The sequence below is a fragment of the Dipodomys spectabilis genome, unplaced genomic scaffold (assembly GCF_019054845.1).
Source record: "Dipodomys spectabilis isolate Male_0828 unplaced genomic scaffold, ASM1905484v1 ptg000441l, whole genome shotgun sequence".
NCBI classification, from domain to species: domain Eukaryota; kingdom Metazoa; phylum Chordata; class Mammalia; order Rodentia; family Heteromyidae; genus Dipodomys; species Dipodomys spectabilis.
Window position 1 is genome coordinate 318,966 of NW_024871118.1, and position 144,179 is coordinate 463,144.

The 144,179-nt window shown below is 38.3% G+C and overlaps 1 non-coding gene across 1 annotated transcript; it reads left to right on the forward strand.

The window, feature by feature from the left end:
- The first annotated feature begins 31,627 nt into the window (after positions 1-31,627).
- On the forward strand, positions 31,628-31,729 carry LOC122097937. Its single transcript, XR_006145616.1, has one exon. It is a non-coding gene; the product is annotated as a U6 spliceosomal RNA (small nuclear RNA).
- The last annotated feature ends 112,450 nt before the right edge of the window (positions 31,730-144,179 follow it).

Sequence of the window (144,179 nt, forward strand, 5' to 3'; positions counted from 1 at the left end):
TATCTGAGGCGACTCTAATTGGTTTCCCTTTATAGGTGATTATTCTTTTCTCCTTGACAGCTTAAAGGATCTTTTCCTAGGTCTGAATTGATCCAGTGTGGATTATAATGTGATGGTGGTATGTCCTATTCTGGTCTGGTCGATTTGGAGTTCTAAAAGCTTCTTGTATTTGAATAGGCCTATCTTTTTCATGTTCGGGAAGTTCTCTGCTAGGATCCTGTTAAACAAATTCCCTAGACCATTAAGTTCTGTTTCTAGGTGCTCCTCTACACCCATTATCCTTAGATTAGGCCTTCTGATGGTGTCTTCCAAGTGTTGGATAGATCTCTCATTTTTCTTGGATTTGTCTTGGATGGTTGTATATTCTTTCTCTATAATGTCTAGGCTGTCTTCAGTCCTCGAGATTCGGTCTTCTGCATGGTCTAACCTTCTGTCGAGGCTTTCTACTTTCAGGATGGAATAGGAGAAAGCCTAGATCTCCAAAATTTTCTAAATTGAGAGCCGGAAACACAACAAATCAAAGAAAGCTTGGACAAATGGGATTGCAAGAAGTTGCAGAGCTTCTGCATTGCAAAGGACATAGCTAGCAAGATCAATAGAAAGCCCACGAATTGGGAGAAGATCTTCACTAGACATACAATGGACAAGGGTCTCATATCTAAAATACCCTTAGAACTCAAAAAATTAAGTCCCCCAACAACAAATCCTCAAAGAAACAACTTCCCAATAAATAAGTGGGCTAATGACTTAAAGAGAAACTTCTCTGGAGAAGAAAAAAGGATGGCCAATAGACACACGAAGAAATGTTCAACCTCCCTAGTCATAAAAGAATTGCAAATCAAAACAATGTTGAGACACCACCTCACCCCAGTTAGAATGGCAAAAATCAAAAACTCTAATAACAACAGATGCTGGAGGGTATGTGGACAGAAGGGAACCTTACTTCATTGTTGGTGGGAGTGTAAACTTGATCAATCACTTTGGAAAGTAGTATGGAGTTTCCTCAAAAGATCCACATTGATCTCCCCTATGACCCATCAGTCCCACTTTTGGGCATTTACCCAAATGTTTACTACCAAGACCACACTAAAGCTACCAGCATAATTATGTTTACTGCAGCATTATTTACCATAGCTAAGATCTGGAACCAACCCAGATGCCCCTCAGTAGATAAATGGATCAAGAAAATGTGGTATATATACACAATGGAATTCTATGCCTCCATCAGAATGAATGACATTGCCCCATTTGTTAGGAAATGGAAAGACTTAGAAAAAATTATATTAAGTGAAGTAAGACAAGCCCAAAGAAACATAGGCCCTATGATTTCCCTTATTTGCAATATCTAATATATGTATGAGTCAAGCAGAAAAAGTCATAGAAGGTGATGTTAGGAAAATGAACCCTAAGATATGTATTTTAAATGTTTTTTTTTCTTTCATGCATTTGTTTCTAATGCAATTATAAGATTATTTCTTTGTTGCTTTGATGTCCCTCCCCCACAGTATAACCCCTGCTTTCACTGTATTTGAGTTGATATAATTTGTGGAGGGGAAGGGGAAAAACAAGTCATTCAAATAAGGATACAGGTGGACCTGTTGAAACAATGAGAAGTACAAGTTTTCATGTTGAAAACGAACTTTAAAACTTGGGGGGGGGAGAGGCTTTGGTGGGGGGGAAGATGGGAAGGGATGGGAATGGTAAACAAAGGAGGAGGCTGCAATGCTTGATAAGAAATGTACTCACTATCTTGCCCTTGTAATTGTGATCCCTCTGTACAGTATTTTCACAATAACAAATAAAATTTAAAAAAATAAAAGAGTCTCACAGGCTTTTCTGCCTGGGCTGGCTTTGAACCGTGATCCTCAGATCTCATCCTCCTCATTAGCTAGGATTGCAGGCATGAGCCACAGGCGCCCGGCTTAAGCTAGTATTTCTATGACAATCAATGCTAAGTTTTTATGCCACAAAGTCATCCTAGCCCAACAGTTTCCAACTTGTAAGGTACACCATAAAATTCCCTAAATTTACATCATGACTAGATTAACACTATTGTGAAAAAATACTGCACTTCTGCTGTGATGCCCTTCCAAATTTGCAAAGAACAGTACACTAAACATTACTGCATCATCCCCCCCACCCCCAGTGGTATTCTTGAGATCAGAACATTTGCAAATATTACTTTTTATTTTTATTTTACATTTATTTTATTATATGTTATTTGTTGGGTCTTCATCCATCCCACGAAAGATGGACGTGGTCTGAAGCAACATAAGTGTGCCGCTAGCCAATTCCCCAGCCTCCCTTAACCCGGCAAACTATCAGACATAGCGGGGAGTCAAGTGAAAGTAACTCGTTTATTAATACACAGCAAGCACTTTTCAAAAGCAAAAAGACTGGGTGGCCTGGGGAGGAAAAGGAACCAACCAATCACTGTAAAGGTCACACCTTATCATGCACCTAAGCTTCCATGAGCTGTTTATGCACTAAACATAAACAAATCGGGCTCTGCCCACTCAACTCTCTCTCAGCACAATCTTTGCTGCCCACATGTCCCACAGATTCCCCCTTTTTTGTTTTAATGTCATGCCCACCTCCCAGTTAGTTATCCTTTTCCCTCCTCTGTAAAGATTATTTTAACAGGATTACATTGGTAAGAATAGCACTGGCCATGCAGGGGGTTCGAGGCAAGTCTGGGGTCGAGATTCACCAGATAAGGATAGGGAGGGTCCTTGTGCAGGATTCCAGAGCCTGTCCCAGTTACCTCACATCCCCACCTAACACAGTAATAAACATCAGCCCCACTACAGGTAGAAATATCTGAAGCAGCTCGATTACTTCTGGGACATAAATAAAAGTCATTATCTCGTAAGGTTGTACTCTTCACAACATGGGAGCAGCTTGGGTATTAGGAGTTCCACACATGCTGCACGGTGCATCCTAGTGGGTCCCCACATTCAGGTCTTTCTACTATCATCCAGAAAAACAAGGAAATTTAAAGCAAACTCTACAGACATAACAAAGCAATCCCAGACACCTGGTGTCTTTTAAGTAAGCCAGTTCCTTGTATGTGCCTTGAAGCGAGCAGAGGGGTCAAAATGACCTTTGAGCTTTACTGTCAGCTCCCAACATCCCATCTTTGTTTAAAGAAGTGAACCATCCTGTCTTAGGTTGGGTAGATTTGCCTTGTCTGCCTTAGCTATCATTGGGAACTTCTTCAGAGAGAAGCTGAATGCTTGTCTTAGGTTGGTCAGACTGACACCCCCTCTTACCTGTCTCTGGCTGCAGTTCCTCTCGGGGGAAATTCATTCACTTGGAGCTTGATCTTATGAACTAGCTGGCTAAACTCATAAGAGATTTGCACTGCACGGATAATGCAAAGAAGGCATAAAAAAACCATCAGCAAAAGCATTACCAGGCCAAGCAATATCATTAGCAGTCCTTTAACATTAGTCAGGGATGGGATAGCAGTCTTTGCCACTTCAAAGTCTAGACGTGGGGCTTGTTCTAATCCAGCTGTTTGCCTGTGGGGTTGAAAAAGATCTAAAGACAAATTATTATGATTAACATTATCTGCCATAGCAGCTGTTGCTGCAGAGGCAGCTAATGAAATGAAGGCCAAAATCATACCAAGTTTTAGACATGTTTACAAGAAGCATATGGATTCAAGTAATGTCGCTATAGAAGCAATTAGTAAAAGAACAATGAGAGCAAGTAAAATTAAAATAATTAGCTAAACACATGCTTCAGCCACCATAGCCACTTTTCTTTCCTTGTTGGTTTGTTTATCCTTGGGCATCCTGTATAGAGAAAATAGGTAAAAACTTAAGGATCCTGGCAGGGATCCAAATGGGATGTGTAGGGCTAGATCTCTGGCAGGAGGTAAGTGTGAATGATGTCCACAAGGAACAAACACTGGGAGAATAGGCTTAAGCAGGTCTCCTTTATTCTTTCTCAAGGTGGCGGGGGGGGGGGGGGGGAGGCGGGACAAGGGGGAGAGTTTTGTAGCCCCAGCTTTCCCAACCTCCTGAGTCCTTCCCTTCCCTGCCAATCACTTCAAGGGGAGTTGTTGTAAGGCACTTGTGACAGGCACTGCTTGGTGACAGGCACTGATTGGTCCCCCGGGGGCATGTAGAGAGCACGGACAGCTCATGATTGTCAAGCTAGGCAGACATGCCTGTGGGTCACATCTCTATGAGCAGGAAGTGCAGGAAGTGTGCTTCAACTGCTACTCTAGCTGACTCAACCAGATCTGACCGACTCTACCCATAAATTCCCCCTTCTCTTTTAAAAGGACCGTCATTATGGTGACCCGTCATTGGAGGCATTTTTGCCGGGACTGTAAGCATTTAATAATTCCCAGGAGAATAAGCCTTAATAGCGCAAGGCCTCCCCAGGTGACCAGAGAGGATGGTGAAAACCATTGTTGTAACTTTTTAAGCACATCTTCTAAAAATGAGGCAGCGCAAATAAGCTGTATGGTGGTTTGGTTTAGGCAGGTAACATCATGCAGCAGGTGGTGGGTGAAGTTTAAGTACTTAAGGCACCAAGGGCCTTTGATGTAGTTACTAAGTTTAGTGACATTAGGCGCTGGAGTGGAAAGCTAACAGACAGAAGTAGTCATATCATTACATAGTCCTCCTTGTAATCGAAGAAACGTAATCTCTTTTTGGAGCAAGTCTATTTGTTGCTGGAGCACAAGGAGGCCTCTGGTAAGATGATTGGCAACTTGCAAATGTTGTAATTCTATGGATGACAGTTGAGGGATGAGCTGGTATATGTCTTGCACGGTGGACACGCTTTGGGACAGCGATATAGCGGTGGTGGTAGCTGAAGCCACTGTAGTGATGATTGCCGACACGATTGTCATTAGTAGCCAGAACAATAAATGCGGGAACACATACCAAACCTACAAAGTGATATGAGTCATTGGGTTGCCAGTGATTGCTGAGAGTGCAAGTAGCGGAGAAGTTGTCTCCTAGACAAAAAAAGAACAGGGCTCTAACCACTACCATTCCTGACACCTGGTTGCTTGCAGAGTGGTTACAGCGACAAGTGTTGGCCAATAGGAAAGGGAACAAATCCAGGCAGGAATATGATGAACAAACGATTGGCATGGGGAGTACTAGGTCTCCCAATTGTCCCCTTGATGAGTTCTAAAACTCCTTTAGATTTTGAGGTTTGGGATTTTTTCAGATTGGTTGTATATAGCGGGGTAGACGGACAATGTGAGGTCCCCAAATACTCTGCCTTGCCAGGAACTGGCACAAACGCTAATCACTAATTCCTCAAGAGGAATGGGAACATTGCCAAAGCTATCAGAGTCACTGCATGGGCATAACTGCATATGAAAAGGTATGTCAGTAGCCTGAGTACAATATTTTCCGGTGGGACAAATGGGTTAGGGTGCCGTGTAGTTCCACCATCCTGTCCCATGAGTTACTGTTGAGAGGGGGATGGTACAGCCATCAAACTGTTTTACAGTCTCGTCTGAAAAACAAAAAGAGATGGCTCCCTTCCATCCAAAAGTAAGGTTTGTTTTTTGGTGCCATAGGGCATCTGCCGAAAAAGGAAGGCCAACCGTGCCATTGGAAGAAAGCATTTGAGGAATGATTGTGGTATCTTCCCCTACTATCATCAAGTTTTGGGGGCTAGACATTAACGTTATTTTACCTTGTCCTGTAGCAGATTGAGACTGGCTGTAATAATGGCACACATTAGGAGGAATAGAGTACCATGCCCTGAGTTAGGGTCTGGGGCCATAGCCTGGGCTTGTTCTACCAATTCCTTTAGGTCTCCCCAAGTGATGGCAGGGGCTCTAGCTCGAGGTTTGCATCTCCTCCTCCTCGGGCTGTTCAAGTGTAGTCGACGCATCTCATTCGTAGGTGGTGACGGTTCGTCGGACAACTCCAGCTGCAGGTTTATCACCATGTCTGGAAAGATACTAGCAAATCCTCTCCCTTGTGCAATTAAGGGAGCAGAGCCCTCCCATTTTCTTGTGATGGGGTCCCTCCATCTAACCAAAGGGACTGGAGTAGGTGTTTTCATGAGTCCCCAATGCAGGGCCTCGGGGGATGCACCTGTGGTGGGTGTGAATGTTAGAACGTTTTTTACTATAAGGCAATGATTTAATTGTGTTTGGGGATCTTTATGCCCTAGCCCCTACAGTTTCCCCTTTTCTTTTAAAAGAAGGGTCTTAATTTCTTTATGACTGCGTTCAACAATGGCTTGGCCTTGTGGGTTATATGGAATACCTGTCTGGTGTGTGATGTTCCAAAGGGTACGACATTCATGAAAGTATTTGGAGGTGAAGCAGGGCCATTGAATGTTTTAAGGGTCCAAGGAATCCCCTTAATTGTAATGGCATGTAGAAGTGACTTAATGGCCCGGCTTGTTTCACCTGTTAAGGCTAAAGCTGTTAGAAAGCCTGAGAATAAATCTATTCATACATGGACGTATTTTTGTTTCCTGAACTGGGGGATATGGTTTATGTCCATTTGCCATGTGCCATTGGGCCTAAGGCCTCACGGATTTGTTTCCATGGGTTGAAGTGATCCTAAGGGTAAAGGAAGTGCCCAGGAGGAGCAGGATGGAATCCTGTGCTTGCTTTGTTGGTGTGTCAAATCAGGAAATAATTGTTTGATAGTAGTAAAGGAAAGCGACCATGCAACGTTCAGGCCTGGTCCATGGACGTATTGGTGAGTAATACAGTTGGTGTGATAGCATGATCAATGGCTTCATTACCAGGAGCTAGGGGTATGGGGAGGTTAGCATGAAATCTAATGTGTTGAATGTACCAGCGTTGGGCATGGTTGTCTAGTACAGTTTTCAGTTTACACATTATTCGTGTTATATCATGATCATCATCTCTTAATAAAGCTGCAGGAAGAATGACAACAGTTTGTACAGCATATAAACTATCAGACAAAATATTAAGAGGTTCTCTGGGAAAAGATGTAAGGGCGAGTAAAATGGCCAGTACCTCAGCAGCTTGAATGGACAAGGAATCTTGTTGAATCATGTATTTTTTAGTATTAGCATTGTAAAATCCATTAACAGTTTTGCTAATATCGGTAAAAAGCACAACAGCTTGAGGGATAGGTTCCCCCTTGGGACGAGTACAGCATTTACATGAAAGTGGGAGTTCTTGTGTAACTTTAAAAAGGGTTCTTGGGCACATGATTATCAATGTTAAACTAGTAATGGATGACTTGTAAGGCTAATTCCTCTTCAGTTGTCAGAAAATTGAAGACTGTTTTTAGAATGGGCCAGATAAGACAGTCGGAGAATCAGCCGTATGTTTGATGGCATCGTTCCAGGCCTTTGATGGCTAAGTTGCATAGCATGGTAATGGGTGTACTATTTTTTGGTAATTGCGAAGTGTCAAGGTGTACCCATTGTAACACACCACAAGTTTGAGTCAGCGCCGCCATTAGTCAATTATGAGTTAATGTAATCAGGGTGATTTCGTCGGTGGTATCTAAAAACACCAAGGGTGTTGACCATATTCCATCAGTGACTTGTAAAACTTGTTGAGCATCAGGGGAAAGTATACAAAGGGAAGTTGTGTCAGAGGGTCCCTGAAGCAATTGAAATAAAGTTTGGAGCTCTTGGGTAGGGAGGCACATAAAATTGCATACCTAATTGATATGTCCACATAATTGTTGTAATTCAGTTAAAGTATATTGGGATTAATGACAATATTATACCCATTTGGGGTAATTGTTTGATTTAAATGGTATCCAAATAGGCGTAAGGGGCTTTAAGTTGAATTTTTTCGGGGGAAATATGGAGGCCTATTTTCCTTGAGTTGTGTTAAACAGGCTTGAATGGCGGTAACCTCTTTATGTGCTATTAAAATGTCATCCATATAATGGGCACAAAAGCATTTTGAAAGCAAAGGTCTAATAGCATGGGCAACATACATCTGACATATAGTAGGGCTATTTTTCATTCCTTGAGGGAGAACTTTCCATTGATAGCAATGTTTGGGTAACTGACAGTGAGGTTTCCAAACTGAGAAGGCAAAATATTTTTATCTTTGGGATGTAGGTGGATGGAAAAAAGTAGTCCTTGATGTCAATAATGGCAATGTGCCAATCATTGGGTTTTGCAGAAAGATGTGGGAGTCCGGGTTGAAGCATTACCATCTTTTTCATATGAATATTTATGGAATGTAGGTCATGGAGAAGTCTCCATTTTCCTGACCTCTTTTTTTGGATAATAAAAATGGGAGAATTGTGGGGACTGATGCTTTGTTCTATATGTCCCTTTTCTAGTTGCTCCTCCACTAGAGTGTGAAGATGAGGGAGCATTTCAGGGAAAATAGCTCACTGGTCTACCCAAATCAGTTTGGTGGTATCCCATTGGAGTGGAAATGGCTCTGGTCCTACAATAGTGGCCATTAAAATTGGGGGTACTGTGGGTGAATAATGGCTTGAACGGTTATGATGTCTTCATAAAAAGCCTTATCATCTGTTGTTATCACAATACCCATATTAGTGAGGACATCTCTTCCCCATGGAAGGCCAGGGGCAACAAGAGGTTTAAAAGCCCCGGTGACCCCATCACAGTCTTTCCATCTTACAGGCCATTGGGCATGGAGGGAATCTGTTTTTCCAACAATACCTTGTATTCAGGGGCCAGGAATTAGGTTCCACCGCAACCCTTTGACTTCTTTTTTTCTAAGGACTGTACATTTAGCGCCCGTATCAATGATGCCCTTAAATTTTGTTCTTTAACCTTAAATTCCATTCTAGATTTTCCATTTTGGATAGGAAAAGTCCATTTCACTTGAGGTGGTGGTTGTTGTTTTTGTCCTCTTGGGGTAGGGGCTGAGGACTAACCCCTTATTTAGTTTAGAGGCTGAGTCTTAGAGTGGCTTTCAGAGGCCCCCAAAAAACCCTTTTTACATTTAGGACATAGGGAAGGAGGTTGCTTTCTTTTGGGTGAACCCCAGAGTGAAGGGCAATCCTTTTTAAAATGAACAGTTCCCAGAGGAGCTGGTAATTTGTGTGCTCATTTTTGTTGAATATCATGAACATTTGAATTTCCTTTCTAATCTCTACCATGACCCAGTCGTGATTCACAGTGTGTTGTACAGCCTCCATGTGTTACCAGACTTTCTTTGGTGGCTTTTGGGGTTGAGTTCTAATTTTATTTCCTTGTGGTCTGAGAGAATGCAAGGTATAACTTCAGTGTTTCAGAATTTGGAAAAGTTTGCTTTGTGGCCTAATATGTGGTCTATTTTAGAAAATATTCCATGTGCTGCTGAGAAAAATGTATATTCTGATGCTGCTGGGTGAAATATTTGGTAGATGACTGTTAAACCTAGTTGATCTGAACCTACTTGAAAAAGAGCACCAAGATCAACTCCAATTCAGTAGACAGAAAGAAATAATTGAAATTAAATCAGAATTAAATGATTTAGAAACCAAAAAAACTATGGAAAGTATCAACAAGAAAAAGACTTGGTTCTTCAAAAAATTAAAATTGACAGACTCTTAGAAAATCTTATGAGAAAAAGAGGAGAACACACTCAAATAAATGAACTCAGAGATGAGAATGGAAACATCACCACAGAAACAACCAAAATTCAGAACATTTTAAGGGAATACTTCTCAAAACTTTATGCTAATAAGTTTGAGAACTTGGCAGAAATGGACCTTTTCCTAGCAAATATTGACATGCCAAAACTAAACCAAGATGAGTTAAAACATCTTAACAGGCCCATATCAGGCATTGAAATAGAAACAGCAATAAGAGACCTCCCATCTAAGAAAAGTCCAGGACAAGATAGTTTTACAGTGGAATTCTACAAGGCCTTCAAAGCAGAGCTCACACCAATACTCTTCGAACTCTTCAATGAAATTGAAAGAGAAAGTTGACTACCGAACACATTCTATGAAGCCATCATAACCCTCATTCCAAAAGCACGCAGGGACTCATCAAAGAAAGAGAACTATAGACCCATTTTTTGATGAACATTGATGCAAAACTTCTCAACAAAATTTTGGCAAAACAACATCAACAATCCATCCAAGAAATCATATACCACGATCAAACAGGATTCATTTCAGGGATGCAAAGCTGGTCCATTATACGCAAATCAATTAATATTGTTCATCACATCAACAGGAGCAAGGATAAGAACCACATGGTAATCTCAATAGATGCAGAAAAAGCATTTGACAAGATCCAACACCCCTTTATGATGAAGGCCTTGGAAAAATTAGGGATCCATGGAATATTCCTCAATACAATAAAGGCTGTATATGACAAATCTACAGCCAGCATTATACTTAATGGTGAAAAACTAAATCCATTTCCTCTTAACTCAGGAACAAGACAAGGATGTCCACACTCTCCACTTCTCTTCAATCTACTATTAGAATCCCTAGCTACAGCAATAAGACAAGATGAAAGCCTAAAAAGGATCCAAATAGGGAAAGATGACGTAAAACTGTCTATCTTTTCAGATGACATGATCTTTTATTTAAAGAATCCCACGGACTCCCCTCCCAAATCCTTCAAGCTGATTCAAAACTTTGGCAAAGTAAGAGGGTATAAAATTAACCCCCCAAAATCAATTGCTTTTCTGTATGCCAATAATGAGAAAAGTGTGGCTGAAATTAGGAAATCAACTGCATTCATAATAGCCCCACAAAAATAAAATACCTAAGAATTAACCAAAGAAGTGAAGGACGTCTATTATGAAAATTTAAAAACTTGAAAAAGAAATCAATACAGAACTTAGAAAATGTCAAAAACTCCCATGCTCCTGGATTGGAAAGATCAACATCGTGAAAATGGCAATACTTCCCAAGGGTATCTGCAAATTCAATGTGATACCTATCAAAATTCCAACCTCATTCTTCAAGGAAATAGAAGAGGCAATCCAAAAATTCATATGGAACAATAAAAGACCCCGAATAGCAAAAACGCTCCTCAATGGAAACAACAGTGCTGGGGGAATATCAATACCAAATTTCAAACTCTACTTAAAGCCATAGTAATCAAAAGAGCTTGGTACTGGCACAAGAATAGGCCACAGGACCAATGGACTAGAATTGAAAACCCAGAAATGAACCCACAGACATATAGCCATTTAATCTTCGTAAGGGAGCTAAAATATAGAATGGAAGAAAGACAGCCTCTTCAGTAAATGGTGCTGGCAAAATCGGTTAATTACTTGTAGAAAACTAAAACTAGATCCTTATATATCACCCTGCAACAGAATCAACTCCAAAAGGATCAAAGACCTCGGAGACAAAGCAGACACTCTGAAAACATTACAGGATGGAATAGGAGAAACCCTAGGTCTCCTTCGCGCAGGCCGAAATTTTCTTAATAGAGACCTGGAAACACAACAAATCAAAGAAAGGTTGGACAAATGGGATTGCATGAAGTTGCAGAGCTTCTGCATGGCAAAGGACATAGCTAGCAAGATCAATAGAAAGCCCACGGATTGGGAGAAGATCTTCACTAGCCATACAACAGACAAGGGTCTCATATCTAAAATATACTTGGAACTCAAAAATTAAATCCTCCAACAACAAATCCTCAACGAAACAACTGCCCAATAAATAAGTGGGCTAAAAACTTAAATAAAAACTTCGCTGAAGTAGATAGAAGGATGGCCAATAGACACATGAAGAAATGCTCAATCTCCCTAGCCATAAAAGAAATGCAAATGAAAACATTGAGATACCACCTCACTCCAGTTAGAATGGCTAAATCAAGATCTCTAAGAACAACAGATGCTGTAGGGGATGTGTACAGAAGGGAACTTACTTCATTGTTGTTGGGAGTGTAAACTTGTTCAACCACTTTTGAAAGTAGTATGGAGGTTCCTCCAAAGACTCCACATAGAGCTCCCCTATGACCCAGCAATCCCACTTTTGGGCATTTACCCAAATGTTTACAAACAAGACCACACTAAAGCTACCATCACGACCATATTTATTACAGCACTATTTACTATATCTAAGATATGGAACCAACCCAGATTCCCCTCAGTAGATGAATGGATCAAAAAAATGGTATATATACACAATGGAATTCTTTGTCTCTAACAGAAAGAATGACATTGCCCCATTTGTTAGGAAATGTAAATGCTTGGAAAAATTATATTAAGTGAAGTAAGCCAGGCCCAAAGAAACATGGTTTCCCTTATTTGCAATATCTAATATATGTTTGAATCAAGCAGAAAATGTCAGATAAGGTGATGTTAATGAAATGAACCCTAGGATATGTATTCAAGTGTTTTTTTTTTCTTTCAGGTGATTGTTTCTAACACATTTAGAAGATTATTTCTTTATTGCTTTGTATTTCCCTCCCCCACAGTATAACCCCTGATTTCACTGTATTTGATGTCGATATAATTTGTTGAGGGGAAGGGGAAGAACAAATCGTTTAAATAGTGATACAGGTGGACCCATTGCAACAATGAGATGTACAAGTCGTTTTTGTGAAAAATTAACTTTACAACTTTGGTGCGAGTGTGGGAAGTTAGTGGGGAGGATTTAGTGGGAGGGGAGGGGGGAGGATGTGAAGGGATGGGATGGAGATACAAAGGAGGAGGCTACAATGCTTCATAAGAAATGTACTCATTATCTTGCCCATGTAATTGTAACCCCTCTGTACAGTACTTTCATAATAAAAAAATTAAAATTAAAAAAATAAAAATAAAAATGACCAGTTATGCAACATCCCCAACAAGGTCAATTTCCCATTGTGCCATTAGGGGGCGCGCGCACTGGCGGTCATAGAGGTGAAAGCCTGTGCAAGGGTAGTCCTAGCATGAGTTGATGTCCCCAAATTTTTGTTGGCTAGGATGCCATCAGTGATCTCCCCCTTTCGTTCAGGGGCAATGGCTTTTCTCCATTCCTGTGTGGCCCCTTCCCATATTAGGGTCTTGGTTAGTGTATCTCGGGCTCCAGTGTGGGATAACTTCTGGGCGACTGCTTCTAGAACACGGGCAACGAAGTCAGTGAAAGGCTCATTGCGATGTTGTATGAGGGTTTTTAGTTGTTTGTTGCCTTCTTTCGAAGGGACCAAGGAGTCAGCCCACAATGCACAGAGGAGTACTTGGTCAAAGTACTGCGGAGATGCCACTGCTTTTGCAATGGGAGACCCATAAGCTCCCTCCCCTTTTAAGCAATCAGGGTCCCCCATGGTTGCATCATACCCTCCAGCAGTGACATTTCATGTGCTTTGTTGTTCACATTCATCATAAAAAGCAGCCTTCCATAAAAGGAAGTCCCCTGAAGATGATGCTGTGCACATTAAGTTCTTCCAATCATTGTGGCAACTCAGATCAATGCTAATGGTTTCGAGCATCTGTTGAGCATATGGGGAGTGCAACCCATCTTCCTTAACAGAGGTCCAATATTTGTCAAGCACTTTTGGGCCATGGGGGTAACATTGGTTAGGTGGTGCAGTGGTTCGGTGGACTTTTACCGGGAACATGAACTGGGGTTCATCCATAGGCTTGGCTGCCATTGCCATGGTAGTTGTGGGGCCCGCAAACAACTGTTGTATTATAGGGGGAACAACAGGTTTTCTTTCTTGGGCAAAGTTGGATATGAAGGGCCAAGGATACAAAGTTCCCTGAGGGGAGTTCCCAGGCTAGCCTAAATGGCCAAAAGAAGTGCTTGGGCAGGTTTCCTGGGACCCATAGTGTGGGAGAGGGGTTTTACAAGCATAGCTGTCTGGCCCTCTGGGTCACATGATGGTGGCAGTTGTTGGTCATCTGCATTCTTACTGGAATTGTTTGCTGCCTCCACAAGAAGATGGGAGTGCCTGAGCAGCTTCACCATTTTCTGTATGCTGTTTCTTTTCACAGTGAGGCCTTAAATGCCTGCAGAGTTTCCCCTTCTTCTCTACCCGATAGACAGGCTTGAATGGCTACTACAATGGGGTAAATTTTAGGGGTAGCTCAGCGCCTTCTCAGATTTCTTTTTTATGAGCCACCTGAAGGAGCAGGTCTAGCTGTCTGGATCCCAAATGGCCCCTGAGTCAATCCAGGGACACAATTCATTTACTATTTCCCATATCAACTAGCTTCCTTTTGTGATACTTTTAACCGTCTACTCTGAAGCAGGGCAACAAGCGCTCGTAATTAAGGCTCTCATGCTGCAGGGGGAAGGTTGCCCATGGAGGCACTTACCTTGCATTAGACCGTCCATCTGCCGAAAACACTTGAGCCCCACATTGGGCGCCACTTACAGGGCTAGATGTCCTGCAGGGGGTAAGCGTGAATGATGCCCACAAGGAACACACACTGGGAGATAGGCTTAAGCAGGTCTCATTTATACTTGTGCAAGTGGGGGGGGGATTTACACCCCAGCTTTCCCAACCTCCTGAGTCTTTCTGGGCCAATCACTTAGCGGGGAGTTGATGTAAGGCATTTGTGACAGTCACTGCTTAATGACAGGCACTGATTGGTTCTCTGGGGGGCATGTAGGGAGCTTGGACAGCTCATGGCTGTCAAGCTAGGCAGACGTTCCTGTGGGTCACATCTCTATAAGAAGGAAATGTGCTTCAACTGCTACTCTAGCTGACTCAACCAGATCTGACCGGCTCTACCCAAAGGGGCTGTCTCCCCTATGGAAAAAACACATCCAAATCCCCTGCCCATAATAACTAGGGGGTCAGGTCGCCTCAATTGGTTTGTCAGGGAGGTCCTTCCACCTGACTTTCACTTAGGGCTTAGGGTTTAGTTGTCCCCAGTACTTCTGAAATCTGGATTCAGTTGCTCCTGTTGAAAAGTTTAAAATGTTAATGGTAAAAAAGCTATCTGTAACGGTATATGGGGGTTAACTCCTCCTTTTTGTTTTAATAATTATAATTGCTCCTTAAGACATTGGTGATTTCTTTCTATAATTGCTTGGCCTTGGAGATTATAGGGAATTCCTGCTCCTGCATCACCAATATTCATATATATATATATATATATATATATATATAATTATTTATTTATTTATTTGTTTTGTTGGTCCTGGAGCTTGAACTCTGGGGCTGGGCGCTGTCCCTCAGCTCTTCATCTCAAGGTGAGTGCTCTACCACTTGAGCTACAGCACCACTTGTGGCTTTTTCTGCTTATGTGTTGCTGAGAAATTGAATCCATGGTCTCATGCATGCAAGGCAAGCACACTACCACTGAGCCACCTTCCGAGCCCCTTCCTGCACCTGGGGCAGGGTGTAGGGGTCGGTTTAGTCCCCCCGGGCTGGTTTATGGGAGATTGTTGTGAACAGTCCTTCTTAAAATACCCCTCCTGCCCACATTTAAAACAAGTCCCTCTCCCCAATGGTCTTGGGGTTCCTTGGCCCTGGGCTGCCAGTGTCTGGGTAATAGCCTCAGTCATTGCAGATGTCTGAGCCTATAAGGATAAATGTAGTGATTAGGAATGATGCTGTTGTGTTCCCATATCTTGTGAGGCAACCACCCCTCTGCTCAGGGAACTCTCTCTCAATCCCACGTAGGCTATGATGTGGTCTGCATTCATCCCTTCCCAGACCAGTAGCTTTACAAACTGATCTCAGAGGTCCCCTGCCGGCAGCTTGCAATTAATACTCTGTTGGACTAGGGCTATAAACTCAAGTAGAGGCTCACCAGGTTTTTGTCTCACTCCTGCTATGGGGGACTCAGTGGGCCCATCATCCAGTTTGTACCACATGGCAAGTCCTGCCTGCCTCACCTGGTCATAGTACAGGACAGGTATTGTGGCCTGTTGGACTCCAGTGGAGTACCCTTCCCCCATCCCTGTTAAAACTGCATAAGTAATAGGTATTGCAGCTTGAACCTGCCAGTTATTCTTCGCCCACAATCTGCATGGCTCCTTAAGGAAAGCACACCATTTAATAAACTGAGAACTGGTGACGACGGCTTTGGCCACATCCAGCCAGTCCTTAGGGGCACATGGGTGATAAGCAATGTCCTGTAATTGGGTATGGGCCCAAGGAGAGTTCAGGCCATTCACCGCCACCACCTTGCAGATCACTTTAAGATCCTTAGCTTCCCATGGATACCATTCCAAGGGCCTGTTAGCTCCTGGTGAAAGATTGACTGGATATGTTGGAGAAGTGAATCCTGTGGCCCAGGTTCTGGGCTCCCAGGTGGGACTTCCTTTACAGGGCAGGCCTCTGAGTAGGTTTCTTCTGCAGCCCTCAGCCCCTCCATGGAAGGTCGGTATGGGTCTGGGTCTTGCAGGTCCTTCTCACAGGTCTCCTAAGGCACAACCTCTGGCCCAATCAGGGGAATAGGGTGGAAGCCTAGGAAAGTCAGGGCACCCAAGTCAAAGGGGGTAACCTTCACCCTTGTTTTGACTTCCACTGTGCATGTTTCAGTGCATTCTCAGTCGAATTTGACCCATTCCTTTTCCTTCTCACTTCCCAAGTCCCCCTTTACTCCTTCTAAGCTTAATGTTGCCTCCTCCGCCTTCTTCTGTGAAATAGCATTACCCATACTAAGGGTTTTACTTACCCTGAGAGACCACTTAGCCTCAGCCGGTATATTTTCCTTCCTTGCCCGAGTTGGGCTCCTGATGTCGGGTCTTCATCCCATGAAAGATGGACGGGGTCTGAGGAAAGGTAAGTGCACCGCTTGCCCGTTCCCCAGCTTCCCTTAACACAGGAGACAATCAGACACAGCAGGAAGTCAAGTCAAGTCAAGCAGGAACTCATTTATTAACACACAGTAAGCACTTTTTAAAAGCAAAAAACACCGGGTTGCATGGGGAGGAAAAGGAACTAACTAATCACTGTAACGGTCACACCCTATCATACACCTAAGCTTCCAGGAGCTATTTACGCACTGAATATAAACAAATCGGACTCTGCCTACTCAACTCCCTCTCAGCACCATCTTTGCTGCACACTTGCCCCACAATTATTATTATTTTATCTATCATAGATATTCAGGAGATCTGAATATCTGAATATTAAGATCTGAAGATTATGGTTCAAAGCTCACCCAGGGAAGAAGTTTCCTTAGATTCTTATCTCCAGTAAACTGCTCAGGAAAAGCCAAACAAAAGTGGCATTGAATTTCATTTGGAAGAAGTGTAGCCTTGAGCAAAAACAGGATCAGGGACAGTGCCCAGACCAAGAGGTCAAGCCCTAGGACAAACTAAACAACAAAAACAAAATAAAAACAAACCTCAAACCTAGCATTTTTCTAATTGTATACAGAGGTCCGTTATTAAGGAAATTTCTTCCTGTGTTATGTATAGGTAGAAGAAAAAAAGATGTAACACAATTACTCTCTTCACATCATGTTACACCAATGTCTCAAAAAATTGCTTTTTCTAAATTTATAAATTAATAGCATCCATTTGTTGGCAACTGTCTAGATTATTCACATTATCATGTTATACATGAACTGTTGGTATTATCTATTAAGTTCTAATTATACCTCAATTGAAAGAATATTCCAGGCAAATAGAATGCCAGAATCATTTGTGCATTTCTAAATTAAACCTTCTACTTGAAAACCATTTTGCAGTATCCTATCGAATATGAAATTGCAAACAAAAAATATTTATTTTAAATGTAAATTCTAATTTAGCCAGGTTTACAAAGTCCTACATTAGATGAGCTTTGCCATTTCTCCAGGCTTAAGTTTTTGTAATCCTTCATCATTTCTTTGGAATCCAACAGAATGATGCTTACTTTCTCAAATTTTTAGTTGGGAATCATGAGCTATTTTGCATATTGGAATTTTGTGAAATGAAGAGAGCATTTAAAACACAACTGAGGATTATATATGAGTTGCATTTCAATAGGAAACTTGACTTCTCAAAACATAGTGACAAAACTAGCCCAAACTTCAGACTGTATATTTCTTTCTGTTGTTTGGCTTGTTTTATTGAGAGAAACTTATACTACCTGTTCCAGGGAAGATATCGCTACGTAATTCCATTCTCTAATCTCCTGTCTTAGTCTGAGTGCTAAATTTCCAGGCTTGTATCACATTGCCCTGCCATAGTGTGATGGTTTATTTAATCTAGAAAGTGGCTAGCAATTCTGAACTTCTCTGATAATCTTATCCACTAGACTAAGTGCTTAAACTTTTTATGTACAATTTTCAAAGACATTCTAACATTTGACAGAGGTTATGAACATTTTCAGATGCACATGCAGGGGTCTCTGATTCGTTCCTCCATGGATCTGATCACTTTAATAATAATTAGTTAACTATCTTATTATCTCTGGTCCCTACCTATGTAATATTCTCAACCATTTTGGGGAAAGTTCACTTGAAGACTTTCTAATATTAAAAATTATCACTGTTCTAGTCTTACTCAGGATATATTTTCTAACTTTTCTACACATTCTGAAAGTTGTTTCTTATGTGTGTTTACACATATAAGTGCCTCTGTGTGTATATGCATGCTTGTATGTGTGTATGAAAAAACCTCAAGCTCTTATTCAGCAATCTTGCTCATAACTAGTATTCAATTACTTGAGCCATTCTTCCAATGCAGCTTTTGGCTGGTTAATTTTAGATAATGTCGCAAAGACTGTTCTGCCTAGGCTTGATGCAACCTGAACTTCCCAGACTTCCTTATATTCTTATGTTTTATCTTTCCAGGAGTATCGACTTTTAAACTTGAAATATTTTTGCGAGTGTAAAGTCATTTTGCAATTATTTTCTCTGCTTGGGAAGATTACTATTGACTTTGCCGTTCCTTTTGAGGAAACTTAAAATCATATTTACACCTGTTTTGTTCATTGTGCGGCTTGAACTCTGATCCTGGGTCCTGTCCCTCAGCTCTTCAGCTCAAGTCCAGTGAGTTACAGCACCACTTCCGGATTTCTGGTGGTTAATTGAAGATAAGGGTCTCATGGATTTTCCTGACCAGGCTGGCTTTGAACCACAATTTTCTGGTCTCAACCTCCTGAGTAGCTTGCATTACAGGCATGAGCCACCAGCACCTGGCTCATATTTGCATTTATGTGCACTTAATGACACTATGTAGAAAAAGAATGGAAATTTGAATCAAATGATGTGACATTGCAGCTTTTCAGAAAAATTGAGGTAGCAATAAATATGCCCTCTTTTTCCATGTTGTTACATTAATGACTCATGAGCTATGGGACTCTTACATTAGCATCGTCTGATGTCTGCATATGCAGATTTAGTATCAGAAATTGTTCATAGAGAAAGACTGAGATTTTTAGAAAGCAAAGGAGATCAGGTATGAAAGAGCAGCATAGAAGGATATACAACTTATCACACAGAGATTAAGAAGAGCCTAAGTGATTAGAATAATAAAAGCAATGAGGAATAAACCTAGTTTATAATTAGTTCTTCAATAACCAAAAATGATTCCCTAGAATGGTTTCTGCTATACCTTAGTTACTATAATTTATTCCTTCCATCTGGAGTTATTCCTTCTCTTCTGTCACAAATGTTAACTAGCATCAGCATTTTTGGTGTCATGACTGGCCACAAAGATCTCTAAATCTCACTTAGATTACCTTTCCCTTTCTGATTAGCACTGACCACACAAAATCCTGGAATCTTTCAATTTCCAGAATTAAACTTCACCTGACATCCAAGCACATTCCTGACATTAATTGCCATGACCTATTAACAAAACTTTTTTTTGTTCAACACAGTATTCTAATATAAGTAAAGTACATGAATTAAGGACTATTGTTAGGTATCACTTGGAAGGAGCAATAATATATTCCAAGTATGGGTTCTTTATTTTGCATTTACTAGCTAAATGACTCTTTTGCCTGTCCTGGGGCTTGCACTCAGGGACCGTGAACTGTTCTTGAGCTAGAAGTCTACCACTTGAGGAGAAGCACCACTTCCAGTGTTTCTTTTTCTGTTTATGTGGTGCTGAGGAATTGAACCCAGGGTTTCATGCAATGAAGCCATATTCCCCGAGCCCTAAATGATTTTTTTCATATTAATAATTTTTGTGTGAAAATACAGTACAGATGGGTTACAATTACATGAGCAAGGTAATGAGTACATTTCTTATCAAGTATTGTTGCCTCCTCCTTTGTTTCCCCTTACCATCCCTGCCCACCAATCCCCCCATCCCCCCACAAAGTTGTAAAGTTCCCTTTTCAACATAACGTCTTGTTCCAATGGGACTTTCTTAAGATGGCATTACTTTTTCTTTCTGTTAATATGTATTATAATTTAGGTCAGGTGATAGGAAAGGAAGTGGAAAACAATACTATGTCCAATAAAGCTGACATCCTATTACATCACTAAGGAAGTAGTGTTAAGACCTGCAGGACTCATAGGTTGTTGCATGTGACATTACTATGTAAAACACGATTAATGTTCATCTCAGACATCCATAACATTCTGCTTCCATTTTCAAGGTCAAGAGCCAAATATCTATGCCTTTTATTGATTGGGTGTTTTTCCTAGGAAGGAAGAAGGAGGATGTGGTAGGTGATGATGGAAAAATATGTATATTAGGCCCCTGTCCAAATTTTTTGCAGTTTATTTTCTTTTTTTATATTATTTTTTATTGTGAACATACTGTACAGAGAAGTTACAATTACATGGGCAAGATAATAAGTACATTTCTTATCAATCCTAGCCTCCTCCTTTGTTTCCTCTTCCCATCCCTTCCCATCCTCCCCCTGCCCCCCCAATCCTCCCCGCTTCCTCCCCACCAAAGTAGTAAAGTTCATTTTTCAACATAACGACTTGCACATCTCATTGTTGCAATGGGTCCACCTAATTTAAGTTAAATAAAACATGATTTGTAAAGTGAAAGTTATTTATGGTTTCATTGACTGTTTTAAGAAAACAACTATGCCTTATGTTTTCAATTATATTTCTATGGTAATGTGTAATATTCATGATTTAACTGGTAAAATTGATAACAGTTATATTATATCAAGTTGATTCAAACTTGTATTTGAAAATTGCACACTTAACATAAATATACTTCCACTTTCCTCTACCACATAATTAAAATAACAGTAAAGCAAAGATTGGTGTTAGCCATTCATATGTACAATCCTAGAACTCGGGGGGCTGAGACCTGAATATTTTAGTTCAATGTCAGTCCAAACATACAAAAATGTGAAAAATTATCTCCAATTATCCAGCAAGAAGAAGAAGGTGAGCATGTGACTCAAGCATAGAGTGTCATCAGCCATGAGCAAAAAATACAATGGAGACCATTAAACATCGAGTTCAAGCCCTAAAAATGACATATACACACAAGACAACAACAAAATGTACTATGATTATCAATAATGAAGACAAAATAGTAAAAACGATCATGAGAAATGTGTAAACATCTGGAAGACATAAATCATTTCACAGAATTTTGATTCATAAGAGGGAAAAGTCACAGCGTCATTTGTACAATCTCATTGTAGTCATTTGTGTTGAAACCTGGCTAGTGGGTAACAAGTGAAAGAGTAGATTTGATTACCTGACATAGGAGAAATTGCCTGTGACTATATACCATCCCACTCTGCAAAAATTTAAAATCGTGCTTGTTAATTTAAATAAAACTTATTGTTAGAGACTGTTTTGTCCACACAGACTGCGGTCCTTATTTTGAGGCTTCAGACCAGTGCTTTTGTTTATAACCACTCCTGTTTTACTCCCCTTCCCTTGTGCAGCTGTACCTTATTTAGCTGGCACCAAGCCAAGTCTTTGAACTAGACACCCGTGCCTTATTCCCTCCCTTTCTCTAGCTACAACTCATTTCACATACTATCTCTGTCTTAGCATTAGTTGTTTTCTGACTAATCCCCATCAGAAAATACTTATATTCATGTAAACCCATAATAATTAACCTAGTTAGAAAAGAGAGAAAGGGTTTACCATTGGCTGAGGCTCTCATCTGTAGGTTTGCTCCCTAATAAATCTGTGCTACACTCTCTTTTTCTCATGGCTTTTGAGTCTGACAAATGATTGATTTGGTTTGATGTAATCCCATTTATCCAGACGTACTTTGGAAATTTTGACCTATGCCAAGGAGCCCTCATGTTTCTGCTAACTGTTCCTGTAAGATTCCTAAGGCATCTGGATTTACATTGACCTCTTCAATCCATTTGGAATTAATTCTGTTACAGGAGAATATAAAATGATCTAATTTCAGTTTTCTGTGTACAGCCAGTTAAACCAATTTTTTGAAGAGGCTGTTTTTCTTCCATCCTGTGTTTCTGACTTCCTTATCAAAGATTATGTGCCTATAGGAGTGGATTCATTTCTGGATCTTCAATTCTGTTATATTGTGTTTCCATGGGAAAGAATGTCATTACCCCATTCCTGAACAAATGGAAAGACTGGGGGGGAAATGCTATTAAGTGAAATAAGCCAGATCCAATTAAATATATGCTGCATGGTTTTCCTCATTTCTAATAACTAGATATGCCCATACATCTACAAGTTTATCTAATAGATAGTAAAAGACAAATAATTACACTTGGATATGATTAACAGCACTCTAAGCATTCACATGGCACGAACAAGGGAAGCTATTCTTAGGAGAGGATCACAGTGGCTCAATAGCTATGTACACATGATCAGATAAATGTTGCTTATTGCAATGAACTATAAGAATCAATCATATATATGAAATACATATATCTGTATATAATTTTTAAAGATGTTACAAATAACTGACTTCTCTGTAAACTCAAAAGCAAAATTCTAAGTTTAGAAGATAAAATTGAGGAGTTTTCAACACATAAACTAAAATACATAGGGGAAAAGGTGAGAGAGAAAATATAAGATGAAAAGTAGAATAGCTAACTATTGAAGAATTAATAAACAATGTTCAAAACTATACAAGAGAGCTTGGGTACAGCTAAGTTGTAGAACTAGACTAATATATACAAAGCCATGATTTCAATCTCTAAACCTAAAGGTCTAATAATAAATTAATAAATAGTAATAATACAATATTTACCTGAAATAAATGCTTTTATATTAGAGAGGACTGAATCCTAAAACAATAAACAAAATACTCTCAATTCTTGTATCCCATGAAATGAAACCACGAATGAAGAGCAAATAGTTCCTTTATATCCTTTCCTTTCATTTTCTGTTTTCTTCTTTTCTTTTTCCTTTGGCACTACTGGTGCTTGAAGGTGCTAAGGCTCTAACCATTTTAGATTATTTTTAAGGCCAAGCCTCCCTTGAGCAATGATCTCTTACCTATGGCTTCCACATAGTGAGATAACAGGAAAATTACACTATATCTAGCTTTCTTTGTTTTTGTAGTTTTTTAAGAATTTTTTTGTCAAAAGTGGTCATGATATCATTCTTATAAATCTCTGCCTCCTAATTAGCAAGGTTGAGTGTCACCAGTATCAAATGACCAATTGCTCCACATGTTTAATTGGGACAACTAATAGATGTTTTGCTAGCTGCCAGTGGCTCACATCATCAATCCTAGCTACTCAGGAAACTGAGGTCTGAAGATTGTGGGTTAAAATGAGCCCAGGATAGAAAGTCCATGAGATTCTTACCTCCAATTAACTACCATAAAGTTGGAAGTGGTACTATGGCTCAAGTGGTAGAGTGCTAACATTTAGCAAAGCAGCTCAGGGACAGCACTCAGACAGCAGAATCAACACACACACACACAAAGATAGATGCTTCTAGTTCCTGGCCATGTTCTTTTTTATAATGCTTCTTTTGGTGAAGACTTTGTAAGTCAAATAATCTTGATGCAAAGTAATAGCTATGCTGTCTTGGGCTTGTGGTCCTCAGCTTCATCTTCCTTGCTTGTACAATGAAGAAATTTCTTTGCCAAACTGGTGCAGTGGGAGAATCCAGTCATAATATTCAATGTACATGTGTGAAAATGTGACCACGTAAATGGAAGGGGTGGGGTTGGGTGAGATAAGGAAGAATGATCAAATTAATGACCGATCAAGATGTACTCACAAACCGACATATTAAATTAAAACTCCTTTGTACACTATTTATGTATCATTTTGTAAGTAGAAAAAAATGAAACCAGTGCTTCAGTGCAATCCACACATCTTAGGTATAGATTGCTCAAAGCTGTTTCTTTTAAAGAATACAGGACAGAGAAGAGTGGAACAAATCATTTACAGAATAAAACTGATCAACTCTATCCCAAAGTTAACATCAATAGTGATGTTGACCATACACGTTTGATTTCATGCACTGAGAATACATTTCCACCCATCCCCCAATCCTGGGTTTAAATTCAGGGTCAAGATTCTGTCTCCCCTACCCACTCATAGCTAATGCTCTAACATTTGAGCCACAGATCCAATTCGGGCTGTTTTTGTTTAATTGGAGACGAGTCTCATGGATTTTCCTGCCCAGACTGACTTCAAATTATAATCCTCAGATCTCAGGCTTGGAATATAGGTGTCAGCCATCAGTACCCAGCTTGAGAACTCACTTTTCTACTGTAATTCTCCTCCCCGAAATCTCATAGCCACAATCTTGGGAGAAAAGATTCAGAGAGCCCCCAATTGAAGAACATTATATAGAATGCCCTGTCCCATACACCTAAAAAGGGAGAAATGCTATCTCTCTCCCTTTGATGAAACAATAGATGTTAGATTATTATGTGAAAATAATAGTAGATATTATTATAATGCTCTCAATATCTATTCCCATCCCCATTAATACCAGGCTTGGTTGTAGAACTTACTTTGACAAATGACATGTGAGAATTGATGGCATGTGTCTTTTCTGAGCTTTACCCCTGTGGTTTTCACTTTTTGCATCCCTTGGGAACCTCCAGCAGTCAGTCTGGTTCCCCGAATGGACACCATGCTGAGTGGAAGTGGATCTGGAATAGGCTTTGTAGCATGAGAGAGAGTAAACAAAATTGTAAGGTATTGCGTCCTTGGGGTTGGTTTCCCCAGTAAAATTAAGCTCACATTGAGGTCCCAGCTCTAGGTAGTCTAGGTCTCTTTCTCTCTATTCCCTCCCACTTCCTTCTCATTCTTCCTGAATATTTCCTTTTTCTCCTCAGGTGACACCAATTCGTGAGTCTCATTATCCTAGAAATTTGTTTTAGGGTTAAACATTGTGGCTTTCTGTTTTACATTTTCTCTTAAGTGTTTCTTCACTTTTGTCTTTCTGGAGTTTTCAGCCAGAAGCTCCCAAGTGTGATGGATCTTGAGATAAAAACCCTCTGCCAGGGCTGAGAAGGTAGCAGCATGGTAGAGTGCTTGCATTGCATGCATGAGTCCCTAGGTTCGATTCCTCAGCCCCACATAAGCAGTAAAAGCTGGACAAGACACTGTGGCTTAAGTGGGATAGTGTTAGCCTTGTGCTAAAGAGTTGAGGGACAGTGCCCAGGCCCAGATTTCAAGCCCCAAAACAGACCAAAGATATTTTTTACATGAAGTAAGCCAGGCCCAAAGAAGCATAGGTCTCATGGTTTCTCTTATTTTCAATAACTAGTACATGTCTGAGACAAGCAGAAACTGTCAGACAAGTTGATGTTAGGCGAAATGAACCCCAAGATAAGAATTCAATTTTTTTTCTTTCTTGTGATTGTTTCTATCATATTTATAAGATGATTTCTTTGTTGCTTTTTATGTCCCTCCCCCACGGTATGCCCCGTGTGTTCACTGCACTTGATATTGGCATACTTTGTGCAGGGGAAGTGAAAAAACAAATTGTTTAAATTGGGGTACAGGTGGATCCATTGCAACAATGAGATGTGTAAGACGTTATGTTGAAAAACAAACTTTACAACTTTAGTGGGAGGGGGGTCTGAGGAGGGACCATGAGGTGGGGGTGGTGAGTTGGGAAGGGATGGGAAGGGAAATCAAAGGAGGAGGTCACAATGCTTGATAAGATATGTACTCATTACCTTGCCCATGTAATTGTAACCCCTCTGTATGGTATTTACACAATTAAAAATAAATAAATTTCTCTGCCATATCTGCCTTACTTGCTTTCACTCCCCTCATGTTGGCCTACTAGGAGGCCAGAATAACATGAAGCTCCAGAAACCTTTTGGATAGAAAAAGAAACCACCGCATGGGAAGTGGGGGTGTATTACAAGAGATTGGGAACTGAACACAGGTAGAAGGGATCATAGCTTCAGCCTCAGCTGTCTTCTGAATCATTGCCCAGTTACCAGCTGTAAGCCTTTGCTCCAAAATCTATGTGGCGAATTCTGCAATTATTACTGTATCATCCACACACACAGACTTAGTTAGGCATCCAGCATGACATAAAATATACATTTCTTAAATCAGAGAAATCTGTACCGGAGAAAATGTGCAGAAAGAACTTCATTTAATCAGGTTCACTTCATTTTTACAGGCTTATAATTTGACTGAGAGAATATCAAATTCTCTTAGCCTTCACAAAATCAAAATATCCAAGCAATACACCACTGTAATGAAAAAAATCTTTTTACTAAAGTGAGTATTTGGAATGGGAAAAAATCAAATATTATAAAACTTAAAAATTGATCAAATACCAAAAGACAAAGAAAGACACTGATCAAGAACGAAATACAAATATGTTTAATAAATAAATGAAATGTTTGAGATTTTTATCCACATAGGAAATACATAGGAAAATAAATAGGAAAGTCACTGAGATCCCATCTTACACACCAGAAGAGCTATCACCATGCAAATAAAAAAAACTGCTGGAGAGGTTGAAATGAATCAGGAACTGCGTTTGGTGGTGTGGCATTGTAAACTAGTGAAACCCATATGGAGATCATAATGGAAGTTTACACGATACAAAAAAGACACATATCTTGAAGACCATTATTGCAACCTGGATACATACTGAAAGAATATAAATCAATATGAACATATATGTTCACGGCAGCAATATTCATAGCAATCAAGCTGTGTAATCAACCTGGATGTTCCATAAAGAGGGAATAAAGAAAATGCACCTTTCATAGCTATAAACATGTTTTGGTATATAAGAGAAGTGGATGATTCTACTATATCATTGCTAAATATTTTTCGATAGATTCTTAATCATAATTTCACTGGTTTTGTGGCATTGTGTTTTTTCTTTAATGAAGGACTTCCATATTGATTTCAGAGCAGTTACAATAGGATGAAAATATCATTTAAAATGTGCATATTAGATAAAAATTTAAATTTATAAATGAACACATACAGATCATCATATAGAGTTTATAATTTGAAGCAATTTTAAGAAGGCAACAGTAGGGGGAAAAGACAATGTTAGAAGCTTAATAACAAATATACAGATATGGAAAAATACAAAAAAGGTGCATCTAATTAGTGCTAACAGTAACAAAACATTTTCCTCAGGTTTTAAAAATGAAACTATTAAAATAATACTTAATAACATCAAATAACTATGGCATGGAAGAAAATATAGCATAGACATATTTTCCCCAAAAGTTTGTTTTATATTATAACAAATGGATTAAAACAAAATGTAATTACATGTCTGAAGATGATAACACTTTCAAGTGTCATTGTTTGAATCCAGCAAAGAAAAGTAACCGACAAGTACAGGGTAAGAACAACCTGGGTTATGGAAGAAGATACTTAGTAGAACTTTGTGAGGAAAGAATGTGCTACTTTTTCCTCATCAAATTAGTACAGCTACCTTTTGAGAGAACACTTGTAGTCAGAGCCGTGGAGTTACTAATTTAGGTAGTAATTTATTAATTTTATTCCCGAATCCTGTGATGTGATTCCCAAATGATGTGAGTGATCCTAGATTTTCGGAGCCCTTTTTTCACACAGAGTTTCTAATTCTTCCCCATGCCAATGATTCTTCTGCTACTCTCATTTCTCCTTGTTTCTCAACTCAAATCCTGTGACATTTAGTTTCATGAGAAAGAGCTGAAGAAAAATGAGGATGGCCGGGTGTCTGAGGTAACATCCATTCCTGTTTGGAGGATCTGGGGAAGGACCACCACGTGGGCCTCATAATTAGATATTAATTGACCTCTTTGGAAATGGAGAAACTCACTCTCTCAGGCAAAATCTGTCATTTCTTGACTTTATCTGAAGAGATTTGGTAATAGGGAACAATTCAGAGAATGAGCTTTCCCACCACCCACCACAGCCTTGTCAGAATGAATAAGATCAAAATTAAAAGTGGCCTCAGTTCCCATAGGGCTAATCAAAAGCCAAGAGATCACACATTCCTCCTCAACAGGGACCTTCTGGTAGGAATAGAGTCTGGGCAAAGTCTAAGATGGAGATAAAATGAGACTGGGCCTAAGGAGGACACAAAAGAATGACCCTCTCTTTGACTACAAGTGAGTTGTGTAGTGAGACATGAAAACTTCCTTCATATATGAAAATTCACTAGGTGAGTTATCTCACTGCCGCTTTGCAGGAGATCAGTGTCCCCAAAGGAGAAGTTGTTAAATGTTGTGACTGCCAGTTTGCTCTCTAGGCTGTTGTCTCTCCCACCCCTTCCCATGCCAGGAATGCATTCCTTCTTTTAGGCACTCAACTGCTTGTCCTCACTCTTAGGCGGGAATACTGTAGGCTATTCTTTTGCCAACCTCTTGCATTTGAGGTAGAATAGGCCCAGGCACAGCTCATGCCAAGGGGTAGATTCAAGAAGGTGAGTATAAGTTCATATTTTTATTGAAAAATAATCATATTGAAAGAATTAAATGAAATTAATAATTGAGAGATTTTGAGTTTATGGCCGCTAAATTTAAGTAATTATTACTAAAACATCTAGAATCATGGATTAGGAAGAGGACAGTGAAGTAGTTTCAATATAATTTGCAAAAGAATCACCATAGCCAGAACAATTAAAGGAACTATTGGCATAGATCCATTTACAATCTTAGGAGTGACCTTGGATTGGTGGCTTTTAGAATAATATCTAAAAGAGAGGGACTTGCTTGGCACTGGTGGCTCACACCTGTAATCCTAGCTACCCTGGAGGCTGAAATCTGAATATTATGATTCAAAGCATGTCCAGACAGAAAAAGCCAGAAGTGGTGCACGGCACAAGTGGTAGAGCACTAGCATTGAGCTCAGGGACACTGCCTAGGCCATGAGTTCAAGCTTCAGGATCAGCAATACAACGACAACAAAACAATAATGATAAAAAGAAATAAAAGAAGGACTTAAAGATATGTGATGGAATGAGGCTGATGTGTAACTGTTTAGGGAACCTACAAGGAGACAAAATTTGGAGCCAAATAATATCTATTCATGACTAATCAAGGATGCAAAGCAAATGCCAAATTCCTCTTCTCAAAAACTTGCAAACTTGGGCTGGGATGGTGGCTCAGTGGTAGAATGCTTGCCTGGTATGTATGAGGCCTTGGGTTCGATTTCTCAGCACCACATAAGCTGAAAAAGCCAGAAGTGGCGCTATGGCTCGAGTGGTAGAGCACTAACCTTGAGCTGAAGAGTTGAGGGACAGGGCCCAGGCCCAGAGTTCAGGCCACATGACTGGCCAAAAAATAAAAAAAAACTAAACTAAACTAAACTTCCAAACATATCTTTTCTCATAATTGCGGAGAGGCTTCTTTTAGAGGAATTCTCCTTATATAGCTCAAGGGAATCAGAACTTCAGTAGAATTTTCCTGTTGAGATGTAATGTGCTTAACTGTACTGAAGCTAATCATGGCTAGGAAAGTATGGACTAATACGTTTGTTGTATTTTTCCTTATAAATATATAATATTCTCAGGTATTATATGAAATACATTTTATAATAAACAATAATTATACATTATATATAAGATATTAACTATATTATAATATAACATATATATTAACAGACTTCCTAATTTTAGAGTTAGGAACAAGCAACATATTAAAAGAAAAATGCTTGAATTTCTGAGTAAGTTCTCTACAACAGGACAATTCCAAGTTTCATTCTCATTACCCAGAGAGCAACATAGGAAAGCGATGCCCATGGAGGTGGTTCCCTGGGTTTTGGAAAGTCTTATTGCATATATATATGAAATATTGTTTTATACTAGTGAATATATCTAAAACTATAATAACAGATAAATAAGTGAACACCTATGTGCACACACACTCAATCACTTTCAAATATAAGAATTTCTTTTCTATGCTGCCTATTCACCTACAGAGAGAGTACATGAGTTGCCATTGAATTGTCCTGGAAGTTCTTTATCTGGCTACTCTAGCTTCACATCCTTTGTTCTGTAAGTAGCCAGATGTTTTGTGTTCAACAATAATACTTGTTACAGGCAAAAGTATCCACCCTGACACACAGAGAAACTTGGATTTAAAGAAATGCCAGAAATAAGTGGGAGGTACACAGTACTTTTCAAAATTGAATAGATTACATATTTATTAGAAAGCTCGTAAGAAAAAATATTCAGTGTAGGATGAAAGACTTCAGAAAACTACAGTATATGTTGTTTAGATGATTTTTTAAAACACAGTCTCTCAGGTGCTGGGAGGGTGGCTCAGTGTAGAGTGCTTGCCTTGCATGCATGAGGTCCTGAGTTTGATTCCTCAGCACCACATAAGCAGAAAAAGATGGAAGAGGTGCTGTGACTCAAGTAGTATCACTAGCCTTGAGCTGAAGAGCTGAGAGACAGTACCCAGGACCCAGAGTTCAAGCCCCACAACCAACAATAACTAAACAAAACAGTCTTTCACTTTTGTGTGCTCAACATTGTAACACTAGTGCTTCAGTCTAGGGCTAAGATTTTAGGTGTGGACATTTATAAACACTCCTGATTCAGATTCGAATTGATAAAATTTTTAATCAATATTTTGTTCTTATTAATTTTGCTCTTTGTAAATTCACATAGACCTATAAAAAACGGTGTGGCCATCCCAATAACATTCTCGAAGTACTTCCTAATGATGACTTACAAAAAGTTGTATTCTATTACACCAAGGAAAACAATGCTACAAATAAGGAAAACCAATACATAAATATTAATGATTAATAAAATAAAAAACAAAACATTTACCACTGTTTCCAGTATTTGAAATGTACTACATATTCGATTTATTATTTTCTCATATTGCTGTACATTTAAAACTGCCTAAGTCTATGATGCTCAACAAGAATTTTATAGGCTATGAGAAGCCTTTAAAGTTACCCACTAAGATTATTATTTATGGTTCATCTCATCATTTGTATATGGCTTATACCATCATTTGTTCCTCGCTAACATATAAAATAAGGAAGCCCTTAAATTTTAACAGAAACTGTGAAGTTAATGTCTTAAATCTTCACTCTGCGTCTTTACACAAACACTTTGCAACTTCTCATTAGTAAAGTTTCTATAACTCTGAAATGTACATACTTAGTAGTATATGACTGCTACCATGAATCTTAAATGCTTTAATGAAAAGTTTTACAACCTGCTAAATAGTCTTAATTTTGGCATATATGAGCACATTCCCAAAATTAAACATATTTAAAACATTAAAATTTTAACAAACCTTAACACTTTCTATAGTGTTCATTATGACAGGTTCCTTGTACAGAATAATTGAATTCCTCCTCCTACACATCCGTTGAACAACAAATGTCTGGAATTATTTTGTTTTTGACATGTCAATCTTGACTTTATTCTTAAATGTGTTCTTATGTAAGAAATACATGGTTCTAAAATTTCACGACAATTCTTTTGAATTTAATTTTTGTGGAATTGTCTAGTTTAAGAAAATCAATTACTCTTTATATATAAAATTGTTCTGTGCTCAATTCAGTAGCACATACACTAACAATGGAACAATAAAGAGAAGAATAGCCCCTGACTGAGGATGACACTCAACTTTGTGAAGCATTCCAGATTTTTAAAAGAACAGATTTCCTGATGGGATGTGGACAGAAGGTAACCTTAATGCCTTGTTGTTGGGAGTTTAAACTTGTTCGAAGACCTTGGAAAGTAGTATGGAGGTTCCTCAAAAGACTACAGAGAGCGCCCCTAAGACCCAGCAATCCCATTTTGGGCATTCACCCAAATGATCAAAAACAAGACCATAGTAAAACTACCAGCAAAACTATGTTCCTTTCAGCATTATTTACCATAGCTAAGATACATAACCAAACCCGATGCCCCCCAGTAAACGAATGGATCAAGAAAATGTGTGTGTGTGTGTGTGTGTGTGTGTGTGTGTGTGTGTGTGTGTGTGTGTGTGTGTGTGTACTGGAATTTTATGCCTCCATCAGAAAGAATGACATCACCCAGTTTGTTAGGAAATGGAAAGACTTGGAAAAAATTATATTAAGTAAATTATTCCAGGCCCAAAGAAGTGAAGTTAGCCAGGCCCAAAGAAACATACATCCCATGTTTTCCTTATTTGCAATAACTAGTATGTGTCTGAGACAAGCAGAAAAGGTCAGATAAGTCGATGTTAGGGGAATGAACCGTAAGATAAATATTCAAATTTTTTTTTGTTTTTTGTTTTTTTCCTTTCATGCAATTTTTTCTAAAATATTTATAAGACGATTTCTATGTTGCTTTGTATGTCCCTCCTCCAAGGTATAACCCATGCTTTCACTGCATTTGATGTTGGTATAATTTGTGGAGGGGAAGGAAAAAAACCAATTCATTTAACTCGGGATACAGGTGGACCCATTGCAACAATGATATGTACAAGACATTATGTCAAAAAATGAACTTTAATACTTTGAGGGGAAGAGGACCAGGTTGGGGAAGTGGGAGAGTATGGTAAGGGATGGGAAGGGGAAACAAAGAGGAAGCAACAATGCTTGGTAAGAAATGTACTCGTTATCTTGCCCATGTAATTGTAAATCCTCTGTCAGTATTCTCAAAATAAAAAAAAAAAATAAATGCACTCAGTAACTAGCCCATGTAATTGTAACCCCTCTGTATGGTATTTTCACAATTAAAAAAAGAAACATAGGTCCTATGGTATCCCTTATTTGCAATAACTAATATATCTCTGGGATAAGCAAAGAAGGTATGGTAAGGCAAAAAAAAAACAAAAAAGGAGGAGGCAACAATGCTTGATAAGAAATGTACGCATTACCTTTTCCATGTAATTGTAACTCCTCTGTATGGTATTTTCACAATTAAAAAAAAGAAAAAGTCAAAACATGTGCATATGACTAGATAATATGATGTTAAGGTAAATGAACCCCAAGATAGGGACACAAGTGGTTTTTTATTTCTTTCTGTTGTTTCTAATATATTTATAACGTACGATGTGATTTATTTTTATGTGCATCCCCCACAGTTAAACCCCTGTTTTCACTGTATCTGATGTTGGTGCACCTCCATCTTGTATATACACTTCTCTAATTTGGGGATGGAAAGGGAAAAAACAAAATTCTTAAATAAGGATACAGTATGACCCATTGCAACAATGTGATGCACAAGACAGTATGTTGAAAAATGAACTTTACAATTTAGGCGGGTGGGGGGAGGGCAGCGTACTTGTGGAGGTGGGAGGGAAGGGATGGTGGGGGAAAACAAAGGAGGATGTAACAGTGCTTGATAGGAAATGTATTCGTTACTTTTTTCATGTAACTGTAACCACTCTGTACAGTACTTTTACAATATAAAACATAAAAATGTTCTGGGATGGAAGACAATATATCCCCTATTTTACCCATATAATATCGTTAACAAAGAAATTAATGCAAAACACTGATATGAAGATATTTTGAATAAATGTGTGTGTGTGTTTGGGTATGTGCATGCCCGCGCATTTTCATTCTCAGAGTTTGAATTCAGTGCATCAAGGTCTTGCTAGGCCATTCCTCTCTAGATTGATGAGGTACTATATAAGCTACATCTCCATTCTTGTCTCTTTGCTAGTTCATTAATTTTTTTAAAAAATAATCTCATGAATATTTTTTGTCCTGATTGGCTTCCAACGGTTATCCACGGATCTCAGTTTCTTGAGCAGATACCAGAGTGGACAGGATTACAGGTGTGACCAAGAAGCACAAGGCTTTCAGAATAATTTAAAAAGTAGAAGAAAATTTACTTCATGGAGGCTTGTTTATCATCTTCTGCTTTTAAAGCATTTTGGAGTGATTATATGTGAATTTATTTCATTTTTGGATTCTTAAAAGACAGTAAGTCCTTTTTTTGTTTTTGTTTTTGTTTTGGTCATGCAGCTTGAACTCTGGGCTTGGGCGTTGTCCGTGCGCCTTTCAGCTGAAGGCGAGTGCTCTACTCCTTGAGCCACAGTGCCATTTCTGCTTTCTTAGTGGTTTATTGGAGATAAGAGTCTCACAGACTTTCCAGCCTGGGATGGCTTTGAAGCGCAATCCTCAGATCTCAGCTCCTTCTGTAGCCAGGATTATATGGTGGCGTGAGCCACCAGCTACCGTCTATTTTTAGTACTGTTAAAAACGTATACTGGAACTGTGGAACAGAAGAAATTTGTCTCTCTTTAGACCTCAATTACCAACACAGTCTGTGTTGAAGACAAAATGTGACAGAAAACAATTACTGTGGGCAATAATTGCTGTTATTTCTTGGACAACATGAATATTGAATTGAGAGTGTAAGGGAATGGAGAGGATTTTACCTACTTTTTATTGCTAATTTTTGGAAATTTTGACTCATTCACTTCCCCACTATGTGTCTTTGGGCCATGCACTTAGTGCCTATAATTACAATATTTCCTAACACTAAAATGGTAATAATATTAGAATTATAGCAAATGTTTTCTTAAGAATTAAGAGAAATAAAACTTGTGAAATACTTAAAATAAACTTCTAGGAATGAGCTTACAATTACATGGGCAAGATAATGAGTATATTTCTTATCAAGCATTGTTGCCTCCTTCTTTGCGTCCTGTTCCCATCCTTTCCCATCTCCCCCCACAGCCCCCCATCCCACCAACCACTACCACCCCCTGCCAAAGATGTAAAGTTCGTTTTTCGACATAAGGACTTATACATCTTATTATTGCAATGAGTCCACCTATTTAAATGATTTGTTTTTTTCCCTTCCCCTCCAAAAATTATAACAACATCAAATACAGTGAAAGCATGGGTTTTACCATGGGGGACGGACACACAAATCAACAAAGAAATCATCTTATAAGTGTTAGAAACAATTGCAATAAAGAAAAAATAAATAATTGAGTATTTATCTTGGGGTTCATTTCACCTAACATCAACTTATCTGACCTTTTCTGCTTGTCTCAGATATATACTAGTTATTGCAAATAAGGGAAACCAAGGGACCTATGTTTTTTGGGCCTGGCTTAATTCACTTAATGTAATTTTTTCCAAGACTTTCCATTTCCTAACAAATAGGACAATTCTTTCTTTCTGATGGAGGGCTAGAATTCCATTGTGTATATATATATCACATTTTCTTCATTCTTTCATCTAGTGAGGGGCATTTGGGTTTGTTCCATATCTTAGCCATGGTAAATAATGCTGCAATAAACATAGTTGTGCTGGTAATGGACAAGGGTCTCATATCCAAAATATACCTGGAACTCAAAAAAATTAAATCCCCCAATAACAGATCCTCAAAGAAACAACTGCCCAATAAATAAGTGAGCTAAATACTTAAAGAGAAACTTCTCTGAAGAGGAAAGGAGGATGGTCAATAGACACATGAAGAAATGCTCAACCTCTCTAGCCATAAAAGAAATGCAAATCAAAACAACATTGAGATACCATATCACCTCAGTTAGAATGGCTATAATCAAGAACTCTAACAACAACAGATGATGGAGGGGATGTGGACAGAAGGGAACCTTAATGCGTTATTTTTAGGAGTGTAAACTTGGTCAACAGCTCTGGAAATTAGTATGGAGGTTCCTCCAAAGACTACACATAGAGCTCCTCTATGATCCAACAATACCACTTTGGGACATTTACCCAAATGATCACAAGCAAGCCAGCAGTTTGATAAAATACTAAATAGAATGCAATAAGTATTACAAAAGCCATTACATGTAATGAGAAACCAGAAGGAATGTTCTCTATTGACCATGCTCTGCTTCAAAGGCAGCCAGGTGGATAAATTCTCATGCTGTAAATCAAACTGGTTTTATTATGTCTTGGCAGTATAAAAACATAAGGGACAGAATAATGAAAAGGAATGTTGTAGACTGAGGTGAACTCCATATGAAAATGTGCAAAACTGATGAAAACGTAAAAGTCTCTGAGTAGTATATTGTGTTTTACATCATTTAAGTTAAATTGCAAAAATAGGGAATACCTAAAGGAATGAATTCTCTTTTTGATAGCCAATCAAAGGTCCTTAGAAGATTGAACTCATTCCTCATTCTTGTAGAGGCATCATCAGATGAGAGGAACTCTATTTTTTTTTTTTTTTGCTTCTTTCCATTTATACTTCAGTTTGAAATCTGAACTACATGAGACTGAAAGAAACCTAGAAATATTATACACACAGGCTTTGGAAAAAGCCATGAAAGAAAAATAAATAAAATACATATAGCCTTGTAAAAGGTCTAACTAAATTTATTTATATAGTCTTAAGTGAAAACAGAAAATGATTTAAACAATATAATATTACTGAAAATTGAAAAATGTTAAGAGTTGCTTAATTTTTTCCTTTCTAATATATTGAATTAAGTATTGATTTTATATAGAGAGATTAAAGATGAGATTAACAAGAAACGTATACAAATCAACAAAATTTCTGAATAGAAATGTTTTCCAAAAAGCCCTGAAAAGCGTCAGTGTGTTTACAAAGTAGTGTTTAATACCACTTCTATGCTGGATTAATGCTTTGTGAACAGAAGTCATTAGAGAATTGCAATTGAAAGTTACTGTGACACTAATTCATAACTATTATAACTCTTATCAGAAAAATCAAAGGAACCAGGTGTGGTGGAAAAGGCTTGTAATTCCAAGCATTTAGCAGTTTGGAGTAAGAGGATTTGAGTCTAAGGCCAGTCTGTGGTTCTGCACATAGTAAAATTCTGCCCTTAAAAAATTCAAAATATAATAATGTTGGTGAGAGTGTGAGAAAAGGAAATTTTCTACACTCTTGGTCAAAATACAGGTTAGTATTCTCATTGTAGAAAGTACTTTGCAGTTTTCTAAAGAAATGCAAAGTTGAAATATCATCTGACACACCAATCATTTGATTATTTCTCTCTGGATTACTTGTAAGTATATCTGTAGATGTTTGTTATTCACATTGTTCACAACAGCCGCCCAGATAATAAATAGAAGTTAAGTATTCAACGACAGACTAATAAAGCAACTGTGGTGCATGCACAAATATATTTTTCTGTTTCATCTTTAAAATAACAAGAGATTTCTCCAATTAGGCATAACTTACAATGACCTGAAAGATGTATTCTAAATGAAGAAAAATGTTGTCTTCTGATAGTTGTAAAGCTATACACACACACACACACACACACACACACACACACACACACACACACACACACACACACATACACCAACCTCAATCATTAAGAGAGAAATTTATTTAAAAGTAAAGCAAACTGGAATTGGTGGGGCATTTAGGTCACAATGTAGAAGATAGTAAATATACAGGATGACCAAGTATTTTAATGTACAACATGAGGATACAAAGGACAAAACGGGCCTTACATAGGAATGAAGCTAAATGAGTAGGAGTTGTTCTTCCTAGTAGGTGCTGCTCTTTTAGATGTTCTTCCTTCTGTAATGGATGTCATGAACGTAATTCTTTAAATATACCTGCCTGATTGTAGAAATAATAACAAAAAATGTAGCAATAATGTTGTATGCTCAACATAGAACAAAATGTCAAATTAAAATACATGAGATTATCCTAGATGTAAACTAATAATTACAAATAAGGGAAACAATGGGACCTATGTTTCTTTAAATCTGGGTTACTTCACTTAATATGATTTTTCCCCAAGATCTTCCATATCATTACAAATGAGGTGGTATCATTCTTTCTGATGGAAGCTTAGTATTCCATGTGTGTGTGTATGTGTGTGTATGTGTGTGTGTGTGACATTCTCTTGATCCATTTATCTACTGAGGTGCATCTGGGTTGATTCCATATCCTAGCTATGATAAATAATACTGTGATAAACATAATTGTTCTGGTAGCTTTAGTGTGACCTTGTTTGTGGTCACTTAGGTAAATGCCAAAAAGTGGAATTACTGTGTAATAGGGGAGCATTATTGTGTACATCAAGGATAATCATAGTAGATAAAAAGAATAGCTCAATAGCTATGTACATATGAAGGTGTAATGTGATTCCAAGGGAAATGATCTCCAAGATATGTTCTATCTTGTTGTTGTTCTAAATGTACTACGTGATTTCTTTTTATCCTTTTGTGTTTTCCACACTTATGGTTTATCCTCTGTAGTAACTGTATTTGATTTTGATTCCCTGGGTATTGTAAATATGTTGATCTGAACTAGTTAAGGGAAAGGGAAAAAGTCAAATGGTGAGACAAAGGACAAAAGGGGGAACCTATGAACCAGTGATACTCACAAGACAATATGTTGGAAATAGTCTTGGGGGGGCATTGGGATGGAAGAGTGAGAAAAATGAGGTAAGGGATAACAAGTTATAAAAGAAATGAATTCATTATCTTACTTATGTAAATATAACCCCTCTGTATATTAACTTGACAATAAAATTTAAATAAAAAACATAAAATACATGATAGCAAGCAGCAATACAGGAGATGTGAGTGGGAGATATACTGTACTATACAAAGAAGAGTAAAACAGCTGTGGAGAGCAGTAATTTGACTTTAACATAAGAAGTAATAAACTAGCATACAGATTTTCAGCCTGATGTCAGTCACTAAAAAGGGAAAACAAAATGCACAATCAGTAAAGCAATAGAGATAAAATTGAAAATTAAACAATTAAGGTGAAGAGATGACTTGGAACAAGAATAAAAAATGACAAAATTAGTAAACAAATAAGAAGCTGGTAAGCTAAAAAATATTACTAATAATTCTAGTAATTTTTTTTACCTCATAACTTGTTAGAACCATACTTCAAATCACAGTATAATAGTATATCATTTTAAAAATAGGTTACTTATTATTGATTTCTTAATATTGAATGTTTAATATATAATTTTAATTTCAGTACCTATAGAAAAGAAAGGGCAACTAAGTTTAATAATATATTTCATGAATTGTAAAATTGAGAAGATTAGAATTTTAACAAATAACATATCATTATTGTTTCATTTCTGTGAATTAATGTAATAATTCAAAGTGTATTCTACACTTAGCACTCATCTTAACATCAAATAATAAATTATTGCACACGACTTGCTATTAGGTGGAAGGTTTCAGCACTGTGGTAATATTCATACCACACAGTACATCAGAGTTTGACTACTCTCATCTAGCTTAAATTGTGGAAATTTGATTTCTACATGCATGTTAAATTCCTGTCTAGGTGAAATCTATAAAATTATATAAAATTATATATATGAGGAGTGTTTCAGATGATACTTAAAAGTCACATTCATTAATTAAATTTTTATTGTTTTCTACCAAATAAATATTTATAGAGAGACTGAATTTCTTAGTAGTTGATGGTGTATGTGTGCTTGATTATACATATTGAGGGTTATTTTATATTTCTGCCATTGTTTCTACAGTTGGATTTAATTTTCCATAAAGGGTTAAGTGTACTATATTGAATATATGAAAGTAAACTGAATGTTTATTCTATTAATATTTTGCCACTTGTCTAATCCCAAGTTTAAATTATCCATATGTTTGAAGTAATGAAAATAACAACAGATATAAATTAGATAATTCAGTGTGTAGTAGACAAGTATTTTCACCTTTATTTTGATAGTTAGTCCTCTTTTACACTACGGAATATTCTAGGGAAAATTTGCTCAAGGCTGACCACAACTGCAGAATATTACGGTTTGGTCTATCATAAGAGAAGGAAGGAAGAGGTACTGTCCTTCCAAAAGTCTGCTCCCAGGGATGTGATCTGTTTTATGGTGCTGACTTGGAAATGAGCATTTTTTTCACAGTCAACCTTGAAAAGCCATCTTGATAGACCATTTTTGTAAGTAGTTACATTGGATTATCCATAGCTTTGCAAGGATGCCGGATTGCTTCATTTTGATACAATGAAAACAGGAATTCATTCAGCTGTTCTTTATATCTTTAGGAGAAAAACCCATTGACTCTAGGCCTGGGGATCAATGGGGCCCCAAGAAGCTACTACCTTGAATAGTAATCCTAGACCTCTAAAAACCAAACAAAACAAAACTCCAGTAGGCAAAGCCATTTAGGGCAACTATCACAGCCTACATGAAGTCAGGCAAAATACAGAAGCTGAGAGTCATTTAGCTGATAACTAATATAATTTTATGAGACAGACTGAAATGAGACTTCAGAGAGAGGGTCAAAAGACTAATCAGAGAGACTAAAATTGGTCACACGAAGATTGGAAAATACAATTCTTTGTAGAGCAAATAAATCTTAGAAAGCCTGTGCATATAAGAACAAGACAGCAGACCAAATTCCAGAAATGTGCATTCTCTTAGAGGTCAGCTTAATGAATTATCAATGGAAATCTTTGCATTCCTAAATATTTGACCACATGTAGGGGAAGGCCAATTGCTGAAGAGAAAGAAAATGTCATCAGTCTGTACGAGGTCCATTACCACATTAAGAAGGAATCAAGCACAGATTTGTAATAAAAAGAGAAAAAAAATATTCCAAATGAGGGTTTCAATTGATTTGTTGTAAAAGTTTCTGATTTAGGTGGTAGCAATTACCATACAATTGATCCAGTCCCACAGCTGAGTTGATATTTACTGCAGTATTCCCACATGAAGGAAAAGAGAAAATTTACAAATGTCTGATGAAATGAGTTGAGAGTGAAGTGTTCTAATAGTGATATCTGAGGTTTAGACATAGATGAAGAGGGGGATTTTCTTTTATAAAAATCTCCCATTTTTAGCCTGGTGCCAGAGGCTCACAGCTGTAATCCTAGCTACTCAGGAAGCTGAGAACTGAGGACTACTGTTCAAAGCCAGCCTGGCAGGAAAGTCCCTGAGACTCTTTTCTCCATTTAAACACCAGAAAACCAGAAGTGGTACTGTGGCTCGAGATGAAGAGCACTGACCTTGAGTTGAAGAGCTCAGAGACAGTACACAAGCCCAGACTTAAAGCCCCTCGACCAACACCAAAAAAAAAAATCTCCCTTTTGTTGGACTGCCTACATCTTTTACTAACATTCAACTAGGAAGCCATTTTATCACCCACAACATTTACAAAATTAATTGTTCTCAGAGTCAAAGCAGACACCCTAAAATCTTTACTGGAAGGAATAGGAGAAACGTTAGGTCTCCTTGGCACAGGCCAAAATTTTCTTAATAGAGACCCAGAAACACAACAAATAAAAGAAAGGTTGCACAAATAGGATTGCATGAAACTGCAGAGCTTCTGCATGGCATAGGACATAGCTAACAAAACCAATAGAAAGCCCACGGATTAGGAGAAGATCTTCATTAGCCATACAACAGACAAGGACCTCATATATAAAATATGCTTGGAACACAAAAAATTAAATCCCGAAAAACAAATCCTCAAAGAAACAACTGCCTGATGAAATAAGTGGGCTAAAGATTTAAAGAGAAACTTCTCTGAAGAGGAAATAACAATGACCAATAGACACATGAAGAAAAGCTCAAGTTCTCTATCAAAAAGAAAGAAATGCGAATCAAAACAACATTGAGATTCACCTTACCCCTGTTAGAATGGCTATCAATAAGAAATCTAATAACAACAGATGCTGGAGGGGATGTGGCCAAAAGGGAACCCTATTGCATTGTTTGTGGGAGTGTAAACTTGTTCAACCATTTTCAAAAGCAGTATGGAGATTCCTCAAAAGACTCCACATAGAGCTCCCCTATGATCCAGCAATCCCACTTTCAGACATTGACACAAATGATCACAAACAAGGCCATACTAGAGCTATCAGCACAAGTATGTTTATTGCAACATTATTTACCACAGCTAAGATATGAAACCAACCCAGATGCCCCTCAGTAGATGAATGGATCAAGAAAATATGTGTGTGTGTGTGTGTGTGTGTGTGTGTGTGTATATATATATATATATATATGAATTCTACGTCTCCATCAGAAAGAATGCCATCTCCTAATTTGTTAGGAAATGGAAAGGCTTAGATGAAAATTATATTAAGTCAAGTAAGGCATGCCCAAAGAAACATAGGTCCCATGGTTTCCCTTATTTGCAATAACTAGTATATGCCTAGGACAAGCACCGATAAGATGTGAAATGAACCCCAAGACCGGGACACAAGTGGTTTTTTTCCTTTCTTGCTGTTATTTCTAACTTATTTATAATGTACCATTTGATTTTTGGTTGCTTTGTATGTTCCTCCCCCATGGTATAACCCCTGTTTTCACTGTATTTAATTCTGGTGCCCTGCATCTTGTATATACAGTTCTCTAATTGGGGGAGGGTAAGGGAAAACAGAAAATGCTTAAATAAATAGGCATACAGGTTGACCCATTGTAAAAATGCTATGTACAACACACTACATTGAAAATGAAGTTTGCAACTTCAGAGGTGGGTGGAGTAGTTGTGGAGTTGGGAGGGAAGGGATGGTAGGGGAAAAACAAAGGAGGAAGCAACAATGCTTGATAGGAAATGCACTCCTTACCTTGCTTATTTCACTGTAACCCCTCTGTACATTATTTTTACAATAAAAGACATACAAAATTAATTTAATGTTTGGTTATGGGCCGGTATTAGGACTTGAACTTATGAGCGTTCCACTTACTTTCACACTTCTAACTGGGATCTATATCTGTCTTTAATTTTTATTAATGTCCCCTAACTTTTGTATAAAATAAACTTTGGAAATTTTACACTGAGTTAAACTTATTATGTTACATTCATCATTCTACTGTCTTCAAGTTTCTAGTATTTCTTGGAAGTTAAAGACAGGCTCTCTGCTGCATTGATTAAGACAACTTTTGCCTGGTCCCAGTCTATAATCCTAACTGCTAAGGAGGCTCAGATGAGGAGAATGTTGGCTTGAAGCAAAAGCAGAGAATTCCATGAAATTCTTCTCCAAAATGATGCATATTTATGCATATAATTATATATAATATATTTAATATGTAATATATTTGTGAGATATATACATACTGTATATCTGCAGGAGATAGGCACAATGAAACAATAGCAGGCACTGATTTAATTTCACTGCGGTCATTCTACTTTGACATTTTTTATTAAAAAAAATAGATGACCATGATTTCATTTAATGTCCTGTCCAATATCATTTTGTTCATATCAGGCAGGCTGTACCTCATGTCACACATGAATGCAAGAATAATAGGGGTTAGCTCATTACATGATGGCTCATTAGGACATAGGATATATTCCTCAACTTAGTTGATCCAATCTCCATTTTTTGTTCTATATTGTGCCTTTGCCTTGGGTCTGCAGGTTACAGTTTCAAGATGATATTTTGTTATTTTGGATACAGGTGAATGGAGAAATGTATGTGACCTCCAAGTCAATTACTTGTATCTGGCTAAAATTGATATATTCAAATGGAAAATTTGCCATCCCTATAGAATACAAATAAGACTCCAAGCCTGCTTTGCAGCCATTGTAATTTTCATCTAGGAATATTTTATACGGACAAAATTATTGTACCAAATATGTCCTTCAGCAACTACCCTTGGGAAATCCTTATGCTCATGCCAAAGTCATTGACCTTCACATTTCCTTTGTCATCCAACATGGTCTTATTAGGTTTAATGTCTCAGTGTTCATTTCTATATTCGCTAAAGCAATGTACAATCCTCACATTATGTCTGAACAATTTTCTGACTTAATTCTTGAATAGGTGGCATGATTTTCACATTTATCTCAGGAGGTCTCTGGATGGCCAGTTCCATTGCTAGGCATTAGTGCTCATCCTTCTCCCTCACCTGGAATGACCTGATCATGTGTGGTTGATGGAAAATCTTAATAATGCCTATCTCATTTAAATTTTTTTTGTGGGTCATGAGGTTTGAACTCTGGGCCTGGGCACTGTTGCTGAGCTATTCAGCTTAAGGCTAGTGCTCTATCACTTGAGCCACAGCATCACTTCTGGCTTTTTTTGTTTATGTGGCACTGAGGAATTGAACTCAGGGCCTCATGCATGTGAGGGAAACATCTAACACTGAGCCACCTTCCCAGCCTGTCCATCTCATTTTGGTCTGACAATTGTTTTAACTCTCCATTCAGGATCATTTTCCCTACCACCTTATTGTCTATGAGGTGGTGCTAAGCCAATGTTATATATCCATAGCTACCATATTCAATTAACTCCTCCTTCACACAGTATTGTTCAGGGAAAATCTCCTCCTTCCATAGCCAATGATCTCCTTCATACTGTCTTGTTCAGTGAAAATCTCCTTCTCTGAAGAGCTTGAGGATAATTCACTGTGTTCTCCCATCTTTCTGGTAGGATGTCAAGGAGTAAATCTACCTAAACTTGGCTAAGAAAATAAAAACCCCAGAGCAATAGCCAAAAGGAAATACCCAAACCCACATAAAACAAAGTTAACCTCCAAAAAAAACCCACTCAAAATTGTTAATGTAGCACTGAATCCAGCAGGTCACCAGAAATTCCCAGCATTATAAAGGAGTGCAGAGACCACTTACAATGGCTGCACTGGGCCAATCACAGCTTGGCATGAACCCACTAGCTCTTTTGGTCTTGAGCCTGTAGAACTGTTGCCAAAGTTTCCACAGGGATGCAAGGTGCAAAGAATGATGCCACTGCTGCTGCCATGGCAGTGTTGCAGGAAATTCAAGTGCATCAGAAAATGCCTTCTGTTCTTGGTGTCTTCCTGGTCCTAGTGTTTGCTCCCAAATGTTTTGTCCTTGAGTATTATGGATGTCCTCATGTCTGTTTCTGCTAGACCCCTGGCCATGTGCAGGAGCCAAACATACACCAACAAGTGGCTTCCATTCACCATTTGTTTAGGTCTTGGAACTTGCTCCAACAATCTAAAAACAAAGTGGATTCCTATGTATTTCTAGGTGTAGGGGGCACATGACTAACAGTCCAATTGGAAACTTTCACTAAAGTGGATCAGATTTTTTTAACTTGACAATAAAGAGAAAATTCACAGAAATAATTAAGGCATACAAGGTGTCCTTATTTGTTGAATTATATCCCTTGCACAACTGCTTAAAATAAGATTAAATCCTTATTTGGTATGGAGTTTATTTATTGTTGGCACCATAAAATAGATCATTTCTGGTCTTTAAAAATTTGTAATATCCATATGCACTTTGGTGTCTTCTAAATGGAATCCAAGATGAGTCCCATAGCTCTTGAGTAGAACTAAAACAATATCACACTCAGCAATAACATGTGGTTGAAAGGAGGCAGATAGTGACACCCTACTGCAAAGTGACTATTGCCACGATGAATCCCCTGTAGAAATACTTGTTTTCCTTTTCAATATTTACTAATAAAACACATCCGTGTATTAATTGCAATACATTACTACTTTAATACAAATTAGGAATGTTCTCTATTCAAATCAGTGAATTTTGACAACTATTTAACTATGTAATGCTGAGTCCCCTTATAAAGTCAGTAAGTTGGCACTTTTGTCATTTACATTAAAATGCAAAGAAACTATGTCCAAGAAAGTTTTATACTGAGGTGAGTCATGCAAGTGGCTGTTTTCTCACTTGAATTTAAATCCAGTAGGATACTTTATGGCATCCATAATCTGAAAAGCTGCTCTAACTTTGGGGTTTAAAGACCTCATCAATTTACTCAAGATATTCAATGTCTTTTTCTTTAAATCTAGAATGACTGATGTCAAAAGAATAGTGGTATCACTTCAGAATCATCTAATACTGTAGCAAAATGCCCTATTCCATACATCTCCATGAAGCAGGTTATTAACAACTACAGGCGTGAGAGAAAAGAGAGCATCATTCCCATGATATTTTCTTTCATAGAGTTTACATCAGAAGCCTTGAAATCCATAAGACAGTGCGATGATATGTTTAAAGTGAAGAACAAGGGCTACAGTAAGGGAATTATGTGGTAGAACCCCTCTCTAGAAAATTGGAGGTCCTCAGCTTGAACTCTCCTACTACCAAATCCATCAGTCTTCCTTTAGAGAAATAGGTATAGCTGTGTATTTCAATTCCATTGTGATGCTATAACAAAATTCCTTAAGACCAGGTCCCAATAGTTTAGAGAAAGCTATTTGTACTCAACAGAAATTCTGAAAGACAAGATCTAGAACCCAGAAAATTCAATGTACTGAGAGGTCAGCTTCAACAGGGCTTTAATGTGTTCCTTGTTGCTGCATACTCACATGGTGGAAAGGTTAGAATCTTATCTAAAAGAAAACAACACACCTGACAGACTTCTTCTCACCAACCAGATGAAGTTGTTTTGTTGCAGATCTCTATTATTTCTTCTGTCATGTCCCTCCTGCTTTTGTTTTTTTTTTGGGGGGGGGGAGGGGAAGGGGTAGGGTCGTGGGGACTGAACTCCGGGCCTGGGCACTGTCCCTCAGCACTTCAGCTCAAGGCTAATACTCTACCACTTGAGCCACAGCACCACTTCCAGCTTTTTTCTTTTTGCTTATGTGGTGCTGAGGAATCGAACCCAGGGCCTCAGGCATGCAAGGCAAGCACTCTACAACTGAGCCACCTCCCCAGCCCTGCTCCTGCTCTTGTTTATAGCTGACTGGTCTTGAACACTTGAACCACCGAAGAATGGATGTTTGGATTTCAAGTATATATATACCACCAAAATCATCTGTTGCTTCTTCTTTTTTGGAAGTAAACCACTTACTTGTCCCAAACCATGTGCTTTATTGTCCTTCTTGTATAATTTTTTTAAATTTTTGGTCTGTTATGCATTTTCCAGCTTATTTAACAAGGACCCTTCACAGATAGTAGGCAAATACTCTACCACTGAGTTACAAATTCCTCTCATAGTATTATAATTTTTTATTTTTAAATAACCTTTTTATTGTAAAAATACTGTACAGACGGGTTACAGCACCAAGAGCAAGGTAATGAGTACATTTCTTATCAAGCATTGTTGCCCCTCCTTTGTTTTTTCCCTACCATCCCTTCCATCCCATCTCCACAACTCCACTCCCCCCAACCTAAATTGTAAAGTTTGATTGAGATGTACAAGATTTTTTATTTCTGTATTGTTTGACTTCATGTTAAACTAACTTACTGAAAACATGTAAATATGTAAGCCTGTAAACATGTTTGTATTTTTATACAGACTACCATGCCATCACAAATTACAGTGTTTTCATTCAATTGCAATCTCCTCCTCCTCCTCCTCCTCCTCCTCCTCCTCCTCCTCCTCCTCCTCCTCCTCCTCCTCCTCCTCCTCCTCCTTCTTCTTCTTCTTCTTCTTCTTCTTCTTCTTCTTCTTCTTCTTCTTCTTCTTCTTCTTCTTCTTCTTCTTCTTCTTCTTCTTCTTCTTCTTCTTCTTCTTCTTTCTTCTTTTCAGTTAACATATCAAATGTATTGTCGAATGTCATCATTGATAACAAATCTCTCTCAGAAATACCTCACCTATTTTTTTAAAGAATATCATAGCTGCTTGAAAGATATTCTACATAAGCTAAAGTTATTTGCTTGTGTCAGAGTTTTCAGTAATATTAAAAATATTATTCAGTAACATAAAAAATATTATTAAATGCTTCTGTATCAGCATCTATTGAGATTATATGATATTTCTTCTTTATTCAGTGTGATAAATTGCATTAGATTTTCTAAATTGTAACTACATAAGTGGGTTTGCAGTTTGATGGTAGAATGACTTGATTACCATGTGTTAAGCCTGTGTGAAATCTTCATGAAAACACACACACACAGGAAAAATGGAAAAACAATAAATGTAAACTGTCCTTCATTTCTGATACATATTCTGTTTTGTTTAGGATTTTTTGCCTTTCTCTTCATAAGTAAAATTACTATAAATACATTCACATTTTGTCATGGGACTTATGAAGTTAATTATGAAGAGTTTATTCTTTGTTAAAACTTTCTGGAACAGTCAAATGGATATATTGGGTGAGGTGGCATATACCAATTATTCCAGTTAAGCATGGCCTATCCCCACAAAAGAAAGAAAGGAAGGAAGGAAGGAAGGAAGGAAGGAAGGAAGGAAGGAAGGAAGGAAGAAAGAAAGAAAGAAAGAAAGAAAAGAAAGAAAGAAAGAAAGAAAGAAAGAAAGAAAGAAAGAAAGAAAGAAAGAAAGAAAGAACGAAAAGAAGAAAGAAAGAAAGAAAGAAAGAAAGAAAGAAAGAAAGAAAGAAAGAAAGAAAGAAAGAAAGAAAGAAAGAAAGAAAAAGAAAGAAAGAAAGAAAGAAAGAAAGAAAGAAAGAAAGAAAGAAAGAAAGAAAGAAAGAAAGAAAGAAAGAAAGAAAGAAAAAGAAAGAAAGAAAGAAAGAAAGAAAGAAAGAAAGAAAGAAAGAAAGAAAGAAAGAAGGAAGGAAGGAAGGAAGGGAGGGAGGGAGGGAGGGAAGGAGGAAGAAAGACTCTTAACCAACCAAACTGAAAATCACCGTTTAAATAAGAAGGCTTGGGGCATTACTTAAGTAGTAAAGGACTTGTATACAAGGGGCAAATTTCCAGGTTTGACACCTAACAATAGGTTAAAAAAAAAAAAGAAGGTATTTTCTTTGACAAAATTGGCCAGGAAATATTTGGTTAGAGTTCTTTTTTTCCCTTTTATTTTTTTTCTTTGTCTTATTTCAGAGACATAGTTTTTTTTTTTTTTTTTTACATAATCTATATAACAACTTTCAATCCTCCCAATTTAGCTCCTAAAAGTTGAGATTACAAGCATATGTTTTCACACTTGGCCTTGTTGGCATCTTTTTTTTTTTTTTACAATAAATTGTGTTAGCATAAGTATAGTATACAGAAGTGTTCAAATGTTTTAAACTGTTTGCATGTTCCCTCATTCCCCTAGTGTTAATGCAATGTAACAGTACTATACGTTTGTAAAATAAAAAAGCAACATTGGTCTATTGGTACTAATTAAATTACAACCTTTACTTCATTTTGCCAATTTTGTACTACTTTCTTTCCTTTTCCAGCATCTACTACTGTTGCTTTTTTCTTCTGCCTTTCTCCTTTGTTTATGTTATCTACTCAGCTGTTTCATCAACAAGGAAAATTAAAAGTAGGTTAAAATCACCATTTGCCAGGCACCAGTATCTCATGATTGTAATCATAGGTATTCAGGAACCTCAGATCTGAGGATCACAGTTCAAAGCCAGCATGAGCAAGAAAGGGGGAAACTCGTGAAAAAAACAGCATTTAAAAAATAACTGAAGAGCTGGAAGATGGCTTAGTAGGTAATGTGCTTGCCTAGCTTCATGCATGAAAGCCTGAGTTTGAGTCCTCAGTGCCAATTAAACAGAAAAAGCTGGAAGTAGAGCTGTGGCTTAAGTGGCAGAGTGATCACTAGCTTTGAGCAAAAGACCATTAGGGGCAGTGTCCAATCCCTGAGCTTAAGCCCCTGGACTTGCAAAACAAACAAAAATATAGTTCCCCGATTGTTTTGTATGTAGTGTTCCATCTCCATGGTGAACATTATCCTTACAGCAAAATCAAAACAACACCACAATTTACAGTGCTCAGCATACCCATGTGATTATTAGCCATCATATTGTACACCAGATGTAAAGAGTTAAGGAAGAAATATAAAGAAAGAAAGTCACTAGGAAAACCTATCTTGAGACTATACAAGAATAATATAGGTTCTAGACTATGATTTGACCAGATGTGTGGCTTAAAGAATCAGAAAAAAATGTTAGATTTTGACCTTTCTACCTGTAAAACTGGGGCAACAATACCTGCCCATCACTAGGATTGAACTCTAGGAAGGATTGTTCCGAAAGTATAAGCCTTGCTAACCTTGGCTCCCACTGAACAGGAATACAGAGTTCACCCTCAATAATGCCTGGACTCAAAGATAGAATTCAAAAATGGGATTGTGTCAAACTACGAAGTTTCTGCATGGCAAAGGACATCATTAGCAAGCTAAAGAAGTCCTATGGAAGCAGAGATTTTTGCCATGTCTACATTAGAATATACAAAGAACGCAATGAATTACACTAGCAAAGAATTAACAACCCAATTAACAAATGGGCAAACAAACTAAGTAGAGACTTCCCAGAAGAAATAAAAATAGCCAGTAGTCACATAAAAAATGTGCTACATCTCTGGCCATAAAGTAAATGCAAACCAAAACACTTGAGACGAGCTGGGGAGGTGGCTCTGTGATAGAGTGCTTGCTTTGCAAGCATGAGGCCGGGTTTGATTCCTCAGCACCACATAAGCAGAAAGGCTGGAAGTGGTTCTGTGGCTCAAGTGATAGTGCTCTATCCTTGAGCTTAAGAGCTGAAGTTCAGTACTCAGGACAAGAGTTCAGGTACCACGACTGAACAACAACAACAACAACAACAAAAATACACAACCACTTGACTTGCTGCTCTTTTTTTATCTCACTTTAGACTGATCACAAAACATTGTTGGTGGGAATGTAAACTTGTTCAACTACACTGAAAAATATAGCCACAAAATAACTATGTTCATTGTCAAGGTATAGTTATAGCACAAATGCCTTCCATATATGAATGGATCAAGAAAATATGGTATATATACAAGGAGTAATTTTAGTCATCCATTAGAATATTGCATCATTTATAAAGAAATGGATGTACCTGGAAAAAATTTTGTGAAGTCAGGGTGCATGATATCTCTCATATGTGGAAGCCAGGTCTACATGTAAACATATAGAGTGTTGTATGCACATATACATAAATATATTTCACGAATTACAGTATGTGTTGGAAAGAATTTAAATGTTGTAATACTTTAGAAAATCTAACAGTACAATAAAATGTATATAAGGAAACTGGCACTTGAAAGGCAGGAGGAGGTGAATGAAGTGAAGTCACAATTTTCATCTCATATCCAATGAAACTAGGAAAACTGAGAGGAACGAGTTGAGTTTCAGGGATGGAAAGGTGATGAAAAAAGTGTCACTGATTAGGATTCATTGTACTTACAATGAAAAATGTAATTAAAAATAATTATGCCTTAGCCTACCACCTATGACTTACATATTCACACTTCTGAGTATCCATCCCCCTTCTAAACAACCATGAACCACCTCATCTTACTTAGAAAAGGTACCACTTTGCTGTGTCTGTGAAGCAAGGAATTGTAGGCAGATCAAATTAATGGTGTCCACATATGCCAAGCCATCAATATAAGGCCAGAAACCATGAAGATATTACAAGAAGTGGCAGAGGAATAACCATGGATCCTAGAACACAGGTCCAAACTTTCTAACTAAAGATCCAGAATCACAAGAAATCAAAGAAAGCCTGGATAAACTAGTGTCCACATGCGCACTAGTGATTTTCTGACTGCATCAAATGTTTTGGTGCATTTAAAGTATTAAAAAACAATAAACCCCAATCCAGTAGACGGAAAGAAATAAGTAAAATTAAATCAGAATTAAATGAATTAGAATCCAAAAAAACTATAGAAAGAATCAACAAAACAAAGAGTTGGTTCTTCGAAAAAATTAAGAAAATTGACAGACCCTTAGCAAATCTTATCAGAAAAAGAAGAGTACACACCCAAATTAATAAACGCAGAGATGAGAAAGGAAACATCACCACAGAAAAAACCAAGATTCAGAACATTATAATGGAATGCTTCTCAAAACTTTATGCTAATAAGTTTGAGAACTTGACAGAAATGGACTTTTCCTCCCAAATATTGATATGCCAAAACTAAACCAAGATGAGTTAAACCATCTTAACAGGCCCATATCAAGCATTGAAATAGAAACAGCAATAAGAGAACTCCCAGCCAAGAAAAGTCCAGGACCAGATGGTTTTACAGTGGAATTTTACAAGGCCTTCAATGCAGAGCTCACACCAATACTCCTCCAACTCTTCAATGAAATTGAAAGAGAAAGCTCACTACCGAACACATTCTATGAAGCCATCATAACCCTTATCCCAAAACCAGGCAGGGACTCATCAAAGAAAGAGAACTATGGACCCATTTCTTTGATGAACATTGGTACAAAACTTCTCAACAAAATTTTGGCCTATCGACTTCAACAATTCATCCAAAAACTCATACACCACGATCAAACAGGATTCATTTCAGGGATGCAAAGCTGATTCAATATACACAAATCAATTAATATTATTCATCGCATCAACAGGAGCAAGGATAAGAACCACATGGTTATCTCAATAGATGCAAAAAAACATTCGACAAGATCCAACACCCCTTTATGATGAAGGTTTTGGAAAAATTAGGAATCCATGGGACATTCCTCAATACAGTAAAGGCTGTATATGAAAAACCTACAGCCAGCATTATACTCAATGGTGAAAAACTAAAGCCATTTCCTCTTAACTCAGGAACAAGACAAGGATGTCCACTCTCTCTACTTCTCTTCAATCTAGTATTAGAATGCCTAGCTACAGCAATAAGACAAGATGCAGACATAAAGGGGATCCAAAGAGGGAAAGAAGAAATAAAACTCTCCCTCTTTGCAGACAACATGATCTTGTACTTAAAGAATCCCATAGACTCCACTCCCAAATTACTCAAGCTGATTCAAAACTTTGGCAAAGTAGCAGGTTATAAAATTAACTCCCCCAAATCAATGGCTTTTCTGTATGCCAACAATGAGAAAAGTGTGGCTGAAATTAGGAAAGCAACTCCATTTGTAATAGCCCCACAAAAAATTAAATACCTAGGAATTAACTTAACCAAAGAAGTGAAGGACCTCTATGATGAAAACTTTAAAATCTTGAAAAAGGAAATCAACACAGAACTTAAAAAATGGCAAAACCTCCTATGCTCCTGGATTGGAAAGATTAACATAGTGAAAATGGCAATACTTCCCAAGGCTATCTACAAATTCAACGCGATACCAATTCCAACCTCATTCTTCAAGGAAATAGAAGACGCAATCCAAAAATTCATATGGAACAATAAAAGACCCCGAATAGCAAAAACGCTCCTCAACGGAAAGAACACTGCTGGAGGAATATCAAAAACAAATTTCAAACTCTACTATAAAGCCATAGTAATCAAAACAGCTTGGTATTGGCATAAGAACAGACCTCATGACCAATGGAACAGAATTGAAAACCCAGAAATGAACCTGCAGATCTATAGCCATCTTATATTCGATAAGGGAGCTAAAACAATAGAATGGAAGAAAGACAGCCTCTTCAATAAATGGTGCTGGCAAAATTGGTTAACTACTTGTAGAAAACTACAGCTAGATCCTTATATATCACCCTGCACCAAAATCAACTCGAAATGGATCAAAGAACTCGAAGTCAAAGAAGACACTCTGAAAACATTACAGGATGGAATAGGAGAAACCCTAGGTCTCCTTGGTTCAGGCCGAAATTTTCTGAATAGACACCCGGAAACACAACAAATCTAAGAAAGGTTGGACAAATGGGATTGCATGAAGTTGCAGAGCTTCTGCATGGCAAAGGACATAGCTAGCCAGATCAATAGAAAGCCCACGGATTGGGAGAAGATCTTCACTAGCCATACAATGGACAAGGGTCTCATATCTAAAATATACTTGGAACTCAAAAAATTAAATCCCCCAACAACAAATCCTCAAAGAAACAACTGCCCAGTAAATAAGTTGGTGAAAGACTTAAAGAGAAACTTCTCTGAAGAAGAAAGAAGGATGGGCAATAGACACATGAAGAAATGCTCAACAGCCCTAGCCATAAAAGACAACATTGTGATACCGCCTCACTCCAGTTAGAATGGCAAAAATCAAGAACTCTAACAACAACAGACCCTGGAGGGGATGTGGACAGAAGGGAACCTTACTTCATTTTGATGGAAATGTAAACTTGTTCAACCACTTTGGAAAGCAGTATGGACGTTCCTCAAAAGACTTCACATAGCGCTCCCCTATGACCCAGCAATACCACTTTTGGGCGTTACCCAAATGTTTACAAACAAGACCACACTAAAACTACCAGTACAACTATGTTTATTGCAGCATTATTTACCTTAGTTAAGATATGGAACCAACCCAGATGCCCTTCAGTAAATGAATGAATCAAGAAAATGTGGTATATGTACACAATGGAATTCTAGGCCTCCATCAGAAAGAATGACATTGCCCCATTTGTTAGGAAATGGAAAAACTTGGAAAAAATATATTAAGTGAAGTAAGCCAGGCCCAAAGAAACACAGGTCCCATAGTTTCCCTTATTTGCAATATCTAGTATATGTATGAGTCAAACGGAAAAGGTCAGATAATGTGATGTTAGGAAAATGAACCCATAGATATGTATTTTAATGTTTTTTTTCTTCCAGGCATGTGTTTCTAATGCATTTATAAGATTATTTCTTTGTTGCTTTTATGTCCCTCCCCCACAGTATAACCCTTGCTTTCACTATATTTGATGTCAGTATAACTTGTGGAGGAGATGGGGAAAAACAAGTCGTTTAAGGATTCAGGTGGACCTGTTGCAACAATGAGAAATACAAATTGTCATGTCAAAAATGAGCTTTACAATGTCGGTGGATGGGGAGGGGCAGAAAGGTTGGGTGGGGGGAAGGGAGGAGGCTGGGAAGAGAGGTGAAGGGTAAACAAAGGAGGCTGCAATGCTTGGTAAGAAATGTATGCATTATCCTGCCCATGTAATTGTAACCCCTTTGTGAAGTATGTTCACAAATAAAATAAAATAAATAAAATAAAAAAGTATTAAGAAACAAGGTTCAAATGTCCTGTGATTTTTTTGTGTGTTTCTGTTTGTATGTATGTGTCTATCTGGTGTAGTTGTGGGTGTGGGTGTGCGCATCTGTATGTGCATTTACTTTGTATCATGCTTGTTCTCCACCTGTTTTAACATAATTGTCAGGCTTGGAAAGTAGACACTACGATTTAAAGTTATGACAATTTTCCAATCGTTTTTTTCAACAAATGATTATTTGAATTGAAGGACATAGAGGAAGGAGAAAGAGAGGGGTAGAAAGAGGGGAGTTCTAAATCTAAGACTGAAACAGCCATATTCCAGAACAAGGCTTCAGAACTAGGTATAAACTAAATCCAATGATGTGCTGTCAGTCAGCTAGCTGTAAGAAAGCCCCCATCTGGCTATAGGTGTGGATTGTAGGAAAAAAGATAATTCAGTAAAAACAGTCTGTGACATTTACACAAGATCTGGACATCACTTCCTCTTGGGCTGCTGCTGTGCAGGACCAAAATTTGATCTGAAGCGAAACTTGGAATTACAAAAGTTAAAACCCAAAGTCTATTAAACTCTAAAAGGCCTGTGTAACTCCTTAATCCTCATCCTTGATATATGACTTAGTGGGAAAGGCAGAGGGCAGATTTCCAGCTATTGCAGACTTCTTCCTTAGTGAACAATGAGCTACCACCTTCAGTCATGTGGTTCCAGCACAGAATTGGCTCAGATCTGTGAACCTGAGTGTAGAAATTTAAATCTCCATAGTGTGAATGACAATTTGGTCTCCTACTAAGATAGCAGTTTGGGGGACCATGGGTAGCTGTGGGCAAGTCTCTTTTTAATAGCTTATCTTTTGTGCACATTTGGTTTAGATACAGGGATACATAACTAACTAGTAGCAGTGGTCACCGCAGGGTAGAGCAAGAGACCAACAGTAGAGGGACAGAAATCAAGCTCATGCCATCTGCCGCCATTTTATATTGCTTGAATTGACATGTTCTTCATGTATTTTAGCAAAACAAGAATAAAAAATTAACATTACATATAGATTTTTAAATTGCCTCTTTGCTTCTGAGAAAAAGTAAAAGTAAAAATGAATTTAAATGGAAAGGCAGTACTTTAAGAGTAGGGAAAATGAAGGGAGCAATGATAATGGGCATCTCCTGAAGTCCAATCTGGAGACTTTATTTACCAACATTGGGAAATAAAATGAAACTATGTAACAAGATTGGCCTGCCTACTTTTTCTCAGCAACAAGGCAGTCCTGTCTGCTTTCCTTAGCAACATGACAGCCCTGCCTTTATTCCTCATTTATGCCAGAGCCAAAGGGCTCAGTAGAACATGACTAAAGGAGAAAGTTGGAGCTGTCTTTGTAAGATGAAAAAGAACAAGCCATGGATATATCTGGAAACCATAAAAGCCCCTGGAGCCTTGAACTGTTAGGCCTTTCAGGCACCAGTCTTCCACAGAAATTAAACATTCAGAGAGAAAGCCAAGATGTGCTCTGAGTTATGTAGATTGCCTTACTCAAAGATAGACCTCCCAATGAAACAATCCTCCCTGCCAACAACAGCCCTTCAGAGTGAGGCTGAGGGAATAAAAGACACACTAAACTTTCCTACCTGCCAGAAACCAGCCCACACCCTGAGGTCACCAGGACAGCAGGGAGGGAGGGCTCAGCCCTGTCACAAAACAAGGATGAAGTTCAGAGGTCCACATCTAATCTCATAATGTACTCAGACCTCCTAAAGTTCCAACAGCTTCCAGAAGGTGTCTGCAGCACTTTAAAATGATCAAGCTCTAAAGCCATAACTCTGCACCCTGTGTTAGCCTTATTTAATGACATACATGCCAAGTAGGGCTCTCTGATAAATTTGCTAAAACCACTGCACTCCATGCCAGCATCCAGTCACTTGTCTTCTGCTGACAAAGCCTGTGGGTAATTCAAGACAGAAGCAGCCATGACCTCAACTCCACCTGCCATGGATATTCAGCAAACCTTACCCTTTTGCTCCCTTAGCAATTTCTTTAATTTTGGGATAACCTCACCAACACTGTCTCCTAATACCACTGCCTCCAAGGGGCGAATCCCCCACCCAACCAAACAGTCAAACAATCTGGAGGTGTTCTCTTTGGGATGGACAGATCAGCCTTTCCATAAGCCCATTTCCAGGGACTCCCCTTCCCCCAGATGCCTTGGAAGGGGCATCTGCTCCTTCTAGCAGCAGGCGTGGCACTCTTCCCAGACCCACACTGACCACAGCAGCCTCTGGACAGCTGGACATTGCATGTCCAAGTTGGGAGATCTGCTGTCTCCAAGTTCTATGGTTGAGGAGATGCTAGGCAGGTTCCTCTGCCAGTAGGTGGGCCAGGTTGAGGACTCTGCAAAGCCTTCAGGCAAGGTTTCATGTACCAGCTTGTCCACTGCACAGCTGGGCAACCCTGGTGAGACTGCTTGGGCTCTGGCTTCCTTGGATCTGCAGTGTTAGGGAACCTTCAGATTCCCCCTGCCAGAGACACCATATAGTTGCTCAAAAACAGGACCAAATGATCCTGGTCAATCTACTGCAGTCTTTAGCAGTTTTCCCCCACCAGCATGGGACTCTCTGGTGCAACCACTTTTAGAGGGATATTTCTGGGTAGCAAGCAAGTCTAGCTTTTCTTTTATAAGCCAGCAGCCTACTAATATAAGCTCATCTTCTGCCCCCTGCCAACCTGGACAACCCTACCCCTCCCAGCTCCATTGCCCACCCTGTGCTTAGGGGCCTCCTGAGCCCAGGTTCTTCTCCTGAACCTGCCCATGTATTTTGAAAAGAGCCCAGAGAAAACCGTGGCATCTGTTGTACCCAGAAGTCAGTCCACAGTGAGGCTTCTGCAGCCCCCAGCCTTGCTCTAAGCATAGCCACCAACAGGGAAACACCCCCAAGCACCACCAATGCATAAAAAAAGAGCCTGTGCTTGTGGCACCCACAGTCACCAGTCATCAGTCCTGGCACGGGAGCATCTGCTAAGGCCACCCCAGTAGGTTCAAGGGCTCTGACATAAAGACAGAGGCAGGCAGGTGCACCCATGCAGGCTGACTTTGGAGCAGCTGGTCTTCCAGGTGCAGGCGTGACATTGCAAAAGATTACATCACACACTAGAAGATAAACAATGACTCTGTGCTCAGAGAACTGACAGAGGCAGGAAATCAGAGAGAGAGAGAGAGAGTAGAGTGTGTGGCTAGCTTTGCTTACTCTAACTCTGATGAAGCAGCTAGGAATAATCTAAACATCCTACCATAAACAATAACAAAAGTGGAAGCCATGTAAAAATAAATATATGTATATAAATGTATGTATGATATAAATATGTAGGCATAAATATGTATATTCTATATGTAATGTGAATATGTAATGTATGTATAATGTATATATGTATAATGTACAGAGGGAAAAAATGAAATATCGAGTATTTGAAGGAATAATAACCAGTACCTTCCCAATTTTGATTGAAAGCACGAACCCTTCTATGCAGGAATCTACCAGCCCAAAAAAGTCATTTAACATAATTATACAGGTCCACACTAAGACACATTCTAATTGAACAAAGACCAAAAACCTCCCAAGGCACAGAGACACAACTCATCACACCAAAGTGATCTTCAATGATATTATGACAAATTTCTCATCAGAAACTAGATTAACTATTAGACAGCAAGGGCAACAAATTTAAAGTGCTAAAAGGAAATATCTAAAATTCACTTTTATAACAAATATACTTCCTTCAAATGTAAGAGATGAGCTAAGTACTTACTGATGGCCCAGTCTTATAAGCCTAACTACTCAGCAAGGTGAATTGTGAGGATGGTGGCTCGAAGCTAGCCAGGAACTTGTCCTCTCAGGAGGAAGTTATAAGACACAGCTGTCCATGAGAAGGAGGGAGTGTGCAGTGCCCTTGCTGGAACAAGACATAGGATAAGGTGGCCATCAAGAATGGAGACTGTTAGCTAGTGTCTCGAGAGAAGCAATTTATAAGATGCAGTAGTCCTCTAGAAAATCAGAGGATTTTGACCACTGTCCGAGTGATTTCAGAAATGCCATGATAATGACCAGAGTAACCTCAAGCCCAGCTGGATTCCTTAGCAACAGCTGTCAAGGCTGGCAGGCTATGACTGGTCCACTTTTAATCTGACCTCAGACTCTGATTGATCCACTTCCTCCATGATATCACAATGCCTGGTTGCGATTGCTCCATTGTGTGAGGCCATGCAGGATATATAGGAAGACATTGTGCTCCGTTAACAGAGCTGGGAGCTCTTGCTTGATGATCCGCTGGACTGACTCAAAACTAAATGATTTGTTGTTTGTGGGGACTGGTTGTCATTTACATTTTGGTATTTCTTTTAAAATTTTATGGGTTTTTCATTAATTTATTTAGTTTATTTTAGGTAGATTTGCTACCTGCCATCATAGCAGAAGGATGGAAGAACACAAAGTATCATCCTACTTTCTCCTTGAAGGAGGAGACCATCAAACAATACCTCATGAAAGAGCTCATCGACAAAGGTACCTATGTACAAGTGAAGCTGGCCCATCCCCACATCACAGACAAGGACGTGGCATTTAAAATACTCTGGAAGTGAGAGTCCTCATCATGGGATAAAGAATAAGGTGGACATTTTTAAGAAGTTATGGCAGAAACACAATATCAGGTTGTACCAGGTTATGGAGAAGGAAGAGTATGAGTATCTCATCATGGAAATGGCCACTAGGGGATACCTCCTGGGGTAGATCTTAAAATCCTGCCACCTATATGAGGATGAAGCCAGGAGGCTCGCCACACAAATTTTAAGTGCTGTTTGCACCAAAATAGAATCACACACTGAGACCTTAAGTCTAAAAACATCCTTTTGGACACCAAAGGCAATATCAAGGTCATTGATTTGGTGTAAGCATCTGGCTCACCCCTGGGCAGTCGCTAATGAATGTATGTGCAGTTGTGCTATTCCATTACTCTGAAATGTTCCTGCAACCTGCAGTTGCAGGTGGCTCACGCCTGTAATCCTAGCTATTCAGGAGACTGAGATCTGAGGATCATGGTACAAAGCCAGCCCTGGCTGGCTGTCCCCTCTGAGCAGACTCATACTGATTCCAAAGACTAATTTGAGGAGAAGATGACAGAGGATAGAGGTGGCTAGCAAAATAGCTACCACTCTTCTCAGAACAAGCCGCTGAATGTGGGTCCAGGAGCAGAGCAGTTCCAGACAAAGGGGAGGAGAGCCCTAAGAGATATCAAAGATAACCTCACTTGAAAACCAGAAGGTTGTTATTGGGATGGGAGAGATTTGTAGGGGGTCTACTAAAGAAAGAGTTGTAAGTGGGATCCATGAATGGAGATCAAAACACTGTTTGCCAAGCAACGCCCTCAGTCCAGCCCAGAAGACAGGTGCACCAACTGTCTTACATTACCTGAAGAGGGATTCCAGCCAAGGGGCATCGAGTACTGCATTGATAAACTGACATTGTAGTTATTAAAACATGTAATTTTTGTGCATTGTATCAATTCCTTGCACATGCAAAACTACTTGAATTACACTTGAACTACACCCTAGTCTTTAAAAATGTAGATTGATTTATTTTATTCTGTGTTATTCTTTAAGATACAGTGTCATTATATAGCACAATTCTATTGCCTAGTCTCCCAAGTGTTTGGATTACAGGTGTGTACCTCCATGTCATCCATCATACTATTATCTGAAACTTTCCTTATGTTTTAATACTTTATTTTATCCCTTGGCAGTACTGGGGTTTTGATTCAGAAGCTGGTGCTTGACAAGCAAGTGCTCTATCCCTTGACCCCTGCCCACAGTCCTTGCTCTTCTTTTTACTTGAGATCAGCTCTTATTGTATTATTATCAGACTGTGATTTAAATATTTAAAGTTTTCACAGTAGAGGTCCTTCACATTTTTATTTAAATTAATTAATTTCTAGTTTTGTTGTTTTGTTTTGTTTTGTTTAGATTAGATTAGATTTGATTTTGAGGCTAATATATATGAGATTGTTTTCTGGATTTCAGCCTGGATTTTCCCATAGTTGGTAACACAGAAAAACTACTGATTCTTGTGGGTTTTTTACCCTGCTACATTGTTGAAGGTTAGCATCACCTTTACTTAACTTGAGGGATGAAAATATAGGGTCCTTTAAATACAGGATGATTTCATCTGTAAAAAGGGATAATTTTACTTCTTCCCTTTTTGGATGCCCTTTATGTTTTTCTCTTGCCTATTGCTCTTGCTAGAAAGTCCATTACCATATTGAAGAGTAGTAGAGAGAGTGGACATCCTTGTCTCATTCCTGATTTTAATGTCTTCATGCTTCCACCGTTAGGAAAATGCTAATTATCTCTATCATATATATGCTCTGTATTAAATTGAGGAATGTTCCATGCATTCCTAGCTTCTCAGACTTTTTTAATCATCAAGGGGTATTAGAGCTTGTTAAAAGCTATTTCTACATCCCTATAGACGATCATGTGTTTCTTGTCCCTGCTTCTGCTGATGGTTTGTATTATGTTTATTGACAAGAGTATTGAATACAATTGAATCCTAGGATGAAACCTATTTGGTCATACCATATGATTTTTTGTTAGTTGCTGAAATTGGTTGGTGAGAATTTTATTAAGAAGTTTTGTATTAATGCTTATCAAAGAGTTGGTTTCATAGTTCTCTTTCTTTGGTGAGTCCCTATGTAATTTGGGGAAGGGTCTAAATCTAGCTTCATAGAATATGTTTGATAATTCCATTTCCCTTTATATTCCATTGAAGAGTTAGATCTGTGTATTGTAAGTTCTTTTCAGGCCTTAATTTCATGGTACATTCATTGGGTCCTAGCTTTTTCTGGAATGGGAAGTGGTTTATTGACATTTCATTTTCATTACTTCTTATGTGTTACTTCTTGGTTCAGATGGAGTATAGGAAAGCATCAAATTCTCCAGGATTCTCCAGGTGATTGATATAAGGTTTTCAAAGTACTCTCTTATAGCATTCACAATTTTGATTATATCTGTTGTGTTGTCTCATTTTTGTCTGTAATTTTCTCTATTTGGGTGAGTTCTCAAATTGTTTTTTGGGTTTATTTATTATGAAGGTGATATACAGATGGGTGGGTTACAGTTATATAAGTAATGAGTACATTTTTAACAGTGTTACCCCTTCCCCATTTTTTCCTGCTTCCCCCAACCCTGACATCCAATTCCTACGAAGTTGTTAAGTTCATTTCTAACATAGTTTCTACTGTATATCACTGGTGCTTTGGTTAATCTTTGTCCCACCATTTCTGTGAATTCCCTTCCCTTCCCCAAATCAGGTTAACATGTATAAGACAAAGGGTACATAAATAAAAAACAGTGACTACAGGGAATAAACCAAAGGGTAAAAACTAAATAGAAATAACTCAAAACCGTTCACTATACAATCATCTTGTATCCATTTCTTGGACCTCATTTCGATAAGCATCATTTTATATGGTGATATGCATATTGCTATTGAGCTATTGTGAATATCCTAGACATATTCTAGTTTTTCCAAATGAGTGGAAAAATGTAGCATATGATACTTTGGGTCTGGGTTGTTTGACTTATTATGCTTCCCAAATGATTCAATTTCCTTACAAATGGGGCAATGTCATTCAATCTGACGGATGCATAGAGTTTTGTTGTGAATATATATGACAATTACTTGATCCATCATTGCTGGGTCATAGGGGAGCTCTATTGATAAACCTCTATACTTCTTTACAGAGTGTTTGAAGAAGTTTAAATTTCCACCAATAGTGTAGTAATGTTCCTTTAGGGCCACATCCCAACCAGCCCAGAATCTGTTATTATTAGGTTTCTTCATAATGGTCATTCTACCTGGGGTAAGGTGGAATCTCAATGTTGCTTTGATTTGAACTTCTTTTATGGCCATAAATGTTGCATGTTTCTTCATGTGTCTATTGGCCATGCATATTTGTTTTTCAGAGAGGTCTCTCTTTAAACCTTTAGGCCACTTATTAAGAGGGTTGTTGTTTCTTTGAGGATTTTTTGGGGGGATTTAACTTTTGGAACTCCAAATATATTTGAGATATGAGGCCATTGTGTATTGCAGAACAAGTAAAGATCTTCTCCCAATCTGCTGGGTTTTTATTTATCTATCTATATAAGTTCTCTTCTTAGTCAAATTTGGTATGGTTCTGTCAAGTCTGTTAATTTATTTAAAAAACCAACTCTGATTTGTTGATTCTTTCTGTGTATTATTTTGTCTTTATTTAGTTATTTCTGATTTAATTTTTTATTTGTTTCTGTCTACTGCTTTGGGTTTGGGCTTGTTCCTGTTTTCAAGGAGCTTGAGGTACATAATTAAAATATTCATTTGAGATTTTCCCAATTGCTTGATGTTGGGACTCAGAGCTATACATTTTCCACTAAGTACTGCAGTAACTGTGTCCCAGTAATTTGTCTGTTTACTTTTGTTAAATTCCAGAAACTTTCAGATTTCCATTCTAATCCCTTCAGTGTCCCATTGGTCATTCAGCAACGTGTTATTCAGTCTTCATTGGTTTGACCTTTTTTTTTTTTTTTTATCTTTTTAGTTGTAAGTTTATTCTCTTATAGCCTAACAAGATGCGGGAATTCAAATAATTTTTCTTTCAATTTGGACAGAATTTCTGTGTGACATAAGATGTGTTCTATTTTGGAGAATCTTCCATGAGCTGCTTTGAAGAATGTATATTCTGACGCTGAACGTATATTCTGTAGATGTCTATTAGGACTAGGTGGTCAATGTAGTTATTAAGCTTGCAGTTTCTCCATTGAGTTTTTCCTGGATAGATCATCCATGGATGACAATGATGTATTGAGATGTGATTTTTTGGTTAAGTAGTATTTGGTTGATGAAGTGGAATGCTCCAGGATTCAGGGCATTGATATTTAGACTTGTTATATCCTCCTAATAGAGAGTTGCCTTTATCAATATGTAATGTCTCTTCCTACAAATTTTAATTTGAATTCTATTTCATCTTATGTTAGTAATTCAACTGTGGCCTGTTTATGGTGTCCCTTTGCTTGAAAATTTTCCAACCAGCCTTTCAGTTTGAGTATGTGTTTGTTTTTGTCAATAAAATGTGTCTTTTGTAGATACTACATGGATATGTCTTTTCTTTTCTTTTGATACTCCTATCAAATCTATGTCTTCTATTTGGAAATTTAAGTCTATTGATAATGAGAGTTAAGACTCAGAAATATGTGATATGTCTTGCTATGTTATACACCTGCTGTTAGGAGAGTCCAGAGGACACTGGCTAACACCCTCTTTTAATAAGTTTCTCTCTAGTTCCTTCTTTGTTACTTACACTTTAAACTGACCTCCCCTTTCTACTCTATTGCCACCTCCTACACCCTCTCTGGATCCAGAAGTGGGGGGTAAACAACCTGGAGGATCTAACAATAACTTAAAAGGGCTGGCAGAAAAAACTCGCAGCCGAAAATCTGCCACTGACCACCTGCAAGTGACACCAACAAGATCTTAGCCTCGGGTCTTGGCCCAGGGGGTCTGAGTATGGGGGAAAGCCTGTCAGTCTGAGGGGATGGCCGCTAGGGACTTCTTTCCCTTGTCCCAAGATGACTAAAAATTCTCCTCTGCCTTGAAAGGCCCCTGGGTCAACGTTTACAGAAATCAAAAAAAAAAATCCTCTGGAGGTGAGTAAAGGGGGTTCGAGTCCCCTGGTAAGTGGATTTCAGTCCCACTTGTGTATGGTGGTGAGATGTTGCCCCATTCACTGAGCCCTAATTTTGTCTTTGTGGCCACTTCTTTGTCTTGTTTACTTCGGTGTGTTTTCGTTATGTTTTCTGAGGTAGGGATAAACTGGGGGCCCATTAGCCCCCAACTCAGCCTTTGGTTATTGTCTTGTCTAGTTCTGTTTTAAAATTGGTAGCAGTTTTAAATATACATACAAATGATTTTAATTTTTATGTGCTTTAAGACCTGTGTGTGTTTTGTAAGTGTTTGTAAAAGAGTTCAAGATAAAAATTGTCCACATGCTATAACAATTGTGTGAGTTTAAATTTAACATGCAAAAGATTATGAGGTTTGGACATTACCAAAAATTTAAAAAAATTTTCACATTGTTTTAAATGACTTTTTAAGGATACTTTAATTTAAAAATAAAAAATCTGGTATTTTAAAATACATAAGGCTGTTTACACTGTAATCAAGTCATCTGGCTTAAAAATACATTAGTTGTTTAAAATTTAGTTCTGTTTGCTAAAAATTGAAAATAAATATTAAACCTTTAAATATAAAAGTTTGTTTACCACTGTCAAAAACATTACCTGTTCTGTCTGCCTAAAACTGTGTATTTTCATTCAAAAATCCAAGAGATAAAAAAAACTTAAAAGCCAACAACAAAAACCTATCTTTAGGGGCCAAGTTGCCCAGGTTTGTTCTGTCCTTTTTCAGTACAGATAAATACTAAAAACATGCTAATAAAAATTAATGATGTGATGATCTGATTACTATTGCTAAAATTGCCCTTTGGACTTAAAAAGAGGGTTAAAAACATTTGTATAATGTGACTTACTTTCAATAATGTTCTATAATTAGGATATGTTTTTAAAAGTCATAAAGGTGTTAAGTCTAACTTCTTGGTACAGGAATGGTGATTGTAATTCTTACATTAAAAATTTGTCATTTAAGTTTAAAAGTTTTAATGTGTATCTGTTTTAAAACAAACAGCCAAAAAACAATAAGTGACCCTTGGCCTCAAGATTTTAAAGGATTTTTTAAATGTAACTAAAACATAAAATATAATATAATTAGAGATTAATATGAGGCTTAAAAATTAGAAATGGATTTCTGGAGGATATAAAGTTTAAAAGTAAAATTGTTCTTCCTCAAAGTGGAAAAATAATGATTATCAAAATAATTGCTTAATTCCTATTCCACTTTACTCATATAGGTTTATTAAGTTTCCAGCAAGCCCAAAACAAAACACAAAAAATTCTTACTAGTTTGTCTGATGTAACTTTGGCTCTTAATATGTTTCAGGTAAGAGCATGCTTATAAGCTACTTCTATGTTGACCACCTTATTGCTTTTAATGGCCTTTTATAAGACTCATTGATCTACAAACTTGTTCAAAGCAAGCCCGGGCAGAAAAAGGTCCCTGTGGACTGTCACCTCTACTCAGCCAGCAGAGTACTAAAAGTGCAAGCAGAATTGCTTTGGGACTCAAAGTGACAGAGTGCTAGCCGTGAGCTGTAGAGCTGAGGGTCAGCACTCAGGCCCCACGTTTGAGTCCGGCGACCAGCTGGAAATGCAAATAAGACATTTATCCCAGTGTAGAGAAGACATTCCTTGGACCAAAACAATGGAAGAGCATCCAGAGGCAGTAAGCCACTGCTTGGATGGCAAAAATGTCAGATCCTAGAGTCATTTGTGCATGGCCCTTCAAAAATTGGTCAGAGCCAGGAGGTCATGGGAAGATAGTTTGTAAGCATGCCTAATGTCCATGACTATCTACCTTGTAGGGACAGGAACTTGTCAGTAATCTGTGATAGTACTAAAAAGCTAAAATTATAAAATGTGGAGGATGGGTTCAAACCCAACCCCTGTATGTGCCAAAAACCCTAATTGGCAATAACATTTGAGCTAACACCAGCTATATAAAATTTATCTGTTCAAAAAAAAGTTTGTAAGCCTGAAAGTGTGTTTCTATTAACATATGTCTAAAGGCTTGCACAGGTGACTGAGACATTTTTAGGGTCACTAGAGGTCACCTTCCTAAAGATGCTTTTACAAATCAGAGTGCTAAACAAGCTGCACTGTTGTAGCCAGAAAAAAAATGTCTGTGCATTTGTCAAAAGTTAAAATATTGTTCTTCATGACATCTAACCCTGGTAACCTCTTTGTAAAATAGACTAAGGTTATAGTTTCCTGGTTAGGTAGGATCAACACCCCTAAGTCAGCTTTAAAAAGTTGCAAAAGATAAATCTTCACCCATCATCCCTTTTTAAACCAAGGGACCAGAGTTATTAAAAAAATGTGGCAAAATCAACAGAAGAAAAAGGCATGGAAAATAGTAGTACAGGCCTGAGCCCTCTATATCTGCCTAAAAATCAGCCTTATTAAAAAAAATCTATCTAGTTAAAAAGATTGTCATCTTGGTAAATTGTCCTGGGCTATTTTCTAAATAGTTTTAAAATCTAGTGGGGCCACAGCCTGCCAAGCCTATGTATCACTTGTATCCTTAACAGTCTGTGTAGAAATTTACAGCTCGGCAAGTGTTGTGAGAGTCCCTTGGAGCCACTGAAAGACCCTGTTGCTGCTGCTGCTACAGCCTGACAATCACATAAAAAAATCTACATCGTTACCCTGACCACCTCCACCATGAAGAAAGTAGACTAAACTGCCTGATTCCTTCTTTTGGATGGCTTCGCTTTGTCCATGTTACCATATACCTACTCTAATTTTATTTTTTTTTTAATTTAATTTAATTTTATTTGTGAACATACTGTACAGAGGAGTTACAGTTACATGGGCAGGATAATGCGTATATTTCTTACCAAGCATTGCAGCCTCCTCCTTTGTTTACCCTTCACATCCCTTCCCAGCCTCCCCCCTCCCCCCCTAATCCCAATCCTTCTCCTACCCCCCCCCCTCACCAACGTTGTAAAGCTCGTTTTGGACATGACAACTTGTACTTCTCATTGTTGCAAGAGGTCCACCTGTATCCTTAAACAACTGGTTTTTCCCCATCTCCTCCACAAGTTATACTGACATCAAATATAGTGAAAGCAGGGGTTATACTGTGGGGGAGGGACATACAAAGCAACAAAGAGATAATCTTATAAATGTGTTAGAAACACATGCATGAAAGAAAAAAACATTAAAATACACATCTAAGGGTTCATTTTCCTGACATCACATTATCTGACCTTTTCCGCTTGACTCATACATATACTAGATATTACAAATAAGGGAAACCATTATCAGTTTTAATATGTTTAGGAAGTCCCATAGTGGCAAAGCAGTGTAGGGAATGAGAAACACAATTTTTGCTAGTCTCCCCGGCAAGAGGAGTAGCCATAATAAAATTAGACCAGGCCCAAAGAAACCTACTCTAATTTTATTATGGCTACTCCTCTTGCCGGGGAGACTAGCAAAAATTGTATTTCTCATTCCCTACACTGCTTTGCCACTATGGGACTTCCTAAACATATTAAAACTGATAATGGTCCGAGATATGTTGGACAAGCTTTTCATAAATCTTACCAGATTTTTCACTCTACAGGTATTCCCTATATTCCTCAAGGACAAGAAATAGTTAAACAAGACAATGGGCTGTTAAAACACCAAATTTTTAAATCAAAAGGGGGAAATTATACCACTTCTTTCCTGTTAATATTCTTCTAATGCTTTATTTGTACTACATTTTTAAAGTTTGGATTATAATGGCCTTTCCACAGCATAGCAGTTTTGGGGGGAAAAAAGAGAGCAAAGAGATTTTGCAAGTTAAGTGGAAGCATCCTTTAAGAGGTGATTGGCATGGGGCCCTATGCGGTTTTAACATGGGGTGGAGGACATGTTTGTGTTTTTTTGCAGGAAGAAAATAAATCCCGCTGGTTGCCTGAGCATTCATTTAGGATTGTGGAGTCTCATTCAGATGACAAAAACGTTGACACATTGGGCTTACATGCCTTATCCCCCGATTGTGGGAGGGAGTTGAAGTACTCATTCACGTCAATAGATCAGCATACAGTACAGCCCCGATCCCTTCATCCAGCACACCAAGACCAGAAGTATCTCAGCTTCAGGCATTGGAACTCCTTTATGCTTTACCACCAGCTCTAAAGGCTCCATTCCAGGCTGTATTATAATGCTAGCCAGGACTCAAAAAATTTGGATCCAAGACAAAAATCAAATATACAATATACAGATGACATCTTTACCAACTGGGCACCCAGTTCATGCAAATTCTACTCCATCCTATATGATACCGCGTTGCATTAATTCTTCACAAATAGTAGTATCTACAGGAGAGCCTCATCCAATAAAGTGCAGACATATACAGCCATTTGTTACCAATATTTCTGGAACTAACTGTCAATTAATGAACTGCTCTGGAGCTATTCTTACTAATAAGTACAATCTTGGACTGTGGTGGATGAATGGGCATCCTCAACATCATGTTTGGATGCTGGTGGCTACACTCAACAACATAACCTGACCCAATTCATCTTTTTGGGTAGGGAGGTGAAGGGTAAACAAAGGAGGAGTCTGCAATGCTTGGTAAGAAATGTATGCATTATCCTGCCCATGTAATTGTAACCCCTCTGTACAGTATGCTCTCAAATAAAATAAAATAAAATTTAAAAAAATTATGAGTTATATATCAGCACCCTATGTCATTATGTATGGACTGTTTAATATTTCTGTTGGAGCTAATTACTTTAATGTTTCCTGCTATTAATTGTTCTTTTACTAATTGCTCATATAGCGGCATAACTAAATCCATACTTATTGTTAGACAACCATCTTTTATCATGCTTCCTGTAATTATTTCTAAAACTTGGTATAAAGATTCTGGCATTCAGGTGTTAAGACAATTAAAAGAACTAATGCGCCCTCATCGATTTGTTGGGCAACTTGTAGCTGATGTTTTGGCCTTTATTTCGTTAGCTGCCTCCACAGCAGCAGCTGCTGTGGCACTAACACATAATGTACAAACTGCCCATTATCTTAATTAGCTTGCTCATAATACTACATAAACCCTAACTCTGGACTCTAAAGTGACAAAAACTGTTAAAAATTGTTTAAATAAGTTCAACACTATATCCCTTCCCTGACTTATGTTAAAGGATTGCTAATATCATTGCTTGGCCTGGGAATGCTTTTGCTAATGGTTTGTCTATGCCTTCCTTATAAATACACTGCAAAATTCTTTTATGATTTTAGCCAGCTAGCTACATAAGATCAAGCTCCATATAAAAAAATTCCCCCCGAGAGGTGTTATAGCCAGAGACAGGTAAGAAGGGGTGCCAGTCTAACCAACCTAAGACAGGGCCTTCATCTTCACTCTAAAGAAGTTCCCTATGAGGGGTAAGACAGACAAGGCAATCCACCCAAACTAAGAAAGGCGGGTTCGCTTCTTTAAACAAAATGGGGGAGATGTTGGGAGCCGACAATAAAGTTTAAAGCTCATCTTGACCCTGGTGCTCACTTGAAGACATGTACAAGGAACTGGCTTACTTAAAAACACCAGGTGGCAGGGATTGCTTTGCTATGTCTGTAGAATTTGTTTTACTTTCTACCAGTTGAACTTGTCTTGTTTTTACTACACTCTGGTTTCATTAAAATTTTCCTTGTTTGTTGGGACTATTGTAATCTTATGTTACCTCTTGACTTTTAATAGTATATATTAAAAAATGTTAAAAATAAACGGTGCTGCAGTCTTGAGCTGCCGACCTCCCCACCTCATCCTTTGTCTTATGTCTTTATTTTTCCCCATCCTCACCCCCTAATTCAGGATTTCCTTTCGTTGCTGGCAGGCTCTGGAACTTTGTCATTAAATATTTTTATACATCATTTAAATGTAAAGGAGTGTTTGGCTTGGGACCATATTCACGGTTGGTAGTTGTTCATAGTTGTCATATATGATGTAGTAGTCATATATCATATATCATATAGTCATATAATATGTTAGTTGTCATATATCATTCCAGGCTCTCCTTTTTACCATATCAGCTAAAAAATCTGTATTTATTCTGAATGTATATCCTTTATAAATAATCTTTTCTCTATGGAAGCTTTAAGAATCCATTATTGGTATTTAATGATCTTCTAATGGATTATGATGTGGTAGTGGATTTTCAGTTCTAGAATTATCTATTCAGTGTTCTAAAGGCTTCTCTTTTCTGAATGAGGCTATCTTTTTGGATGTTTGGCATGTTCTCTGCTAGAATTCTCTAATATGTTTCCCTTCCATGTAGTTTCCTGCTCTTCTCATTCTTTATAACTATCTCCCCGAAATTTGATCTTCTAAGTGAGTCTTGAAGTTCTGGCAAGATCATTTCTTATTCCTTCGATTTGTCCTAAATGATTATTTCCTCTTTCGTATTAGACCTATTCTGTCTTTGACCCTGAGATTATCTTCTATGTCATCTATTTGCTGGGGAGACTTTCTATTTTGTTTTTGATTTCCCTGTCTTCTAATTGTTCATTTTTTTAGGGCTTCTATCTCTTTATTAAAGCTTTATTTTAGGTCTTGTATGTACTTTCTTTACATTTTTTCTTTGGATGGGGGGGGAGGTTGCAAGGGTTTTCTTAGTTGTGTCTTCTCTCATATCTTTTAACTAGGCATCCATTTTTTCCTTGGACTGTTTGCCTTCTCAGAATTTATTTATCTTTCTGTTTGTAGTTTCCATTAATTAAATTGCTAATCTTTGGTTGGTCTCATCTTATTCACAAATTTCCTTATAAAGGTTTCTATCTTTCCATTAGTCACATTTTCAGCAGTATTTTTAATGTATTTTGATAACTATCTTCTAGTTCCTTGATTGTCTGTTCTAATGCCTGGTTATTTACTGTGTGAATTATACTACCTTGACATAACTTCTTTTGTACTTTTCTAATTTGTTCCGTCCATTTGGAGGTTTTCTTTTGAGGAATCTATGATCTTAATAGGTGACTCTCTATATTCTTGGTTGATTTGCCAGGTGTTTGTTTGGTCTTTTGTTTTGATTTGTTTTTCTGGAATTAGGTTTTTGTCCAGACAATTAAATGTGGGAGTAGAAATCAGTTGTGGTGAGATGTTGTGATGTTAATACTTGTGGGTCCAGTGACAGTTTGGACTGTCCAGTGGTATGGTGAACTCTCTGTGTATTGATGTGTAACTTTCTCTGATGTACAATTCTGTTCCTGCTTTTTTCCATGTGGCCCTTTTATTTCCACACTGCAGATGTGCTTTTGAATATGTTGGCCAACACAGTCACAGCAGTCACCTGCCTGGATGGGAAACTTTCTCATAAATTTCTGTTTTCTTGTGAAGACAGTATAATAGTCTTATGAATTGTATGTCTATAATTATATCTATATTTATAGCTGTATATCTATAATTATAGCTGACTTGGTGTGACCCTCTAGATGTGGAGTACCTTCTAGGACTCTAAATCTCTGTTTCATTAGAGATTGCTAGGATAATTTTCTGTTGTTATTCTGCCACTGTTTTTCCTCTTTCTCAAATTTATTTTTTATATTGTGGATTTATTCACATAATTTAGGATTTGTGATGGTTGTGGAAGTTATTTTTGTTTTTCTGCTTGTGTTACTTTAAGTAGTGATTTCAGGATTGCATGAAGAAACACAAAGGGACAGAAATGTATGTTATTATATTGAGAGAAATAGAGAAGATATTTTAACCTATTTGCTACATGTAAATTAATATTAAGCAAAGCTAATTAAAATAATTATTTACTCTTTAGAGGATGAGTATAGTACTCTTGGATATCTTGGAGGAAAAGATTTTAAACTCATTACAACTGAGGCCTTATATTAAAATTACTGGCAAAACCTCTTTTTGAGAAAGAAAAAAGTTCCATTTCTTTCATATTAGTATTATAAAATCACAATATCTTGCATGTTTAATTGTTTTCCTCTGCTATTTTCAATTCCATTCTTCATCCATTAGCTATTTAGGGCCTTGAATGACCACTTCCTTAAAATACCTATATTGCTTGTATTGTGATGTAAATCTCAGTAATATTAATACGAATTTATTTCTGAGTCAACTTTTAAGCTACATTCCTATGAAATTTATGCATTCTCTAGCATGAGACCTGACTATTTTACTTTATTCTATGTTTTAATCAATAAATCATTATCTTTAGAAATATTTTCCCATATTTTATATTGCTACTGTAAACACCATGTGTTTCTAGTATTTTAATTGAAGTTAATATAATGTTTGGAACAGGAAGGCAATTACCCCCATTATCTCTTTAAAGTAAACCCTTGGGAACTATTTTATATAAATAAAAATAAAAAAGTGCAATGCACATGTTTATACATGAATAATATATTATTTAAGTCAATTTGACACCACACCACAGCCATTCTCAATTGACTTAAAGGCAACAATATATTTTGTTCATGAATATCACTCATTTTTAGAAAATGACTAGTCAATACAAAATCTATATTATATTTGAAAGTTAAAAAATGAAAATTACACCCAGATTTGCTGTCAATATCCTGTTTCCATGAATACATTTATTCAGCAAACAGGGAAACAAAAAATAAGGCTTTGTCACATAGAATGAAAGTTGTAGAAGCAGACAGTCTTTCCTTAAAGTGGGAAGTACCTGCAAATCGTGTGATTTATTCAAAGAAACTACACAAATTCATAAGAGGATTTGTGATCAGAAGTGATAGGTAAGCAAAGTAGCTGGAAAACTGTATATGTGAATTGAGCTTCCAATATAAGATTACAAGCTTTCAATAAATGAGCCTGTAGAAAATGATTCTGTATCTCTAACACACATAGTGTTCTACATTTTCCCACAAACTCCCGTTCTCTTACCTCAGTTCTTCATCAATATTCTTCTATTTCATGATGTCAATTCTTACTAAAATAACAAGGTGGATGTTTTTCTGGTCTCTATATCCAATACATTTTAGTATTTTGGAATAGTAGTATGAATTCATGGTGTTTGACTTAATGTCAAGTTTGAAGATATTGTATTCAGTGTACTGTTAATTGGCCTGAAGCATCCAAAAACACAGTACACTAAGAACAAGGGACTTGATCTGAGGGAACCATACAGGTCCAGGCAATATCCTGAAGCAAAGAAAAACCAATGGAGCAAATATCAATCAACTATAATTACAACGGAATGGAACTGATCTCTGATGTTTCTGGGTGGCAGCTGTGTGTGTGTGTGTGTGTGTGTGTGTGTGTGTGTGTGTGTGTTTGTGTGTGTGTGTGTGAGAGAGAGAGAGAGAGAGAGAGGGAGAATTTTAGTGTGGCTTCCATATTTACAGTCCATAGAGGATTACTTGTTAGGGAAGACGTACTCATATCAGAGCTCTGATACCACTGTCATCACTTTTTACTGTGAAAAACACTTGCTTAATCTCTAATTAAATAGGGAAAATAAACTAACATCTAAGGCGATTGTTTTGACAATTAATTAGTATATTGAAGCCCAAAGGGAGGAATTGGAGATCAATATATCTTTTTTCCTCTCTTCTGAATATTACACAGCAATAGCTCTGATTTCAATAGTCTCCTGCAATGTACTGACAGCTGACTTGCTAATATACTTAATAACATGAAACATATGATAGAGAAATAGATCAGCCAGCAAGCACAAAGGGCTAGTGATAAGATAGAACTATTGAGCAGAGTTGCCCCCATCTTTTAGGAATGTAATTCCTTCATATGAACTTCAAATTTTGTGGCTTTCCCTGTATGATTAAATGGTAAGAAAGTACTGTAGAAACAAGAATTCCTGTTCAGCCAAGTAGAAAGTGCTCATGATCCCATCCTTATGTTGCAAATTTACATTCCACACTGACTCTCTTTTGGAATGCTTTCATTTAATATACGTAGGCACCTCATCCTTACCTGTGGGAGACAGGAAAAAAGTTAATTTTCTTTGTGTATTAAATTACGTAAATTAATGTGTACAGGCATGATTTGTATAATTACAGAAGTTTGTAATAAATGAAATTAGGGATCATGTCACAACTACAAAATATAAATAAAATCACATAACAAGACTAGAAGTAACAGCATTTTGTGCACGAAAACATACATTAAATTAGTTGCAGAATTTCTATTTTGAGATAGAATTTATATTAAAGTATAGTGCACTTTACTAAGGGTTGAAACATTTTATTGAAAAATATATTTATTAGAGATACTTTGCTGCATAATTTTAGGGATACAGGTGGACCCATTGCAACAATGAAATGTACAAGACATTATGTCGAAAGACGAACTTTACAACTTTGGCTAGGGGTGGGGAGGTGGAGATTTTTCCATCTCCACCCTTCCTGGATGGGAAAGGGAAATACAGAGGAGGCAACAATACTTGATGAGAAATTTACTCATTACCTTGCACAAGTAATTTAACTCCTCAGTAAGGTATTTTCACAATAAAAAAAAAATTTAAGAAAAAAATGATCCCAAAGTAATCATTTTTCTTATTTTCCTATTTCCATGTGATTTACCTCCAATTTAGAAATCCAGATATAGTACTTAATTTAATTTAACCAAAATTATTATTGAGTGTAAGGCTCTTATACTCTCTACATTCTTCACAATAAGATCTTCAAATATGGTGAGTTTGAAATGATTAGTCTCTGTGTGAACTATGATAATATTATTTACAATGTGAGTGAAATGTTTAAAAAGTAGCATTTATTTTCGTTGAATTGCTCTGAAGAGACAATAATTGATATAATCAAAGACTAAAAATGATTAGATTTAAAATTTCGAATTCAGGAAATGTTTTTGACTACACTTGTTACTGGAGCCTTCACAACAACCTCATGAGAAAATTTATATTGATGAAGCAAAAATCCCAGAGGATAGATACTTACGAATAGGAAAATCATGTCATTCTGAATATGTAGAGCTACATATATCAAACATAGAAAATTTAGCTTTTAAATACCTAGTTGCAGGGTAAGTACTTGTTCTGAAAGGAGATAAAATTGCATTTATTTTAAAAAGTAAAACAAAGTATTCATTTGAATACAAGACAATGTTTAAATATCCCTCATCCAAGACACGATATACAGTTGTTTTTCATGCCAATTATGTTCTCTAAACATACTACAAATAATAGATCAGTAAACCTAAATCATTGCCTTGTAGGGAAATAAAAATTTAGTTTCCTAACTTTTTCTCAAACAATTAAGAAGTAACTGTTTTATATTTTTTGTCATGGAATATTATTTGATAAATTTTTGTTCATTAAGTTAATTAATTGGCCAATAACAATATAAATTAAGCATGAACAAAGTTTATCTAATACAAGTATTTCTTTCACGAGACATATCATGGCTCTCTTAAAGAATATTGGAAGACAGTGTGTTATTTATTTATTAATTTTTAGTTATTTTGTTAATGGTTATTATGTTTCAGAAGTGGCAGTTTAATTATGCTCTTTCCAAAATATATTTAAAACATTTGATTATACTCCTTCTATTTCCTTTTAATTACTCTTTCCTCCAAAGATCTTCTGTTTTTCACATCAAATTACATCTTTATATATGCCCATGTAATCTAATTTGGAAAATTTAAGGTGAAGTGCAAATTAATTCAATATGTTCAGTGGATTAACAAGATGAACAAAAACGAGTATTTTTTGCTAACTTCTGAATTGAGCTAATATTATTATTATGGTTAGGGTTAGGATCCCAGACAGATTTTAGAGTTAGGGTTAGAGAAATAGAAAATTAGGTTCAACACAGGATGACCCATTGCAATAATGATACTCACAACACACTATATTGAAAAAGAACTTTTCATCATGGGGAAGGAAGAGTGAGGGAGGTGGGAAAGGGAATGGATAGTGGGACAACAACATTGAAGAGGGTAACACTGCTCAACAAGAAATGTACTCATTACCTTACACATGTAACTGTAATCCCTCTGTAAGCCTCATTAAAATAAAATAAAATTTAAAAAAATAATGAAAAATAAAACTTGAGAGGAAATAGAAAAGCACTTTAAAAATTTAGGTTCAAAACACAAGTAAAATTTAGACCTAAAAGCTGAGCAAGAGATAGGATAAATGTGAAATAGAGGCTAGCTATTAACATTACAATTCGGTTATATGTAGGCTTAGGATTAGACAAGGTGTTCCAGTTAGAGCTGGAGTTATGATGAGAAAAAAGATGTAAGCTATTGTGTAAAACTGCAACATATTTTAAGAAGAATGAATGGCCTCTAATTTAGAATGAATGAAAACCAGTGTAGGCGTTATTTTAAACATTCAGCTATAATTTGGTTTAAAGTGTGAGTTGCTGTTTTAGTTCTTCTTAGGGATAGGGAAGGATAAGCTTTAGGGTAAAATTTAGTTTTCCACTAAGAAGTAGAAGCAAAACGTGATTGAATAGAGTCTGTACAATTTTCCTTACATTAACCATTTGGTGTTAAGTCAGATTGTGATTAGGATTAGGTTTCCGGTTAAAGGGTTTGAGGATTGAGTAAAGAAATGGATTAAACTGGAGGCTCACGCCTATTATCTTAGCTACTCGGGAAACTGATTTATGAGGATTACAGTTCAGAGCCAGCCTGGGAAGGAAAGTCTCTGAGAATTAAGCACCAATTAAGCACCAGAAAATCAGAAAGAGGTGTTGTGGCTCAAGTGGTAAAGTGCACACCTTAAACTAAAGATCTCAGGGGTCGTGTCCATGCCTAGAACTCAGAGATAGTGCCCAGGCCCAGAGATCAAGCCCCATAACCAACAAAAAAAAAAAGTAATGGGAAAAATGTTAAGTAAATCTGAAATTATTTTAGGTTTTAGGAATTCAGGAAAAGCTGGGATAATGTAAGTACAATGTATTTAATAATATGAGGATTTGAGATCAATGGGGATAGTATTCCTCTTATGGAATAAGATAGATTCAGAGATAAGAGTTAGAAAATCTGTAGGGTTTAGGAAAACCTGCAATTTATTTCAAGAATTACAAGTGGAATTTTGGTTAGGATGACACAAAATGATCATTTTTCATAAATTTTAGAATTGGGATACCATTAGTGTTAAGGTTATAGTTAGGATTCCAGCCATGGGTAGGGTTAGAATGAAGGAGAAAAAAAATGAAGCTCAAATTTAAGGTAAATTTTAGAATAAGCCTGGTAATATTTAGAATGAATGTGCATTAGAATATTGCTATTAATATTAGAATCTACTTGCAGTTAGGCTTATATTTATTCTCAGTGTTCCAGTTAAGATTAAGTTTAGGGTTAGAAAATGACTAAGATATTAGAAATAATGGAAACCTTTGTTTGGAAGGCTTATTTGAATCAAGTTAGGATGAATCAAAACTAGTGTACGTGTGTTAGTATTAGTATTGATATATAATTTGGATTAAGATCAGGGTCAGTATTTTGTTCTAATTATGATTCGTGTTATGAATAGGAAAGTTTTAGTATAAAATTGAGTTTTCACTAACAAGTACAATAAAAAATGTGAGATTGAATAGTAACTAGAGCATTATCATTATATTTATTTGTCAGTGATCATTCTTATAATGATTAATGAAAGTTTTCCAGCCAGGTTTAGGTTGAGAGTTAGCATTAAATAATGTACAAGATGATAAGTTAATCTGAAATTGTTTTACGATACAGTGGTTCAGGAAATGGTAGGATCAATGGAACATACAGTATTTTTCCTGATAAGAGAATTTGAAGACAGGTAATATAATGGTTCATGTTAGGGAACAAGATAACTTCAGAGGTAGAGTCAAGAAATTTGTGGGAATTACGGAAAATTGAAACACATTTCCAGAGTGCAAACTGGAGTTTTCAAAATGAATAAAAACTAGAGTATTTTTCTTAAACATTAATTTTGGACTATCATTAGGTTGAAAGTTAGGTTTCACTTCCAGCTGGACTTAGTGTTAGCATTAGGGAAATGGAAAATTTAAGGTCAAACTGAAAGTAAATCTTCTAATAAAAAGTCAAGTTAGAATTAGGTTGACTATGAAATAAGACACTGCTATTAATATTAGGATTAGGGTATGATTAGTGTCAGGGTTAGCCTGAATGTTCCAGTTAGGGTTCGGGTTAAGAAAATTGCAAGATATTGAGTAAAACTACAAACTATTTTTAAGAAAGATGAGTTGGATCAAATATAGGATGAATAAATCTAATGTATTTTTGTGGTTTTTAGAATCCAACGGCAATTGGTTCTAGGGTGAGGGTTACTTTTCTAATTTATGAACTGATGAATTAAAGGCACAATTATTTCATTCTTACAAACCAAGCCAGTCACGATTTGGGGAAAAAACTCAATTTTCTACATGAAAATGTGTCAAACTATTTTCCAACCAGGATTAAATAATAGTGAACAGGTTGTCATTTATTAAAATTAGATATGTTGATAATACAGCTTTCAAAAATATCCAAACACATAGGATAGGAATTCAGACATGTTATTGGGAAAACAGATATTGTACTTACTGTACCTGGGAAATTGTGTGTGTGTGTGTGTGTGTGTGTGTGTGTGTGTGTGTGCATCCACCACAGGTCTTCAACTCAGGCCTGGGTCCTGTTGTCAGCTTATACTGTGCAACTATGGCACTAAGCCACATAGGCACAGGTTTTCTTCTGGCTTTTTAGTACTTAATTTGAGATATGTATCTCATGGATTTTTCCTGTCTTGACTTAATATTCTGATCCCCAGCAATCCTTGGGTTAGTGTTACTGTGGGTGGTACCACAAACAGACAGTTCAATAAACTGGGAGCAATATGGAAGTATTTGTGCAAGATACAAAGTAACCAGTTCATTAATGTGGGAGTAACAATATCTCATTAGATTGCCTTCAAACACACTGTTTCTGATGTGTTTAACTGAAGTCCAAAGCATAATCAAACCTATTAGCCACAATATATGAAGTAGCACATATTTATGGTGTAGAATATGTTCAATGAACTAAATCCAGAAACAAAAGTCTTTGCTGGGTTTGCAGCAAAAAAATAGAAATGAAGTCTAGACTGGAGGCCTGTAGCAAGAAGCAGAGCATCTGTTTAGTGTGAGTCCAACTCCCAGGACCATAAAGAAGTAGAAGAAAGTGAAAGTGTAGGAGAAAGAAGAAAGGAAAGGAGGAGGGAGGGGCAAGAGAGAAGGAAGGGCATAGCAGGAGGGAGAAGAGGAGGGAACAGGTAGAAAGTAGAGGGGAGGAAAGAAGGAAGAAGGTAACAGGACCCTGGGGAAGAGGAGCAGGAGAGGAGGCAGGAGGAGGAAGATAAATGCAATATAATAAAAGAATTGTTGGAAAATATTTTGCATAAGTGATCTGGATGTGCATGGCAGGATTATTTTCTAATCAGAGAGACCACTAGCACAGTGACAATATGGGTGATACCTGTTGTTCGGTCATTTTATTCTCTTTCTTCAGTGAGGAGTTCAGAAGAAATCCTGAGTTTGGTGTTTTACAGATATACTTCAGGATTTCTTTTTCATGAATCAAGCATGGGAAAGAACTAAATGCAACCTCCCTTAATTAAAAAAGAATAGAAGCTATATTTATTTGTATTCCTGTGCATGAAGAAATCCTGGAGATTTCTGGTTAATTCAGAGGGCCCCATGCAAAAATATATGACAAGAGGAAAGTAAAACTCTTTTTAAAGTATAATATGTTATCATTGATGAAAAGTTTTAGTGGACGGTTTTCGGTTTTTTTTTTTTTTTTTTTTTGCCACTTGTTCAGTGCTCCAAGGCTATGCCCTGAAGCCCTTTCCAAGTCACCACTTGAACATTCATTTCTGTAGTTCCTGTGGGTGTGGGTGCCTCCTCAGTTCACCCGTAGAGAAGTGGGAACCCCTCCCTTGTGGTGAATGTGCAGTAAATGGATGTGTGTGCATGCTCTCCAGGATTGCCATATGAGCCTGGCCCAACCTGTCCACCTAACTGCCCAGTCTTAGTTGCTCCATTTCATGCAGGAGCTGGCAGCCATGGTGCTGCATTTGATGCCACTGCTGCCCTCTCCTCCTCCAGCTGTCTGGTACTGGTCTGCAGTGGTCTTGAGTGCGTGTGCCATCCCAGGGAGACTCTGTTCTGGGGTCACTGGCTGACCCATGGGTGTGGGGTGGGCGGACAACATGTTTTTACACTGCAGAGTCCATGGGAGAAGGAAGGCTTGGGATGCATTCTGTCCCCTTGGGGCCAGGCAGCGCAGGCTTGGTTCATCTCATCAGTCTTTAAGGCGGTCTGGGGACTGGAGCCATGTGCTGGCCCCTCTGCCAGCAGGCTTGTGACAGCTGCAGCAGCTCAGCAAAGTGAAGCTCCTTCAACATTTCTGCGGACCTCCATTTTCTGGTCTCTGTGGTCTCGTCTACAGGTCCATCCATGCATATTCCATCAGTGCCAGAGGAGCCTGGATTTGCAGTGCACCAGCTGCAGCACCAGGGGTCCTAAAGCCCCATTGACTTTGCTTTGAAGCCCCCTCCATCGTCCTTCTGGGCCACATGGGCCCAGCTCTGGGTGCCAGTCCGGGTATGCTCCATTTGGAGGCAATGGGCTCACCCCCTACCCAGGTTGTTCTCCAAAGCAGGGGAATGAGTTTGGCCTTCGCAGGACTTGGGGTCTACTCTGACTTCTCCCCTGGTTTTGGCACCTGAGTCTGGGTTGCTTGGTTTGGTCACTGATGGAGCCTTGTTGGCTGCAACCCACTGCAACAAGTGCTGCACCTACTGCAGCAGCAATGTGGGGTCATGGACCCCCTCAGGGTCACCACACAGATCTCTGATGTGTCTACTTGGGCTAAGTGTGGGTTTCATCCCAGGACACCCATTAGGAAGTGCCACTCCCCTTCATGGTACTGCAAGCAAGAGGTGCCACATATAATTTCTACTTTAACATTTTCCTTCACTGAGATAAACAGAACTGGGAGATATAAATACGTTTTATAAAAACGAAATATATAACCTATATCACTTCACCCTGTTAAACCATTGTAATATTTTTTATCCAGTAGGAATTCTGAATGTAATTACTTATTTTACTTTTGAATATAACTAATGTAATATATTTTGTGTGTATTTTACCATTCTAGTATAACTTCATTTGCACTACTTACATACATATTTTTCAATTTCTGAGATTTAATCATGTGTTTATGCATAAGAGTTTTGTTGTACTTTTATTTCAGTTTGCCATTGTGGCCTTATAAATACAACCAATAAAATCCATTCTTGCTAGTATCAAGTTCAATGATTTTGGACTAGAGACTGAAGGATATACCATTATATATCATACAGTAATGTGTTTCACTCCACTTCATCTGTCATGCTGGTCCCTCTGGTGAATTAGGATCCTAGTGGGCAGCCTGCCCAAATCAGGTCCTTGCAGGCACCTCACCTGGGACTGTGGGAGAAGATCAAGGTGTGCCTGCTGTTGGGCTAGGGAAGCAACAATGAGGCTGCTGAGTGAATGACATTGTGCCACTGATTCATATGTAGCGCCTGCCTGTCCCGTGAGCCTGGGCCCTGAGGATCTGCCCCTGGGAGCATACACACTATTGGACAGGGGCCGCCACCTAGGAAGGAGTGCAGAACGAACAGAAGCCACTCTGTGGATCAGCTTGTACAGTATTTATCCTTCGTGGAACAGGGGATGATTCTGCTTGCTGTGGGGAGAACACAAGAAGGACAGGCCCAGGATTCGTGATGCCAACTTTGTGCTAAGGCTGGCAAGGAAACTTTCCTCCACGCACTCTCCAGCAGGCTTAGGAAGCCCTTCCAAGCTCCTTGTACATTAATTAGCAGCCAGAGACACTCACATCCGGTACTCCTGGATTCTCTTTTGGGTTTGTTTTTTAATTTACTCAGAGATCCCCTCCCTCAGACAGCAGAGTTATATTCTGGGTTTTGTAAAATGTTCTGCATCTGAGCATTCCCCGTGTTTGGTTTTGTATTGTTTCTTGTAAATGCATTGTGAAATTTGTGTTTTAGGTGTTGAGGTGCAGGAGGAGGAGCCAGATTATGAACATAGTTTCCTAAAACTTTTCATCTAAAATGAAAACAGATTCTCTCTAAAAATGCCTTTCCAGAAATAAATTTGAGAGGGGAAAAGACTATTTTCTCATGAGATCAAAGTGTGCTATTTTTATATGCATGTATTATACGTTCAAAATACAATTAAATAATTCACTATATAGGAACAATTGTCCAGACCTAAGAATTAAATGTCTTGGGAGCTAGAGGCAGGGTTTTTGTGAGCTTTATCCAAAGGGACGGAAGAAAGTTAAAATCCATAGATTACTTTGTAGAATCAAAATGGTAATATAAAATGAGAATCACAAAAAAAACCCTCTGGGCTCTTTGGGGTCTTTTATTGTTCCATATGAACTTTTGGACAGCTTCTTCTATTTCATTGAAGAGTGACATTGGGATATTGATAGATATCAAATTGAATTTGGATGTATCCTTTGGCAGTATTGCCATTTTCATGATGTTAATCCTTCCAATCCATGAGCTTGGGAGGTTTCCCACTTCCTTGTTTCTGCTTTAATTTTCTTTTTCAGGTTTTTAAAGTTTCCATCATAGAGGACCTTCAAAGTGTAAGTTAACTCCTAGGAATTTAATTTTTGTGTGGCTATTAAAATGGGGTTGCTTTCCTAATTTCAGCTGCACTCTTATCTTGATTAGAATACAGGAAAGCCATTGACTTCTGAGGGATAATTTTATACTCTGACAGTTTGCCAAAGTTTCTGATCAGCACAAATAACTTGGGAGTGCAGTCCATGGGGTTCTTTAAATACCAGACAATGTCATCTGAAAAGAGGGAGAGTTTTACTTCATCTTTCCCTATTTGGATCCCCTTAAGTTTGCATCTTGTCTTATTGCCCCAGCTTGAATTCTAATACTACGGTGAAGAGGAATAGAGAGAGCAGACATTTTTATTTCATTCCTGAATTTATAAGAAATGGCTTTAACTTTTCACCATTAAGTATAATGCTGGCTGTAGGTTTGTCAATCCTTAGCAGAAAGAACAGTACTGGAACAATATCAGTTCCAAATTTCAAACTCTACTAAAAAGCCATAGTAAAAGAAAAGCTAGGTACTGGCACAAGAACAGATCTGACGATCAATTGAATAGGACAGAAGACTCAGACGTGAACCCACTGACCTATAGCCATCTAATCTTTCACAAGTGAGCTAAAATAGAGAATAGAAGAAAGACAGTCTTTTGAGTAATTGCTATGGGCAAAATAGGTTAAATACCTGTAGAAAACAAAAGCTAGATCTGTATATATCACCCTGCACAAGTATCAACTCCAAATGGATCAAAGACCTCAAAATAAAAGAAGACACCATGAAAACATTACATGAAGGAATGTGAGAAACTCAGGGATTTTTAGCACAGGACGAAATTTTCTTAATAGAGATCCGGAAACAAAAGAAATAAAAGAAAGGTTGGACATCTGGGATTGCATGAAACATCAGAGCTACTGCAAGGCAAAGGTCATAGCTAGCAAGATCAATAGTAAGCCCACATTCGGCAGAAGATCTTCATGAGTCATAAAACAGACAAGGACTTATATCTAAAATATATTTAGGACTCAAAAAATTCAATTCCCCAACAACAAATCCTCAAAGAAACAACTGCTCAATAACTAAGTGGGCTAAATACTTAAAGAGAGACTTCTCTGAAGAGGAAATAAAAATGGCCATTAGACACATGAAGAAATGGTCAACTTTTCTAGCATAAAAGACATGCAAATCAAGACAAGAGAGATTGCACCTCAATCCAGTTAGAATGGTTGTAATCAAGAAATATAGGAGAAACTGGATGCTAAACAAGCTCTTGCATAGAAAGAAGTTTTAGTGTTCCAGTGAACAGTCCTAAGCCAGAGAATCCCACCAAGTGTGCCATGATAGTACAGAGAGTTAGACCAGAGAGGGAAAATATAGAAAAAGAGACAGATCTGAGCACTTGCTGGCAGCTGCAACAGTAGCGGCGGCCATAGCCACCATACTTCCAACACAGAGAGTCCGAGACAAAGGTGCCAGATGTGGCAGGTGAGCAGATTCTACTCAACACCAGCAAGAACTGACAAGGAGCAGACATCTTCATCCTGCGGTTCGCAGACCAGAGACTACCCAGGAACCAAGACTTGGCATGAGTAGAAGCCTGACATCCTCACTCCTTCTCAGGGAGCAGAGGAGGGAAGGCCACCCCTCCCCCTCCACTACCAGAGATCTCCATGTTTGATACTGACAAAGGCCTGGCTGAGCTGTTAACTCCAACTCAGGCCTTGGAAGAAAACTAGAGGCATTTAGCAGGTCACAGGAACTTAACCTGACCTGCCAGGCTCAGCTCCACCCAGGAAAAAGTCTCCCAGCCTGAGCCACCAGACCCAGGAGTGGCTTTCTTCACTGGGTAAATAGAGCCAGAGGCTGCCCCTCCCTACAGAAGCCTTAACAATCAATTGAAACTCAGTAAACATAAACCCTGAAAATGGATCTAGGCTGGGCTCTGTGTCTCAGAAGATAGACCCTCAGGGAAAAGATACAGTTTATTGTAAGGCCTCAACTCTACCCAGAACCTAGCCTCATAACAGCATCTCCAAACTAGAGGAAACAGCCATCTCCCTCTTTTTGATACTCAAAACATGTCTCCCTCCCACTGAACTAGGCTGGGAGGAGGATAACAAAATCCTGGGTAAAGTAGAGCATTTTTCTGCCTGCTCAAACAAACTGATTTAAGAAACCAAACAGGAAAATCAAACACCAAAAGCAGACCAGAGACTCCATCAAGGGACTGGTTAGGGACACAAGGGAGATACAGGATCTTTCTGTACCCCCCCCCCCAAAAAAATCAAAGAACTCTTTTTTGTACCTTTTATAAATAATTTTTTTCTAAAACTTTTTTTAATTTTTAAATTTTTTTTAAAAACTTGTTTTCTATTAACTTTTTTTTTCTTCCTCTTATATTTTTGTATTTTAGGGGTATATATTTGTGTGCTTTTTTTCTTTTTTTAATTTTTTTTTTGTTTAGCTCTACTAACATTTTGATCCTTTCTTTCTTTGTTTCTCATTCTTTTCACCTTTCTTTGTTCTTCTTTGCTTGACTTAATTGCTGTTCTGCTCATTTTCAGGTATACCCATATTTGATTATTAGACCTTATCTGCCATTATGTACATACTTAATCCAGAAATTTATTACTCAATTCAAAACCTCTTAGAATTAAATTCCTTAAGAGCAGTACTATTTCTTTTGCCTATATAATATTTTAAGCATTTTTATTTTTATGTTTTTCACATGTCCTTTATATCCCTCCCTTCTCTCATTTTATCCACATTGTTCTCTGAATATTTCATTATTTATTTGCATAATTTTTAACTGTTGCACTCTTTAATTTTTGCTTTTCTATTTTCGCTTATCTCTTTTTTTCTTTTTCTTTCTTCTTTTTTCTCTCTCTCTCTACTATCATTCTATCCAACCTATTTCCCACTTTGAGATTAGGACTTAGTTTAGTGAACTCTCCCTCTGCCTTTCCACATCCCTCTATTCCTATTTTTACGCACATCTCTCCCTAAACCTAATTATTTCTGGTTTGCCAAATTCTTCTTTGTCGTTTGTAGTCAATTAATACAGAGTAGTTTGATGTTGAATAGATATATCTGTTGAACTAGATAGTATCTGCAGAATTTTGACTGTGCAACTACAGACGTTGGTTGATGCTTGCATCAAGCTAGTATTCTAGCAAAAAACTGGTGTTCCTTCCATCCCAAATGGGCAGAGCAAGACAGAAAAACACAAGAAAAATGGCAAGTCCGAGTATCTCAACTCCCACTCATGATAATAAGTGGACAGAACAGATAATGAATAATCCAGAGGAGAATTTCCAAAAAGCTCTACAAACACTACTGGTAATCATGGTAAATGTAAAGTTTGAAAACTTGCATTGGACTCTGTATGAGCATGATAGGGAGAGAGAGGAGGCAAACCAAAGGTCAATACAGGAATATCATGAGCGTGAGGAAGCTACTCAAAAATTGATACAGGAATTGCACGAGCAGCTTGAGAACACACAAAGAGAAATAAAGGAATGGCATGAGAAGGCTGAGATCAGTCAATTAGAAAGTCAGGAATGGCATGAGCAGGCTGAGAACACTCAAAGAGAACTACAGGAATTGTGTGATTGTGAGGAAGCTAATCAAAAAGTAATACAGGAATTGAGAGAGTAAGATGAGAATACACAAAGATCACTAAAGGCATTCATGGAATACATAAACAGAGAACTGAAAGAAGTCAGGGATACAAAAAGGGAATGCTGAATGGAACCCAACAGAAGGAATGGGAGTCCAGGAAAACAATAACCATCCAACTACGTGATTGGAGAATAAACACTGAACACCAAATTAAGGAAGTAAAGAAGTTCATAGAAGATCGAAAACAAAGCTCCAATAAAGAATTTGAAGCCATCAAAGCTGACCAACTAGAAGGAAAAAAAATAAATAACAAAATAGAAAGTCTTGATAGTAGGTTAGACCATGCAGAAGATCGAATCCCATAGACTCCACTCCCAAATTACTCAAGCTGATTAAAAACTTTGGAAAAGTAGCAGGGTATAAAATTAACCCTCAAAAATCAATGGCTTTTCTGTATGCCAACAATGAGAAAAGTGGCTGAAAGTGAGAAAGCAACTCCATTCGTATTAGCCACACAAAAAATAAAATACCTAGGAATTAAATGTTCACAAACAAGACCACACTAAAGCTACCAGCACGACTATGTTTATTGCAGCATTATTTACTATAGCTAAGATATAGAACCAACCCAGATGCCCCTCAGTAGATGAGTGGATCAAGAAAATGTGGTATATATACACAATGGAATCCTATGACTTCATCAGAAAGAATAGCATTGCCCCATTTGTTAGAAAATGGAAAGTCTTGGAAAAAAGTTATATTAAGTGAAGTAAGCCAGGCCCATAAAAACATAGGTCCCATGGTGTCCCTTATTTCCAATAACTAGTATATGTCTGGATCAAGCAGAAACGGACAGATAAGTTGATGTTTGTGAAATGAAACCTAATATATGTATTCAAATGTTTTTTTTTCTTTCATGTGATTGTTTCTAACACATTTATAATATTATTTCTTTGTTGCTTCGTATGTCTCTCCCCCAAGGTATAACCCTTTCTTTCACTGTATTTGATGTCGGTATAATTTGTGGAGGGGAAGGGAAAAAACAAATCGTTTAAATAGGTATACAGGTGGACCAATTGCAAGAATGAGATGTACAAGTCGTTATGTTGAAAACGAACTTTACAACTTTGGTGTGGGTGGGGGGAGAAGGAGGACTGCTTGGGGAGGCAGGGGGAGGATGGGAAGGGATGGGAAGGGGAAACAAAGCAGGAGGCTACAATGCTTGATAAGAAATGTACTCATTATCTTGCCCATGTAATTGTAACCCCTCTGTTGTGTATTTTCAGAATTTAAAAAAAGGAATGTAATAACAACAGATGTTGGAGGGGATGTGGCTAAAAAGGAACCCTACTGCATTGTTTGTGGGATTGTAAACTTGTTTAACCGAGCCATATGGAATTTCTTCCTAAGACTCAATGTATAGTTCCCCTATGGCCCAGCAATCCCACTCTTGGACATTTACCCAAATGATCACAAACAAGATCATACCAAAGCTGCCAGCGCAACCATGTTTATTGCAGCATTATTCACCATAGCTATGATATGGAATCAACCCCGATGCTCCTCAGTAGATGAATGGATCAAGAAAATGTGATATGCATATATATATATATATATATATATATACATACATACATAGACACAAACACAAAATGGAATTGTATGCCTCCATTACAAAGAATGACATTTCCCCATTTGTTAGGAAATGTAACGACTTGGTAAAAATTATATTAAGTGAAGTAAGCCACACCCAAAGAAACATAGGTACCATGCTTTCCCTTGTTTGCAAGGACTAGTACATATTTAAGACAAGCAGAGAAGATCAAAGGCTATGCAAATATGACCATATAAGATGATGTTAAATGAAATGTAACCCAAGTCAGAGACACAAGTGGTTTTTCCTTTCTGGCTTTTGTTTTTAATATACTTATAATGCCCTATGTGAATCTTTTGTAGGTTCATCCCCCCATGGTATAATCCCTGTTTTCACTGTATTTGGTTCCAGTGTTCTGCATCATGTATATACATTTTTGAAAGTTGGGGACTGGAAGGGATGTAGCAGAATGCTTAAATGGGGATGCAGGTTGACCCATTGTGATGATGAGATGTACAGGACACTGTGTCGAAAATGAATTTACAATGTTGGACAGGGGTCAAGGAAGGAGGAGTTGGAGAGGTGGGGAGGGAAGGGGTAGTAGGGGAAAAACAAAGGAAGAGGTAACAATGCCCGATAAGAAATATACTCATTACCCTTCTCATGTAATTGTAAACCCTCTGTGCAGTATTTTTGCAATAAAAATATATAAAAAAATCTCTGCCTGATGTAGATTTCCAGTGCTGCCCTCGGGCATTGCATTATTTTTTGCCTTTTCTGGCTGTGATTAGGTCCAACTGCCCAGTGAATCTGTACTCTTCAAGGCATCTTGGTCCAGAAATGGGACTTGGATTATCCAGTGGTGGTTGGAACCAGGCTAAGGACCGGACAAAACTCCTTCCAGGGCATGGTTTCTTCATTCCCCATTCAACTAGGATTGCAAGCAGAATTTCTCTGAATTTGACCCCAGAAAACAATCACTGAACCAAAAGGCAAGGTCACCAAACACCTTCCCTCCTCCCCCTATTCCCTCCTTTCTTCCTTCTTGGGAAAGTACGAAATAATTTTGCAGGTTTTGGCAAACACACAAATTGCCCATCATCTCCCCTAGTAAACTAGGTTTCAAGTCACTAAGTCATGTAAATGAATAATGCCAAACTCATTATTCTGTACAACATCTTCAGGTCGTTTGGTGCTTTAATTTGTTGTTGGTGGAGGTGGTGGAAGGGGGGCCTGAACTCTGGGTCTGGGCGCTGTGCCTGAGCTCTTCAGCTCAAGGCTAGTGCTCTAACACTTGAGCCACAGTGCCATTTTCACTTTTTTCTGCTTATGTGGTGCTGAGGAATTGAACCCAGGACCTCATGCATGCAAGACAACACTCTACCACTAAGTCTCCTTCCCAGCCCTAATGCTTTAATTCTTTAAAATTTCTTTTAGTCAGTCATGGGGTTTGAACTCAGGACCTGGGTGTTAACATGTCCCTGAGTTCTTCAACTCAAGGGGAGCCCTCTACCACTTGAGCCACAGTGCCACTTCAGGTTTCTAGATAAGCATTTCTCACACTTTCCTGTCAGGGTTTACGTTGAACCATGAAATTTTAAATTATATTTCTTCTATGTGTTTATTGGAACATTACAGTTTTTCTGAAATTTAAAGTTTTTTGTCTTCAAGTAATCCAACAGCATTAAATATTACATTTGGAAGCTATCCTGTAACACATCCATTTTGAAATTATGTTAAGATGAAAATCTTATTCTTTGTAGAAAAATCTCATTAAAATCCAAATGGCAGATATGCTAATTTCAGCAGCCTTGAGTCTCCTTCCTCTTTTCTTTCTGTAGTATATTTTCTTGTTTTGGAACAAGTGGCATGGATTGTCCAACCATTCAAAAGGAAGCTTTTTCCATTTATTTAGTAGAAAAGGAATGGAGCCTGCCTGCATCTCAAGGCAATTTTGAGTATAATGTTATTCTGATAATAGATATCATTGAATTTTCAAAGTCATTTTGATAATTTTTTGTTAAACCATTCATTAAAGAGTTTCCAAATAGCAAGAATAAAAAAAAAGTTTTGCTTCCTAAGAAGGTTTTAAAAGTTAGTAATTCAGCAAAACACATTCTATTATTCTAAGATTCCATGGTGAAGAATTTCTCTTTTATCATAGCCCTTACCACTGACCCCTTCCCTTCAAACTTGTAGCTTATTCAGTTTTCTTGTTCCAGCTTTCATTTTTGTAGTAGCATCTGTAACTACATTGACAATGAAATTCTATTTGTTGTTAGAGAGCTCAATTCATATTGACAAAGGCAGCCTCATTAGCATATTATAGAACATAAAATATTGAATATCATTAACGTGATCCTATGCAACTATTCCATCAATTAATATAAGTACTACATAATGTGCATTTTCATATAACTTTTAAAATGCAAAGTAGTTACATATCTATGTCATAAAATAATTCAGACCACTAGTAGGAGATACTAAGGTAAACCTTTTGCATCATGCCCAATATTCTTTGTAAAATTTTCAGTTCTCATTAACTTTCACTTTAGGGCCTTCTTTTCCTAGAACAAGATATAAGTGATGTCCTTGGATTTTAGTCACCTCTGAGTAACCTCTTTTCTTTCCACTGCCAGTTAGTCCCTCGTGTTAAATACCTGAGAAATAACTTGTCTCAATGTGCCTGCAAGAGGAATACCCAAGTTGACTGTCTGTGCCCACTCTTCCCTTGCTTTGTTTGGGAATGGGGTATCAGAGACAGGGGTGTCAGTGATCATGGTGTTATGAATTATGGGTAGCAGAAAAGAGTAGTTGAGACTAGGATACCAGGGAAAGGGTAACTGTTACTGTAATTGGTGAGGTGTAATGTCAGGAAATTGGGTGGTAGCAACAGCATTCAGAACTGTTTAGCAGGGACAAGGAAGTATAGACAAAGTGAAAGCATAAAAGTTGTAATGGATTGGGGGCACAATCAGGGTAACAAGGTCATGGGTGTCCAAACTGGGTATCCAGTACTAGGATGGAAGCAATTGGCATGGTGGACTGATGTGGTGCAGAGCTCTGGGTTTGCCTGTCCAGTTTTGGCTGTTAGATCTTTAGGGAAACTACCTCTAACAACTCACTATCAGCTTGTGTTCAGGTAAGTGCCATCTATAAATGTCTACTCCAAGTAGATTGCATTCTTTGACACCAGCTATAGGATCTTTGCCCTAAGTATCCTGAGAGAGAACACTCCACATTCCAGCAGAATAGGCTCCGCATAGCGAGCTGCAATCACCTTATACAACTTTTGCTACTCCTTTCCAATATCAATTATCATGATACCAAGGGATCTGAAATGTGCTCAGCAGCAGTGCTCTGGGAAGCTACCAAATCTTACTCTGACATTCTGGGTGATCCTTAAACATGGGCAAGAGCATTTGCTGATACTCTTCCAACTTCTTTCTGTGGCTCAGGAGAGCCAGACTTTTGGACCTCAGCTGGGTTACTTTGATATCCAGATGGTCTCAACTTGCTCTATATTCTCTCTCTAGGTGTTCATCAGCTTTAGCTGCCTCTCCTTTTCCAGCCAGATAGCTCCCTTCATCTCCACATCCTTTGAATTCTGCTTCATATCAACCTGTGACTTTCACACCAAGCCCTTCCACTTTCTCATCTGCCTCTCTAGCTGTGAATCTGCCACAACAAGCTACATGTAACTTCTGTATCTGTTTATCAAGATTTCAGCTGGAATCCAAGGTGGTACTAGCTAACTGAGAACATGGGGAGCACCTTAAATACTCCCCTGCCATTCACTGCTCATTGAGAAAGATGCAAATGTGTTGTGGTCAGAATCTCCTTCTCCATTTCTGGTTCAGCAGAATACAGTGAAGTCACAATGGAGCTACCAGACCGCTTCTATGTCAGCAAGTGACCCAACCAAAGATAATTTAGTGAGGGGATACTTACCAAATGTAGTAGGATGAATGCACATTATTTGTAGGACACTACTAAGATCTTTCATCAAACTGGTTATTTTATGTCCAAAATGGCAGACTAATCTTAGGCTCTATCCTAGATCTTCCTGTTCTGAAGGCCCTGAGGACTCTACATACAACTCAGACCTAATGACATGGGTGAATAGAAAAGTAGGTGAGTATGAATTAATATTCTGAAGGTGAGCTAAGATGTTGTCTTGTCATTCCTACCATTAAATCCATGTCCTTTCTCTGACCTTCACCATATCTCTTTATTTGGCATAATTGGCAGGTTTCTTAGTGGTTCATTTTTTTCTTGTTAGTTCAATGCACAGGTTTAAACATTAAACATGCAAAACCATGGATTTCCATTGTCCTAGTAGGCGTTTTGCCTTCTAGGAGCTTCCTTCCAGGTAACTCTCTTGTTGGACCCTCATATGCATATTCTCACAGAAATGAATATCTCACAAACCATGGAATATCGTTGCTCAGTGATGATTAGCTCACACAGAGACTCAAGAAGTTTGGGTCTGGAGCCTTTCTGAGAGGCCTTTTACTATATACTGTAGGAAATATGGACAGTAATTCCTCAGAGCAATACCACTGGTAGCAAGTGAGCCCTGACTACTACTTAGCACTTACTAGTCCTACCTAGGATATGAACACATGAACAAACCATGTTTAGCCTATTACACAGTGCCCTCATCAATGAAATCATTTTGAGCCTGGGAGAAAACCTCCATTTGTAAAGTAGTATACATAAGAAGCAGAAACAGAGTGTAAGGGTGTCTATACAGTTGGGAAATAAGATTCTGAGGGGTGGGAAGGGATGAGTTTAGGTAGCAAACTTACAAGTAATTATAATTTTCTGAATTCCTAACCTAACTTCCTTCAGCCCCTCAGATCCAATTCAAGCAGTGGATCACAAAATGGAGTTTTTAATCCCAGGCCCAAACTCTAGGTGTTCTTGTTACATCTTCCCACCTGCCCCTGATGTAAAGAGTCAGAAGTACAAAGGGAAAGGGAGCCCCATGCTCAGGAATATAAATGGAGCTTACAAGCTCCATTTTCTTTGTTGAAGATAAGATAAAAGGCAGCTTGAGTTTCTAAGAACTCAGTGTCTAGGCTACATGGCTTCTTCAGAACTTCTTTCCTTCCTCCTGTGTTTTGAGAGCAACAGTTAGTACAGTGCTTCTGTCTCTTAGGGGCAATCTTTCTCTTCACATAATGCTTAAAGTAGACAATAGGTGGAAGCTGCCATTAAATCAAAAAAGTATGAAATAGCACACATTGAGTGCATCCCCTCAATTCCTGGACCTAACAAGTTCCCCATTCTGAAGACAAAGTGATTATGGGTGAGTACTAACAAATACCACTGAATGGTGAACTTAGAACACTTTTCCCAAGGCAGGTTCTGTCCAGGTTATTAAGATGGCTGAGATCTACTGGATCAATGAACTTACAGACAATGCAAGACAGAAAAGTCCAAGAGATTGAGTCCCAAAAGAAGAAACTGGACTAGGAATAGAAAACTTATTATTGCTGGAAAAGGAGGAATACTGATTTAGGAGAATTTTTCTCTGAATACAGACATGGGTAGCATTGTAACATAATTCTAAGTTGTGGCTCATCAGTAGAAACTATCCAGTCAAACCTCACTAAAAATAAAAATAAAACTTTAAAAATAAAAATCTATTTGGATTTCAGTACTATCTATTTTAATATGTGGGGGGGGTCTGATTATGTATGGGACAGCATTGGTTCTTAAAAATAATGATATTGACAGTATTCTTCAGGTTTCTCATTCAAGTCTGGTGGTGTTCTAGCTCTACCACTTGAAACACACAATTCTCACTTTCTTCTGGTTAACTGGAGATAAACATGTAATGGATATGTCAACCTGGGTTGGTTTCCAACTGTGATCTTCAAATCTTACTCTCTGTAGTAGGTAAGTCATAAGAATGAGCCATTATGCTCAGCCCATTATTTCCAGTAAGTTACTTAATCTTTCTGAATCTCAGTTTCTTCCTGTGTGGAAAGTGAAAAGAATTCCTTTGTGGACCTTCAAATCCAGTGGGAGTTATGACAGTACAGGAAGTATCAGTGTTCAGTATGTGTGTACAGAGCCTGACACTCTCATAAAACGACTGATGTTTATATTGAAATGAATTCCAGAAATTGGAAATAAGAGGGATTTTTCTGTTCTTGTTTATCCATTTATGAGCATTGAGGACATTTATGAGACATTCAAGGAAACAGGGGAACAGATGGAGCACGTGTACTCTGTAGGTATTATGTTCACAATGAAATATACCACTGTGGACAGGGAGAGAAGGGAAAATAAGAGACAGAGAGCAAAGGAAGGGATGGGATTGTCAAACAAGAAATGAACTCATTACCTGACTTAGAAAATGGTGATCCGTATGTAACTACCTTAAAAATAACAATTTTAAAAATCCGGGTTGATGATTCTCTGCTCTAGTTTTGGAGGTGCCCTTAAGACTCAGGCCCACCGATAGAGTTTTTGAAGGTCAATTTCTATGATAATTAATGTAGAGCCAAAATCTCTTAAGAAATGTTATAAAAAAAAAAGTATTTCATTCTTTAGTACTTGTCAGGATTCTCAAATCCCACCTAAACAGATAATGAGAAATGAGCCAACCAGGGGCTCAAGAATTTCAAGAACAAAGGCAGGGACTTGTAGGTAAACTCTGGGGACTGGGAGGGCAGCAGTGCTGGTCTGGTGATGGCCATGCCTCTCTGAAGGTCCTTGTAAATTAGTGAGGGCCAGCTCTGCTGTGGGCTAGGCCTCAGTCTCCCCTTGAAGCAGGTACTAGGAATCGCTGGCATAGCCTTGGCCTGCCCCATGGAGCTGGCCTAGCATGGGTGCTGTGGACCAGGCAGCTGCTGGGAGGCTAGGTGAAGCAGGGCAGAGGAAGAATGGCTGGTGGGCACTGCTCCACCTCAGCCAGACCCAGGGCCAATGGGGAAGTTCTTGCTCTGGATCAGGACCTGGGACTGCCCCCTAGACAAATGGCCTCTTGGTACCTGTGTGGTGGCCACCATGTGTGGGCTGGGAACTTCCTTAGCATGGCTGAGGAGTCTCCATGGAGAGGCTCATTTGGTCCTGTGCCTTTCCCATCTTCTGGATTCCCCCTGTCCTCCTACCTCATGCCATGTCCAACTAAAGGAGTCAACTTCTCCAGGCCTCTGAGAGGCCATCCTGGAGATGCTCACAGTGTTTCCCACTTTGGTTCACCATGCATGCAGGGCTCACACGGTGCTATCCTCCAGGCAAAGCATACCCCCATTTCAGCTTGGCCACCCTTGCTTAGGGGACCACAAACTGCATTCTTACACAGCAAGCCAGGGGTAACCAAGGCTGTCCTGCAGCCTAAGGCATCCTTTGACTCCTCCTGTTCAGGTTTGGGGTGGCTGTAGATCCAACTGCACATTCACTTTTGATTATTTTTAAGTAAGAGGAAAAAGCTTCATTGTCCCAGATGAAGCTGCCCTTGGGGTTCTCTGTGTACAATAGTCTTGTGCTGAGATAAGGATCCCCAAAGACCACCAAGGAGCCAATTCCCATGCAAGTACATAAGAGTCATTTATTGCAGGCTCGAGACTGGTCTCACAACCATTACAGTTGCAGCGGGTCAGAGTTGAGAGCCTTGACCCTTCAGTTAAGAGGGTTTTATTATAGGGTATAAGGTTGAGGTAAGGGGTCCCCTATCTTGGCAGTTACATTATTGGTTGGCATTTAGTAAGTCAATATTGTCACAATCTTATTGGCGAGCATGCACAGGCTAAGCAGTACGCAACAAACTATGTTAAATATGCTATCTGAAGAACATCTGTAAATTTAGGTACCTACCTGTCATCCGCTGATGGCTATTGCTAGGGAAGTTATGGGCAGAAAGTTATTGGGACATTTCAGTTTTTCCAGATACCTAAGTTCTAACTTTCAGTAAAATCTTTACAATGGGTACTTTCAGTAAAGGCCTGCACAATGGATACTTTCGGTAAAGGACTTTAAAATGAAGTCTAAGTCCAGAATGACTGTATTTTGGCTAAAGCTTCTCACTAGGTTTGTGTGTGTGTGTGTGTGTGTGTGTGTGTGTTTGGTGTGAGAGAGTCAGACACAGCTGAAGTTTGGGGTAAAACACTTCTTCCATTTAGCATAGAGTTTTATTATCTAGTGGTTGTTTCCCCTTCTGAATTCTGAGTTCTAAAATTGTCCTCATATATTTTTATCCTTTGTTCTTCTTGATATTCAGATTCCTAAGGTCTGCTTGTGAACTTCAGCATTTGCTTCCTGAAAGTCGTGTCTTTCTTCTAACTTTTATGCAGCCCTTTGCTGTCTTTAAATGCAGTTTGTGCTGTTTTAGTGGTTTTACTTAGCTGAGACTGTTGTGGCTCAGGCTGTGACTGTTAATTCTGAGATTATTTTAAGCTAATATGAGATACTATCCTTTCAGTCTATTTAGCAAAAGAAGTTCAGCATCTTTATTGTAACAATTTCCTGGCTTTAAAAAAAAACAAAAACATCCAGTGGTATATATGTACAATTATTTGTTTTTAGTTAATTGTGCACTACTGTAATGAAAAAAATCTTTTTACAAAAGTGAGTATTTAGTATGGGAAAAAATTAAATATTATAGAACTTAAAAATTGATCAAATACCAAAAGAAAAAGAAAGACACTGAGCAAGAGTGAAGTACAACTGTTAAGTGTTTAATAAATAAATGAAATGTTTGATATTCTTATCCACATAGGAAATACATAGAAAAATAAATAAGAAAGTTACAGAGATCCCATCTTACACACCAGAATAGCTATCACCACTCAGATAAATAAACTGCTGGAGAGGTTGAAATAAATCAAGAACTGTATTTGGTTTTGGGGCATTGTAAACTAGGGCAACCCATATGGAGATCATAATGGAAATTTACACAATACCAAAAAGACACATATATTGATGAACTTAACGGCAACTTGGATACATATTTTTGTTTTGTTTTGTTTTTGGGTCCGGTCATGGGGCCTGAAGTCTGGGCCGGGGAGCTGTGCCTCAGCTCTTCAGCTCAAGGCTAGCGCTCTACCACTTGAGCCACAGCGCCACTTCTGGCTTTTTTGTTTTTGCGTACGTGTTGCTGAGGAATCAAACCCAGGGCCTCAGGCACGCAAGACAAGCGCTCTACCACTGAGCCACCTTCCCAGCCCCTTGGATACATACTGAAGGAATATAAATCAACATGAACATCTATGATAATGGCAGCAATATTCATAGCAACCAATCTGTGTAATCTACCTAGATGCACAAAAAAGATGGAATAAAGAAAATGTGCTATTCAGGTATATAAGAGAAGTGAATGTTTCTACTGTATCATTGCTAAATATTTTTGGATATATACCTAATCCTAATTTCATAGGGTTTTGTGGCATTCTGTTTTTGCTTTAATGAGGGACCTCTATATAGACTTTCAGAGCAGTTACAAGAGGTTGGAGATATCCTGTAATATGTGGATATTAGATCAAAATTTAAATATACCAATGAACACATGCAAGGCCATCATATATAGTTTATATGAAGCAATTTATTATTATTGAAGCAATTTAAGAAGGCAACAGTTGGGGGAAAAGACAATGTTAGAAGCTTAATAACAAATACACAGACATAGAAAAATACAAAAATATGTGCAACTAATTAGTGCTAATTGTAACAAAACATTTTCCTCATGTTTTAAAAATGAAACTATTAAAATAATAACATCACAGAAACCTGTCATAGAAGAAAATGTACTATAGACATATGTTTCCACATAATTTGTTTTATAACAAATGAATTAAAAGAAAATGTGATTACATGTCTGAAGATGATAACACATTCAAGTCTCATTGATTGAATCCAGCAAAGGAAAGTAACAGAGATGTAGTGAGTAAGAACAACGTGGGGTATAGATGAAGATACTCAGTAGAACTTTGTGAGAAAAGAATGTGGTCCGTTTTCCTCATCAAAATAGAGCTAGGACAGCTACCTTTTGACAGAACACTATTAATGTAGAGCAGTGGAGTTACTAATTTAGGTAGCAATTTATTACTGTTAGTCCCTAATGTTATGATGTGATTCCCAAATGATATGAGTGATCCTATATTTTCTGAGCACTTTTTGCACCCAAAGTTTCTAATTCCTATCCGTGCCAATGATTCTTCTGCTACTCTCATTTCTCTTTGTTTCTGAACTCCACTCTTGTGACCTTTTTATTCATGAGAAATAGCTGGCGGATGGCCTGGAGTCTGAGCTAACATCCACTCCAGTTTGGAGGATTTGGTGAAGGACCTCCACCTGGGCCTCAGTATCAGATATTAATTGACCTCTTTTGAAATGGAGAAACTCACTCCCTCAGACAGAATCTGTCATTCCTTGACTTCGCTAAAGAGATTTGGTACTAAGGCACAATTTTGAGAATGAGCTTTCCCACCAGCCAACACAGCCTTGTAAGGAGGAACAGGTTCAAAACTAAAAGTGGCCTCGGTTCCCAAAGGGCCAGTCAAATGCCAAGAGATCACACTTTCCTCCACATCAGGGACCTTATGGTAGGAATAGAGTCTGGGCAAAGTCTAAGATGGAGATAAAGTGAGACTGGGCCTAAGGAGTACACAAAAGAATGGCCCTCTCTTTGACTACAAGTGAGTTGTGTAGTGAGACATGAAATCTTCCTTCATATATGAAAATTCACTAGGTGAGTTATCTCACTGCCACTTTGTAGAAGGTCAGTTTGTCCAAAGGAGAAGTTGTTAAGTGTTCTGACTGGGGGCTGGGAAGGTGGCTCAGTGGTAGAGTGCTTGCCTTGCATGCATGAGGCCCTGGGTTCGTTTCCTCAGCACCACATAAGCAAAAAAATAACTCACAAGTGGTTCAAGTGGTAGAGTGCTAGCCTTGAGCTGAAGAGCTGAGGGACAGCGCCCAGGGTCAGAGTTCAGGACCCATGACCTGACCCCCCAAAAATTGTTGTGACTGCCAGTTTGCTTTGTAGAATGTTGTCTCTCCAACCCCTTCCCATGCCAAGAATGCATTGCTTCTTTCAGGCATTCAACTATTTATCATGACTCCTAGGCAGGAATACTGTTGGCTATTCTTTGGCTAAGCTCTTGCATTTGAGGTAGAATAGGCCCAGGCTCTGCTCATGCCAAGAGGTAGATTCAAGGTGAGTATAAGCTCAGATTTGTACTGAAAAACACTAATATTGAAAAAATTAACTGAAATTAATAGTTGAGTGATTCAGGGTTTATAGCCACTAAATTTAAGTAATTATTAGTAACACAACTAGAACCATGGATTAGGAAGGGAACATGGAAGTAGGGTCAAAATAAGATGGAAAAGACACATAGTAGTCATAACAGGAGATGAGAGTGTGAAAGAACTATTGGCATAGTTCTATTTACTATCTTAGAAGTGACCTTGGATAGGAGGCTTTTAGAATAATATCTAAAAGAGACGGACTTTCTGGCACTGGTAGCTCACACCTGTGATCCTAGCTATCCAGGAGGATGAGATCTGAGTATTATGATTCAAAGCAAGCCCAGACAAAAAAAGCCAGAAGTAGTTCTGTGGCTCAAGTGGTAGAGCACTAGCCTGGAGATCAGGGACACTACCTAGGCCCTGAGTTCAAGCTTCAGGATCAGCAAAACAACAACAACAAAACAATAATGATAAAAAAAGAAATAAATGAAGGACTTAAAGCTATGTGATGGAATGATGATCCTGTGTAACTGTTTAGGGAACATAAAAGGAGACAAAATTTGGAGCATAATGATACCTATTCATTACTAATCAAGGATACAACGCAAATGCCAAATTCCTCTTCTTGAAAACTTCTAAACGTGGGCTGGGAAGTTGGTTCAGTGGTTAGAGTGCTTGCCTTGCATGCGTGAGACCCTGGGTTTGATTCCTCAGCCAGAAATGGCACTATGGCTCAGGTGGTACAGCACTAACCTTGAGGTGAAGAGGTGAGGGACAGCACCCAGGCACAGAGTTCAGGCCCCTTGACCGGCCATAAAAAACGCTCAAAAAACAAAAAAAAAATCATCCAAACTTATCTTTTCTCATAATAGAGGAGAGGCTCCTTTTACAGGAATTCTCCTTATCTAGCTCAAGGTCATCAGAACTTCAATAGAATTTTCCTGTTGAGATGTAATGTCCCTATCTCTACTGAACCTAATCATGGCTGGGAAAGTGTGGACATTGATACGTTTATTGTATTTTTCCTTATCAAGGTATAACACTGTCAGGTATTATATATAATACGTATTGTAATATACAATATATATTATACATTATGTACAATATATTATAAGACAACTTAAATTACACATTAACAGACCATAATTTTAGAGTTAGGAGCAAGCAACATACTGAAAGACAAATGCTTGAATATCTGAGTAATTTCTCTACCACTGGACAATTCCAGGTTACATTCTTATTACCGAAAGAGCAACATAGGAAAGCGTTGCCCATGGAGGTGGATCTCTGGATTTTGGAAGCTGTGATCTGCATATATATATATATCATATATATATATATATATATATCATATATATATATGATATATATATATGAAATATTGTTTTATACTAGTGAATGTCTAAAACTATAGCAACAGATAAATAAGTGAACACCTATGTACACACACACTTAATCACTTTCAAGTATAAGAATTTCTTTTCTATGCTCCCTATTCACCTACATAGGGAGTACATGAGTTGCTCTTGAATTGTCCTGGAAGTTCTTTATCTGGCTACTGTAGCTTCACATCTTCTGTTCTCTAAGTAGTCAGATGTTATGTGTTCAACAATAATACTTGTTACAGGCAAAAGTATCCACCCTGACACACAGAAGAATTTGGATTTCAGAAATGCCACAAATAAGTGGGAGGTACTGCAGTAATTTTCAAAATTGAATAGATTACATATTTATTAGAAAGTTTGTAAGAAAAGAAAACTTCAACGTAGGATGAAACACTTGAAGAAAACTACAGATTAAATTACATACAGCCAGGTGTTGGTAGCTCATACTTGTAATCTTGGCTACAAAGGTAATGCAATAAACATCCATTTCACAGTCTAGTAACATCATATGGTATAAAGAATCTGATTAACTGATTCATAAAATTCAATATAACGCAGTTAAAACATCCAATATCTCAGGTGTCAACTTAGCAGAATGACGGCTATATTATCCAGCCCTATCCAACTCACAATGGCAGAACGTTCTTCCTGAGAAAGTCCAGAGACCTTTCTACTGACTGCTCAATGCAGACAGGTTCCCATTATCTATTATTTGGGCATGTGAATATCTGATAACTTGCCAAAGGCACAACATGGTACTGGCATCCAGTAATGATATCTTAGTTCTCAGGAAAAAAGGAAATTGAAGACAGTGGGAAAATCTACCAGATTCCTGAAAGATTTCTATCATTGTGCTAAAACTCTTCCCTTCTACTGACACTTGAACAAACTGCAGGAATTGTCACTCCAACCACATGTCCAAAAATTGGCTTTCCAAATATTTATCTGTTTTCACTTTGTCATATCAAGATACACTATTGTAGTCCCTTTTTACTTAAATGATCAGCTATGGTTTGCCCAAGGAATTGTTGTTGTTGTTGTTGTTTTTAATTTTTTGGGGTCCGGTCGTGGGGCCTGAACTCTGGGCCTGGGCATTGACCCTCAGCTCTTCAGCTCAAGGCTAGTGCTCTACCACTTGAGCCACAGTGCCACTTCTGGCTTTTTTCTTTTTGCTTATGTGGTACTGAGGAATCGAACCCAGGGCTTTGAGCACGCAAGGCAAGCGCTCTACCATTGAACCACCTTCCCAGCCCCCCAAGGGATTGTTGACCTTACCAATTTCGTAAATTTTAGGTCATCAAACAATCACTTCATAGCCCTTAAACATTAAAAATACCTAACCATATATGTCTGCATTACATACTTATTACTGTTTTTCTTCATTTGTCATTTTTTACATATTTCTGTATCCCAGGGCTTAATTCTGTAATCTTCCTTCTCATGATTGTTGCTACTGAGTGCATTTAATTATTTCAGTTTGTTTTCTCCAGCTCTGTTCTTTCTTTAATTGAAGTCCTTAATAGCATCCTGTCTACTGACAACTGGTAGCTATTGATTTTAACAAACTCAAAAGATCCCAAAGTGAGCTTTGATCTTTATTTTTAAACCTATCCCTCATTACTATTTGATTAAGTGATAACTCTTCCAGTTTTCTTGTCAAAATACTTTGGGGTCATTTCAGACTTACATACTTTTTCACACCTCATATATAATCTATGACCAGGTTTTTACAAATTAACTCACATAATATTTTAGGATACATATACTATATACACACACACACATTATATATATATATATATATATATATATATATATATATATATATATATATATATATATACACATATATGTGTGTGTATATAGTATATGAGTGTTAATACTATGACTTAAATTCACGGCCTAGGTTCTTTTACTTTTCTTATTTGCTCAGGCTGTCTGTCTTCCATTTGAGCCACAGCTCCACTTTTAGATTTTTGGTTCTTAGTTGAAGATAAATGTCTAATGTTCCATTTACCTGGTCTAACTTAAAACTATGATACTCTGTTTTCAGACTTTTAAATAGCTAGATTTAAAGGCATGCACCACTAAAACCACCCCTATCATATTTTAATTAAATATAAATTTTAAAAACGAATATTTGTGATATTTTCAAATCAGTATGCTTTCATTTACACCAAAACACATTGATTTAAATGTTTTTCGTTATTGCAGCTCACTTACCAAGAAAAGAAAGGAAAAATTCACAACCAAAGAATCTCTGAATGTACCAGTGCTCAAGTCTGCTAGCCACAATTTCTTTGCTGGGAAATAACAAAGGATGATATCATCTACAGGCAAAGCAGAGAAAATGCCCTTCACTGAAGTTGCTGAAAGGTTGATAAGTATGAGGAGAAGCAACATTACCCAGAAAGTATCACAAAGTGTTTTCTGTGGATAAGTGTGGCCAATCTTACAGGATGTTCATAGCAATGAGAATATTTGAAGGTGAATAGGAAATTACAGAAGTGTGCTTTCTTGAAGATATATGTTTATAGCATAGTTTATATACTGTTGAAAATGAGACAGTTAAGATAGGGATGTTGTCATTCCTTGTATCCTTCACAGTATAATATTACAATCAGTTCTATACATACATTATTTATAGTAATTATAGAATATCCCTAATTATGTATATATTATAAATATATCATTTACATGTTATGTAATATAGTATATTACATATATTATGCACACATAATATAATTTTTCTACTTGTCTGTCTAGGAATTAAACTACAATATCTTTGAAAATTGATAGGAGAGTCCTCACAATTTCGATTGCAACCTACAGTTTTACCCAATAAGTAGTTATTTATTCTGAATTGGTTTAGAAGTGGAATATCATAATATAATTGAACATTCAAAAATAATTATGTAAGAACATGCCAAGGATGGAATTCAAAAAATATAACATGACTCATGTCTGTAATCCCAGCTACTTAGGGGCTGAGATCTGAACATAGCTATATCAAGCCATTCTGAGAGTAATGGCTCAGGGACAACACCTTTACCCTAGTTCAAGTCTCAGTACTGGCACAAAAATAAATTATTTGACTAAAACATAAAAATATATTTATTTAAATAAAGTTGTCATTCCTTGTATCCTTCACAGTATAATACTAAAACCAGTTTTATACATATATTATTTATAGTAGTTATAGAATATCAGTAATTATACATATATTATAAATATATCATTAAACTGATATATGTTTTAGAATAGGGAATAGATTTTCTTTGGTACAACAAGGAAATAAATAGTCACAAAATTATTTATTTTGGGTTATATATTCATAACAAACTATTCCCTGTGTATTCAAGGTACTTCATGATAAAAGCTTGTGTTCATCAGTACAAGTGTCTTTGACATGGACTTGTTCTTCTTAAGCAATTATCCCAGGAATAATAAACAGTGGAAGCTGAATGATGTTCATTCAGGTATTTCTTAAAAAATTAAACCGATCTTTATTTGGTATAAAGATCACTTACACTGTCATTATCCACACCCTTTTCATTTAAAAAATAGCATTGTTATTGCCATTATAACCATAATTAGGAAGATAAAGTGAGTTCCTCTGCTCCATAGGTATTGAAAGGTAATAATGTGACACAATATCCTCAGATATGCCTGGTGGAAACCTGGATTTGAATTATGGGTTCACAACTGATCAGTCTTAGGTACTTAGGAAATTTGGCCTTATTGCCTACTTGTGTTCTTAATAAAATACTTAATTCATCTCCTAACTTGAAAAACAATCATGAGCACTAAAATTACCCTAATGCAGGTGCAGTGCTTGGAATGGTGTCTGTGCATTGTGTAGTAGGTTCCAGAGAAGTCAGCTTCCATTAAAATGGTCACAACATCCTTCCTGAAGGCCTTAAGAAATACATACCCTATTGATATTAATATCTGTGAAAATTTGTCTTTACTACAAAAAATGTCTTTTCTTCATATGAACAATGAAAGTAATGTTGGGGCTGTCCTGTGGTTTTTACTGTGAAGGAGTTTTGCCTACATTTCATTCTTACTCTATTAATGTTAGCAGTAGCATTCCTTAGTGCTACCCTTCATGTTTCTTATTCTGTGTTCCATTTGGAATACTATTGTAACTTACTTTATAAACTTTGTTATCAGAATAAATAAACTAAAACTGCTGAAGTTTTCAATAAATAGTCAATGCATTACATTTTATGTGCTTAATACTTTCCTGAAATTATGATTTCTGGATTATATATGCCTAATCGAGTATTTTTTATGGTTTCTTATATGATTCATATAGATTTCTTATGTTATTCTTATATGATTTCTTAGAGATCTAGAAATAAAACAACTCACAACAGGAAAAGAGTAGGTAAGTAGTCATAAACAATACTTTTATGGTGGTCTTAATGGCTAAGCGTAAAGAATATATAGCAAAACTGTTGGAAGATTTATTTGCTCTTTTTGCTGTTCTTTCCCCTTCTTTGTAGAAAGATTCTCACTATGAAGTGCCAAATAGTCTGGAACTTTCAAGCCTTGTCTCAGTGACAGAAGTGATGAATTAGGACATGTGCTCCCATGACTGGCTTTTAGGAAGTTCACAATATAGCAAAACAAATATACATAAAGAAACCTTTGTAGGTGTTGTGTATATACTTCCTCAATTGACAAAATTAAATTCATATGTCAAAACATCAAATTACTTATACTTATAATATATGCAGTTCAGCTGGCATCACTAGCACCTCCATAAATCAAATGCAAACTAAAAGCTCTACTGCAAAGACCAACATCTAAAGCAGTGTTGGAAATACAAGAAGATACACAATAAATCTAAAGGAGTGAGATCTTTAACTCTGGCAATGAGCAATGAAAGCTGAATTTTTAACCAGGATTGAAAAGTTAGGGTGTCCACTAACTATGTGATTAGAGTTGCAGTGTTGACCTTGGTATCAAGATTGGAGGTAAAATTCAAATGCAGCTAAGGTTGCTTCAGTATTGCAGCTTGATACAGTGTGACCCTGCCTGATAATGATAAAACACATAAGAGAAGCTAAGTCAGTAAATTGTATAGGAAGGGTTCTCCACTGAGAATAATTGCATGGGGTGATCATCACTCTTGCATTGAAAATGTATAGCCTATCATTCTACATTAAACTCTAGAGTTTTTTCTGATCCGAAGACAATTATATACACCAATGTGCCATGAGTGCTGAGCATGTAGGTGTACATTATTCTAATATAAGTAAAAATCCCCACAGGTATGGAATGGCCTGACTGCGACACTTCATTCTGTGTTGTTGAGTTTCATGGAGAAATGTTCATAATTAGGCAATTCACACTCACCTAAGTCTGAACCAGGCAACTGAGTTAAGACATTAGGATCATCACTCCAGTGACGTGGTCTGTGATCTATGGAATATATAAAATTATTTCACAATGTATATGTCTTTCTGAAAGTTTATGCAATACCAAATACCAAATATAAAAAAGGGACAATTATCTATCTCTTATATTATCAGAAGTAAAATATTTCTGAATTGTAATTCCTTGCTAGAGGATCACAGAGTGACTGCTGATGTTTGGTATCTTTCCAGGTTCACCTATATATTTGTCAATATTCTTTTTTTGGGGGGGGTGTCCGGTCGTAGGGCCTGAACTCTGGGCCTGGGTGCTGTCCCTCAGATCTTCAGCTCAAGGGTAGTGCTCTACCACTTGAGCCACAGCGCCACTTCCAGCTTTTTACTTTTTGTTTATGTGGTGCTGAGGAATCGAACGCAGGGCCTCAGGCATGCAAGGCAAGCACTCTACCACTGAGCCACCTTCTCAGCCCCCATTTGTCAATCTTCTTTGAAGAAATGTTTTTCCATGGTGTGTTTTGAGGTGTTCAGCATATAAGTACTGTCAGTAACCGCAACCATGGGATAGCAAAGATGATGGGAAACCTGGCCAAAGAACTGAGAAATCATGGGAAGTGATAGGAAAGAAAACACCAGAGGACCCAAAGCCTCATTGCCAGCTTCTGGATCTCCAAATCCTGCTTAACATGCTTTATATTCATTCTACTACAAGGAGGGGGGATCAGTGGCTACAGATATGCCCACAAATTAAGGCACCAATCTAGCTTGTGTTTACAACTATTAACATGAGGTATTGTTTGTATAAATAGGGATAATTGAATCCCTTATTGTTAGGGAGCAGAAATGAGCAATAGTCATTACAACCATAGCACAGACATCCATCTTATCTCCAAAGTCTTGATCTTTTAGTGTCCAATAGCTCTTACTTAAATACTCTTGAGGTCATAACTCATACCTCTGTCTTCATTTGACTGTTTGACCTTTCCAGAGCACAACTCTCAGCCTTTTGATTGCTGTTTGAGATGGCTTCCCAATATATCCCTTTCCAAGTCTAACAGCTTGACTCTAGAATCCCTCACAAGTACTGTGACAGATGTATTATTTTGAAAATGATATTTTTTGGATAGATTCAATTTTTAAATTTTATTTGATTTCAAAAATACTGTACAGAGTGGTTTCAGTTACATGAGTAAGGTACATTCATTATTGTTACCCAATCCATTGTTGTTCTCATATCCCTTCCCACCCCCTACACCCCCCCCCCCCAGCCCAAAGTTGTCAAGTTCATTTCCGATAGAATGTGTTGTGTATATCATTGTTGCAATGGGTCACTCTTATTACTTCTTTCATCACTATGTTTTTTTCCCTTTCCTTGTCCAAATCAGATAAATGTATATACAAGATGGAAGGTACCAGAATCAAGACAGGGATTGCCAGGCATAAACCAATGGCAAAAGACAAATGAAATAAAATAAAATCTAGATACACTATTTTACAGAACTTAATGTTGACATCTGAAAAAAATGCTTATTGTGGCTGGGAAGGTGGCTCAGTGGTAGAATGCTTGCCTTGCATGCATGAGGACCTGGGTTCGATTCCTCAGCACCATATAAGCAAAAAGAAGAAAAGACGGAAGTGGTGCTTTGGCTCAAGTGGTAGAGTGCTACCCTTGAGCTGAATAGCTGAGGGACAGCGCCCAGGCCCAGATTTCAGGCCCCACGACCAGACCCCCCCCCAAAAAAAAGACGTGTTTTTTCCATGTCCTGGAGTTCATTTCAATTAGCATCATTTTGTAAGTTCAAATGTACGTAGTCTGGAACCAGCAATCCTGCTCCTGGGTATTTGTGGAAATGATCTCAAGCTAAAACACACTAAAATAAATCTACCACTATGTTTTTGGCAGGATTATTAGCATAGCTAAGATGTGGAACAAATCAAGTTGCCACTCAATAGATGTGGATCAAGAAAATGTGGTATATATACATAATGGAATTTTATGCTTCTATCAGAAAGAATGACACAGCCCCTTCTTTCTTTTTTCAAATCTTTATTTTGATTAAAAGGTTACATAGCATCCCAAATTTCACAGTATTGTGGGATAGTGAAGCTTAAAGTCACAAACACATTCTAACATTCGTAGGACAAATTGTCTATCATGGTGTATAACATTTATGAGCTTTGCAATACAGTTATTTCTTCCACATTGGGTGATATGTATATTTATTTTGTTTTGCATAGCATCGGCTGTTCCTTCTTTCCCACTTGTCCATTGTGTTGCTTACTTCATTTTGGTCAATGTCCAGTGCAGTTGATGGGTCCTGCTGTTGTGTATTTCTCTGATTCCATCTAGTTCTGTGTCGTCCTCCTGGTTTTCTTCTGGTGTGCACATATATACCATACATGTGATCAGTAGCATGGGGGTTATTTAGTAGTGATTCGACCAGGTGAATGGAAGTCCTTTGTTTCTTAAGTCCTGTTTATTTTGTCGAATCACCTAACATTTTGGATTTAACATCCATTTATCAGGGAGACCATGTGCTGTTTGTCTCTGCACTTCACTTACCTCGCTCATCATGATTTCTTCTAGTTCCATTCATTTCCCTGCAAATGCCATTATTTTGTCGTTTCTAATGGATGCATAATATTCCATTGTGTATAGATACAACAGTTTTTGGATCCATTCATCTGTGGTGGGACATCTGGGTTGTTTCCATATCCTGGTTATTGTGAACAGTGCTACAATAAACATGGAGGTGCGTGTGCCCTTTTATACTGGTTCCTGTTTTTCAGGATAGATGCCTAGAAGTAGTATGACTGGGTCATAAAGGAGGTCAATATTTAGCTTTCTGAGGACCCTCCAGAGTGCTTTCCAAAGTGGATGTATAAGTGTACATTCCCACCAGCAGTGCAATAGGGTTCCTCTTTCTCCACATCCCCCTCCCACAGCATTTGTCACTAGTTGACTTGAGGATGAGGGCCATTCTCACTAGGGTAAAATGGTATATTAGGGCTGTCTTTACTTGCATTTCCCTCACAACCAGGGATGGTGAACATTTCCTCATGTGTTTCTTTGCCATTTTTATCTCTTCTTCTGAGAAGTCTTTCTTTAGTTCCCTTGCCCATTTTGTAGCCCCACTCTTCACTAAGTCTTACCCCTTACTATTTCCCCTTCCCATAAAGCTTGACTGGATCCACTGGAAACCCACTTCCAGTCATTCTCCTCTTTAAAATGTCCAATCTTAACTAGCCTACCCCCTGGTAGCTCTGCTATAAACTTTCAAAGTCTTGACTGCAAACAGACTCCTTCCTGAAAGCCCTCCTTTGCAATAGGGAAACTTCTCTTCCACTCCACCCCTTCCTGTAATCCCTGTCCTGAACCAACAGAAACCAGGCCATATCATTATCTCCTTCTCTGTCATGCCTTGCTGCAACAAGAACAGTGCCTACGTCAGGCTCCTCCCTCGAATCCACCAGATACCCGCCCCTAACTACTCCATTAACTCATAGTCCCATTGCTCCCATATCCTTGTTTCTCCAAGCTCTCCCTTCCCTTTCATACCCACCCCCAACCAGCCTTCTCCCTTGAGCCCCTTCTGGTTTTATTAGAAACTCGGCCCATAACTAGCCTATTGCTAAGTGGCCTAATCTCTCAAACACAGCCCTGAACCTACCTCTTCCCACAAAGCCCATCATGCTATACCAAAAACCCTTCACCTCCCTATAACTGCCCTTGAAGCCCCACCTTCCTCGGCCAGAAGATTCTCACACAGCCCATCTCCTGCCTGGAAAGCCAGCCCTGCTCCACCACAAGCCTCTCCACCTCCCACATCTACTCTCTAAATTCTCTGCTGTGCTCGCCAGATAAACCCACCCCCTATTGGTTCTTCCCTAAGATCCACACCCTACTCCACCAGATACCCTGCCCACAATTATCCTACACCATTATAGCCCTTCTACTCCTTCTCAAAGCCTCTATTTCAACTAGCCCCATAACTCCAAGCACTGCCCTGGTCCAGAAACACCCCACTAGAAAACCTCCACCACACGATCCCATCTCTCGACATACACACTGCTTCACTGGAAACCACTGCACCAGTTGGCCTCCCTCTGGAAGCCTCATCAGGCTCAACTGTAAATCCCTGTCCCTCCATAGTCCTTCTTGAAGGTTGCTTTGCCCTACTGGAAACCCTGTCCAAAGTCAATGTCCTGCTTTGCAAGACTGAGATCCCGGCCCAACCTTACTTCTCTTTTTGAAGTTGTGACTGGCTACTCCAGAAACCACATCCTAACTAGTAGAGCACTGTATCCTGTCACTGCTCTCACAAAGCCCTGGTCCTAGAAAAATCCTACATACATTGTAACTATATCCTGCTCTGCAGGAAACCCCACCTCCACCCTAACACACTTCCCAAAGGCCTGCCATTGTCCACCAAAACCCTGCCTTTTACAAGCCTATCTCTTCCTAGTTCCATCCTGTCCTCTCAAATCCTGAAAAGCCTCTCCCTCATAGTTCCTCATTTCTGCACCAGAATCCCCACCTTCTGTCAGCCTCTTGCCTCCATTCCCTGCTCTGCCTTATGGAATCCTCGCCCTACATACCCCACAAGGACTCACAGTGCTCTACCAGCACCCCTCCTCCAAGTAACCTCCTCTTTTGTAGCCTTGTTCTGCCCCAAACAGCCTCTTCCCCAGTGACCCCACCTTCTTCCAATGAAAACTTGTCCACCTGCCAGCCTCAATCAAAAATCCTGCCTACTCCACAAGAGATCACATCCCTAACAAGTGTAGTCCTTTCTGTCCCCTCCCTGCTATCTCAAAGCCCTACACAGTCTGGTCTTCACCCTCAAAGCTCTGCCCCGCTCCACCATAGAGGCTGTGCCAATACCAACTCCTCCTTTGAACCAGACAATGCTCCACCAGAAACCAAACATCATCTCATCCATGAAAATCCCATCTAGTAACTTTTATTACAAATGTGATTGAATACTGGACATAGAGTACATACTAATCAATAAGAGAAGAAAGCAGTATTGTAAAAAGGCAACAAAAATTAGATAGCTATTAGATGTCTTAGTCAAGTTTGGGGTTCTGTAATCAGGCAGATATACATTGTGTGAAATTTGGGAAGATGATTCCTCTTATTGGAAAGCATTCTTTGAAGTATCAGTAAGGTTTCATTAGTGACCATTTTATTTCTAGAAAATTCGTGCACATTTGTGCCCATTAACCTCAAAAATATTAGTTATTTTAAATCCTCTGGCTTCATTGAGGAAAGAGTATCAGTGTGTAAAAAGATGACTTTCAACTAATCTCTCTAATGAATAATTTTGGAGTTGCTTAAATTACTGTGTACCAGCGTTTTTAGTAGCAGAAATTCTCTACCAGAATCCACTTTGAATTTCCTCCTTCCACTTAAATGACCTTTGGAAAAGATTGAAGTGAGATTATACAAGTAAAATGCTAGAAATAAAAATGTATTGAGATCATAACAAAATTATGATGAAGACCCCACCCAATTCTGTTTAAATTTCTAACAAAAGTAACTTAAGCCTATTTAACTGCAGACTTTCTGAAGACTAGAATACAAAAATATAAGAAATGCCCTGGTTTTTTTTTTTTTTGGGGGGGGGGAGGGTCCGGTTGTGGGGCCTGAACTCTGGGCCTGGACGCTGTCCTTCAGCTCTTCAGCTCAAGGCTAGCACTCTACCACTTGCCCTGTTATAACATGGTTCTGAAAACAAAAACAAAACAAAGAAAGACAACATAATGAGACAGAAGGGAATGAGGAAGTTGTACATGTGATATAGAGTGTAAAAAATACACTGAATCAGGTAAAAATAATTTTGGTCACAATGTCTGGTTGTTCAATATATTTCATTGTAAATATTGTTCTTTGTTAAGCTGTGACTTAATATAGGTCTCAGCAGGCATCTGCCCAGGTAATTGTGTAGTTAGTCAATTTCATCATTGTAAATCATCAGGATGAAAAACTCCACACACCTTATGACACACCTGCAACAGCAGTAGACATACACTCCTATTGGTCCAACAATGTAAGCCAGACTTGTGTTTTACCAAAGCTTTGTATGTGGTATGCTATGGTTTATTCAGGCTGAAGAGCCAAAGTAACTCCAATTTGAGATTAACCCCACCATCTTGTGTAGGTTGCCCTCAGATTAACCCCAAGAGAGAGAAAAAAACACAGGTTGCCACCAACCCTGCCCACTCTTAAGAAAGCAGACCAGTTGCACAAGTGTTCCAGGAACAGAACATACCAATAGTTAATAAAAAGGGCAGTGTAGTTAGGGTGGCCTCAAACCAATCATGTAACTGCTTATGTAGAAATTCCCTAAACTTCTTTTTTCAATACTATAAAAGCTGTGCTGATTTTGTGCTTGGTGTCTCTTACTGTTACTGGTTACCGAGTGCACGGAGGAACAAACTTGAGCTTGCAAATAAAGGACTCTTTTGCTGTTCGCATTGGTCGTGGTCCCTGGTGGTCTTTCCGAGGTTCCAAGTCCATACAACATTTCTGGGGGCTCACCTGCAATTCCCCTTATGAGACCTTGCAGATGCCCTACCACAGAGTCCCCAAAAATCCAGCTGTTATGTCAAGGCATTGCTGTTCTGTATATTTGGTTGCCTGCAGGTTCTGTATCTGTAATTCTGGTTTCCCACGGGGTCTGTATTCTGGTTGGCAAGGAGTCTTGGCAGATGCGATATAAGATTGCCAACGTGGTCTGTGAGGTGACGTCCCCAGACCCCTCTAGGAAGATTGCTGTTTAGTACGGACTTTTTTGTGGGGGAAATGTTCCATCGTAGTCTCACACTTTCATGCAGACATGTTTTGCGAAGTTTTCTTTCTGCACTGGGAGGTTTTCCGTTTTTTGGGAAACTCTCCATCCGTAGCCTGGCACTTTCTGGTTGGCAATTTACTATGCTTCAGCATGCCTTTGTAAAGTGCGTGTTAGTGTTGAGTATTCTGTTTGTCATTTGAGGTTTATCTTAACCTTAAGCCTTGCCCAGGGAGGTCTGAGTATGGGGGAGAATCTGCCAGTCTGAGGGGATAGCCTCTAGGGACTTATTTCCTTTGCTCCAAAGTGACAGGGACTTCCCTTCCACCTTGGAAGGCCCCTGGGTCAACAAATGTTGGTGAGATGTCACCCCATTCACTGAGACCTGATTTTTCTCTGTTCTACATTTCCTGAGATAGGGAAATTCTCGGTGAGAGTGGCAGGCTCACTAAGCAAACTTTGAATTCAGCTTGCTGAGTGAGAATGGCACAGAGTTCTGGTAGAGACAAACTCAGCCTTTTGTTGTTGTCTTGTCTAGTTCTGTTTCAGAATTAGTATTATTTTTAAGTGTGGGTTTTTGGTTTTTGTGTTTTTGTAATTTATTTGAACATCTCTGGGGAAATAAAAGTTCCAACCTCCAGCTGGGCTCAGTCACAGAGAAGGCTGTGTGGATGGTTTTGACTTTTCTGCTAGTCCCGAAAATGTAAAGTGCTCTTATCTAAAATTGGATAAAAATCAGGCCAGTTCAGATTCAGGTGACCCCCGCAACACCACCCCCAGCCATCCTCTAACAGAAGGGATTCAAAAGACCAATTGGTGAAATGCCTTACTAAACAAGCAAGAACTGGGAAAATGAAGCTCCACAAAGTTGCTTAGTTTGAAAGAAATATTGTCTTAAATTTTTGTTTGAAAACTTCAGAAAATGTACATACAACTGATCCTTATTTTTGCATGCTCAAAGATCTGCGTGAGTGTATTTTGTATGTGTTTGTGAACATGTTCATGATAGAAAGTATCAGCATGCTCTAACAATTGGGTGGGTTTAAGTTTAAAATTCAAAGGTTATGAGGTTTGAACATTACCAAAAATTTTTTTTAAGAATTTACACATTGTTTTAAATGGCTTGTTAAGGATTCTTTAGCTTGAAAATTAGAAAATCTGGTATTTTAGAATGTATAAGACTGTTTACACTGTAATCAAGATATTTGGCTTAACAAAAAGGAGACACTTACAAGCCAACAGAAGACCTATCTTTAGGAATGAAGGGTGAACAGGCAGAAGTGCAGTTCAGCTGGTCATGCATGGTGGAAGAGGCCCTGGGAGGAGTCCATGCACGGTGAAAGAGGGCAAGCTGGCACAAACGCAGTTCATCTAACACTAAAGAGTCGGACTCATTGCATGCCCATTCCAAAGGAAGGGCCAAGTGTCCATCTTTATTCTATCACTTTTCCCTGCAGATAGACACTTGAAACTGGTGGTAAAAATGACTGATGTGAAGATCTGATTAGCATTGCTAAAACTGCCCCTTGGACATGTTAAAATTAAAATTAAGAAGGCCTTAACAAGAGGGTAAAAAAGTTTATTTGTATAATGTGATTTGCTCTTAATGATATTCTGCCATTGGATATGTATTTTTTAGGCATAAAGGTGTAAAGTCTAGCTTCTTGATACAGTAATGGTGATTATAATTTTTGCATTAAGAAAAGATTGTTATTTGAGTTTAAAAGTTTTAATGTGTATCCAAGAGGGAATGAATGAAACCTAGCTTCGAGAGGTCAAGGGATTTTTTCATAATGCAACCAAAAACTGAAGTATAGAATATTAAAACAGAGATAAATAGGAGGCTTTCAAATTAGGAATGGATTTCTATATATAAAGTTTAAAAGTAAAATTGTTCTAAAAATTTGCCTCAAAGTGCAAAAAGTAAAAATTAGGATTTCCAAAATAATTGCTTAATTCTTATTTCAGTTTGCTCTCATAGGTTTTTTTTTTTTTTTGTAACATTTCCAAGAAGCCCCACAGAAAGGAGTGAGGATTCTTGTAAGTTTGTCACATGTAACTTTGGCTCTTAATAAGTTTCAGGTAAGAACATGCTTAAAAGCTACTTCTATCTATGTGGACCACCTTGTTGCTTTTAATTGTAGTAAAGTGGCCTTTTATGAGACTAATTGATCTGCAAACGTGCAAAGCCAGCCCGAGTAGAAAAAGGTCCATGTGAGACTCTCACCTTTACTCAGCCAGCAGAAGGCTGAAAGAGCAAGCAGAGTTGCTGTAGGATTCAAACTAGTAGAGTGCTAGCCTTGAGCTGTAGAGCTAAGGAACAAAACTCAGACCCTGAGTTCAAGTCCAGCAACCAACTAAGGGAAATGCCGATGAGGCATTTTTCCCAGTGTGGAGAAGAAACTCCTGGGACGAAAGAAATGGAGGAGCATCCAGAGACCGTAAATCACTTCTTGGATGGCAGAAATAATGTCAGATCTAGAGTCATTTGTGCTTGGCCTTTTAAAAAATGCTGAAGGCCAAATAAAAATCTTACATAGCAAAGAAAAATTGAAACAATACATCTCCAGAAAATCAGCATTACAAAAGATTCTTAAAGATGTCCTACACATAGAAAACCAACAAGACCACATTAAAGGCAAAGAAACTGAACACAAACTGAGAATCCAAGAATCATAGGAAGAACCCAGTTTTCACAGCACCCAAGAAGGTGGATAATATGGCAGGAACTCCCAAATACCTCTCAGTCCTATTTCTCAACATTAACGGACTTAACTCTCCAATTAAGTGACATAGACTCTCTAGTTGGATTAAAAAGCAAGATCCTTCTATCTGCTGCCTTCAGGAGTCACATCTTGCCCGTAAAAACAAACACATTTTCAATGTTAAAGGCTGGAACAAAATCTACCAAGCAAACGGCCCCCATAAACAGGCGGGAGATGCAATCCTAATATCAGATAAAATAGACTTCAACTTAAAATTCATGAGAAGAGATAAAGAAGGTCGCTACATATTAATTAAGGGATCGCTCCTTCAGGAGAATATTACAATTCTTAATATCTATTCCCCAAACAATGGAGCACCCAAATTTATGCAAGAAACACTACTTTCCCTCAAATCCCACATTGATACAAAGACATTAATTGTTGGGGATTTTAACACACCACTCTCCCAACTAGATAGATCAACTTGGCAAAAACTCAACAGAGAAACTGCAGATCTAAACAGCTGCATAGATCAACTAAATTTAACAGACACCTACCGATTATTCACCCAGCAGCACCAGAATACATGTTTTTCTCAGCAGCACATGGAACATTTTCTAAAATAGACCACATTTTAGGCCACAAAGCAAACTTGCCCAAATTCAGAAACATTGAAGTTATACCTTGCATTCTCTGTGAACACATGGGAGAAAAATTAGAACTCAACACCAAAAGACATCAAAGAAAGTCTGGTAACATATGGGGGCTGAACAACACTCTGCTGAATCACGGGTGGGTCATGGAAGAGATTAGAAAGGAAATTCAAATGTTCATGCAATTCAACAAAAATGAGCACACAAATTACCAGCTCCTCTGGGATACAGCAAAGGCAGTACTAAGAGGCAAATTTATAGCTCTGAGTTTCTACATAAACAAATTGGAGAGATCTGAAACCAAAAATTTAATGAGACATCTGAGCCTCCTTGAAAAAGAGCAGCAAGATAAACCCTAATCCAGTATGATGGAAAGAAATAATTAAAATTAAATCTGAATTAAATGAATTAGAATCCAAAAAATATAGAAAAAATCAACAAAATAAAGAGTTGGTTCTTCGAAAAAAATAACAAAATTGACAAACCCTTAGCAAATCTTATCAGAAAAAGAAGAGAACACACCCAAATAAATAAACTCAGAGAGGAGAATGGAAACATCACCACAGAAACAACCAAGATTCAGAACATTATAAGGGAATACTTCTCAAAACTTTATGCTAATAAGTTTGAGAACTTGGCAGAAATGGACCTTTTCCTAGCAAACATTGACATGCCAAAACTAAACCAAGATGAGTTAAACCATCTTAACAGGCGCATACCAAGCATTGAAATAGAAACAGCAATAAGAGACCTCCTATCTAAGAAAAGTCCAGGACCAGATGGTTTTACCACGGAATTCTACAAGGCCTTCAAAGCAGAGCTCACACCAATACTCCTCCAACTCTTCAATGAAATTGAAAGAGAAAGTTCACTAATGAAGTCATTCTATGAAGCCATCATAACCCTCATCCCAAAACCAGGCAGGGACTCATCAAAGAAAGAGAACTATGGACCCATTTCTTTGATGAACATTGATGCAAAACTTCTCAACAAAATTTTGGCCAATCAACTTCAACAATTTATCCAAAAAATTATACACCATGATCAAACAGGATTCATTCCAGGGATACAAAGCTAGTTCAATATACGCAAATCAATTCATATTATTCATCACATCAACAGAAGCAAGGATAAGAACCAAATGCTTATCTCAATAGATGCAGAAAAGGCATTCAACAAGATCCAATACCCCTTTATGATGAAAGTTTTGGAAAAATTAGGAATCCATGGAACATTCCTCAATACAATAAAGGCTGTATATGACAAACCCACAGCCAGCATTATACTCAATGTTGAAAAACTAAAGCCATTTCCTCTTAACTCAGGAACAAGACAAGGATGTCTACTCTCTCCACTTCCCTTCAATCTAGTATTAGAATGCCCAGGTACAGCAATAAGACAAGATGCAAACATAAAGGGGATCCAAATAGGGAAAAAAGAAATAAGACTCTCCCTTTTTGCAGATGACATGATCCTGTATTTAAAGAATCCCATAGATTCCACTGCCAAATTACCAATGCTGATTCAAAACTTTGACAAAGTAGCAGGGTATAAACTTAACCCCCAAAATCAATGGTTTTTCTATATTCCAACAATGAGAAAAGTGTGGCTGAAATTAGGAAAGCAAATCCATTTGGATTAGCACCACAAAAAATAAAATTCCTAGTAATTAACATAATCAAAGAAGTTAAGGACATCTATGATGAAAACTTTAAAAACTCGAAAAAGGAAATCAAAACAGAACTTAGAAAATGGCACAACCTCCCATACTCCTGGATTAGAAAGATTAGCATCGTGAAAATTGCAATACTTGCCAAGGCTATCTACAAATTCACTGCGATACCTATCAAAATTACAACGTCATTCTTCAACAAAATAGAATACGCAATCCAAAAATTTATATGAAACAATAAAAGACTCCGAATAGCAAAAATGGTCCTCAATGCAAAGCACACTGCTGGAGGAATATCAACACCAAATTTCAAACTCTTCTATAAATCCATAGTAATCAAAACAGCTTGGTACTGGCAGAAGAACAGACTTAAGGACCAATGGAATAGAATTGAAAACCCAGAAATGAACCTACAGACCTATAGCCATCTAAGCTTCGATAAGGGAGCTAAAAAAATAGAATGGAAGGAAGACAGCCTCTTCAGTAAATGGTGCTGTCAAAATGGTTAACTACTTGTAGAAAGCTAAAGCTAGATCCTTATATATCACCCTGCACCAGAATCAACTCCAAATGGATCAAAGACCTTGGAGTCAAAGCAGACACTCTGAAAATATTACAGGATGGAATAGTAGAAACCCAAGTCTCCTTGGTGCAGGCCGAAATTTTCTGAATAGAGACCCGGAAACACAACAAATCAAAGAAACGTTGGACAAATGGGATTGCATGAAGTTGCAGAGCTTCTGCATAGCAAAGTACATAGCTAGCAAGATCGATAGCAAGCCTACGGATTGGGAGAAGATCTTCACTAGCCATACAACCGACAAGGGTCCCATATCTAAAATATACTTGGAACTCGAAAAATTAAATCCCCCAAAAACAAATCCTCAAAGAAACAACTGCCCAATAAATAAGTGGGCAAATTACTTAAAGAGAAACTTCTCTGAAGAAGAAAGAAGGATGGCCAATAGACATATGAAGAAATGCTCAACATCCCTAGCTATAAAAGAAATGCAAATCAAAACAACCTCACCCCAGTTAAAATGGCAAAAATCAAGAAGTCTAATAACAGCAGATGCTGGAGAGCATGTGGACAGAAGGGAATCTTACTGCATTGTTGCTGGGAGTGTAAACTTGTTCAACTACTTTGGAAAGTATTATGGAGGTTCATCAAAAGACTCTACATAGAGCTCCCCTATGACCGAGCAATCCCACTTTTGGACATTTTCCCAAATGTTTACAAAGAAGACCACAGTAAAGCTACCAACACATCTATGTTTATTGCAGCATTATTTACTATAGCTAAGATATAGAACCAACCCAGACGCCCCTCAGTAGATGAATGGATCAAGAAAACGTGGTATATATACACAATGGAATTCTATGCTTCCATCAGAAAGAATGACATTGCCCCATTTGTGAGGAAATGGAAGGGAAAAAACCCTAAGATATGTGTTTAAATGTTTTTTTTTTCTTTCATGCATTTGTTTCTAACGCATTTATAATATTATTTCTTTGTTGCTTTGTATGTCCCTCCCCCACAATATAATCCGTGCTTTCACTGTATTTGATGGCGGTATAATTTGTGGAGGGGAAGTGGAAAAACAAGTTGTTTAAATAAGGATACAGGTGGAGATCTTGCAACAATGAGCAGTATAAGTTGTCTTGTCAAAAACTAACTGTACAACTTTGGTAGGAGGGGAGGATTTTGTGAGGGGGTCGGGGGAGGCTGGGAAGGGATGTGAAGGGTAAATAAAGGAGGAAGCTACAATGCTTGATAAGAAATGTACTCATTATATTGCCCATGTAATTGTAACCTCTCTGTACAGTATTTTCACAATAAAAATAAATAAATAAATAAAATTAAAAAATAAAAAAACAAAAATTATTGGTCAGAGCCAGGAGGTCATAGGAAGATAGGTTGTAAGCTTGCCTAATGTCTATGACTATCTACGTTGTAAGTGACAGGAACTTGTCAGTAATCTGTGATAGTACTAAAAAGTTAAGGTTATAAAATTTGGAGGATAGTTTAGATCCCAACCCATGTATGTGCCAAAAGCTCCAATTGGCAGTAAATTTTGAGCTGACACCAGCTACATGAAATTCAACTGCTCAGGAACAATGTTTGTAAACCTGAGAGTGTGTTTCTATTGATATCTGTCTGCAGGCCTGCATAGGTAACTGAGGCATTGTTAGGATTACTAGAGATAACATTTCTAAGCCATCCAGAAAGATCCTTTTGCAAACCAGAAGGCTAAATAAGTTCTGCTGTGGTCAGAACAAAGAGTCTGTGTATTTGTCAAAAGTTAAAATATTGTGCTTAATGACATTTAAACCTGGTAACCACTTTGTAAAATGGGCTAAAGTTATAGGTTCCTGGCTAGGTAGGATCAACACCCCTGAGTCAGCTTGAAGAAGTGACAGAATATGTATCTTCTCCCATCTTCCCCTTTGAAGAACAAGGGAACAGAGTCACTTTTTTAAAAATGTGGCAAAATAGAAGGAAAAAGCATGGGAAATAATAGTACAAGCCTGAGCTCTCTATATCTGCCTAGAAAATCCTAGCCTTATTAAATAAATATAGTTTAAAAATTTGTCATCTTGGTAAATTTTCCTGGGCTATTGTCTAAATAGTCTTAAAAACTAGTGGGGCCACAGCCTGCCAAGCCTATGCAATAAATCCTTAACCAGTCTGTGTAGGAATTTGCAGCCCATCATCAGGTGTGACAGTCTCTTGGAGCCACTAAGAGACCATGTTGCTGCTGCTGCTGCTGCTGCTGCTGCACACCCTAGTGGATAAAGTTCAATGACAGCCTGACAGTTACCTGGAGGAAATCTACATCATCACCCGGACCACCTCCCCTGTGGTAAAATTCTTCTGAACTCCTGCCTGATTCCATCACTTGAGACTGCTTCCTGGTTAAAAGCTGCTAAAACTAAGATCTTGTGGGACATTCTTTTGGTGATATCCAGTAATACTCTCTAATTCATAGTAGATATTGTGAGCAAGGATATCACTGGCTTGCCTTAGGCACTTCAGGGTCACATTCTAGTTTGGTTCTGGTATGATAATAACCTGCTTCCTCCTGGGTGTGTTTTAAAAATAAAGGAGAGATTTTTTTTGAAATCAATGGAGGTAGTAAGAGGAATGAGACCCAGACCTAATCTTAGCCTTAAAATTAGCAAGATTTTCATCCCACTGGTGCCTTGAAGCTTTCTGAGATAACTTGGTTAAACAAGTCAAAGGAAAAATGGGCAGTTTTAAACTCTAGCCACAAAGAAGCTCAAGGAATTCTGAGGACGAGGAGGGTAGTTAAGAAAGCCTGAGGAAAGGAATTGGGGAAAAATTGATATCCTCTGGATAAGAAAGGTTTTAAAAAGTAAGGATTGTCTTAAAATGTTTGTAAAGAAGACAAACTTCAGAAAGTTTAAGGATGTAGAAAATGGTATGAGTATGTCTTAAAATTGGAACTTATGAGTACAGTTGGTATAAAATTATGTTAGCTGTGACATATGTGTAAGTTTTGTTTTTCAATACTTGTATGAATTTCCCACCTTCCTTCCTTCCTTCCTTCCTTCCTTCCTTCCTTCCTTCCTTCCTTCATTCATTCCTTCCTTCCTTCCTTCTTTTCTTTCGTTCTTTCTTTCTTTCTTTCCTTCTTTCTTTCTTTCTTTCTTTCTTTCTTTCTTTCTTTCTTTCTTTCTTTCTTTCTTTCTTTCTTTCTTTCTTTCTTTCTTTCTTTCTTTCTTTCTTTCTTCTTTTTATTGTGAGAATATCATACAGAGGAATTACAATTACATGGGCAAGATAAGTAGTACAGTTCTTATCAAGCATTGTTACCTCTCTTTGATTCCCCTTCCCATACGTACCCATACTCCCCCCACCTCTCCCCACTAGATCCTCTCCCCCCCACACACAACAAAGTTGTAAAGTTCGGGTATATATATACTATGGAATTCTATACCTCCCTCAGAAAGAATGACATTGCCCAATTTGTTAGGAAATGGAAAGACTTGGAAAAAAATATATTAAGTGAAGTAAGCCAGGCCAAAAGAAACTTAGGTCCCATGGTTTTCCTTATTTGCAATGACTAGTATATGTCTGAGTCAAGCAGAAAAGGTGAGATAAGTTGATGTTTTTTTTTCTTTCATTCAATTGTTTCTAACATATTTATATCATAATTTCTATGTTGCTTTGTATGTCCCTCCCGCACTGTTTAACCCTGCTTTCACTGTATTTGATGTGGGTATAATTTGTGGATAGGAAGGGCAAAAAAAATCGTTTAACTAGGGATACAGGTGGACCCATTGCAACAATGAGATGTACATGTACTTGCTTTTTTTCCACATGACTTCACACAGGGGCTTTAAGAGCAAACAGAAGATTAGGAAACAAACACCTAACAATGTCCTAGGAAGTAGATGTCAAAAATGGATGCAAGAAGTAGATGTCAAAAATGGATGCAAGAAGCACATTGCAGGCTGAAAGGGCCCTGAGAGCAAAATGATTTGGGCAGGATGAGAGGAATAATGACAAATAAGGCATGGATCTGAACTAGGAAGTGTTCCTTGAGGCTGAGACCATGCTGGTTCCTAGACCTAGTTGAGGATGTTGGGATTTGACATTGTCCACATGTATTTAGAGTGATGTGGGAGGGGATATTTCAGCCTTCAGTTTGTCTTTGGGATGGTCTTATGTGAGCAATCAGTTTAGATCATTGTGTCTGAGAGATGACACTACTTCCCTCAAAATAAAATAGAATATGGAACTCTGAGAGCCAGGCAACTGTAACTGACAGTCAACTCAAGCCAGCTCACATGGCCTGTGGTTCAGGAACAAGAAAGATATTCCTGAAGAAGTGGATGTTGGCAAAAAAAAGAGAACTTCTGTCCTTGCAACTGGGTATCTTTGAGGTTTCTGAAGCAAAGTCAACTTCCTTCTTTGCACACCACTTTTGATGTTCACCACGGGGTTGAGTCTTGGCACATTAGTGGATAGCAGATTACACAGTTGTGGATGTGGTTGTAGTTTTGGACTCTCATGGATGACAAGGAGGGCTGTGTATAACAAGTCAGATCCAGTGGGGAAACAACATTCTCCTCCTATCACATGTGGAACTTTAGAGGATTGCATTTGAGAAATTCCTAGAAGTGGGTTGTGAGGAGCATCCTGCTTACAGGAGTCTCTTCCCACTTCTGAACATGCACCTCCCGCCAGAAAAACGCTATAGTATAAGGCTCAAGATAGGGAGGGCAAGCTCACATTTTCCTTGTCACCTATCTGCCCACAGCATGGTTTGTTCCATCTACCCTATGTGGATGGGCTTCTACCCTGATGATTTGTATGAGCACAAAAACTATGACACCCTGAAAGAACTTACACAGTATGTCAAGCTCAAGATACCCTCTTCAGACTTGCTCTTCTGCTTCCATATTCTTCTAGACCAGCTGGAGGAATGCATGACCCATGAGACCAAGAAAATGGGGAAGAAATCCTTGTTTAGATGCCTCAGAGCTGGTGAGTAGGGATGGAATCTGGGTCCCTAGGGATGGGCCTGATTGGTCAAGAGCCCTTAGTATGCCCCAGCTTGGCAAAATGTCCTGTTATGGATCGTGTTTGCCGGGTAATATCTGTTCTCCTTTTGAAAGAACTTGGAAGTAGCCACTCATTAGAAACATCCTACCTTCTCATCAGTGTTCATTCCAAACTAAAGTTCTACAGCTTCCACCATTAGATCCTCAAGAAAGTTTAGTCACACCTTAACTTCTAGAGTTCTAAGACTCCTGTACCTATTTCCATACTCAGGTTTGCCTCACAGTAAAGCATCTTCTGCAGAACTCCAGATAAAGAACCCATCAACGATGTCACCTAAGGTGACTGATAGAGATTGGAAGCCATCACTGATCTCCAGAAAACATTTGAATATAGAGGGATTTTTTTGAATTTGTAGAAAGGCCAAAGCAGGTTTTGAGTCCTGTGAGCATCCCACTGGTTCTAAACCCCACATATGATGCAGGCTCACCTCCATATACCACCAAGGAAGAAGATCCAGAATATCTTCCATTCATACTCAAAATCTACCTAGATCATCTCCAAACCAGTCAAGAAGACACGTCTTGGTGTGCAGGGTAAACGTGTGCTAATGGAAAATGACCCCAGTCTATGTTCAGGAAAACCAATACGTGAGGTTTAAAATCCAGAGTCAGTTGAGGAAAGGGAATCTTTCCTCACAGAATACTCAGACCCTTCTGTACTCCTGTAGGAGATCTAATTTCCAATTGAGAAATTAAAATCTGTTCCTCCCTGGACTCAGGAAGAAAATCCTGTCTGTAATGAGAAAGTAAATCCCTTTGAGGACTCTGAGGCAGAATTTCTGCCTGTGGGCAACCTAGAGGCCAATCTAGATTTAGAGATTCGTTTCCCCCTTCCTGGGAAAATATTTTTCTTTTTTGTTCTGATTTTTGTAAAATGTTCATTCTATTTATTTTTCTAACTTTATTAAAATGTCAATGTTTTTTATTTATTCTAGATTCATGAATCCTAAATATGTTTCTTTTTAAGCCTACAATCTGGAGCATCATGCATATGTGTTCTGTTGGGGGAAAACACAGAGTGACAAGGTGCTGTACTAGAGATCCTACTGCATATAAAGCGAACTGTTAAATGTACAGGGAACTGAAAAGAAGCCAGGCCATGCCTGCATGGGGTGATAAGGTGGCTAGAAAAGGTCTAGGGCAGCAGATAAGATATCCTAGAAAGCTATTCTTTCAATTGGGACATATGCTACAATTCTTATATTGGTATGTGTGACACTCTTCCAACAGTGAGTTCAAATCTGTATGCATATTTATTGTGCTTTGGCTAAATATGGAAGAAAAATTTGGCTCCAATAATATAAAAAATCTACTTAGGGCTAAAAATATTTGACAAAATGTATAGGAAATATGTATACTGGAAAGTAAAAGCCATCATCAATAGAAGAAAGAAGGCTTACATAGATGAACAAATGCAAAATCAGGAAGAAAAATAACACAATTAAATCAGTTATATGTAAATACATGTTATATTCTTTAGGTTATATATGGTATAATATATAATATAAGAGATTGAATATGATTTTTCAAACGACAAAGGCATTTATATTTTTAGTCTTGAGTATTTATTACACAAAACATTAGTGTAAAATGCTATAGGGGAAAGTAGTGATATAATCTGATTATAATTATATGAATATATATTTGTGTGTTTTTAGACCTAACACTAATTATAAATAGAAGAATAAACGTATACATATATTTGTATATATCTGTATATTGAGTGAATATTATGAAACTGACTACACTATGTATAAAAAAGCACCTATGAGTTGAGTCCATGAGACTCAGGCCTGTAATCCTAGGGATGTGGAAAGAAGGGTTCTGAGTTTTAGTCTCTCTTACCCCTATGGCATTAGTGTAGCAAAGAGACACATATGCAGTGGGATCACACTCCATTACCGCAGAGGAAATCAGTATAAATCAGCCTCTTATCTTATAACAGTCTGCTCAGGCCCGGTACAAAGATGGCCATCTGTAGAACATCAGATGGAAACTTGGCATTCCCTCCAAAAGGGTCTAAAAAGAGCCTTCTGAACTACAGTCTCTGACTATACTGAATTTAACATTATTTCCTTCCAAGCTGCAAACACATAGAAATAGGGCAAAGGCTCAAGAGAGATGGACAAAGACTTACAAATACATAGAATTATATACTCTGTTTCAGTTATTCAATGACAAATCATAAAAGCATGTCCTGAAATTTTCTTTTTATTATTGTGAAAATACAGTACGGAGGGGTTACAATTACATGGGCAAGATAGTGAGTACATTTCTTATCAAGCATTGTAGCCTCCTCCTTTGTTTACCTTTCCCATCCCTTCCCAGCCTCCCCCTGTCCCCCCACCCAATCCTCCCCCCCACCAAAATTGTAAAGTTCATTTTCGACCTGACAACTTATACTTCTCATTGGTGCAACGGGTTCACTTGTATCCTTATTTAAACAACTTTTTTTTCCCCTTCCCCTCCACAAATTATACCGACATCAAATACAGTGAAAGCAGGAGTTATACTGTGGAGGAGGGACATACAAAGCAACAAAGAAATAATCTTATAAATGATTTAGAAACAAATGCATGAAAGAAAAACAACATTTAAATACATATCTTAGGGTTCATTTTCCTAACTTCACCTTATCTGACCTTTTCTGCTTGACTCATATATATACTAGATATTGCAAATAAGGGAAACCATGGGACCTATGTTTCTTTGGCTTGGCTTACTTTACTTAATATAATCTTTTCCAAGTCTTTCCATTTCCTAACAAAAGGGGCAATGTCATTCTTTCTGATGGAGGCATAGAATTTCATTGTGTATATATACAACATTTTCTTGATCCATTCATCTACTGAGGGGCATCTGGGTTGGTTCCATATCTTAGCTATTGTAAATAAGGCAGCAAAAAACATAGTTGTGCTGGTAACTTTCTTATAGTTTTGTTTGTGAACTTTTGGTTAAATGCCCCAAAATGTGATTGCTGGGTCATAGGAGAGCTCTATGTGGAGTCTTTTGAGGAAACTCCATACTACTTTTCAAAGTGGTTGAACAAGTTTACACTCCCAAAAACAATGAAGTAAGGTTCCTTTCTGTCCACATGCCCTCCAGCATCTGTTGTTATTAGAGTTCTTTATTCTAGCCACTCTAACTGGGGTAAGGTGGTATCTCAATGCTGTTTTGATTTGCATTTATTTTATGGCTAGGGAGGTTGAGCATTTCTTCATGTGTCTATTGGCCATCCTTCTTTCCTCTTCAGAGAAGTTTCTCTTTTAGTCTTTAGCTCACTTATTTATTGGGCAGTTTTTTCTTTGAAGGTTTCTTGTTGGGGGGTTTAATTTTTTGAGTTGCAGGTCTATTTTAGATATGAGACCCTTGTCTGTTTTATGTCTAGTGAAGACCTTCTCCCAATCCGTGGGCTCTCTATTGATCTTGCAAGCTGTGTCCTTTGCCATGCAGAAGCTATGCAATTTCATGCAATTCCATTTGTTCAAACCTTCTTATATTTGTTGTGCTTCTGGGTCTCTATTAAGAAAATTTCGGCCTATGTCTTTGGATCTATGTGGGATTTGAGGGAAAGTAGCGTTTCTTGGATAAATTTGGGTGTTCCATTGTTTGGTGAATAGATATTTAGAATTGTAATATCCTCCTGAAGGAGAGATCCTTTAATGAGTATGTGGCGACCTTCTTTATCTTTTCTCACTAATTTTAATTTAAAATCTATTTTATCCAGTATTAGGATTGCAACTCCCGCCTGGTTATGGGGGCCATTTGCTTGGTAGATTTTGTTTCAACCTTTCACATTGAAAATGTGTTTGTTTTTACGGTCAAGATGTGACTCCTGAAAGAAGCAGATAGAAAGATGTTGCTTTTTAATCCAAGTTGACAGTCTATGTCCTTGAATTAGAGAGTTAAGTCCGTTAACGTTGAGAGATAGGACTGAGGTATTTGGGAGTTGCTTTCATTTTATCCACCTTCTTGGGGGCTGTGGCAACTTGGTTCTTTCTATGGTTTTTGGATTCTCAGTTTGGGTGCAGTTGCTTGGCCTTTATTGTGATCTAGTTGGTTATGAAGGAGAGTTTATCTGGGTACAGTATTCTTGGTTTATAGTTGTTTGACTTTAAGGCATGGCATACATCATTCTAGGCTCTTCTGGCATTAATTGTTTCTGCTGAGGAATCTGAGGTGATTCTAATTGGTTTCCCTTTATCGGTGATTGAGCTTTTCTCCTTGACAGCTTTAAGGAATTTTTCTTTGGTCTGAATTGATCGTGTGTAGATTATAATCTGATGGGGCATGTCCTATCCTGGTCTCGTCTATTTGGTGTTCTAAAAGCTTCTTGTGTCTGAATCGACCTTTTTTTTTGCATGTTTGGAAAGTTCTCTTCTAGGATCTTGTTAAACAAATTTCCTAGAACATTAACTTCTGTCTCTATACCCATTACCTCAGATAAGGCTTTCTGATGTTGTTTTCCAAGTGTTGAATAGCTCTCTCATATTTCTTGGATTTGTCTTGGATGGTTGTATGTTCTTTCTCTATAATAACTAAGCTAACTTCAATCCCTGAAATTCGATCTTCAAGGAACAGACATCTTCACTCTGCAGTTCGAAGACCAGAGACAACCCAGGAACCAAGACTTGGCATGAGTAGAAGCCTGACGTCCTCACTCCTTCTAAGGGAGCAGAGGAGAGAAGGCCGATCGCCGCCCCCCCCAGTACTGGAAATCTCCATCTTGGATACCGACAAAGCTCAGCAGAGCTACTAGTTCCAACTCAGGCCCTGGAAGAAAACTAGAGTAATTTAGCAGGTCACAAGAACCTTATCTGACCTGCCAGACTCAGCTCCACCCAGGAAAAGTCACCACGCTTGGGAGCCAGCCCTAGGAGTGGCTTTCTTCACTGGGTCATCAGAGCCACAGGCTGCTCCTCCCTTTAGCAGCCTTGACAATCAATTGAAATTCAGTAAACATAAACCCTGAGAACGGCTCCAGGCTGGGTTATGTGAGTTTGTCAAAAACTAGCCCCCTGGAAAAGCTACTGTTTGCTGAAAGGCCTCAACTCTACCCAGATCCTAGCCTCCTCATAGCTTCTCCAAATTTGAGGGAAAAGCCATCTCCCTCTTTTGTGATACTCAAAGCAGATCTCCCTCCCATTGAACTAACCTGGGAGGAAGTTCACAAAATCCTTGGTAAAGCAGAGCATTTTACTGCGTGTTCAAACAAACTGACTTAAGAAACCAACCAAGCCACAGGACCACAAGCAGACAAGAGACTAGTTACAGACACAAGGGAGATACAGAATTTTTCCCAACCCTCCCAAAAAAATCGAAGAACTTTTTTTTCTCTTATTCCTTTTTCTATTCCTTTTATAATTTTTTTTCTTTTCTAAAACTTTTTTTAATTTTTACCTTTTTTGAAAAAAAAATTGTCCTCTAGTAACTTTTTTTTCCTCTTATAATTTTTATTTTAGGAGTACATGTGTGTATGCATTTCTCTTTCTTTCTTTTTTAAAAAAAAATTTGTTTTTTGTTTAGCTCTACTGAACTTCTGATCTTTTTTCTTATGCTCTTATCCTTTTCACCTTTTCTTCTCTTTCGTTCTTCTTTATGTGACTTAATTATTGTTCTGCACATCCTCAGATAAACCCGTAGTTAATTATTAGACCCTATCCCCCATTGTGTACACACTTAATCCACAGCAGCTTATGAACACTCAAAGAGAACTACAAGAATGGCATGAACTCGAGTAAGCTAATCAAAGAGTAATACAGGAATTGGGAGAGCAGGATGAGAATACAAAAATATCACTAAAGGCATTCATGGAATCCGTTAACAAAGAGCTGAAGGAAGTCAGGGAGACCACAAAGGGAATGCTGAATGGAACCCAACAGAAGGAATGGGAGTCCAAGGAAACCATAACCAATCTGAGAATAAACACTGAACACCAAATTAAGGAAGTAAAGAAGTTCATTCAAGATCTAAAACAGAGCTTCAACAAAGAATTTGAAGCCATCAAAGCTGAGCAACTAGAAGGAGAAGAAATAAAAAACAGAGTAGAAAGTCTCTACAGCAGGTTAAACCATGCAGAAGATCAAATCTCGGGGACTGAAGACAGCCTAGACATTATAGAGAAAGAACATACAACCATCCAAGAGAAATCCAGGAAATATGAGAGATCTATCCAACACTTGGAAGACACCATCAGAAGGCCTAATCTAAGGATAATGGGTATAGAGGAGCACCTAGAAAAAGAAGTTAATGGCCTAGGAAATTTGTTTAACAGGATCCTAGCAGAGAACTTCCCAAACATGCAAAAGGTTAAGCCTATTCAGATACAAGAAGCTTTTAGAATTCCAAATAGACCAGACTAGAATAGGACATCCCACAGTCACATTATAATCCACACAGGATCAATTCATACCAAGGAAATGATCCTGAAGCTGATAAGGAGAAAAGATTAATCACCTATAAATGGAAACCAATTAGAATCAGCTCAGATTTCTCAGCAGAGACAATCAAAGCAAGAAGAGCCTGGAATGATGAATGCCATGCCCTAAAAACAAACAACTATCAACCAAGAATACTGTACCCAGCTAAACTCTCCTTCATAACTGAAAGCCAAATAAAAATCTTCCATAGCAAAGAAAAATTGAAACAATACATCTCCACCAAACATGCCCTATAAAAGATTCTTAAAGATGTCCTTCACATACAAAACCAACAAGACCACAATAGAGGACAAGAAAATGCACCCAAACTGATAATCCAAGAACCATAGGAAGAACCCAGTTGCCTCAGCCGCCATGAATGTGGACAAAATGACAGGAACTCCCAAAAACTTCTCTGTCCTATTTCTTAACATTAACAGGATTAACTCTCTAATTAAGCAACATATACTGTTTGGCTGGATTAAAAAGCACGATCATTCTTTCTGCTGCCTTCAGAAATTTTGCACATAAAAACAAACACATTTTCAACGTGAAAGGTTAGAAGAAAATCTACCAAGCAAATGGCCTCCATAAACAAGCTGGAGTTAAAATCCTAATATCAGATAAAATAGACTTCAAATTAAAATTCGTCAGAAGAGATAAAGAAGGTCGCTACATACATATTAAGGTGTCTCTCCTTCAGGAGGATATTACAATTCTAAATATCCATTCGCCAAACAATGGAGCACCCAAATTTATCAAGAAACACTACTTTCCCCCAAATCCCACATAGATCCAAAGGCATTAATTGTAGGAGATTTTAACACACCACTCTCCCCACTAGATAGGTCAACTCAGCAAAAACTCAACAGAGAAACTGCAGATCCAAACAGCTGCATAGATCAACTAGATTTAACAGACATCGATCGAATATTTCACCCAGCAACATCAGAATACACGTATATCCCAGCAGAACATGGAACATCTCCTAAAATAGACCATATTTTAGGCCACAAAGCCAACTTGTCCAAATTTAGAAACTTTGAATTTATACCTTGAATTTTCTCTGACAACAAGGGAATAAAATTTGAACTCAACACCAAAAGCCACCAAAGAAAGTCTGGTAACACATGGAGGTTGAACAACACTGTTGAATCACGAGTGAGTCATGAAAGAGATTAGAAAGGAAATTCATATATTCATGCTATTCAACAAAAATGAGCACATAAATTACCAGCTTCTCTGGGACAAAGCAAAGGCAATACTCAGAGGCAAGTTTATAGCTCTGAATTTCTACATGAACATATTGGAGAGATCTGAAATCAACAATTTAATGAGACATCTGAACCCCCTTGAAAATGAGCTGCAAATAAACCCCAATCCAGTAGACAGAAAGAAATAATTAAAATTAAATCTGAATTAAATGAATTAGAATAAAAAAAAAACTATAGAAAGAATCAACAAAACAAAGAGTTGCTTCTTCGAAAAAATTAACAAAATTGACAAACCCTTAGCAAATCTTATCAGAAAAAGAAGAGAACACATCCAAATAAATAAACTCAAAGATGAGAATGGAAACATCACCACGGAAACAACCAAGATTCAGAACATTATAAGGGAATACTTCTCAAAACTTTATGCTAATAAGTTTGAGAACTTGGCAGAAATGGACCTTTTCCTAGCAAACATTGACATGCCAAAACTAAACCAAGATGAGTTAAACCATCTTAACAGGCACATATGAAGCATTGAAATAGAAACAGCAATAAGAGACCTCTCAGCTAAGAAAAGTCCAGGACCAGATGGTTTTACAGCCTAATTCTACAAGGCCTTCAAAGCAGAGCTCACACCAATACTCCTCCAAATCTTCAATGAAAGTGAAAGAGAAAGTTCACTACCGAACACATTCTATGAAGCCATCATAACCCTCTTCCCAAAACCAGGCAGGGACTCATCAAAGACAGAGAACTATAGACCCATTTTTTGATGAACATTGATGCAAAACTTCTCAACAAAATTTTGGCCAATCTAATTCAACAATTCATCCAAAAAATCATACACCACGATCAAACAAGATTCATATCAGGAATGCAAAGCTGGTTCAATATACGCAAATCAATTAATATTATTCATCACATCAACAGGAGCAAGGATAAGAACCACATGATTATCTCAGTAGATGTTGAAAAAGCATTCGACAAGATCCAACACCCCTATATGTTGAAGGTTTTGGAAAAATTAAGAATCCATGGGACATTCCTCAGTACGATAAAGGCTGTATATGACAAACCTATAGCCAGCAAGATACTTAATGGTGAAAAACTAAAGCCATTTCCTCTTAACTCAGGAACAAGACAAGGATGTCCACTCTCTCCACTTCTCTTCAATCTCGTATTAGAATGCCTAGCTACAGCAATAAGACAAGATGAAAACATAAAGGGGTCCAAATAGGGAAAGAAGAAATGAAACTCTCCCTCTATGCAGATGACATGATCTTGTATTTAAAGAACCCCATAGACTCTACTCCCAAATTACTCAAGCTGATTCAAAACTTTGGCAAATAGCAGAGTATAAAATTAATCCCCCAAAATCATTGATTTTCTGTATGCCAACAATGAGAAAAGTGTGGCTAAAATTAGAAAAGCAACTTCATTTGTAATAGCCCCACAAAAAATAAATACATAGAAATTAACTTAACCCAAGAAGCGAAGGACCTCTATGATCAAAACTTTAAAAACTTGAAAAAGCATATAAAAACAGATTTAGAAAATGGCAAACAACTCCCGTGCTCCTGGATTGGAAAGATTAACATCATGAAAATGGCAATACTTCCCAAGGCTATCTACAAATTCAATGCAGAACCTATCAAAATTCCAACCTCATTCTTCGGGGAAATAGAAGAGGCAATCCAAAAATTCATATGGAACAATAAAAGACCCTGAATTGCAAAAACGCTCCTCAACGGAAAGAAGGCTGCTGGAGGAATGTCAAAACCAAATTTCAAACTCAAGTATGTAGCCATAGTAATCAAAACAGCTTGGTACTGGCACAAGAATAGACCTCAGGACCAATGGAATAGGTCCTGAAAACCCAGGAATGAACCTACAGACCTATAGCAATCTGATCTTCGATAAGGGAGCTCAAAAAAATATAATGGAAGAAAGACAACCCCTTCAGTAAATGATGCTGGCAAAACAGGTTAACTGCTTGTAGAAAACGAAAGCTAGATCCTTATCGATCACCCTGCACCAGAATCAATTCCAAATGGATCAAAGACCTTGGAGTCAAAGCAAACACTCTGAAAACATTACAGTTTGGAATAGGAGAAACCCTAGGTCTCCTTGGCTCAGGCCGAAATTTTCTTAGTAGAGACCCTGAAACACAACAAATCAAAGAAAGGCTGGACAAATGGGATTGCATGAAGTATCAGAGCTTCTGCATGGCAAAGGACATAGCTAGCAAGATCTATAGAAATCCTACGGATTGGGAGAAGATCTACTCTAGCCATACAACGGACAAATGGCTCATTTCTACAATATACTTGGAACTCAAAATATTAAATTCCCCAACAACAAATCCTCAAAGAAACAACTGCCCAATAAATAAGTGGGCTAAAGACTTAAACAGAAACTGCTCTGAAGTAGAAAGAAGGATGGCCAATAGACACATGAAGAAATGCTCAACCTCCCTACCCATAAAATAAATGCAAATCAAAACAACAATGAGATACCATCTCACCCCAGTTAGAATGGCTAGATTCAAGAACTCTAATAACAACAGATGCTGGAGGGCATGTGGACAGAAGGGAAACTTACTTCATTGTTGCTGGGAGTATAAACTTGTTCAACCACTTTGGAAAGTAGTATGGAGATTCCTCCAAAGACTCCACATTCAGCTCCCCTAAAACCCAGCAATCCCACTTTGGGGCATTTACCCAAATGCTTAAAAACAAGACCACACTAAAGCTACCAGCACAACTATGTTTATTGCAGCATTATTTACCATAGCTAATATATGGAACCAACCCAGATGCCCCTCAGTAGATGAATGGATTAAGAAAATGTGGTATACATACACAATGGAATTCTATGCCTCCATCAGAAAGAATGACATTTCTCCTTTTGTTAGGAAATGGAAAGACTTGGAAAAAATTATATTAAGTGAAGTAAGCCAAGCCAAAAGAAACATAGGTCCCATAGTTTCCCTTTTTTGCAATATGTAGTACATGTATGCGTCAAGCAGAAAAAGTCAGATTAGGTGAAGTTAGGAGAATGAACCCTAAGATATGTATTTAAATGTTTTGTTTTCTTTCATGCATTTGTTTCTAACGCATTTATAAGATTATTTCTTTGTTGCTTTGATGTCCCTCCCCCACAGTATAACCCCTGCTTTCACTGTATTTGATGTCAATATAATTTGTGGAGGGGAAGGGGAAAAATAAGTTGTTTAAATAAGGACACAGGTGGACCTTTGCAGCAATGAGAAGTACAAGTTGTCATGTCGAAAACGAACTTCACAACTTTGGTGGGGGTGGGAGGGTGTTTGGGTGGGAGACGGGGGAAGCTGGGAAGGGATGTGAAGGGTAAACAAAGGAGGAGGCTACAATGCTTGATAGAAATGTACTCATTATCTTGCCCATGTAATTGTAACCCCTCTGTACAGTATGTTCACAATAAAAAAAGAACAAAATAAAATATTTTGTTAAAAAATACACGCACATATAAGCCCAAAATAAAAATTATGAGTAAGAAGAAAAAGTTAATAGATAAAAAAATTTTAAGTTAAAAATTAATAAAAAAGGTTCAGAAAAAAATTATAAAAGGTACAAAAAAGAGATCTTTGATTTTTTGGGGGGATGGGATGATCTTGAATCTCCCTTGTGTCCATATCCAGTCTCTTGTTGGATTATCTGGTCTGCTTTTGGTGTTTGATTTTCCTGCGGCTTGGTTGGTTTCTTTAGTCAATTTGTTTGAGCATGCAGAAAAATGCTCTGCTTTACCAAGGATTTTGTGATCCTCCTCCCAGGCTAGTTCAATTGGACAGAGATCTACTTTGGGTTTCACAAAAGAGGGAGATGGCTATTTCCTCTAGTTTGGAGATGCTGTGATGAGGCTAGGTTCTGGGTAAAGTTGAGGTCTTTCAGCAAACAGCAGCTTTTCCCTGAGGAATTAGCTTCTGAGAAACTCACAGAGCCCAGCCTGGAGCCATTCTCAGGGTTTATGTTTACTGAATTTCAATTGATTGTCAAGGCTACTGTAGGGAAGGGCAGCCTCTAGCTTTGTTTACCCAGTGAAGAAAGCCCACTCCTGGGCCTGGCTGCCCAAGCTGGGTGACATTTCCCAGGGAGGAGCTGAGCCTGGCAGGTCAGGTTAGGATCCTGTGACCTGCTAAATGACTCTTGTTTTCTTCCAAGGCCTGAGTTGGAGCTAGCTGCACAGCCTGGCTTTGTCAGTATCCAAGATGGAGATCTCCCGTCATGGGGGGGGAGGGTTGGCCTTCCCTCCTCTGCTCCCTGAGAAGGAGTGAGGATGTCTGGCTTCTACTCACGCCAGAGTTGTGGTTCCTGGCTCATCTCTGGTCTGCGAACTTCAGGATGAAGATGTGTGCTCCTTGTCAGTTCTTGCTGGTGTTGAGTAGAAACCGCTCACTTGCCGCGTCTGGCGCTTAAGTCCTGGACTCTCTTTGTTGCAGGAATGGCGGCTATGGCTGCTGCCACTGCTGCCACATCCGTGGCCACTGGCAAGTGCTCATATCTGTCTCCTTGCCTGGATTTTCCCTCTCAGGCCTAACTCTCTGTCCTGTGATGGCACACTTGGTGTGATTCTTTGGCTTAGGACTGTTTATTGGAACACTAAAATTGTTTTGTATGCGAGAGCTTGTTTAACCTCCAGCTTCTCCTCCGCCATCTTCCCAAAACTCATCAGAAAATAACATTTAAAGGCAAGCCCATGCAGGAAAGTACATGGGACATTTTTTCTGTGTGTGCCAGTCATGGGGGTTGAATTTGTTCTACTTTATTCAAGGCTGGTATTCTATTACTCTCAGCTAATTGGTGGGCTGACTACCAGCTAATTGGAGGTAAAGAGTCTCATGGAATTCTCTGTGCAGGCTGACTTCAAACTGATAATCAGATTTCAGCTTCCTGAGACATTCTGTGCTTTGCATGAGACACTTATCTCCAGTGAACCACCAAAAAGAAGAAAAAAAATAACACCTGTTTTTGAGATGTGGCTAAAATGGCAGAAATGAGACAATGATTTCTGGGACAGCACCCACACCTTGAGATCAAGCTCCAGGACCAGCACACACAAGAATAAAATAAATAAATGAAAAGAAAGGTGGAAGAAGAAAAGGGAGAGCCGATTTCAGAGGTTAAAATGAGCAAAATTGATTTAGCTTACACTTGTTACTGTACTTACTCAAGGGTCTCACATCTGAGGATCAGTACTCAAGGCCAGCCAAAGCAGGGGAGTCCATGAACTCTACTCTAATTAGCCAACTACAGTTATTTTTTAAAAGCTCTGAATTGTGCTGTGGCTCACATATTAGAGGGCTAGTATTAAAAATGTACTGGGAGGGGGCTGGGAAGGTGACTCAGTGGGAGAATGCTTGCCTTGCATGCATGAGGCCCTGGGCTCAATTCCTCACCAACACATAAGCAGGAAAAATTAGAAGTGGCGCAGTAGCACAAGTGGTACGGCTCTAGCCTCAAGCTGAAAAGCTGAGGGACTGCGCCCAGGCCCAGAGTTCAGGCTCCATGACAGGCAAAAAAAAAAAAAAAAAAAGAACTGAGACAATACCTAGGCTCTGATTTATAGCTCCAAGCCCAGCATACATATGGAAATAGAAAGTAGAAATTTAAAAATGTATAAGAAAATCCAATTAAAATTTTAGAATGAGTCATGAGTTTTTGGTTTTTGTGTGTAATCCTCTTTTTTTGGTCGGTTGTAAGGCTTGAACTCTGGACCTGAGGGCTGTCCCTCAGCTTTTCAGTTCAAGGCTAGTGCTCTACCACTTGAGCTACAGTGCCACTTCCTTTTGCTGTAATCCTGAATACTAAGATAGATTAAATCTGAGGGCTATGGTCTCTCATCTTCAAATCACCAGCAAAACAAATAAACAAGAAAATAGTAGTGAATCAGTGATTGAGTTGTAAAGCACCAGGCTTGAGTGAGAAAGCTATGAAACAGTGCCCTTGCTCAGAGATCCAGCCTTAGGATCACAAAAATGTAAATAAGAAGAGAACCTGGGGCTGGTGACTCATGCCTGTAATTCTCCAGGAGGCAGAAATATGGGTATGCAGTGTAAAGGCCAATTCTAGCAGGAAAGTCCAGAAGACAGTTGCTTGTGGGCCATCCTGGGCCTAGAAATGTAGTACTCCCAGATTTTTGGCAGTTAATTGGAGGTAAGGATCTGAGACTTTCCTACTCAGCCTGGCTTTGTACCATGATGGTCAAATTTCAGCCTCTTGAAACAGGACAGGCCTTGCATGAGTTTTGGCTCCAGCACTAGCACACTTACAAAAAATGAAATGAGTACATGCAAAGAAGACTAGAAGAGAAAGAAGAACCAATAACTGAGGCTGCAATGAGCTAATCAGCTCATCACTGGTGGCTCATAACTGTAATTGTTTACTCAAGAGGCTAAAATGTGTGGATAATATTTAAAGGCCAGAACGAGTAGGAAAGTCCATAACACTTGTGTTTGTGTAAGTATGTCTGTGTGTGAGTCCTGTTGCTTGAACTTGCACTGTTTTGCTCAAAGCTCTACTAATCTCAGCATTTTAGTGGTTATAATTGGAGATATCATGTACTTTTCTGCCCAGGCTGGCACCAACTTTGATTCTCGGATTTCAGCCTCATAAATCTGGTTTGGCTCTGCATTATACTCATTCTAATTAAACACCAAAACAGAAAAAGAATCCTGGAGTTTAGCTGTGGTTCAATTGTCACAACTGGGAAAATTTCTGGGACAGCACCCAGACCCTGAGTTCAAGCTGGAGGACAAACACAGAAGAAATAAAAAGAGGATAGAAATACAAAAGGAAGAGTCAGTGACAGAGGTTGAAATGAATCAAACATTGGTTTCTCACACATGTTGTACAAGGTACTCAGGAGAATTAAATCTAAGATTCACGGTTCATGGTCAGCCCAGGCAGGAGAGTCTATGAGACTCATATATCTAAGTTGCCACCAAAAATAAGCTACAGTTGGTACTTTGGCTCATTCGGTTGAGTGCTAGTCTCAAATAGAAACTTTGGGACAAAACCTAGGCCCTGACTTGAAGTCCTAGACATACATTTCAAAACAAACAAACAAATATCACCAAGACTTAAAAAAGTCATGGGAAAAGAAAACTAAGGTTTAAGTTGGTTCATGTATGTATTCCTATCCATTCTAGGTTTAAAGCTAGACTGTGCAGGAAAGTACATGAAACTGTTAACCCCAACTACCCAGCCAAAAGCTGGAAGTGCAGATATGACTGTAGATGTAAAGCACTGTATTTGGTGCAAAAGCTCATTAAAAAAAACTGCTGACCCAGAGTTCAATTCTTAGTGCTAAAAAATTGTAGGAGAAGTGAATAAAGGCCAATTGTAAATTTAAATATAAGCCTGGTGTTTGTTGATCATGGCTGTAGTTGATCCCTGGCTACAAAAATCTTGGGATCAAGTTTCAAGGTCAACCCAAAAAACAAAGTCCAGGAGACTTTGTGTGTGTATGTGTGAATGTTTGTGTGTGTGTGTGTGTGTGTGTGTGTGTGTGTGTTTCTATGTGTGATGTGTGTGTCTCTGTAGTATCCTTTGCCTAGTACCCTAGCATTCCCAGCTTTTGGGTGGTGAATTAGAGATAAGAATCTCATGGACTTTTCTGCCCAGGCTGGCTTTGAAACATGGTCCTCAGATTTCAGCTACCTTATTTAGCTGGAAGTTGAGCTGTGGATTAAGTGGCAAACTGGGCAAATATTTTCTGGAACTGCAGGCAGATCCTGAGTTCAAGCCCCAGGACATGCACAGAAGAAAGAAAGAAGAGTACAAGTAACCAAGGAAGAGCGACTGACAAAGGCTTAAATCAAACAAGCATCAGTGGCTCATACATGTTTTACTAGCTATTCAAGAGCCTGAAATCTGAGGATGATGGTTCATGGCCAGCCTAAGCAGGAGAGTCCATGACTCTTGTCTCTAATTAATCAACCCCCCTCAAAAAGTACCAAAAAGTTATGATGTTTCTCATGTAATAGAGGATATCCTTGAATAAAAACTTTTAGGACAGAATATGAGCCCCAATTTGTAGACCCAAGAACAGCACACACATGCAAAAAATAAAAAGTAAACAAAAGAAGGAAGTGTCAAGCACATATTAAAGTTTTAAAATGACACAAGGGTTGTGGGTCATGTGGATAATCCTAACTACCCAAGAGCCTAACATCTGAGGATTGTGGTATCAAGTCAGCCTGGGTAGGAACGTGCTTGAGATGCTTATCCCAGCTACCTAGCACAAAGCCCTGAGCTGGAGCTGAGGTGGTAAAGCTACAGCCTTCAGTTAAAAAGCTAAGAAACAGTCCCCAGAGCCAGAGGTCAAGCTGCAGGGCCACTAAAAATTACAAATAACAAACAATCAAAGGAGAGTGGAAGAAGAGAGACTGAAATCTGAGGATGCACAATTCAAAGTTAATGCATGGAAGAAAATCCATGAGACATTCTGATATGTGTGCATCTGTGTGCCATCTTGCAGCTTGTGTGTGCCTCCTTGTACTTGTGATGGTTTGTTCAAGGACAGAGCTCTACCACTCCAAGATTTTCAGTGGTTAATTGGAGGTCATGGTCTCATGGACTTTCCTTCTCAGCCTGGCTTGATTCATGGTAGGCTTTCCTCAGACTCTTATCTCCAATTAATTGTCAAAAAGAAAAAAAAGCCTGGGAATTGAGTTATGGCTCAAGTGGCAGGATTGGGCAATCAGTTTCTGGGACAGCAACCAGGCCCTGAGTTCAAGCCCCAGGACAATAACAGAAAGATTAAAGAAAGAGGCTAGAAGTGCAGAAGGAAGATCCAATGACAGAGGTTTGAATGAATCAAGCATTGGTAGCTCACTGATGTTCTATCAGCTACTCAGGAAGATGAAATCTGAGGATCACCATTGAAGGCTAGCCCAGGTAGGAGAATCCATGAGACCCTTACGTCTCATTTGTCACCAAATTATGACACTAGCTGTGCTCTGGTTCATGTGGTATACAAAAACAAAGAAAAAAGAGCACAAATTATTAAAGATGAGAGAAAGAGAAAATTATCATTTCAAAATGAGCCATGGGTTGTTGGTTTGTGTATTCCTAGCTACTGAGGAAGTTGAAATATGAGGATAACAACTCAAAGCCAGCCTGGGTAGGAAAGTGATTGAAATTCTTATCTTCAACTACCCAGCAAAAGCTGGAAATGAAGGTGTGATAGTAGTTGTAAAGTACTGAAATATGGCAAAAATATGGAAAACGGATTCCTGGTCCATAATTCAGCCCAAAGTCGACCAAAAACAAAACTGAAAGAAGAGAAGAAATGACCATTTGAGATTTAAAAATAAGCTTAGCGCTGGTGGTTCATGCTTATAATTTTAGATTTCAGGAGGCTGAAGTTTGAAGATAGTATTGAAAGGCCAGTCCAAACAGGAAAGACCATGGGGCTTTTTTGCTTTGTGCCAACCTAGGGCTTGAATTTCTGTAGGAGCTCTACCACTCCCAGCATCTTGGTAGTTGATGAAAAGAATCTCATGAACTTTCCTGTTCAGGCTGGCTCCAAACTGTGATACTCAGATTTCAGCCTCCTGAGTCTTGCTGGACTTTACATGAGACTTATCTCCAAAAGGAAGAAAAATAAACCCTGGCGATTGAGCTGTGGCTCCAATGGCAGAAATGAGAAAATAATTTCTGAAACAGCACCCAGACCTTGATAGTAACTTCAGGGCCAACACACATACAAAGAATAAAATAAATGTGGAGAAGGGTGGGAGAAGAAAGAGCCAATTTCACAGTTTAAAATGAGCCAAGCAGAGGTGGCAAACACCTGAGATGGTAGCTACTCAGGAGGCTCAAATCTGAGGCTCACAGTTGAAAGCCAGCCCAGATAGGAGAATTCATATACTCAACTCTATGTAGCTACTTAAAACCAAACAACATCAAAAAATAGCACAAGTTGTGTGGTGGCTCATGTCTTAATAAACCCCTCGGGGACAGCACCTGGGTTGATTTGTAGACCCAGGACCACATAGACAAGGAAATAAAAATACAAAAAAAGGTGTAAGAATGGCAGGAAATATGCCTTAGTGATAGAGTGCTTTTCTAGCATGTTTGAATTCCTGGGTCTGTTTCCTCAGTACCTCATGAATAGCAAAGGCTGGAAGTGGCACTGTGGCTCAAGTAATAGAGTCCTCACCTTCAGTAAAAGAAGCCCAGGAACAGTGCCCAAGCCCTGATTTCAAGCCTCAAGACTAGGGGAAAAAAGGTGTGAGAAAATCCAATTAAAGTTTCAAAATTATCCACGAATTTTTGGTTGGTGTGTTTAATCCTAGTGATTCAGAAGGTTAAAATCTAAAGGTTGTTGTTCATAGCCAACCTGGGCAGGGAAGTGCCTAAGTCTCCAACTAATCAGCAACAAAATCCAGAAATGAGGATGTGCTTGTAGTTGGAAAGCACCAGCCCTGAGGAAAAACCTGAAACAGTGCCCTGGCTCAGAGATCCAGCCTCAGGATCACAATAAGAGAATTAATTGATTGAAGTAGAGAACCTTGGACTGTTGGCTCCTGTCTGTAATTCTAGAAAAGCAGGAGGCTGAAATATAAGATCCAGTGTAAAGGCAAACCCAGTCAAGAAATTCCAGGAAACCATGGGACCTATGTTTCTTTGGGCCTGGCTTACTTCACTGAATATAATTTTTTCCAAGTCTTTCCATTTCCTAACAAATGGGGCAATGTCATTCTTTCTGATGGAGGCATAGAATTCCATTGTGTACTGAGTCAAGCAGAAAAGGTCAGATAAGGTGATGTTAGGGAAATGAACCCTAAGATATGTATTCAAATGTTTTTTTTTTCTTTCATGCGATTGTTTCTATCACATTTATAAGATTATTTCTTTGTTGCTGTATATGTCCCTCCCCTACAGTTTAACCACTGCTTACACTGTATTTGATGTCGGTATAATTTGTGGAGGGGAAGGGGAAAAACAAATCATTTAAACAGGGATACACGTGGACCCATTACAACCATGAGATGTACAAGTCATTATGTCGAAAACGAACTTTACAACTTTGGTGCGGGGCCGTGGGGGGAGGTGGAGCGGGGACGTTTGGGTGGGGGGCAGGGGGATGATGGGAAGGAATGGGAAGAGGAAACAAAGGAGGAGGCTACAATTCTTGATAAGAAATATACTCATTATCTTGCCCATGTAATTGTAACCCCTATGTACAGTGTTTTCACAATTAAAAAAAGGGAAAAAAAAGAAATTCCAGGAGACTGTTTTGTGTGTGGTAGCCACACTGGAGATAGGATTTTTTTTTGATTGAATGGAAATAAGAGTTTCATGGACTTTCTTGCTCAGGCTGCTTTCAAACTATGATAGGCGGATTTCAAGCTCGTGTATCAGGCCAGGCCTTGCATGAGTTCAAGCTCCAGGACCAACAAACACAAAAATAAATAAATGAAGGGTAGAAGAAGAGAAGAAAGAGGCAATACCAGAGGTTTCAATGAACTAATCATTGGTGGCTCATATCTGTGATTCTAGCTACTCAGGTTGAAATTTGAAGATACTGTTTAAAGCTCAGCTCAGTATATGAGCTCATAAGATCTCTCTCTCTGTATCTCTCTCTTTGTCTCTCTCTCTGCGTCTCTCTCTGTGTGCCAATCCTTGTGTTTGAACTTGCAATCTTTTCTTCAATGACCTACTTACTTTCTGATTTTTACTGGTTAATTGGAGAAAAGAGTGTTAAGGACTTTCCTCAATTTTCAGCTTCCCGAATCTGGCCTACCTCTACATGAGTCTCTTGTCTCCAATTAATTTCCCCCCAAAAGCCAAATGTTATGGTTAGTCCCATATATGCACTGAGACAGCATCTGAGCTTCAATTTCTACTCCTAGCGCAAGCAAAAATGAAGAAAATAAGAACGTGGAAGCAAGCACATATTAAAGTTTTAAAATGACCCAAATGTTGCTGGTCATGTGTGTAATCCTTACTATACAAGAGGCTGACTTCTGAGGATTGCAATGTCAAATCAGCCTGGGCAGGAATGTGCTTGAGACTCATCTTCATCTACACAGCCCAAAACCTTGAGCTGTGGCTGAGGTTGTAAAAGCATCAGCCTTGAGTGTAAAAGGTAAGATATAGGCCCCAGAGTTAGAGGTCAAGCCACAAGACCAATAAAATTTTCAAAGAAGAGAAGATGAAGAGAGGCTGAAATCTGAGGATCATGGTTCTAAGCCAGCCCATGCAAGAAAGTCCATGAGGCTTTCTCTGTGTGTGCAACAGTGTGCTGTCTTATGGCTTGAACTTGTGCTGTTTTGTTCAAGGATAGAGCTCCACCACTCCCAGCTTTTCATTGATAAATGGGAGCTAAGATTCTCCTGGACTTTCCTGCCTTGGTTGGCTTTGAACCATGATTCTCAGATTTCAAAAAACTGATCCATGCTGGGCTTTGCATAAGACTCTTATCTCCTATTAGTACCAAGAATTAAAAAAAACTGGAGTTGAGCTGTGAGTCAAGTGGCAAACGGGGCAATCACTTTCTAGGACAGCACTCAGGGCCTTATTTCAAGCACCAAGACAAAACAAGTATAGCCACAAGTTATATTTTGGCTCATGTGGTAAGCCACTAGTCTTGAAGAAAAAGCTCTGGTATTGTATACAGGCCCTGATTTGTAGCCCCAGGACAAGCACATAAACAAAAATAACAAACAAGGAAAATTTTGAAAAGAAAAATTGGAAAAAGATAACATTAACAGTTTTAAATGTACAATCGGTGTGTGGTTCATGTGTATAATCAGAGCACTTCAGGAAGCTGAAATCTGAGGATGATTGTTTGAAACCAGACTATCCAGAAAAGTGCAATAAAATCTTATGTTCAATTAGCCAGCAAAAAGCTAGGAGTGGAGTTATGGTTGAGTTGTAAAACATAATCCTTGAGTCTAAAACTAATAAACATAAGGGCGCTGAGAC